The 140,654-nt window shown below is 52.7% G+C and overlaps 3 protein-coding genes across 3 annotated transcripts; 2 read left to right on the top strand and 1 right to left on the bottom strand.

Annotated features, from left to right (window-relative positions):
- The first annotated feature begins 27,394 nt into the window (after positions 1-27,394).
- Positions 27,395-54,606, top strand: LZTS1 (leucine zipper tumor suppressor 1). The gene is made up of 4 exons (XM_058657494.1): positions 27,395-27,794; positions 48,766-49,234; positions 50,444-51,280; positions 53,623-54,606. The coding sequence occupies exons 2-4, from the start codon at positions 48,887-48,889 to the stop codon at positions 54,298-54,300; spliced, it is 1,863 nt and encodes a 620-aa protein (XP_058513477.1). The 5' UTR covers positions 27,395-27,794; positions 48,766-48,886; the 3' UTR covers positions 54,301-54,606.
- Positions 54,607-65,287: 10,681 nt separating this feature from the next.
- On the bottom strand, positions 65,288-86,528 carry ATP6V1B2 (ATPase H+ transporting V1 subunit B2). Its single transcript, XM_004591389.4, has 14 exons — positions 86,352-86,528; positions 78,450-78,505; positions 74,343-74,441; positions 73,700-73,793; positions 73,534-73,611; positions 72,924-73,063; positions 72,547-72,648; positions 72,096-72,193; positions 71,074-71,197; positions 69,751-69,901; positions 69,195-69,277; positions 68,534-68,638; positions 67,705-67,834; positions 65,288-65,574 (listed from the first exon to the last, which is right to left on the bottom strand). The coding sequence occupies exons 1-14, from the start codon at positions 86,485-86,487 to the stop codon at positions 65,435-65,437; spliced, it is 1,536 nt and encodes a 511-aa protein (XP_004591446.2). The 5' UTR covers positions 86,488-86,528; the 3' UTR covers positions 65,288-65,434.
- A 5,882-nt stretch (positions 86,529-92,410) lies between these two features.
- Positions 92,411-116,844, top strand: SLC18A1 (solute carrier family 18 member A1). The gene is made up of 17 exons (XM_004591461.2): positions 92,411-92,540; positions 94,939-95,035; positions 99,039-99,275; positions 100,554-100,899; positions 102,056-102,114; positions 104,480-104,563; positions 106,071-106,163; positions 107,458-107,547; positions 107,788-107,831; positions 108,355-108,415; positions 108,557-108,652; positions 114,358-114,436; positions 114,745-114,796; positions 115,704-115,767; positions 115,917-116,036; positions 116,156-116,289; positions 116,691-116,844. The coding sequence occupies exons 3-17, from the start codon at positions 99,152-99,154 to the stop codon at positions 116,787-116,789; spliced, it is 1,545 nt and encodes a 514-aa protein (XP_004591518.2). The 5' UTR covers positions 92,411-92,540; positions 94,939-95,035; positions 99,039-99,151; the 3' UTR covers positions 116,790-116,844.
- Positions 116,845-140,654: the final 23,810 nt, after the last annotated feature.

Below are 140,654 nucleotides of genomic sequence, written 5' to 3'. Positions count from 1 at the left end.
TGTCTCCCCTTCCCTACGTAAATCTGATCTGCCTTTCCAATAAAATTAAATAAATCTTTTTAAAAAAGTGAAACAAAACAAAAGAGTCCATTTAGGGACCAATAGTTTTGAGATCCATGCATACCCTGGGTTTCAATCCACCCCATCTTTAAAATTAAAAAAAAAAAATTACGATGTATTTGTTTGAAAGGCAGAGAGGGAAGAAATATTCCGTCCACTGGCTCACTACCTAAATGGCTACAACAGCCAGAGCTGGGCTGGTCTGAAGCCAGGAGCCAGAAGTTTCTTCCAGGTCTTCCACATGGCTACAGGGGCCGAAAGACTTGAGCCATCTTGTCCAGCTTTCCCAGAAGCAGCCTGAAGCAGAAAGCTGGATCAGAAGTAAGAGGGCCTGCAGGTGAACTGGTGGTCTTAGGGAAGGCCGGACACTACAGGAGATATAACTTCACCTGCCCTGTGACAATGACCAGGCCCTTATTTGTCATGTCTTGAATGCTGTGATCCTCAAGGCAGGCTCAAACTACCTTTCTAAAGGCAGCTCAGCTGGCAGGTGGGAAACAAGCCCCTCAGTGGGCATGTGCACACGTATGACTGCCCCGACTCCCTCTGACACCCTTCTCCTTCCCTTCCTTTGACGCCTTGGAGATGGAGTCTCCAGGATGTTCCAGAACAGGCACACTGGTGGGGTTGCCTCTTCCCTCTGCCCTCTAATGCCCCAGGCTCCGCGCCATAGGCTCCGCCCTCTGGGCAGAATGACAGCCCTGCCTGTGACAGCGCCAGTTCCTGGCTTTGCTCTCCACTTCCTGTCCCGAGTGTTTGAGAGCTTTGGGGAGGCACAGAACAGCCTTTGTGTGCAGGGAAGTGACTGCCCTAGAGGGAGGAGGCAGCTGCCAGGGACTCCCGGGGGCGGGGGGAGAGTTTGCCATTGCGCTGCCTGCAGCCTGGAACCAGAACACAGGAGTCTGGCTGCAAATGCAGGCTTTTTTTTTTTTCTCTCTCTCTTTCCAGAGCCTTCTAGCCTGCAACTGGACCTCACCCCCCATCCCCACCCCAGGGCAAGTGAGGCCGCGTGACCCAGGCCAGCCTGCCCGCTGGAGCTCTCCCCCCATACCTGCCAACCTCCCCTGCTCCCACCCCTCCCCCACACCCGGATCTTAGCTGCAGGGGCGGCTGCCAGACTCGGGCTTAGACCTCCAAGCCCTGAGGTTAATCAGGGAACAAACAGCTGCCTAATCAGAGGTGTCTTCCCCGCCCCCTTCCCCAGTCTCCAGTGTGGGATGAGGGGGCCAGGACAAATCTGCACCCTTAAGGCACAAACCCTGTTGGCCCATCTGGTCTTTCTGGCTCCCACTCCCACCCTGAGCAGCCTCGGGCAGGAGCTGGCCAGCTGGGCAGAGGCCCCAGGAGAGGCCTTTCCTCCCAACTCCTGGGGAAAGTGAGAACCCCCGCCCCTACCTCCATTCAAGAGTTGACGGGGGCCATCTGTGCCTGAGTCCCAGCAGTGCCCAGACCCCCTCCCCACCACACTTCTGCTTCCCCAGGGCCTGTAAGCCAAGAGATCCTGGCATAACCCCTACACACACACACACACACATGCACGCTAGATTTCGCCAGCAATTCCTCTGCCTGGGTCCAGTTGCCCCCACATCAGGATGGGGAAAGAAGCTTCCAAGAGCTGACAGGCACAGTGGGATACAGACAAGGCAGGCTGGAGACGGAGGAGACAGGGACGGGGGAGGTAACAGAAACCAGAAAACAGCCTTACGGGCCCTCCTGGTTTAAAAAAAAAAAGGCATTGCAATTGTACCAACTCTGTAACCCCACCTCGCCACCAAATGCTAGAGTGAAAAAATAGATGCTGAAGCGCCTTCGATCCAAACCTCCGTCTCACGGATGAAAAGGGAAAGAGCTGGGCGTGGGGGTCATCTCTCTGCCCCCTCATCGTCTCCAGTTGCTCACCGCACAGCTCCACCAGCAGCAGGCGTCCACTGCCCCTTCTGAGCCACACCTCTGATTCCTTAAAATATTCTGTAAACTAGAAAAGGGAAAAGGGAGGATGGATGTGTGTGGGAGATGGGGCTGGGACACCTGCTGGAGGGCTCTTGTATAACAGCCCCTGGCTCTGTGACTAGGAGGCCCGGTACTCAGCATCAGACAAGTGTACCTGAAGTTCCTGGGGTGTGCACAGAGCAGGGGAGTCCCGCCATCCACCAGCCATGCAGCCTCTTGAATTCTCAATTCCCACAGGTAAATCAGAAAAAAAAAATCAGATCTGGGGTCACTGTGGACAGGGGAGGAGATAATATCTACTGTTTTCCCCAAAAAAGAGAGATTATTTGCACTCTTTGGAGACCTCTTATTACCTGTACTCATTACCTGCCTTCCACAGCTGCTTACCAGCACCCACACACCAGTCAAACAGAAGAGAAGCCCCTTGTAGCAACTATTTGCCAATGTACAATAAGACTTAGGTTTCAACAAAAACCGGTGAGTGGCTTTCTCTTACCTGTGGGCAAAATGAAGTGACAGCCCTAGGGAGTAGGACCCATGGAGGACTTGCCCTCCCATGGTCCCAAGGCCCAAGGTCTCCTGTACACCCTGCAAGCCCAATTCACACTAGAGGGACTAACACTGAACATGAACAAGGGTACCCTTGTGGCCTGAGACGGCCACTCAGACCTCGGGACCAAGCCAACCAAGCCAAGCAGCCCCCCACGGTACCCTCTGCATCAGCAACAGGTACCTGGCATGCTTTCCCTGCATTTGCGATTAGGCATGGAGGGGCCTAGTGCTTGCCCAAGGTCTCGGGCTGGCAAGCCAGGATAGAAATGGCAGCTGGAATGATCTAGCTCTAAGCATGCATGCCTCAGCATCCTGCTGAAATCTATCTCAGGCCAGAAGTACAAGCACCTGCTACGGATCAGGAGAGGGTGCTGACACATCGGGCCGGGCACAGCCACACCCAGTGACTGCAGCTCTGTGGGTGCCGAGGGAGCCGTGAGAGGCTGCCAGGACCCTAGCTGGGCCCCATGATTGCCTGCAGCCTCAGGAGCGTGCGCTCTCTCTCTGTCTCTCTCTCTCAGGAGTCAGCAAGAGTCAGCTTCATCAGGGGTGGGACACTTAGGTGAAAGGAAGATCTAACACCGTGTGTGTGTGTGTGTGTGAGAGAGAGAGAGAGAGAGAGAGAGAGAGATCTTCTATCACTCCCTAAGTGGCCTCAACCGCCAGGGCCGGGCCAGGCTATAGCCAAGAGCGAGGAGCGCTATGTGGATGGCAGGGCCTGAGCACCTGTGCCATTCTCCCCCACTTCTTTCCCTGAGCAGCTGGGATTTGACCGCGTCTCACATGGGGTGCAGGTGACATTGTCTAAATACAATTCAAAGGCATTTTTTTCCTGGAGAAGCCGTTCAGCAGCCATTGGTGTAGCGGTCACTTGTGGAACGTTAGCTCCTTGCTTGTGTCCTCCCAGACAAGCGTACTTGCAGAGGTCACACACCCGCAGGCAGCTTCCTGGCCTTGGTATGAGATGAGCTTACAAGGCAAGAAAGGTGGGAGGGGTGGGTACCATGCAGCAGCAGGTGAAGCTGTCTCTTGGCACATATGTATCCTGAAGTCAAATGCCATGTGAGTACTGCTCACTGCCCATCCAGCTCCCTGCTTAGGGGCATGGGAAAGCAGCAGAGGGTGGTCCCAGTCCTTGGGCCTCTGTACCTATGCTGAAGTCCTACACAGAGCTCCTGGCTTTGGACCGGCCACTGTGGCCATTCTGGAAGTGAAGCAGGGAGAGAACTCTCTGGTCTTCAGTCTCTGACTGCAGCCCCAGGGACGTCTGAGTGGGATTTAGTGATTTCCTATCTTGTGGGGGATATTCCTGGATGGCTGGTTGATGTCTGAACCCATGAGCAAATTCTGGAAGCTCCCCTCTCCCCCGTCTGCCAAACTATCCAGGCTTCACTTCAATTCCTATCACCGCCTGATGGGAACCCAGCACACTGCCCACTCGTTCTTAGCTCTGGTGCCAGCTTCTCCACCAAATACCAGCTCCCTCCCACATAGCTACATCCCACCCAAACTTGCATACTCCACTTACTGCCTCCTCACGCTTATCATGGCTTTTTTTCCTATCAGTTTCCCCTTTTTCTTAATATCTCTTTGGCCTTTTCTAACACTGAAAGTTTAATTTATGTTGATTTCTTCTCCCTAGTCAAACTCTCACTGGCTGGGGACAGGAACCCTTCCACACCCGCAGTAGCCCCTGGACAATCACTTTATGAGCTGGGGTGGGCATGCTCGCTCCTGGGTTGATGAATTGTCAGAAAGCAAATTTTTTAAAAAATATATTAATTTACTTGAAAGTCAGGGTTACAGAAAGAAAGAGAGGTAGAGGCATGAGAAAGAGAGAGAGAAAGAGAGAGAGAGAGATCATCCACCCGATCTGAAGTCGGCAGCCAGGACTTGGGGTCTCCCAAGTGGATGCAGGGCCCCAATGTTTTGGACCATCCGCTGCTTTCCCAGACCATTAACAGGGAATTGGATGGGAAATAGAGTAGCCAGGACATGAACAAGCACTCTTTGGGGATGCTGGCACTTGCAAGTGCAAGATGAGCCAATGGGCCAGCGTAGCTTTGAGTAAAATGTTTCAGGAAACTTGATGCAGTTTTCTCAACCTCTCTCTCCTCCCTACCTGCCTTTGCCTCTCCCTTTCTTTCTCTCCCTCCATCCTTCTCTCCCCCCCTCCCTATCCATCTGTTCCCCTCCCTCCCTCTACTCCTCTCCCCCTCCCTCCCAGCCCCCTTCCCGCAGCTCCTTCTGTCCCAGCACCTCACTGCATATACCTTCCAACTGCCTCTACCCTGCCCAGCTCCAAGCACACAAACAGCTGTGTTCTGCTGGAACAGCCTCCTGCTGCTGAAATCCAGAACCTCCAGGCAGGCAGAGAGCTGTCTTAGGGCTCAGCTGTGATGTCTGTTCTCTTGCAACCACAATCCTGCCACTACCTGCCGTGGGAGAACCACTGCTCCATCTGTTGCTCCAGCATTGGGGTGGCTGAAATCTCTATGCGAGGTCCCAGGGATTCCAATACCAGCAGATGTGGGAACTTTGTGGCAGTTTGCAAACAGAGTCACAAAACCCAAAACAGTTCTGGAGATCTGCGGTGGCTCCGCCCACGAGACCAAGGCGCAAGAAAATCCCCAAGGTTGCTCTGCCTTGGTGAGGGGGAGGAATCTTGGGGCTGCCTTTCTGCTCGGTTCCTTGCACCTGAGGAGCTTTGCTTGGTTCGAGCTTCAGACTCCTCTGCCTTGGTTTTCCAAGCTCTGACAGTGACCCCTTCCCACTACCATTGCCCAAGAGTAAATGGAGGACGCGAGCTGGGGTTCCTTTAGGGAACAGAGACATCAAAGGCACCCACAGTTGTAAATCTACCTCACAAATAAAAATAAATACATTTTATAGTAATAATAATAAGAACCAGTTCAAGAACAGGAAACTGGTCAGGTCTGATGGTCTAACCTTACACATTTTTCTAAATCACTTTAATGCCAACTACCCTTCCCCAAACGACATTGGATTCCAGTTATCTACACGGTCAGAATCCAAGGATTCTCTTGGACACAATAAAGACTGTGTCAGGGGCCAACTGCTGGGATCCCAGTGGGCATTGATTCGTGCCCCAGCTGCTCAATTTCCTGTCAAGATCCCTGATTGTGGCCTAAGAAAGTAGTCGAGGATGATCCGAAACCTTGGGACCCAGCACCCGTCGGTCAGCACGCAGCGAGTGTGTTGTCAGTGTGGGAAATGACCTCTGGGTTTTTTTTTTTTTTTTTTTTTTTTTTAAAGATTTATTTTATTTTCATTACAAAGTCAGATATACTGAGAGGAGGAGAGACAGAGAGGAAGTGGAGCTGCCGGGATTAGAACCAGCGGCCATATGGGATCAAGGCGAGGACCTCAGCCACCAGGCCACGCTGCCAAGCCCGACCTCTGGGGTTTTGCACATGCCTGCTTAGGCCTCAGTACACTGCCCCCAGCGTCCTCCCAGGATCTGACATCCTCCACCAAGAAGCCAAACAGGTGCTCCCAGCCCCCCAGAGCTGTAGGTTCAATGAGCCTCTTTGCTGTATAAGTCAGACAGTCCCTGTTGTCTTTATTCCGAAGGCTCAGCAAGCAGAAGGGGACAGTGGATGAATACACACAGCAGTAGGAGAAATTTGCATCTGCCATTCCCGGAGGGGGTAGGAGTGGGGAGGAATGCTGGGAGAGAAGTTCTCTAAGTATCAAGTTGCCTGATCTCCAGGGTGCATCAAATACTAGCATTTCGCAGCCCACGTGTTTCCAAGTGCACCGCAAAGCTTGCTTTTTTCTCCTCCAACTTTAGCTCAGTGCCTTCAAAGTGAACCCGCAGGTGACTGTGCCCCTGTTTGGCGTGTCTGAAACAGAAAATGAGGAGGACGGAAGAGGAACCAGCCACACGCGCGTCCGTGAGACACAGCTCCTCTCGGCTCTCATAGCATTTGATTCGCATGTTAAGCCTGTACTCTCTGACAAAAGCCGGAATTCATAACACCCGGCGTTTGCCAGATCCTGGGGAAGAAATGCTAGGTAGGAAAACAAGGAACAGTCTGTCCGGGGAAAGAGTGAGGATCTCAGGAGGTACTGAGATCAACCCCCACCCCCAGTGCCCAGGACATTCAGACCCACGCAAGCTTAGTGACGGAGGAGAAGACAGAGTGTCTCCTTACAGCCAAGCGCAAGTGAGTGTGTCATTTCACTAGGAAGTATTGTGCAAGGATGCACCGAGAAGATCACGCAGCACGTGGGGTTGTTCGCCTTAGAAAACTGGCAGTGCTCAGATCCGCAAAGCTCTGACGTTTTGAATGATGGGGCAAGGTTTGGGAATACAGGTCTTCCAGGCTCACCTTGAAAAGGTTTGCATCTGTTTGCGTCAATGCCACAACCACAGCCTGTTGCCACAGGGAGCCAAGCCTGGATTGACAACGATGCAGTGGCGGGGGGACTCAGCAGAAAGTCAGCAACAAACGAGCTCGGAGATTTTCTCACCGTTGTTGCTGCACACGCAGTACGCCGACTTTCCCATGTTGGACCTGCTTCTCACCCAGCTCTGAGAAGGAGGAGCTGCCGTGATAAACACACATGGACCAAATTCCTCCAGGAGGTGCTGGGAAGCTCCCAGGAGACCTTCACATAGGCCGAATCCCATCCAAACTCCACCCCCATTCATACTCCACTAGGACACCACTTCCATAGCCCATCTAGGGGGCTGTGGCTGATGGGAGGAACCTATCCATGTCTTCTCCTGGGCTGTCTCCTAGGGAGCAGCTCTCAGCCCTCTCATGTGTCTGGTATCTCTCTATGTGGGGTCACCCACACTCACATGCGAACGTGTTTTGATTCCTTCACTTTAAATAATACTATTCTTGGAGCCAAAACCATGGTGTTAAGCCTCCACCTGTGGTGTTAGTATCTCACATGGGCAAAGGTTCAAGTTCAGCTGTTCCACTTCTGATACAGCACCCTACTAATGCACTTGGGAAAGCGGTAGAGGATGGCCCAAGTACTTGGGCGCCTTCATCCATGTGGAAGCCCAGGAAGAAGCTCCTAGCACCTAACTTCAGATCGGCTCAGTTCTGGCTGTTGTGGTCACTTGGAAAGTGAACCAGTGAATGGAAGATCTTTCTTTGTTTCTTGGGAACTGGCAACTGACATCTAGATTCTAGTCTTATCAGTGCCACACATGGATCCCAGTGCACTGATAAGCAAGGCTTTTAGCATCTCCTCCTCCTTGGTTTCGGGGCAGGTATAAACACCAATAGGCAGGAAAAGGTCTCCATTCAGTGTTTGTAAGCCCCTCTCCACTCTGCTGAATGTCAAGTTGACTTTAAATCCCCGTCTTTGTCTCCGTATTTGACAGCACAAACCATACGCTACCTCTCGCTCTCTCCATCTTCTCTCTCTCACCTTGAAACAAGCCAGAGGACAAGGTCAATTTTAGAACTCATCAGAAAACCTCCAGGGTGTGGACTGCTGCCATGTCATATGCCAAGATTTACAAGCCAGCCTCTGTCCGCGGGACACCCGCACTGCAGCTTCGCCTTTGGAGCTGTGGCTTTGGATAGGGCGTGACTCAGGGACCACAAGTCCCTTGGCTCCAAACCCTTCCAGCTCCTCTGCCTCTGTGTGTGTGTGTTCACTTCTGGTTCCCTGTGAGCCCAGCCCCAGGGGTCAGCTCTGACTCATCCCAGTGCTGTGAATCCCGTGACCCTGGTGGGCTGCAGGGCCCTGAGATGTTGATCTCACTTCCCTTCCGTTCCCTGCTCAGCGGAGTTCTCCCAGAGGAAAGGCGAGGGCAAGCAGCCCAGCTGACCAGGCAAGACATGTTTACTGAGCATTCCCCAGGCTCTGCCTTGAGAGGACCCAAGTTGAAGCCCAAGCACTCAGAGCACCGGACTCTCCCCTGCCCTCCCCCTCCACCCCAGCCCTGGGAAAATACATCTTGGCTGTGTTCGCCTCTGTAGAGGTTGGGCAAGGCCCGGAATGGAGGTTCCTAGAACAGGCTGCAAGGAAGCGAATCTCAACCCACAAATGCATTTTGGAATTGTCCCCAGGGCAGACCTCTCTGCCACAAATGGGTGCTTCGGAGAGCATCTGTGAGTCTCTCGGGGAGAGGCAGCGCCGAGGGAATAGATGGGGCTGCGACTGCACGGTCCCTCTCTCCTCACCTGCAGCTGCAACTCCAGAAACAAGGGCAACACCCTTTACAAACTTGAGCAGGCCGTGGGCTGTACTTGGCGAATCTGTCCAAGTGGCTGAGCCCCTTATTAGAGTTCCCAGCTCCTACAAAACAAGAAAGGAGTTCAGTGGCAGATTGGAGCACACCTGTATCCCCCAATCCATAGAAGAAGCAAGAGGGACTGGACCAGCCAAGTACTTTAGCATCACACTCTACAGGGAGCTTTCTGCCCAGCCCAGAGAGGAAGTGACAACAGCTGCTCCCAGTGTCTCACCACTCACCAGGGACCCGACACTGCCATCCACATCACCCACCAATCCTATCCCCCCAGGAAGTTATCATGACTTTTGTTTGTTAACAAGACCATCAAGGCTGACCAGTCGACCTAGCTTTAGGTTCTGTGTTTTTCCACACCTGCAGAAAAGACACTGGAAGCTTGAGGAAAAGATGGGGAAAGCTCTGGGGAGAGAAGGGCTGATGCACTCCAGTCAGCCTCATGAGAACCTCCACTTAGGAGCAGGCTAGAGCTCAGTGCCCAGAGGGGGCCTCGAGGTGGTGCAGAGCACAGAGCGGTGGGAGGGGTCTTCCTCCGCAGTTCAGATCTTGGGCAGATGTTGTCGACTGCCCCAGGAACAAGGAGCAGGTGCCAGAAGGCCTCATCTCTCATCCAACCCAGAGCCTTCCTGTAAGAGTCAACTTTTCAGGCCTGGCCTGGCCAGATAGCCTGGTGGTTAAATCCTTGCCTTGCATTTGGTTGATATCCCAGCTGTTCCACTTCCCAGCCAGTTCCTTGCTTGTGGCCTGGGAAAGCAGTTAAGGATGGACCATATGGGATCTCGACACGAGCAAGGCAAGGACGTTGGCCACTAGGCTACCACACCAGGCCCTCTGTTTGTTTTTGTTTTTGTTTTTAAGATTCATTTATTTTTATTGGAAAGGCAGATTTTTACAGAGAGAAGAAAAGACAGAGAGAAAGTTCATTCATCCACAGTTCACTGCCCAGACAGCTGCAATGCTTGGAACTAGGCTGGCCAGGAGTCAGGAGCCAAAAGCCAGGAGCCAGAAGCCAGGAGCTTCTCTGGGTCTGCCATGCAGGTACAGGGTCCCAAGGCTTTGGGCCGTCCTCTACTGCTTTCCCAGGCCAGAAACAGGGAGCTGGAAGGGAAGTGGAGCAGCCAGGACACAAACCGGTGCCCGTATGAGGTCCTGGCACCTGAAGGGGAAGATTAGCCAATGGAGCCATTGCCCCGGGCCCGTGGGCTACCTCTTCTCAGGACAGAGGTGGACTGGGGCTGGTGGCTGTGGAGGCTCACAGCACACCGGAGGGTTGGCTCAGCCTCTGGTGAGTCCTGAGGTGGCTTGGGGCATGCATATGCCAAGAGACAGACATGGCAAGGAAGTGGCCTCTCTTTATAAAGCCACCAGACCTCAGTCATGGAGACCCTCTCCCCAGTGACCCAACCCACTCCAGTCACTCCCAAAAGGCCCACCTGTAAATCATGAGATGAACACCATGAGCAGAAGAAGACACGTATTCAACCCATCATCTTCCCTGGCTTGTCCAGACATCAGGGTAGACAAAGGCACACATGCACAATTTCCCTGCATGAGGGTGAGCAATGGAGACCACGGAAAGAGACCAGCAGAGACAGGGCTAAGCCTCTGGGGCAATCCAGTGGGGATGCGCAGGACAGCAGCCCAGCATGAGGAGCAAGGCCCTGGCACTACAGGGCTTGTGTTCTTGCCATTCGAGCCTTTTCTAAACACTTCCATAAGTGTGTGTCCCTCCTCCTCTCTTTCTAACTCTGCCTTTAAAATATTAAATGGGGTGGAGTTGATTGCAAAAAAAAATTGTTGCATGCTGTATCCTTGACCCAGTTAAAGCGTACCATTCAGTGTTTCCTAGCACAGTCCACAAGCACTGGGAGGCTATTACCGCAATCAATATCAGGACATTTTACTAAGCCCAAAAATAAATTCTACATCCATTAACAGATATTCCCAGCCTCCTTCCTCAGCCCTACAGAAGCGTTCATCGACTTTCTAGCCAGACAACGCCTTCATTCTGGACCTTTCTGTACACGGAATCATGCAAGATGCTGCTTTTCATATCTGGCTCCCTTCACATAGTGCATGTCTGCAAGGCTCATCCATCTCATAGCCGTTGTCAGCCTTCACTCCTTCTCATGCCAAATGCCATTCTCTGATAGAAACACATCACCTTTTATTCATCGGGTGCCAAACATGAGCTAGTCTTTTTCACGGAGAGACACAGCATCTATGAACTCTGTGCATGTGATTGTGTACAATGTACGTTTTCATTTCTCTCGTGTGTGTAACTAGACGTGAGACAGCTGGGCCGCAGGGTAACTCTGTCGTGAATGATTCTGAAGGTTGGTGGAGGCACTGGACCAAGTCCTGGCTGCTTGCTTTCAATCCAGTGCCCTGCCAACGCAGCAGAGGACTTCAGAAGTACTCGGACCCCGGCCACCCACATGGGAGACCAGGACAGAGTTCAGCCTGACCCAGGCTTGGCTGTGGCAGCCATACGGGAAGAACTTCTTGAGGAACTTCCAGATTGTTCTCCGAAGTGGCTGCACCGTTTTGCTTTCCTACCTGTAAGGCATGAAATTCCAGTCCCTCCACATCTTCACCAACATTTATTATCTGCCTTTTACAAAAAAATTATTTATTATGTGATATTTCAAAATCAGAGTTATAGAAAGAGAAGGAGAGGCAGACAGAAAGATCTTCCATTCATTGGTTTATTCCTCAAATGCCCACAACAGCTAGAGCTGAGTGCCTCTGAAGCCAGGAGCCTGGAGTTTCCTTTGGGTCTAACAGGTAGGTACAGAGGCCCAAGCACTTGGATCATTGTCAGCTTCTTACCCAGGTGAGTTAGTAAGGAGCTGAATTAGAGGTGGAGCAGCTAGGACTCGAACCAGTGCCAATATGGAATAGTAGCATTGGAGATGGTGGCTTAACCCTCTGTGCCACTGTGCTGGCTTCTTCTCTGTCTCTTGTATTGCAGCCATTCTAGAAGGTGTGGTCCACTCCTGTATGTTTATGTATATTTTCCCAAGGTCTTAAGTATTGAGCATCTTACAAACATTTAGGGTCATTTGTTCATTTTCTTTGGAGAAATGCCTAGCCAAGCTCTTGACCCATTTTTAATGAAATTATTTGTATTTGTAGTGGTTTCCTGGGATTTTTTTAAAAGGCATGTTTATTTATTTGAAGTCAGAGCTACAGAGATAGCAGAGATCATCCGTCTGTCGGTCATTCACTGGATGATTGCAATGGTCAGGGCTAGGCCAGGCTAAAACCAGAAGCCAGGAGCTTCTTCCAGATTTCCCACAGACGTAGCAGGTCCCACACAGCCTCCACCTGCGTCCCAAAGGATGTGGACTGCACACACAGATGGATCCCTGTCCCCTGGCTTAAGGAGAGGCATCATGCTAGCAGTAACGCACAGTGACAAAATGAACCTTCGACTAGGAGATTCAACCATCCATCAACCATAGATTCCAGAGGAGTCAAATATTCGTGTGTGCGCACGCACATGTGCACGTGTGTTTGTGCATGCGTATGTACACGTATGTGTGTCCTCCCTTCTCCCCCGAGAGCACTCAACACTGCAATCTGAGAACACCGGTTTGTCAGGGAGAAGGGCTGGAGGTTGATTGATTTTTAATTGGGGCTGTGGGAGTACACGAAGTCAACACCTTGATAATCTCCTGTGTAGTGTTAACTGATGAAACCCTGTCCAAATGAGTTGCCTCCCACTAGGCCCTGGAGCCACAACCCTCCTGAGGGCACTGAAGGAATTACTCCATGCAGCGGAGAGAATCCCGGCTTGAACCACCCACCAGGGCCTCCCACTGCTGAGTTCAAGCAGAAGGAGAAATTGAAGAAGACAGCTGTTGTGGTTCAGTTCCTTGAACTTGAACTCACGAAAGCCAGCCAACTTGATTATGGACATTAGTTCGTTTGAACTTTGCCTTGGCTAGGGAATTGATAGTCTTTGAACTTCGAATTCTCCTTGGGAATTCCCTGACACAGAGGCATTTATCGTCAAATCCAGGGTGTGCCTCACACGTAGGCTATTATTATTATTATTACTAGAAAGTTAGATTTACAGAAAGAAGGAGAGACAGAAAGGAAAGATCTTCATCTGCTGATTTCACTTCCTAAGTGGCCACAACGGCCAGAGCTAAGCCCATCTGAAGCCAGGAGCTTCTTGTGGGTCTCCCATGCAGGTGCAGGGTCCCAAGGCTTTGGGCTGTCCTCAACTGCTTTCCAGGCCACAAGCAGGGAGCTGGATGGGAAGTGGAGCAGCGGGGATACAAACCGGAACCTACATGGGATCTCAGCACATGCAAGGCAAGGACTTTAACCGCTAGGCTACTATGCTGGGCCTCATTGACGTTTTATGACTAAATTGTCTTGATGCTGTTTGTAATTGGAAGCTCTTAGGGGGCTGTTCAGTTTCGTTGAAAAACTCCTGATGTGCTGTGTTGGAAAATGTGGTTGGACATGACCTGAGATGGAAAAGGGAATCCGTTTTTTTTTTTTCAATTGGAAAGGCAGATTTACAGACAGAAGAAGAGAGAAGGAATTGCATCTACTGGTTTGCCCCCCAAATGGCAGCCACAGCATTAGAGCTGAGCTAATGCAAAGCTGGGAGCCAGGAGCTTCGTCAGAGTATAGGGTTCCAAGGAATTGGGCCATTCTCTACTGCTTTTCTGGAAGTGGAACAGCCGGGACACGAACCTGTACCCATGTGGGATGCCAGTGCCACAGGGCTGCGGGTTAGTCTGTTGAGCCATAGCACCGGCCCCAACACAGCCTGTTTTCAACCATTAGTTTGGAAAGTGAACCTGCTGATGGAAGACCTCTCTGTCTCTCTCTCCCTTTTACCATGCTTTTCAAAATAAGTAAATACATCTTTAAATGTGGGCATGTCATGCTTAATGACATTACCACATATAAACATGATGCATGTATGCACACAGGTATAATTAGCCATGATAAACATCTAGAAGGCAGCTCTCTTCTACCCTTGACCTTGGCTGGTGATATTTATAAAAGTGAAACTGGCCCTGATTTCTCAGACAGAAAGCAGAGGAGGTTCCCAGACTTGAGTGTGCACGGAAGCTGCCCAGAGTGCTTGCTGAAACACAGACCCAGGCACCCCACTTCCAGAGTTTCCAGTTCTGCTGGTGGTTATGGTACCTGCCACTTGGCCTTTCCAACAAATTCCCAGGCTTGAAAAAAAACATCGCAGGGCAGACCACAGGGACATCCTGATCTTCCAGCTAGCTGCTTCTTCCCTTGGATAATACAATAGCCTGCCTCCCTCCATCTGTGGTTTCCCTTTCCGTACGTGGTTACAGCGACCTGAAGGCAGTCACAGTCCAAAAATACTCAATGGAAAGTTCCCAAAATAAGCAATTCGCAAGTTCTAAATTTCACAACACCCCGAGTCGCCTGATGAAATCTTGGATCATCCTGCTCCATCTTGTCTAGGGACATAAATCTTTGTCCCACATGTCCACTCCATGTATGTTCCCTATCTATGCCCCCTAAAAGTGATCAAGTCATTGGCTCCGCTTATCCCAATATCTGAATCTCAGGTAACCCACCTAAGCCGACAAGCATCACATCACCATGCCAACACTATTCACCTTGCTGCATCTCACGCACAAGAGATCATCTCAGGTCGCAAGAAGAAGGGTCGGTACTGTCCAACACAACAGATATTTTGAGAACCTGAGAGAGAGATCACATTTACATATTTTTATTGTGTGTACATAGAGCAAATGCTGTCATGTTTATCATTGTACTATTGAATTAGCAGTTATTGGTAGTCTCACACTTTACCTCATTTTTTAAAGGGTTATTTTTATTGGAAAGGTAGAGTTACAGAAGAAAAAAGAGAGGCAGAGAGGGACAGATCTTCCATCCTCTGGTTCACTCCCAAATGGCCATGACGGCCGGAGCTGAGCCAATCCAAAGGCAGGAACCAAGAGTTTCTTCCGGGTCTTCCATGCGGGTGCAGGGTCCCTTGGGTCATCCCCTTTGCTCTCCCAGGCCATCATCCGGGAGCTGGATTGGAAGTAGATTGGTATCCATAAGGGTTGCAGGCACCACAGAGAGTGGGTAGCACGCTAGTCCATAGTGCCAGCTCCCTCTGCCTGATTTACAAATTAAACTTGATCTTATGCATTTATAGGGAAAAAAACCATAATCTATAGAGTCTGGCACTGGTGAGATTAGGAGTGACCAGTCTCCTCTGGCTAGCAGTTGGGATCAATGAGCCTTGCTCCTAGCGAGGTTCCGGTTCTGACACTGAGGCACAAAGGAGACTCAGGGCCAATGGCAGAGGTGTTGAACCAAGGGAAGACTCCACGGGCAGAGGAGGAGGAAGAAGAGGTTGGATAATAAGGGGCATCCTCCTCTCCAGAACTGCCTTCTGGGTTTACCAGTTGGTGGGAGAGTCCTTGCTCTGGATATCCTCCCCAGGAACCTGAAGAGGTTCCTTTGTTCTGACTCTGATGAAGTGAAATGGTCCTTCTACGTTCCTTCATGGAAACAGAGATAAGAAAAGGCTATTACAGACTAGACTCCTGGCCCCACGCCAAAAGAATGGGACATGATGTAATCAAATGGTGAGTGGCTTCGTTTCTCTCTTTAAGAGTTGCTTGTTTATTTGAAAGCAGAGTTCCATAGAAGAGAGAGGGGGAGAGATTGATTATCCATCTGTTGATCTACTCTCCAAATGGCCACAGCAGCCAGAGCTGGACCAGTGTGAAGCCAGAGACTAGGAGCTTCCTCTGGCTCTCCCACATGGGTACAGAGGCCCCAGCTCTTGGGCCATCCTCCACTGCTTTCCCAGGCACATTAGCAGGAAGCTGGATTAGAGTGGAGCAGCCTGGACCCAAACCATTTCCCATATGGGAGGCTGACACAGCAGGCAGAGGATTAGCCTACTACACCACGGCACCAGGGCCCCTCCCAGCTTCAGCACTGATTGAGCCATGGGCTGGCAGGCAAACATTGCGTGCTGTGGTGAGGACTCCCTCTCTGGGTGAGACATTTGCCGTCGGGTGACATTTAGCCCCCATCGAATCACATGAAATTCTAACGGCAAGCCTGGGTGTTTCTGGTCGGCTGTCAAATATGCAAAGCCGGCTGAATGTTGGTTCGTCTTCCTGCACCTCCATTTTCTCATCAGCTAAGTGAGGGTCATGACCCTTGCCCTTCCTACACGGAAGAATCAGTGGAGACCAATCAAGGGGGCGTTTGGGTTTGAATGTGTTCAGTGTTCAACAATGCGCAAAGACTCAGCTGCTGGGAATGACAGCAGCCCTAACGGGACACCTGCTGATATTAGACAAGATCGCCTCTCTCTCTCTCTCTCTCTCTCTCTCTCTCTCTTTCTGCTTGGTGATAATAGGCCTGTTAACTTGTTTTTTCGGTTGTGGTGATTCCACTGGCGGCGGAAATGTCAGGTTCCACTTGACGAGAAGTTAATGCTCGTCCCTTTCCTCATGAGTTCAATCCTGTGAAATTATTCCCTTTATGTTCCCATGGATTTTTTTCCCCCTGCTTTTCAGTGTTAATTCCTAAAATAGTATATTCTTCCCCCAACTGCTGCTAACTGCTTTCAAGGCAGCGGGGATGGGGCCCGAGTAGGGGGTGGGGGAGACTCATGCAAATCAGAGTGAAGCGGACTGGCTGTGAGAGCACCGCCAAATGCGTGTTTGTCAGGGACAGTCTGCGGTCCCAGAGCCTGAAGTTCCTTGCCTTTGCTGCTTTCCATTCAGCGTCCTGCCACCCCCGTGCAACCGCACCGGGAACACAGGAGATGAAATTTATGAATCCTGCTTAACCAAGATGCGAAACCAAAACATGAGACACTTAAGTGCCCAGACAGGGATGTGTGTGTGCGTGCGTGCGTGCGTGCATGTGTGTGTGTCTGTTGGGTCGCAGTCTGGCTTCCTCTCAGCACATTATCACAGCTATTCCATCAGGGCTGGCGTGATAGCTCAATTGGCTAATCCTCCACCTACAAGTGTTGATATCCCATCCAGGTTCCAGTTCCAGTCCCGGCTGCTCCGCTTCCCATCCTGCTCCCTGCTTGTGGTCTGGGAAAGTAGTGGAGGATGGCCCATATCCTTGGGACCCTGTACCCATGTGGGAGACCCGGAAGAAGCTCCTGGCTCCAGTTCAAGTGGAAGATCTTTCACTCCCTGTCTCTCCTCTTTGTAAGTCTGCCTTTCCAATAAAAATAAATAAATCTTTAAATAAAATCAAACATGGCTACTCAACCCCCTGGTGTTACGAGAAGATCCTGTCTTTCTATCCACCAGGTCTGACGTCTTCATGGCTGGCGTCTCTGTCTCCCATCCCAACTCCCCCAGCGGACACAGGCTTGGTTCTCTGGAGAACAGGAAGTTGCCAGGAGGGCAAGCTTGACCTGCTTTGTTACGATTTCAGTGTCTGGCCCTTAAAGTTCAGAGGGAGGTTGGGGAACACCATATAAACAGGGGACTTAAGGGAGGAAACCCTGGAAACATGAGGGACACTTTTGCCACGTACATGCATCACCACCATCCGCCTCATCGGGTCACTGTTCATGACCCCACGCACAGGGCACGTGTGTGTGTGTGTGTGTGTATGTGTGTGTTGGGCTGGGGATAGGAGTGGGGAGCAGTATCACTCTGAAGCGACTTGTGTGCACAGTCATGTCAGGGGTACCCCAAGGTACTTGGATCAACTTTGGAAGAGCCCAGAGATGAGTCTACATGACCTGAGTGCTGGCCACTCTTCCTCCTTTCCCTGAGAAGAGTTGACCCTGCAGGGTTAGTAAAAGGTTTCTTCTTCCCATTTCCCCTCCAGGGCAAGCAGAGGTTCCTCTCTGCCCTAGATCTGGGTGCTTCCAGAATTCCAAAGAGAGGAACTGGAAGTGTTTGTTCTTGGCCTTTAAAGCCAGCCAACGACCTCCCCTGGCCCAAGGCAGAGGGATTTTTCCAGAAAACCATTGAATGGGGTGGAGGGATTGGGGCTGAGGTGGCAGCTCTCTTATCCATCTCACTACCTGCCCTGCCTTCTCGCTCAGCAAAGATCAGGGTCAAGGTCAGGCCAGTCAGATGTAGGACTAAGGGGAGAGCCGGCCTGCCCGCCTGCCCAACCGTCCATCCCGGAGCCCCTGGCCCTCCCAGCACTGGGCGCAGGCAACAGCCGCAGCAAGCAACAGCAGCAGGGCGGTAGAGGAGATGGCCGCGGGGAACCTCAGGAGCTTGCAAGTTGAAACAGGACTCCTGCCTCCCCCCCTCTCAGCAGTCCCAGCTTTAAATAGGATTAATGAGAGAGAACATTCTAAACACTGCTTCAAGACGTTCCAGAACAAGCAGCCTGCGTGCTTCCTCGCAAGCTGCCGTTTGGGATCCCTTCCGCCTGCTGCCGCTCCCTGACTGGAGCCAGCCAATCAGCCGGTGTTCCAGCTCCACTGTGAACCCAACCTTGGGAATTCAAGGTCGCTGCTCTGACCCTCCCTGCGCAGGCCAGAAAGGCCACTTGCCTCACTCACTTCCATCACTGCCAGTGCAGGCACTCCTCAGGTGAAATTCACAGAGCAGGTGGAGGTGGAGCTGGAAGGAAGCCCGCATCACAGACGCCTCAGTGGGCAGTGTCCTACTTGACGACAACCCTGTGTCCTGTATGCGATTATGCGATAGATGTTGCTTTAACCTGTTGCACACTTTCACCTGCGTGTAGCTCTACAGCTGGGATGAGATGGAGCCCATTTGCTCCACAGTGCGTGAAACCCAACCCCAGGAAGCAAGAGTATCAAGGTCAAGGCTATCGGGCTAAAGCTAACACCTGTCGAGCAAGGTTCAAACCTAAGCCTCCAACTTGGGGCTTGCAGTCCCTTTTCCACCATACCTCCCACCCAAGGATAAAGACCCTACCTTTTGGAGTTGCAGAGCAGGTGGTCAAGAAAAGCCCAAGATGGAGTTCTCCTTGCAGCCAGCACTGTTCTGAGCCCTTTGCCAAGCTGTTGCCCATTTAGGGCTTTCACAGTAAAACCAGAGGGGCAGGTGGTCTCCCAGGGTCCAGGGTCCAGGACACCTTCCGATAGCCAAAGTCCACAGATGTCCCAATCCTTCCCACACCATGTCTTTGCATAGAATCTGTGCACCTGGAACGCCTCTCTCAATGATACGTAAGACACAGCACAATGTGAATGCTACAGAACTTGGTGGTTATGCTGCAGCATTCAGCAGTAATGACAAGAAAAAAGCCTATTCATGTTCAGATGCCTTTCTGATGCTTTCGCGGAGCAGTTGGCAGCACCCACAGATGTGGAGGCCGACTGTGCAGTGACCAAGAAGCCTCAAGCAAATGGGTGCTGTCTCTCTGGCAAATCTTACAGACCAAGCCAGACAAGGGTGGCCAAGAGGGTGGCCCTCTCCTCCCTGTTGCCCCAACAGGTGGGTCCTTCTTCAATGTTCTCAGCGATGTGGGAGAGGAGAGGTTTAGGAAATGCCAAAAGTGCCCTCAGAGATTCCCCAAGTGGATGTGTGCTACTACTCCCCCATTTTTTTTCAAGATTTTATTATTATTGGAAAGCCGGATATACAGAGAGGAGGAGAGAGAGATGAAGATCTTCCATCCGATGATTCACTCCCCAAGTGAGCCGCAACGCGCCAATCCGATGCCGGGACCAGGAACCTCTTTCGGGTCTCCCACACGGGTGCAGGGTCCCAAAGCTTTGGGCCGTCCTCGACTGCTTTCCCAGGCCACAAGCAGGGAGCTGGATGGGAAGTGGAGCTGCCGGGATTAGAACCAGTGCCCATATGGGATCCCGGGGCTTTCAAGGCGAGGACTTTAGCCGCTAGGCCACGCCGCCGGGCCCCACTACTCCCCCATTTTTACAAGTGACAGCATTGAGCCCATTTCATGGACACCACAGGAAGTTTTAGGTGCAAGAGTAGAATTGATGGACAACCTCTAGAGAATTTGGGAGGGAGGAGAGTTAACCCCAGAGGACTGTGGAGAAGAATGGAGATACCAGCTGAAATGCCTCGGCTCCAGGAAACAACTGAGTGACTGTGCCAATTAGATTGCCTCTGCCCAAATCTTCTCTCTCCTCCCAGCCCCCCTGCTGGGGGAAGGAAATGAGCATGCTGGCATTCCCCACGGGGAGTTGAATGGCTTTCCAGAAGTCACCATCCCTTGGGGTCTCCTCCGCTATGTTTGTTTAAATGCCTTTAGGACGCCAAGCAAAAGGCAACAGCACAGGACTCATTTGCAAGAGGTCTCCTTCAGGCTGACAAGGGTCATCGGGGCCAGCTTCTTCCGTCCTCAGACTATTCCCCAGCCCTTGGGAGGAATTAGCCCTAAATTAGCCTCCCACCGTGTGCTCAGCAGCAGGCTGAGCATCCTAACATCATAGAAAAGAAGAGGTGGCCTTCACCCCGGCTGATTCAATGAATGTGGTATCAATTGCTGGCCCTTGTGTTTAGAGTTTAAAATCTAATGAGAAGAGATCCATGTCTCCTGCCACCCCCCCCAAAAAAAAACACAATAGTACACAAGTGACCAAGGACAACAGGTGTGAGAAGAGCAGATGTGGATGAACTGAGACCAGAGTAGTGAGACCAAGGCAGGTGGGTTAGGCCTGGGGGATGAGAACCCTTGGAATTTCTGGCTTGGAGGACAAGACACAGTGTCTCGGAGGGGCTTTTTGTCTGACTTAGCTGTTGTTTAGCTTAGGCTAGGTGGGGACCGAAAGGACGCACAGGTTGCAGCAAGGGGAGGTGTCTGAAAGCCAGACAAAGCAGCCATTTGAGCGGAGAGCTGGAAGCAGCTTTGTAGGGACCCATGTTTTAAAAGACTCCTTCTCATTTAAGGGATCATTTAAGCTGCAAAGTCTTCATTTGAAAATCAGAGAGAGCGATTTTTAAAAAAAATAAAGGCATTTTTAATTTATATAAAAAGCAGAGTTACAGAGAGAGGAAGACAGAAAGAGAGAGCGAGAGAATCTTGCATCCATTGGTTCACTGTCTCAAATGTCCTCAAGGGTCAAGACTCACCAGGTAGAAGTCAGAAACTTCTTCGGGGTCTCCCATGTGTGTGCAGGGGCTCAACCACTTGGGCCATCTTTCTCTGCTTTCCCAGACTATTAGCAGGGAGCTGGACTGCAACTGGGGCAGCCAGGACTCAAACCAATGACCATAGGGGAGGCAGGTGAAGGATTAGCCTGTTTTGCCCCCATGCCAGCCTCTACAGCGATACCTACGCTAACTAATTAAGCCCCTCTAAGTCAAGCATTCTGCAGAGAGGTGGCATGTATTAGACAAGCAATCACAGCCATTTCTCTCCAGCATGCCCCACTTCTGGAAAACAGAGGTAAAATAAGCAGGAACATTCCAACAGCTCTTCAATCCCCAACTGGTTGGTCAAAGCCCATCAGAGCAATTTCCTTGAGCCTGCGAGTGTGATGCAGGCTGGAGGGTGTGCCTAAGCCTTGTTGTGTCAGCTAAAGCCCACTCAGAAAGATTTTTTCCATCCTAAGAAGGAGACACCAGGAACAAAAGTCCTTTATTCTTCAGCCCACTACTGCTTCTGCGTATGACAGAGTGATAGGTCCGGGCTGTAATCACGCAGCAGCTGTCTCTAGGAACCACAGAGGAGGAGACTCATGGAAAAACCTACCTTCCCATCCCGATGTCATTGCGAAGGCCAGAGACAAATCAGCCTGGGTGGTAACTTCAGAACTTCTTCATTCAAGCATCTTGGCTTAGTCAGTTAAGCCTCTGTATGCAGTGCTGGCATCCCATTAGGTGCTGGTTCGTGGAGGCCTGCTGTGCTTCCAGCTCTGATCTAGTTTCCTGCTGGTGTGCCTGGGAAAGCAATAGAAGATGGCCAGTTGCTTGGGCCCCTGCCCTCAGGTGGGAGCCCTGGATGAAGCTCCTGACACTGTTGTTGGCCATCTGGGAAGTGAATCAGTGGATAGAAGACTCTTTCCCCATGACTCCGCCTTTCAAGCAAATAAAACTGGATCTTTACAAAAGTCGAGGGATTTTTTTTTTTTTTTTTTTTTTTTTGCCCTTTGTCCAAACCATCTTGAGTCAGGCTTTATTGCTATTTACAAACAGAAACATTCTCATGGTTTCATTTTAGGCAAACGCAGGAAAGGGGCATGTCAGATTGGGTGGTAGGCCAAGACCTTTGCAGGTAGGGTCTGGAGTTAAAAACAGCTTTTGTATCTCCACTGAACTGGGGAGGAGAGAGAGTGACTGGGAGAACTTCCTTCTCGTCTCCCTGTCATCTTGGTCAACGTTGTGTTGCGTGGCAAGTTTCGCTGTATTGCCATGGCATGCGCCTTGCAGAATACCTGTACATGATGGAAGCCAGTTGGTGCCACCTGAGCCTTGGTCCTGCCTTAGCTGAGTCACTAGTCTTTGCTCAGGAGACGGCTTCCTGCCAAGGTCACACCACGGCATCAGTTCGGTGCTGCTTCAGTTACCAGCTGTGGGAGACAGGTGTGGGACATGTGCCGGTGAGTCTGGGCCAAGTTCTCGCTGTGTTCCTTGATTCACTCTCCTTTCCTGGCAGGAGTAAGCTGGAGGTATTTCCTTAGGTGACCCGAGCATCTTAGTGGAGTGGATTCATCATCAGACAGGAATTCTAGAATCAGCAATATCTCCCAGGGCTCCTCTTAACAGATATCCCTGGTCTTCCTAGAGACAGGGTGTGTCCTAGCACGAAGCTCTAGACAATGATATTTGTGAAAATGGTAATGACCATGATAAACCTTTCCTGGAGATCAGGCAGTGCTTTCCAGGAAATTAGAAATCCCACTTGCATCTTATCTCACTCATGTCTCATAACCCCCAGACAAAGCAAGGAAGAGATGGTCCTCCCCCATGGGAAGGAGAGAGGTTACTGGAGGCGTAGGGGATGGAATGTACGCTCTGTGTGTAGGAGGGACATATTCAGGGCAACCATGAAGCAATTGCCTTCTACGTGGCAGAATGTGGGACACTGGTCAGATACCCTACAGCTGTAAGGCGTGGGCTCAGCCTCCAGGTAAGCAACCCTGTGCCACCATTTTTTAGGGGAGTTGGGAGAAGAAGGGTGGCTGCCTGACAATTCCAGAAAGCGGTCTAGCCTTCACCGCCTGTTCTCAGTACTTGTGCACATCATCTAATCCAATTTAGGCCAGCCTTTCCCATCTCAACTGAAGACCTTGGTTTGCTAAAAGCGTGAAGTAATATGAAACCATTACTTCACATTTTGGTTTTTCTTTTTTTTAAGATTTTTAAAAAATTTTTATCTGAAGGGCAGATTTACAGAGTGGAGGAGAGAGAAAGAGAGAGCTCTTCCAGCTTCTGATTCACTCCACAAATGACTGTAGTGGCAGCAACTGAGCCAGACAAAAGCCAGAAGCTTCTTCTGGGTCTCCCTCTTGGGTAGGCAAGGGGCCACCAATTTGGGCCATCCCTTGCTGTTTTCCTAGGCCATAAGTAGGGAGCTGGATCAGAAGTGGAGCAGCCATGACACAAACCATTGCCCCTATGGGATGCCAGTGCTATTGGTGGAGGCTTAATCCACTGTACAGCACTGGATTGGCCTCAGCATTCTGTGCTTTTCAAACTATCCTCAACTTTATCAGATCCTTTCATCTTGGCTTCTTTGCTACAAGAGAGATAAGGTGGATGTTATCAGGTCCTTTTCACCCAATCAACAATTTCAGTCTGTGACAACACCACAAGTTTGAAGATGTGGGGAGTGGCTCTTCTGAACCTAAATCTCGTCTTTTCTCTGACACTTCATCCTGCTGTTCTCTCCCATGCAGTCAAGTGTCGCTGAAGTGCTTGCTGGATACACGCAACGTATTGGGCTCAGAGGACTCCGTGCAGAATAAGATCTTTGAGCCAGAAACTTACAGAAGAGTTGAAGAGAAAAAGAGAAGCTACGTAGCTACTTATACTGTGAGAGCTGGCAGGACGTGCAGGAAAGTGGAATTGTTTCTAACTCAGACACACTGAAGCCCTAACTAATCTGTGAGTTTGATCTTGTATGGCTGACCTTAGGGCTTAGAGATGAAGGAACGGCTGGCCCTGGATCTTAGGTGATTGGATGAAGAAGGAGGGTCCCTGCAGACACGTAGGAGACCCAAAAGAAAAGTCCAGGGCAGCTTCAGTTGTGGCCATTTGGGGAGTGAGCCAGTAGATGAAAGACCTCTCTCTCTCTCTAATTCTACCTTACAAGTAAATACATAAAATGCGACTGGAAAGGCAGACTTACACAGAGGAGAGAGAAAGATCTTCCATTCACTGCTTTACTCCCCTGATGGTCACAATGGCCAGAGCTAAGCTGAGCTGCAGCCAAGAGCCAGGTGCCTCTTCCAGGTCTCCTATGTGGGTGGGTGCATGGTTCCCAAGGCTTTGGGTTATTCGCTACTGTTTTCCCAGGCCATAAGCAAGGAGCTGGATGGGAAGTGGAGCAGCCAGGACTCAAACCAGTGCCCATATGGGATACCGGCCTATGCTTGAAGGTGGAGAATTAGCCAATGGACCAATAGTGCAGCCACAATAAATTTTAAAAAATAAATAAATAAACATTCATTGTGACCCAGTTTCCTAGAGTCAACTCAAACAAAGGAGACCTTGAAGGAGGCAGACGGAGGTCCAACAGATGATCCATCAGAGGAGACAGAAGAGGGGTGCCACTTTGAGAATCCCACCAGGGGTACACAGACACACCCAGCCGGGGTATTGCCATACCCAACGGCTGACTCAGGGAGCTAATTATGGCTTGTGCTGCTCTAAACCGCATTCCTGAGGCTTTGATGTGCACACACTCACACACAGGCTGTACCGCCCACCGCAAGTCTTCTTCCTTCACTCCTAACTTCCACCCCTCCCTGATCCAACCAGCAAAACACCCCATGTGATCCGGGAAGCATCCTTCCATGGGACAACGGTGTTTGCTAGCATGTCCAGGTGCCACACACATACACATACACCCCAACCTAGGACTCACAGCTTTCACTGTCTGGCCAGAGACCAAGTCATACGCAATCTTCTGCCGAGTATGGCTCTATAGCGGAACCCTAAACACTCTCTTCCCCAAGCTATTGCTTTGCAGATGATGAAATGGGCCTGGCCAGGAAAATGGCTCACCCAAATGTCAGTAGTAAGGTCAGGAGGAAAAAGTTCCCGAAATCTTGTGCCTCTGCAATGTCATTCCATACCTAAAGACACATACAACAGTCTTTTTCCTTTTCTTTTTTCAAAGATTTATTTATTTTTATTTGAACTACAGAGAGAAGGAGAGATCTCCCATCCACTGGCTCACATCCCAAATGGCTGCAACAGCCAGCGTAGGGCCAAGAGCTGGGAGCCAGGAGCTTATTCCAGGTTGCCCGTATGGGTGCAAGGGCCTAAAGACTTGGGCTTCTTCTGCTGCTTTCCCAGGGAGCATTAATTGAACTGGAAGAAGAGTAACCAGGATTCGAACCATTGTCCATCTGGGATGTCGGCGCTGCAGGTGAAGGATTAAGCTAATACGCCACCGTTCGCCTTATTCAGGAATTTTGATAGAGGGGTTGCAGTCTTCCTGATCTCTTACTGGATCTTCCAAGAGCCTACCCTTCCTTGACGGGGCTGGAGTGCCCAATCCATGTTAATGCCCTCAGCAGAAGTTGCTGAAACTCTGCAAGTGAGCAATCATGTAACATGCCAGTGGAAGCCAGAGCAGTGTTGGAGTTTGGGAGAAGGAGGCATTGTTCTGCTTGAGATGATCAGAGAGGGTGGGAGAAGAGGTTGCACTTTAGATCAGCAACTTGAAGAAGCAGAGTTAAAAGAGCAGGGCACAGGTTTGTCAAGGAAAGGGAGATCGCAGTGAGAAAAAGTTGAGTAACCTGTGGGGCTGACGCATGCAACCCATCACTTATAACTGTCACGCTGCCTGGTACACAAGCTGGTGGTTCTCACCTCATCCCCGCCACTGAGCATCACACATTGGACAAACATGTATTGAGTGTTTACTGTGCGCCCGTTAAACTCCTAAGGGGTATATCAATGAACAAAAACATCCAGTAGGGATGGTGTTGTGACTCAGCATATTAGGCCACTACCTGCAATGACCAGGTATCCCATTCGCAGTCCTAGCTACTCCACTTCCAATCCAGCTCCCGGTTAACACACCTGGGAAAGCAGCTGACTCCAGTGCTTGCCATCCTGCACCTGCTAACCACTGGATGGAATGCGGGGCCCCTGGCTTCAGCCAGCCCCAACCCTGACCTGGCCTACTGTAAGGCCATTTGGGGAGGGAATCAGGGGGATGTAGCTTTGGTTTTCAAATAAATGAAATCTTAGAAAAAGTCCACTAAGGAGCACAAATGTCTGCCCTCAGGGGGCTTAGGGTGGAAGCTGTCCGCCCACCCACTTTGCAAATGAAAAAGGCTGAGATTAGGGCCTGAACCTAGGCCTAAAAATGCTCACTTCCTGGGAAGTCCTCAGGCTTCGGGGACTACAAACCTGCAGGCAGGGAGGGTTCCCCCCCTTCCCCGCAGCGGCTTCCTGGGATCAATTCCCCCCTCCTTTTTTTTTTTTTTTTTTTTTTAGATCTTCCATCCCTTGATTCACTCCCAGGCAGTCCAGAGCTGAGCTGAGTCCAAAGTCAATCTGAAACCTGGAGCCCCGAGCCTCTTCTGAGTTTCCCAAACGCAGGTGCAGGATCCCAAAGCCTTGGGCCGTCCTTGACTGCCTTTCCAGGCCACAAGCAGGGAGCTGGATGGGAAGCAGGGCTGCTGGGATTGGAGCTGGCGTCCCTATGGGATGCCGGCTCACGCAAGGCAAAGATTTTAGCCGCTATGGTATTGTGCTGGGCCCAACCTTTTTTTTTTTCCTCTGAAATAATACTGTTTGCTTGTGGGCTGTCCAGCCTGGTGGGTAAAATCAAAGGCCGCTGGGGACCCCCCTGAATCCCCTCCCCATTCCACACAGGCTGAGGTTCTAGCAGGTTGTCCTGGGTGCACCCTGCAGCCAGCCCAGCCTCGGGCATCAGGCTGGCTCCTAGGACTGACCAGCTTCATCCAACTGGTTCTCGCTTCCTGGTCAATTTCCACAAATCACAAATAAAACCAGGTAGAAAAAAAAAAAAAATAAACCACCAGCTAGAGTCTTGGAGCTAATTGGGCCTTCACCTGGCATAACCCCCCAGCCCCGACTAGGGGCTGGGAAAACCGACTTTGGGGTTGCTTTTGGGGCAGTGAGCCGGCCAGGGCTCGGCTCGAATTCCCAATCAAGCCCAGAAACCCGGCTTTTCTCTAGGCTTCTGGAAATTCAGAGATGGGGCGAGGGGGAGGGTAAGGCGATTGTTTTGGGGAAGAGATGAGTGGAGATGGCCGGAGAAAAAGGACTCGATCCCGGAGAACTCCAGGAGTCCGAATGCAGGGTAGCTAATTAAAGGGGTGGGGGCTGGGGAGAGAAGCAAGCATAGGAACCAGACAGAAGCCAGAGCAAAGAAGGAAATGGAAGGAGGGAGAAGGGTGAGCGGGCCGGGACCGCTCGGGGGACAGGGGGAGGATAGTAAAGGTCTCTGACGGCCGCGTAAGCCGAGCCGGGCAGAAGCCAAGACCCCGCGCGGGCCGCGGGCGCGCCCCGGAGTCCCGGAGGCCGGAGCAGCCCCAGCTGTCAGGCGCGAACAAAGGCCGCCGAGCGTCGGCGACGGGGCTGCGGGCTGCGGCGCGGCCAATGAGCGGGCTGCGGTGCGCCGGCCCCGCCTCGCCCCGCCCCGCGGCTCCGGGGACCCCGCGCAGGAGGCCGGCCGGAGAGCCGGGAGCGGGCGCTCGGCGGACTGCGGCGAGAGGGCCGAAAGTTTGTGCGCCCGCCTCCGCCGGCCCGGCGAGCGCCCACGGAGGCGCGCTGGGGAGCAGCCCGACCGAGGACGCCCCGCCGCCGCCGCCGCCGGCCCCGGGAACAGAGGTATCTTGGAATCAGCGCCGGGGCGCGGGGTGCAGGTAAGGGCTTGGCGACAGCGCCCGTGCCGTGCCCAGCCCGCCGGCCGAGCTGCGCCGCGCGCCCGCGCGGGGCTCCCCGCGTTGGTCTCGGTCTTGGGTGTCGGTGTGGGTTCCACGCGGCTTTTGTCTGTGAGCACAACTGTCAGGGTCGTCACCCCCATCCCCCTTGCAGCAGGGTCCCAGCGCGCAGAGCATTGGAGGTGGGTGCGTGCGTCCTGCGTCTTTCTGGGGCTCCCAGCCTCCATCCCTTAAGTTGTCTTGGCCGAGGGCACTAGAGTTGGGTGATATTGAGGAGCTGGGAAGCGGTAGGTGAGGCAGAGTGAGAGGTGGGGGTTAGGGAAGGCAGTGTCCGGCAGTCGGCGGTGATGGGGGGGGCGGGTGAGTGTGAACTTTACGGACTGGGAACTTTGGAGCTGGCCACCGTGGACGGTGAGGATGCGCCAGGCAGGCGTTCGGGCCAAGCTTTCGCTGGCACACACACGCAGACTCGGAGTCACCTATTGCCTCCCACTCCTCTCCCCGAGCATTCCCCGGACAGCCAGGCCCCTACCCCGCGCTCTTCCTCCAGCCCTTGGCGAGCCCGGGAGCATTCTGCCCCGCGCTGCAGCAACAGGCGGCGCGGGAGGGGCCCAAGGGCCAGCTGCCGCCTCTCTTTCTGGCTGGAGAGTTGGGGCTCGCTGGCTGCCCCAGCTAGCGGCCTGGGAAAGCGCTTGAGACTTGGCAGCTGCTGGTGAATGCGCGTGGAGGGCGCCTCTTCCCTCTTCCGTCTGTTCCCAGCTCTGGCTGCGGGTTCTATCTGAGTTAGGCATACAGCACGTGGCCGGCTGGGGCTTGAGGTGATGTGAGGTGGGGTGTGTTTGGGGGCTGCTGCAGCAGGCAGGACCCCACACACACATACTCACTGCTGAAAGCGCAGCAGCCACTGACTTGCCAATTACCTCTTGGACCAAGGAGAGGAGCGAGGGTTTGTAACCTGAGCTTTCTCTAAGTTCAAAAACAACCGTTTTTCCAGGCAGAGGGGGGTGTAGGTGTTGGAAGGGCGCATGTGGGTATTAGAGATAGCGATTACAGTGGGAGGTGCGGTGCGGGGGCTGTGGGCAGGGGTGGAGCGGGGGTGGGGGAAGCAGCCGGGTCTGGGCAGAGCACACAAGCTCATCAGGCGTGGTCTGGCACCTGGTATTTACCCGGTGGGCCCCCGCACTCTGCACTTCACATCACAGGCGTTATCTCACGGGCGATCTCCGGGCTGCCCGCAGCCTAACGACCGGGTTGGGCCGAGAGAGCAGCTGCTTCTGCCCATTTCCCAGGGAAGAGGCTGAGGTCCCAGGGGGCCAGGGCGTGGCTTTTACGAGGCTTGCAGCCCCTGGGGTTTCCTCCTTCAATCCCAAGAAGGGGTGATGTGGGGGTGGTGTCTCTGCAGGTGATCCTCCCCCTCTCCTCTCATGAAAATGAGGAAAGCAGGGACTTCTGCTCACTCAGGTTGAACTTGAAGGATAAACCTGTGCTGACAGTTCTGTGTGTGTTTGCGCTGTGGTGGATTCAGAGGGGGCGGTGAGGAGAGCCATGGTTTTGGGAGTGTGTGTTGGTGGCAGAAGGGACTTGCCATTCCATGCTGGGAAGCTGTGAGTGTGCCAGTAGACAGGTGGGCTTTGGTCAGAAGAAAATGCCTTGCTCATCCTGAGTGGATGGACATTTAGCCTTGTTCTTGAAAGGGGTGTGCTTTGGGGGTGCCTGAAGCAGGCTCCGCGCCTGGGCAGGGAGGCTCCAGGAATGGAGTAGGTGGTGAGTGTGGTGGGGACTGTGCTAACAGGATTCAGTACCACGCCAGGTGCTGAGTGCACAGTTTATCTTTTACCTTTCTTCCTTGTTTACATTGTATGCTTGCGCCGTCTTAGCGGGTGGCAGTCAGACTGGGAGAGGGAAATTGCTTAGGGAGGCTGCAAAACCAAGAGGCAGGGATTGGAACCTAGGAAGATTCCGGAACCTGGCGCTTGGCACCTGCTTCTGCTACCTGGGAGTACAGACACACATCCTTCCCTGCTAGGTATGCCCAGTCTTTCCCTCTCCCTGTCCGCCCAACTAACTCTTCCTTGCACTGCTGATTTTAATCATTAAGGGTCAGTTCCTCCAAAAAAGCTTCCCTCATCCTTTTTCTCCGGAACAGGTGCCTTTTTGGGAGTTCCTTTCATTCCTGGCCCTCAGCATGTACCTGCATGGTTCCCTGAAGCAGGGAGGCCATGCCTGCCAATACCCACCAGCTTGGGCTACTCTGAAGGCCCGTGGTGAACACACGTGTTGGATAAAATGATGGGAACGAGGAGGGTGGTTGGATCCTTGCATCTGGCCATTCTGGAGCTAACTGCCTCCACTCCTCCCATCTGCTGAGCCACTGACCCAGCGGTACAATTATAGAAGAGGCAGGTGCTTAGCGGAATGTAGGTGAGCAGGTGCAGGAGGAACAGTGCGAACCTCAGGAGGCAGGTGGTTCTGGGACAGGACTGAGGGGCTGCTGGGGCCTGGGCACTCCTTAGCCAATCTCTAGCAGCCTGCCTTTTGTGTCGCTAGGGTCCTGCTGCTATGGGGCATGGGACTGGCTCCCGTGTCTGGGGGAGGTGACCTGGCCAAGGTTTCTCCCAAGAGCATGGGGTCCATGGCTTTCTTCCTCTGTCCTTGGCCTTGGGCCCTGCTTTCTCCCGTTGGCGGTACCATACTCAGGAATCTTTGATAACTTGGCTTCCTTTTAAAGAAAGAAATTTTTTCCCCCCCAAGATTTAGTTTTATTTGAAAGGTTGAGTTACAGAGAGAAAGAGACAGAGAAGCGGAGGGGTCCTCCATCCATTGATTCATTCCTCAAATAGCCACAACAGCTTAGAATTGAGCCAGCCCGAAGCTAGGAGCTTCTTCTGGGTCTCCCATGTGGGAGTCCAAGGACTTGAGCCATCTTCCACAGCCTTCTCAGGCTATAAGCAGGGAGCTGGATCAGAAGTGGAGCAGCTGGAACATGAATCCCACGACATCCCATGGGATGTCGGCACTGCAGGCAGAGGCTTAGGCTACTATGCCGCCGTGCCAGCCTCCACCCTCATTACTGTTTTTGTTGCTGTTACTCAAGTCTGGGAGACCATCTGTCCCGCCATTTGGCTGCTGAGGAGTTTCCCATACCCCATCCAGGGAAGGAGTCTTACCCAGACTTGAGCCTGGCCAGCCTAACTCCTATATTCCACAGCCATCAGATCTTAGCAATGAAGCAGACCGAGGCTCATTGAATGTTGAGATGCATTTTATAGGCGAAAGAGAAGGAGACTTTTCCAAGTCCCAGGAACTTGTTGGGGGGAAGGGAGCTTGATATGGAATAAATCCATGACAGACTGATTTTAAGTGGATCATTTGTTTTGCGTGGCCAACAAATGATGCTATAACCCTCCCCCCGCCCAAGGGGCCCTTGGCGGGACAAGCAATAAACAGAGGGAAGTATCTAGGAGAACGGGGTGTCTGGCCGTCCTTGTGGAGAGCTAACTGGTTAGACCCAGCAGAGGAAAGTCAGAGCAGGTGCTGCTGTTGCTGCTGCGATTGGGATAAATACCCCTTGCTTGGAGTTTCCACCTTACTGCTTCGCTCTGGTCCTGAAGCACCTGAGTTCCATACTGGGGATCCCAGTGGAGACTGGAGGGCAGAATTCGTGGGCTCTTTTCCCTTGATTGCCCTGATTCGAGGGGGGATTAGCGGGGGTGGGAATCTGGGGTACCCAGAGAGGAAGTGTGTCCTTGAGTCAGCCATGGAAGCAAATTGTTCTCTCATCAGCTAAGCAGAGGGGTAATTTTTCTTACTAAGGGACAGGCTAATATATCTATATCTATATCTATATAAATATTTTTATTTTTAATGCAAAGTCAGCTATACAGAGAGGAAGATCTTCTGTGTAATAATTTACTCCCCAAGTGACCACAATGGCCGAAGCTGAGCCAATCCGAAGCCAGAAGCCCCTTCCGGGTGTCCCATGTAGGTACAGGGTCCCAAGGTTTGGGGCCGTCCTCAGCTGCTTTCAGGGGCTGGCTACCTGGATGTCCAGTACCTACCCCTGAGGAGGTCACTGCCTCCAGGATGGCAGCTGGAGCAGCAGGGGCACTCAAGCACAAACGTGTCCCCACATCTCCTCCTTGGGCCATGCCATGGACACATGTGCCTTCCCGTGATGCCCTGCACCCCTCTGCCCCTGACCCTCCCATCATGCCTATCTCCAGACGAGCTCCCCCCACTCCCAGGACAAAAGGTCCAGAGGATCCATTCCTGTGTCTATGTTGGCTGGCCTCTGTGCAGTCAAATCCTGCAGGTGGTGTGCCTCCGCAGCCTCCTCCCAGGCCCATGCCTAGAGGCTCACCTGGCCCAGCTTTGGGCTGGAGCCTCCAAGCTGCAGATCCTCCCAGAAGCAGGGATAGGGGGGCAGAGCACCACCCCCACCTCCCTCCCATCAGGTGTCCAAAGCGGAGCAGTGATTAGGGGTGGGCTCCTGGGGTGGGGTGGAGGGAAGACCTTGCGCTCACAGCCTGCACATGCCCATACTTGAATCTGAGCTCCCTGGGGAGACTCCCGTGAGGCCTTGGCCGCCCCTGCCCAGGGCTGTGCACTTGGCCTTGAGGGCCCAGGGGGGAGGAAGGCCGGGTTCACCTCTCCCTGCTGATGCGAAGCCCATTTGCTGCTAGCTTGCCCTCCCCCTGGCACCCCGTACTGCTAAATTGGTCTCAACTTGCTGTACTTCCACCCACCACCTTAGTCATTATTCGCTGGCAGCCTTCAGAGAGTGGGTGGAAGGCAGGCGAACATTACATCTCTGCTGCAGAAGGAGGAGATTGAGTATAGGCACGCTGGAAGGAGGCCTGGGGGAGAGAGAGAGCTGGAAGGAGGCTGGGAAAGACAGCTTGGGGTTAGCCAGCACCTGGCCCCTGGGACTCCATTGACACTGGATGAGAGTGAGCTGTGTGAGGACAGGTGGGTGGGTCATGGCTTGGGGAGGGACAGACCTACCCTTCCTTGGATCCTCTAGGATGTGTTTGTTGGTGGGGTGCCCGTGAGCTGGGCTCTACCCCCGACGGCAGGGTGGAGATTGGAAGAGCTTCTGAGCATCACCCCTGCTGCACTCCCAGCTGAGCACCTCCCCTCCCACCCCACGATGTGGCCAGGATTGATGGTGGGAAGGCCTGGGATGTCCTTCCCGCACTCCCTCCCTTCCAGTCCTGTCCTATCTCCCTGCTGTGGTCCTAGGGACACCAGAACCCAGGTGGGCAGGAGGAGAAAGAGGGGCACACCAGGGACCCTGGCAGAGCATGCCAGGGAGTGAGCAGACCGCCTATGGCGAGCTCTATGCCAGGCTTGCCCACCTGGGCCTTGTCCTAGGCCCCAGTGGTGTTCTCAGCATAACCTTGGTGAGTTTCTCTGGGTCACTGATAATGAGGAATCACAAGTTAGGGACCTGGCACTGTGGTGTAGTGAATTAAGCCGCTGCCTATGATACTGGCATCCTGTTATCAGAGCATCGGGTTGCTGGCTACTTGACTTCCTGTCCAGCTCCTTTGCCAGTGGGAGGGCAGCAGAGGATGGCCCAGATGTTTCGATCCCTGCCACTCACAAAGGAGCTTCAGGTGGAGCTTCAGGCTCCTGGCCTGGCCCAGTGCTGGTCATTTTAACCGTCTGAGGGAGGAATCTGCAGAGAGAATTAGAGAGCTCCCATGCACTGATTCACTCTCCAAATGGCTGGAACGCCTGGAGCTGAGCTAACCCAAAGCCAGGAGTTTCATCTTTTGGGTGCAAGGGCCCAAGGTCTTGGACCATCCTTCACTGCTTTCCCAGGTGCCTTAGCAGAGAGCTGGATAGAAAGTAGAGCAGCTGGGACCTGAACTGGCACTCCTGTGGAATGCTGGCACCTCACCTGGAGGTTTTTTTTTTACCCACCTGACCATGATGCCGTTCTCAATCAAATAAATTAGAAAAAAAACAGGGAAGCATGGTGCCAAACCCAGCTGGCTTGCAACCCTCACCTCGCTCCCCCTCCCCCCCAAAAAATCTAAGGCGCAGAAGTTTGCACTTAGCTAGTGAGTTGGGGACCTGGCTGAGGGTTTCCAGGGACAGGGGCAAGGGCAGCCCATTGCCTGATGTCTGCAGCGGAATGCCTACGCACTGGGCTCACTCCCTGCACAGCAGGGTCAAGGCCGGCTGAGTTTCAGAAGGATGAGCCCAGAGCAGTTTCTTTGCCACCCTCAGACGTGCAAGTCACGCCTGCCCCTTGTTTCCCCTCCCCCTCCCCAGGAGGGAGGGCTGGGGAGGACTGGCTTGGGCAGACAACTCCCCCTCCTCCCTGCCGATCGAATTCCCCCAGCCCTAACGCCTCTGTGGCGCCAGCAGACAAACCGCATGCAGGCAGGTGGGGAGACAAGAGAAGCCAGGCGGAGAGGCCCCCCCAGCCCCTGCCTCCACCTGCGCTGTAAGGCAAGCCTGCCTGCCCGCTGCTGGACACTGGACAAGGCCCCAGAGAGTCCCCAGCTGCTGTCTCAGGCTCCTCCCCTACCCCCAAGTCTAAGGCTCTGCAGCTGCCTGGGGGGTGGGATGGGGACTGGGAGGTGCAAACCCGAGGAGGCTGCCCCTCCCTCAGCCACCAGCTCAGCCCTTCTGCTCGCCTGGTTCTGCTAACAGGGCCTCCCACACCTGTTGACTTGGACATGGGGCTGCTGCTGGGGACCGTGGCTTGGGCTCCAGGACCTACCCAGTGTGTTCCCTGTAGCTGTGTGGGACAGGGCTAAGAAGCCCCTTTGCATATCACTCTGCCGCCCACCCTGCCCTAGTCACACTCCCCACCCCCAGGAGTTCTTCCTCCATCTTCTGGTCTTTTTCTCTCAGTCCCCACTCTAAAAAAATTTTTTTAGAGATTTTTTTTTAATTGGAAAGGCAGATATACAGAGAGAAAGGGATACAGAGTGAAAGATCTTCCATCCACTGCTTCACCCCCCAAGTGGCCGCAACGGCTGGAGCTGAACTGATCTGAAGCCAGGAGCTTCTTTCTGGATCTCCCTCGTGGGTGCAGGGTCCCAAGGCCTTGGGCTGTTGTCCACTGCTTCCCAGGCCACAAGCAGGGAGCTGGAGGAGAAGTGGAGCAGCCAGCATACAAATTGGGACCCATACGGGATCCCGGTGCATGCAAGGTGAGGACATGAGCCTGACCCAGCCCTGCCCGTTGTAATCATTTGGAAGAACGAATCAACAACTAAAAAGATTCTCACTATGCATTTCAAAATGAAAGGAAAAGAAAAAAATCCCAGCCAGCCATGGGGATTTTGGTGAGCGTCATTCCCATGGATGTGTTTGGGAATCAGACAGACCCATGTCCATATGCCAGTTGTCTGTCAGCCCCGTGACCCTTGTCCTCCTCCATCCCATGTGTTGTGTCTCACCGGGAACTGACACAAATAGAGGCACATGACAGGAGTGGGTTCCTCCAGGGGCCCACTCTGGGGCTTGTGACAGCTGCCCTGGCACCCACTCAACTCGGGCAGCCCCCTGCTGAGCTTGGAGCTGAGCCCATGAAAGGGAACTCCCCAGGCCCTTACTGCTGGAGCAGCCTCCATGCTGCCCCATGTGGCCATCTGAAGGTGGACAGGAGCCGGCCAACATATTGTGGCTGGGATGTGTGCGATGTCCCCGAAGGCCCCTGTGGTAAGGACCCGGATCTGACATTATAACTCCCGCTCCAAGTGATTCTTGCCAAATGTGTGTGCAGAGGGGGAGGGGAGGGGGGTGGGCTGGGAGACCATCCTGGCTGGTTGGGCTGCCTCTGTGCTGGTGGTGGTGATGATGATGGTGATGATGCATCCAAGTAGGTGGCCTGGACGTGGGAGGGGGTGGGGTGAGTGGAAAAATTCCTCCCCAGGGTGCAAGGAGCTTTTTCTCTCCAATTGCTTCTTCGGCTTCAGAGCCAATGTCTTGCCCGCCTGGGTGGATTTTCAGGATCCTGTAGCACATGAGGTCAGGAGAAAGGGAAGAAGCAAAGTGGGGTGAGGTGGGACTTCTCTGCCGCCAGCTCTGGGTCCCCTCTCCTGACAGCTGAGGGCCAGAGCTGCTGCCAGCTGTGAGTCCTCTCTTCCGAGGAGCCGAGGGTCGGAGCCGCTGCCAGCTGTGGGTCCCCTCTCCCGACAGCTGAGGGGGTGGGAGCTGATATCCCCTGCCGCTTTGCCTCCCTCTCTGAGGAAGGCAGTCCTCGCAGGCCAGGCTGGGTCTACGCCCAAAGCAGAGGGCCAAGGCACGGTGGGCCAGAGGCAGGGTTGCCAAGGATTCATCTACTCTTCCTGTCAGGGGAGGGGAAAAGGAAGAGGAGTGTTCCTTGGGCTCCTTGTTTCTGGCCATTTGTCCTCTGGTCCCTAAACCCTAGGGGAAGAATGCCCTGCCCTCTCATTCTCCAATGGACAAGTGGTCTCCTCCATAGCTTCAGGCTCTTTTCTTAAAGGCACCTGATCTCCCCTCCTCTCGACCCCCAGCTCTGCCCTGGGGTCAGGAAGCTTATCATTGGTTCACATCTCTTCATCACCTGTTCACAGGGCCTGGAGTAATCTCCAAGCACTGCGGAATGTCTTGCAAACAATCAGGTGCTTGATTTTCTTATCTGGTTTCTTTCTCTGAAGTTGCCCCCAGAGAAATGGTCCCAGTCCTTCAGATAAGAACTGTGCCTTAGGGCCCTGTGGGATAGAGACTCTTCAGGAGTATGTCCCTAGTTATCCCCCTCATCCTCCCTGGGCATGGAGCCTCCCAGTTCCTTCTGGGAAAGGAACCTGTTGCCGGTCTAAAGCTCTTAGCTCCAGGACTGGCGAGACAGGCTCTGGGCTTAGGAGAGAATACCATGGCTGTCAGCTACGTTTACAGACTAGGGAAGGGAAGTTGCGGAGGCCAAGACTGAGCCTAGAGGGCGAACATGGGGTAAGGGATGGAGGGGCGGAGAGGGGGGCCAGTATGAGGGTGGCGTGAGGTCTGTCCCAGACCCTGTGGGCACCGTGGATCTTGGGCCACTGCTAGGACACAGGTAATGCCCAGTGCTGGCCTTTGCCTGGTCATCCCAGGACCCTGGAGGGGAGACCAGCCAGCTCCCTCCCCTGTCTGCAGTCTGGCAGGGCCCCGACAGCATCTGGGCAAGAATTGCAGAGAGAGGGAGCCTTGGCTCCTGGAGGCTCCTCCTGAGCAGCCCAGCTTGGCACCCTTTCCACTTTGGAAGTGAAAGGCGAAGTAGTGGTGGTGACTGGATGCAGTCCTGGGGGCAGGAGAGGTGCCCAGGGGTCCAGATCCCCCCCCACCCCCACTCTGCTGAACTGTGACATGGCTACAAGGAGGGGCAGCTCTTGAAGACACTTGGGAGCCTGGAGAGAGAGCGAGAGGATGGGACGAGCAGGTGTTCCTGTGGTTCTAGCATTCTGTCCGTTCCTTCTCACTGAGCCATGCTCACATCCCCCAGTACTGTCCTGCCCTGCCCGTGGGAGACATCAGGGCATCATGGGGTGGTGCCAAGCCAGCTCTGCTGCTCTCATCCCTGGGTGCTTCTGTCCTTGCTGGGAAATGAGAGGAGCTGGCCTGCTGGATGGTTGTGACTTCTGTTGTTTGAGGATGTATCAGGGTGTTGTGCATACACAGAGAGAGACTGAGAGAGTGAGCATTTAAAAGACCCCAGAGAAGTGCTGTTACGCTTTCTAGTTTCCGGCTTTCTTGACATTGCAGCCACACGGTGCACGCTGTCTCCTGGAAGATGGGCCATGCTGTGTGTCGGTCACTGACTGTTCTGTGGCTTATGCTCCTGGCTTGCTTACTCTTGGGCAGGTATGTAATCATGCCGCCCTTTGCACAGAGCCAAGGACATCTCCCTCATGATGTTTTGGGGTGCTGGTGAAGTCTCTCGGGGCGGTACTACTGGGTGTCACCAGCAGTGGGCTTCTTGCTGAGTCAAGGGAGTGTGCGTGTTCCAGCCATCCCTGGCATCAGCCTGTCCTTGTGGCATCTCTTTATGACCTTCATTTGCTTTCTTCTGATGACTGATGCTCTCCAGAGAGAGTTGTTGCTCATGTTCAGTTGGGTTTGAGTTGATTGATGTAAATTTTGCCTAATTACATCTTGGTAGGAGTCCTTTGTGTGTCGTAGATATTTCCTCCTTTTACACTGCAGTGTGCCTTATTTCCCCCCTAAGGTTTATTTACTGATCTGAGAGTGCCGGATTGGGGAGAGAGGCAGCTAGAGTCAGCTCTTTCTACCTATTCCCTTCCTTCACTCTCCTAATGTCTGCAGTAGCTAAGGTTGGGCCAGGCTGAAGCCAGGAGCTCCGTCTGGGTCTCCCACATGGGTGGCAGGGACTCATGCGCATGGGCCATGCCCTGCTACCTTTGCAGGCTCATTGGCAGGCAGCATGGGTCCAAAAGAGAGTAGCATAAGAGCTGGCGCCGTGGCATGGCAAGGTACTAAGTCTTCGTCTGTATTGCTGACATCCAATAAGCAGGCTGGATCAGAAGGAAAACAGCAGCTCAAAACTGGTGCTCATATGGGATGCTGTTAAGGCAGGCAGCAGCTTAACCCACCATGTCATGGGGCCAGCCACTATTTCTTTTTCCTGTGTGTGCATTGCTAGGATATGGAAGTGGGGTGACTTGCCGTGGCTGGACCAAGAGTCCCCAGGGTGAGGGCCCCAGACGAGGCGGGCTGAGTTGTCTTGATGGAGAGCTGGAGGGACCAGAACACAGGCCCCTGCCCTGCCTCATGCCTGTCGATTGATGCCATGTTGCAGGGGCCCAGAGCAGCTCAGAGGGTATGGACATGAAGACGCACTTCAACCGCAGGCCTAGCCTTCAGCCCTTTTTGGAATGGTCTCTCTCGCCTCCTGAGGAATAGTGTGGGGTTCCCTGAACCAGGCTGGGGGATGGGGCAGGATCGTTGGGTCCCATTCATGCTGTGCCCGGCGGGTGGGAGGGGTTGGAGGGCCCAGCCAGCTGTATAAGCAGTAAGAGCTCGTGGCTTCCAGCTGCGACAAAACTCCCATCCTGGGAGTAGTCCTGGGAGTAGTCCTGGGCAGCGTCTAGAGGTGGCCGTACGTGCCCCGCCTCTGCGGGGAAGGGAGAAAGGGAGTGTGCAGGGACCCAGCGTGTCGAGAGACTTAATGTGAGTAATTAGTGTGTAGAGGTGTCTAATGTGAGAGATACTTCGTGTGGTAAGTACTTAGGATGCTGAGGGACTTGGTGTGAGAGGTACTTGATTACACACAACCCCCACCCTTGCAGAGTTAGTTAGTCATGTGTCAGTAGCAGTAGGGATGTCTGAGCGTTCCACTGCTTGCTAGTTGGTATCCATGCTGTGTGGACGACCCGGCTCAGCTCGCAGGGACCTAGCTGGTATGGGTGAACCCCGTGATATGATCGGGAGGCTCAGGGAAGACAAGGTGGAGGAGAAGCCTGCTGTCACAGTCCACCTTGCTGAACACCAGCAGGGGCAGGCATGTCGTGGCCTCGCAGGCATGAAACTTATTCTAGCCCCCTGCAGATGAACTGTCTGGGAGGCGGTTGCAGAAATGGCTCTGGCCTTCAGGCCACTCCAGGTAGGATGCCTGAACTGATAGACAAATCCCTGGCCCCTGCCTTTGGCCTAGCTTGCCCTGGCCACTCTGACCCCAGAGCCCATGTCCTTGGGTTGCAAAGCTCTGTGAACAGGAGCAGCTGTCTCCCAGTTCCCACCCCACCCCCACCCACTGGGTCACACATCCCCCAAACAGATGGGTATCTGTGTGGGCAGGGTGCATGCCCACAGGTGGCTTCCTTTCTCGTGGGGTTGCGGGCCTCTTCCTGTCTCACGTCTGGGTACCTGCAGTTCAGTGAATGCTGGGAGCCTCCTGAGGGTCTGTGAACCCCCCGCCTCCAGGTGGCAGGCAGGATGAGGGCCACTGGAGACTTCTCAGCATCGCTGGGGAGACCTGCAGGGAAAAGGAGCCTGATTTTGGAGCGTGGGGTGGCCAGGAAGGAGCCAACCCTTTGGAACGGGCTCGTTGCACCCATCTGCCCACCCCTTTCTCTGTGTAACTAGTCTTGCTTTTGCCACTGCCTTCTCTCATGACCTCTTTCTTAGCCCCAACAGCTGCCCCATGGACTGTCACCTTCAAATACGTGGCCACCACATCTTGTCATTGTGTCGTACCCACCTACTCCCTTCCCCCAGCAGAAATGAAACTCAGGATCCCAGGAGCAGGCTTGACTGGTTAGAATCCAGCATAAGCTGTAGGTGGAAAGGGGGAGCCTGGCAGGCAGAGGAAGGGACATCTGGCCTCTCTCCCTCTCTTCTCCTCTTCCTCCCTCTTCCTCCTCTTCCTCCTCTTCCCTCCCCTTCTTCCGGTTCTCCCATGTGGGTGCTGAGAGCCAAGCACTTGAGCCGTCCTCCGCTGCTTTCCCAGGTATGTTGGGGGGGAGACGAGTCAGAAGTGGAGCTGCCAGTTTGCAAACCAGCACCCACCTACGTGGGATGCTGGCCACGCTTCTCAGGGAGTTGTCATTCCCTGCCACCTGTTCTCCCCAGACTTCTCCAGGTCACGGTAGCGCCATACGCTCCTGGACCTTAAACAGTGAGGCGACACTTTCCTCTTTAGGTACTCATAGGTCATGACACACTTGTGCGTGTGGCAGTGGGACCCATTACTGCCTCCTGAGTGTCCCTCCACAGACAGAAGTAGTGAGCTATCAGGGGCCCTTGAGTGAAGCTTGCATGACAAGTAACCTCCCAAGGCAGAGTGCCAGGCCCTGTCCACAGAGAGAGTGACTATGAGTGGGGAAGGGTGTGGGACAGCAGGTGTGGGGAGCAGCGACTCTATCAGAGCTGCTGGTTCTGGGGGCCTGATTTCTTCTTGCAGATGCCACATGCTGGGAGAACTCAATGGCAAAGAGCTAGCTCTGTAGTAAGGTAGATGGGTGGATGTATGAGTGATGAGTGGGTGGGTGAAGGATGGAGGAGTGGGTGGATTCCTCACAACTTCTCCAAGCCCCACTCAGCACTGGATGCTCTCCTAGTCTTAGGCAAGCTGTTGGCTCAGCCCAGAGTCTCCTTCCCATGGTGCCCCTCCTGCGGCCCCAGGTTTCAGCCTGTCTCCGGGGCCTGCCTCAGTGGCTGTCCCAGGAAGAAGGGGGTGTTCCTGGCTGGGAAAGGGGAGCCCGGAACAGTCTCCCATTCCACCCCTAGGTAGCATCTGAGGAAGCATGAGGTGACCCTGGCCACCTCTCACTCCCTTCTCACTGCGTGGTCAGGTATCCTGGTAGCTGCTCTCATCATGCGAGGAACGGTGCCAATGGGAAGCAGAGTGGTCCAGCGTGCTCCTGGGCTTGTAATGGTTTCATCCTGAAATGCGTGGGATTGCCCTGACCCTTCCAGGCCAGCAGCCCAGCACATTGTCCACCATCTGTTGTTCCCTTCTTGACTGGGAGCCAGGAGCTTCTTCCAGGTCTCCTGCGTGGGTGGCACTTGGCCATCCTTCTCCGCTTTCTCAGGAGTCCTACCAGGGAGCTGGGTTGAAGGTGGAGCAGCCGGGACTTGAACCAGCACCCACAGCAGATGCATGCTTTGCTGCTATGCCTTGGTCATAGTCTCCCCGACCCTTCTGCTGCATCAGTAGCCATAGAACCTGGCAAGGCACATGCAGGTGCAGGATGGAGTTCTCACCCCCTTGCTCCGTCTCCCACCCAGTAATTACATCCTGAGTCAAAATCAGCAGCCCACTCAGAACTGACCATAAAGGAATCTGTGGGTGGAGTTAGGCACACAAGACTTTCTCTGGCTTGTTTGTTTGCTTGCACCTTTGAATCAATATTGATTTTGTTGTTTTGTTAGAGAGCTCTCCATCTGCCTGCAGGAGCTGGCGACTCCATTCCTGGTCCTCCCATGTGGGTGGCAGGGGCCCAACTTTCTGGGTTACCTATCACCGCCCCCCCTGCCTCCCAGCAGGCACAGGAGCGGGAAGGTGGAGGCGGTACAGGGAGCGGCACAGCGGCAGCCCAGGCAGCATCTCCGCTTTCCACCCTGATCCTGGTTTGCATTTGAGGGGACTCCGTCCTGGAAGCATCTAGAATGTATCTGAAGTCTTTGCAGCATTAATGTACAGGGACAAGGAGAGAAAGAAAGGGAGGAAGAAGTTTTGCAGGGACGTTTCTCTCGGCGTTCTGCACAGGGCCCATGTGAGATTGTGACAGGAGTGCAGAGGGGTTAGTTAAAGTTCAGGAAAAAATGTCATAACACTTCTGGACTGGTGCAATGGTTCAGTTGGCTAATCTTCCCCCTGCAAGTGCCGGGGTCCTATATGGACCACCTCCAGCCCACATTGACAGCCCTCCTCTAGTTGTGTCCTCAGAGCCTAAGACACTCCACCAGGAGCTTGGTTGTGGCAGCTGAGGCCAGGCTGAGGGCAGCTCCAGGGCGTAATTACAAAGGAGACCCACTCCCCCAACCCCAAACAGTGGCTCTCAAGCTTCAGCCTGTGCCCAAGACTTCCAGAAGATTCTAATCCAGATGCCATCCCCAGCTAGGGCCGAGGGTGCTATCCCCTCCCACACAGTCCCCACTGGTAGGGCTGCTGCCAGCCTGCAAGCCACAGGTTGCTTGCCAAAGAGGAGTGATGGAGCTGGCATTGCTTTTAAGTCACTGCTGAGGATTGTCGGGGGGGCGGGCAGGGACTTTTCTGCCTTCTCTCCTGCACCTGCGGAACAGTCACAGCCAAGGGCGGGGACACCAAGAGGCATACCCCCCAACACCCAGGGCAGGTGGTGGGGAGCCTGGAATCAGGCCAGATGTGGCAGGAGGGAGCCTGGGGTTCTGGCACTTAGCTTGCAAAGTCACAGGGGCAGGAGTAGCAGCTGGGTGGGGCTGTGGTGGAAGCCAGGACAGGCTCCCAACAGCAAGCCGGCAGTGAGGCTGCAGGTTGCCTCCAGGCACACAATGTTGGCACCACCCCCAAGGCCACTCTCCCTGAGGGACTAGGCCTCGTGTCTCCCTCCACCAGGTCTGCAATGCCTCCAGTGCCTTCCTGAGTTCTGAAACCCCCCGTGTCGCCACTCTGAGCCCTGCTGCACCACACACAAGAGTACACACATACCCCATATGTACCACATGCACAATGGCACAATGCATGGCGCACACTGGGCACACGGCACAAATGTGCACATGCATGTAGAGTGAACATATACATACACATACTGCCTGCACGCTCACCATGTATACCTCACATGTACACCACACATATGCACCTTGAACATATGCACTAGACACAGATGCCACCATATTCTGCACCACACAAGACATATAACACATAACACATGTAGCCTAGACACACAAGCATTACACACACCAAACCAGAGAGACATCATATCACACACAGTGACCAGAGCTGAGCCAATCCAAAGCCAGGAGCCAAGCGCTTCTTCCAGCTCTCCCACATGCACGCAGGGGCCCTAGAACTTGGGTCATCCTCTGCTGCTTTCCCAGGTCCATCAGCAGGGAGCTGGATTGGAAGTGGCGCAGCCGGGACTTGAACTGGCACCTATATAGCTTAGCCCTCTGATGAAGGTAGAAGGTGGCTGTGGCAGAGCAGGTGCAGAAAAGGTGTTCCATGGCAAGCCAGGACTGTAACATTCCACTCACAGCAACACCTGCCAAAGGTACGACACCCCACACCCTGGTCCTCCTCACCTCCTCCCCACCCCGACACTACAGGCCATCCCCTATGCCCACCTTGAATTTCTGTAACTGAACTGAATTTTGCCCTTTGGAATGTCCATATGAGATCTGGACAGTGGTTAAGACACGCTGCTCAGGATCCCTTCAGTGCCAGTCCGGGTGCCCGGGTGCCCGGATTCCAGCCTCCCTCTCACACACACCCCGGGAGGCAGCAGTGATGGTTCCGAGAGGTGGGTGTCTGCCACCCGCACGGGAGATCCAGATTAAGTTCCAGGCTCCTGGCTTGAAGCTCTGCCTTACCCTTGGCCAGTGCAGGCAGGTGGCAGATGGGAGCTCTGCTGCCTGTCTCCATCTCGCAAATATATAAAATAAAAATGTTTCGAAATGTGAAGAAGTGTGTGTCTGAGTATGGAAGTCATTCCCATTCAGATCAGCTCTGCAGCCCCAGATCCTGGGTGAGCGGAGTGGGCTGGTGCCGGCATCCTGCTGGGCTGGCATGCATGTCTGCCTCCCCTTCTTAGGGCTGGTATCACTAACTGCCTGCTGCTGCTTTCCCTACTCCGACTGACCTTGGACTCCAGAACACGTTAGGCAGCCACCACATGGGCCAGTCAATCTGATGTATGTTTCAGTCCCTGCCCAAAGATGGAATCAATTCTGACTAGCCCAGACATACCTTCTGAGAGTGACCATGTGTGTGGGACACCCGGAGTTCTAGAACATTGTACTTGTCTGGGTGAGATGAGCAGGGACTCTAAAACCAGCTGTCTAGCTCTTCCTCTGTTGGTCTCCACACTGAGACCTGAGCCAGGCTTTTCAGAGGAAGGTGTGAGTCTGTGCGTCTCTTGGCCCAGCTGCACCAGGCACCGACCCCTGCAAGTGTACAAGCTTGCCTTCTGTGGTCATTAAGTGGCGCCAAAGGCAGCCGGGGTTCAATTTGCATGAGGGTCGTTTTTTGGAAGGGGGAAGGGCAGGGTTGGGATGGGTTGGTCATCTAGTTTCCCTGGGGAGAAATGTCAATCAGCGTTGCCCACCGGGGGCGAAGGAGGAGGGCGGCTTGCGCCCAGCACAGCTGAGCACCGAGCCGGAGCAGAGTGTGCACAAAAGCCCTGTGTGCCTGCCAGGCGCACTGCCTTTCATTCTTCCCGGAGCAGTGGGAAGCCGGCATCGCTTCCGATTGTTCATCGCCCTAATGCCTAATGCCGTGACTCAACCTGCCAGCGATTTACTTGCCTTTCACTTTCCGCCTCTCTCTAGCATCCAAGTGGGCTTCATTGAGATCTGTGTGGGCCCCTGCTCCCCACCCACCAGCAACCTGCTCCTCCTGGCACCTCAGCACCTGGAACCCCTCCTCCAGCTCCCTCGCCCTTCCTCCTCCTCTCAACTCCTTTTTCATTCATCCATTCAACTCTGCAGATGGGGTCCGAGCTGTTGCACGTGGCTCCCTCCAGGTGCCCGAGGCTTGCAGCCTGAGCAGAGATGATTAACTAACCCCAAACTCGCCCCCTGCCCCTACCCTGGCCCCCTCCCACCCCATTTCAAGCAGCCCCTGGGAAGAAGAGGAGGGGTCAAGGACAGGCAATGCAAATACTGTGAGGACTGCAGATAGAGACAGCTGAATGGGGGAGGGGGCAGCCTAGGGTGGTGGGGGAGGGCAGAGGAGAGGCATCTGGAAAAGGGAGTCAATTAGCCCCCTCCCGGCACGTGCCCCCACTTAGCCCCTTGAGAGAGGCTGCTGCTGTGAGCTGGCCCCGGGCCGCCCACCCATCTGGTGCGCCAGCCCCGCCTCCCTTCCCACTTGCCATCCCCCCTCTCCCCGCCCCAGCTGACAGATGCTTCTGTGCTAGCCTGCCCTCCTGGCTGGTCCCAGCTGCCCTCCTGGAAAGCCACAGGGGGTCTGTGCGGGGGGGGGGGGGTCCCTGAAGGAGTGCCTTCAGCTCTATCCTCTACATCTTTTTAAGATTTATGTATTTGAAAGGCAGACTTATAGAAAGACTCTCCCATCTGTTGGGAGCTGGGCCTCTCTGAAGCCAGGAGCCAGGATCTTCATCCCGACCAAGCACTTGGGTCATCGTCTGCTGCTTTACCAGGCCGTAAGTGCAAGTGCAAGCTGGTGACAGGGCAGGCACAGGTCCCTGCATATCAAGAGTGGGGAAACTGAGGCAGGGTGACACCGAACCTGAGAAAGATCTGTTGTCAATTCAGGTCAGCTTCATTGCAGGATGGTTTTATTGGGTTTCATTTTAATTTAGTCATTATAGAGGCAGACATGTCCCCCAGAGAGCATCAAGCTTCACCCGTATGAGTGCGGGGTACTTGGGCCATCCTCTGCTGCTTTCCCAGGCACGTTAACTGAGGAACTGAATCTGAAGTAGAGCAGCTGGGACTTGAACCAACACCTAAAAGGGACCCTGGCGTTGCGTGTGGTGGCTTCACAGGCTGTGACGTCACTCACCATGCCACAACACTGGCCTGTTCAAGCAGGCCCCATGTGTTTCCCTGCAGGATGCCGCACCAGCATCACTGCCCTCCATTGGGCCACACCCTGAGCCATGTCAGCTGAGCCTCATCTCCAGGTATTGCTGGCTTACTCCCACTTGACCGTCTGTGTCTGCTCAGGGCCTTTGGGATAGGGGTGAGCTGTACTGTTTCTCACCCCATCCCCGATCCATGCAGAACCCTTTGCCAGCCCATGCCTCTGAACCTGTGCACAGGAAGCTGGCAGTCTGAGGAAAGCCGTGTCCTTGCCTGGAGCCGTGTTCTTTGGTGAAGGGCCAGACCGACTGGACGGGCAGCTGATGCGACCCTTCGCCCAAGCCATTCCCTGTCCTGGTGTAGCACCCACCAGCCTGGGCCACAGAGGATGATGGGGCTGTCTTCTCAATTCTTGGGGCACAGGCTCTCTTTCACCAACGGTTCTGCTCCCTACCCCCCTTTTTATTTTATTTATTTTATTTTGAAAGCCAGAGTACATAGAGAGAGAGAGAGATCTTCCATCTGCTGGTTCGCTCCCCAAATGGCCTCAATAGCCAGCGCTGAGCTGATCTGAAGCCAGGAACCAGGAGCTTCTTCTGGGTCTGCCATGCGGGTGTGGAGAGGGCCCAAGGACTTGAACCATCCTGTGCTGTTTCGCAGCATGTAATATCAGAGATCTGGATCGGAAGTGGAGCAGTCGAAACTCGAACCAGTGCACGCAGGTGCGATGCTGGTGCCTGAGGCGGAGCGGCTCCCCTTGCCTATCCTTTCCTCCCTGAAGTCCTGGACTCACCCCAGCTGGGTGCCTGCTGGGCAGTCCGGAGATGACTGCTGTGAAACAGGCAGGTTGGCCTTCCTTTGCCTTTCTCCTTCCCAAGGCCCATGTGCTCACTCCTTTATACCGTGGCCAGTGGGGATGCTTTCCTACATAAAACACACACCCCGTCTTCCATCCTCAGGCATGCCAGACAGCCTGCAGGAGGGGTAGGGAGAAGACTGGGGGGCCTGGAGCCTGGTGGCTGACAGCCAGGCTTCTGTCGCGAACTCTCCAGGTTGACAAGGCGACATGTCTAGACACTTAGAGGGGGATTAGCTCAGCCTCAGGAGGATCCTGAAAGAACCTCAAACTTTACACGGGACCAGACCTGGGCAGAGTGGGTAGAGGAGGGAGTGTAGCAGGGAAGACACCGGTTCAGACCCTCGTGTGCCATTCAGGGTGCATGGGTTCAAGCCCTGGCTGCACCCCAGAGCCCCCTGCTCAGGCAGACATGGGGAGGAAGCAGTGATGGCTCACGTTCTAGGGTCCTTGCCACTCTGATGGGAGAACCAGAGGAGCTCTTGGCTTCAGCCCAGTCTAGCTGCAGTCATTGGGAGGCGTTGAACCAGTGAGTGGAGTGTGTGTGCGTGGATCTAATTTAAAAGAAAAACATGGAGGGGGAACCCAGGCATAAGAGTGGCCTCCTTCAATCACTCTGCTGCTGGCATCTGGTCTCCTTGCTCTGCACCCCGCACCCCACCTCCCTGCAGCGAGCACCTCCCCCTTGGATGCCCTTATGGGTGTCCGCCCTGAGCCCACAGGAAGCTCCAGCTGGGGACAGCACGTCTCCATTTCTCCCCAGGCTTTCTCTTTCTCCAATCCTGGGGCCCTGACATGCTCCCCAGCAAACTGCTGTCACATTGCAGGTGGTGGCATTTGGACTGAATGGCCTGAATCTTGGCCACTGGTCAGCTACGTTGACCGGGGCCACAGCACCTCACCTCCTGGACTCTGTGCCCGATTGTGCTTACTCCGGGAGTTACAGGTCATATCAGCTTTGATCTCACAGAGCCTGGCTTCTGGTGGAGATACACATATGAAGCAATTAGACTTAAAATTTTGAGATTGTAGGGGCAGGCACAGTAACATAGGATGTTAAAGCAACAAGGAATGGGGATCAGAACCCTGGGGCCTCAGGCCAAGCCTCCTGTGGTGCTAACATCCCATATGTGCACCTGGCTGCTGCGGCTCCAGTCCAGCTCCCTGCTAAGTGTCCTGGTAAAGCAGCGCAGGTTGGCTCAAGTCCACATGAAAGGCCTGGAAGAAGCCCCTGGCTTTAGACCAGCCCATCTCTGCTCTCTCTCCTTCTCTCTGCAAATGTGCCTTTACAGTTAAAAAAAAAAAAAAACAATAAATGTGATTATTTTAAAAACAAACAAACAAAAAAAGATGGATTCAGTTTGTGGTTCTAGAACTTGGCAGACCCAAGACCCACCAGTGTCTGGAAAGGGGACCACCCAAGACCCACCAGTGTCTGGTAAGAGGTACACCTGTTCACCCCCATCTCTGGCCTCACAATGGGTAGGGGACATGCCTTCTCTGCCAAGTGTTTATAACAGCATTCATAGGCCACACAAACCATTCCAGTTCAAAAATTGGCCTGCAGTGGACACATTGGATTTCTAGTGCCACCTGTGGTGGGTTGGATGTCCCTAGTCCCTGTTCGAGCCATTTATGATCTCCTGGAGAATGGAGGTGAGAGGGGTTGATGGGCCCCATCCTCAGGAAGGCCCCACCCCCACCAACATATTACCTAGGGGCTTATGTTTCCAATAGGGATACACTCAAAGGGCAATACTGCCTTGCAAAGCCACCACCTTCTGGAAGCCTTGGGCCCCACGCTCTGCTCCAGTTCCCCCAGCACAGGGCACCGTCCACATCCATTTGACTGTGGTCGCCCCCCGAATCCCGGGGATGCACCTGTTCTGGTTACTGGCTGTTTGCGCTGATGTCTCTGTTTCCCTGCAGGTCTGCAGCTCCTCCCCAGGCCCCATGAGGGCTTGGCTATGACTGCAGTCCCTCGGAGAAGCCAGGACTGCCCCTCGTGGCCACAGCGCCCCATCCAGGCCATCTCCAAACCCCGATCGTCATGGGTAGTGTCAGCAGTCTCATCTCAGGCCGTCACGGCTTCCACGGCAAGCACTGCCGGGCGTCACAGTACAAACTGCGCAAGTCCTCCCACCTCAAGAAACTCAACCGCTACTCGGATGGGCTGCTAAGGTTCGGTTTCTCCCAGGACTCCAGCCACGGCAAGTCCAGCTCCAAGATGGGCAAGAGCGAAGACTTCTTCTATATCAAAGTCAGCCAAAAAGCGCGGGGCTCCCACCGCCCCGACTACACAGCCCTGGCCAGCGGTGACCTGGGGGGCCAGGCCGGGGTGGACTTCGACCCGTCCACCCCACCCAAACTCATGCCCTACTCTGGCCAGCTGGAAATGGTGAGTTAGGGGGCCCTGGCATGCGTGGGTTGGGAAGGCAGGAGAGAGTGACCAAGCACTAGTGACCTGGCCATACAGGTCTACTAGCGGCAGGTGCGGCAAGGCTGAGGGCGAAAGTGGCAGCTCACAGGTGTGGCTCCAAAGATCAGGCCCAGCTCAGCCGGGCAAAGACACAAAGAAGGTTCATGGCAGCTTCTGGGTTCTCTACTGGGAGAAACCTACGCTGTGGTTGGAGGCGGGGGGCCTCCTCCCTGCTGGAGAGACCCCAGAGGCCAGCGGCCCCCTTCCCTGGCTGACCCCACCTGGCGTGCCCTGGGATACAGGTCCTCATTATCCACTCAGCAGAGATAAGGGTGACATCGTCCCCAGGGACTTGGAGCTCCCAGCCCCCTTGCCAGCTGCAGCTCTCCCAGCGCTCATACCAGCGCGCCCACTGGGCACAGTTCTCTCATTCAGTCCCTAAAGGAGGCATCCTCGGGCCTTGATGGCCTGGCCGAGGCCAAGGGCTCTGTGTGCACTTGCCTCAGGGCTCCCAGGTCCCTCTGCTTCCTGTTAGCAACAGGGCCACAGCCCAGCCTGGGCATGTGGTTCAGGAAGGGAAATAGACTTTTAGGATGAGTATGTGTGTGTGTGTGTCCCTGCTGTGCCTTCCATTGGTCACAAAGCCCCCCCGACACCCCCACTCCCAGTCAGGTTCACTCATCTTTGCAGGGCTGCCCACCTGATGACCTTGATCTAACCTCAGCCTGTCCTTGTCCTCCAGCTCTCACCTTTCCCCACTGGCCTGGTAATGAACTCAGTCACAACCACTGAACCCTTAAGGACTGGGACCCACTCAGGTATCTCCGGCCATCCTCTCCTCATGAAAATAGTAACTTGGAAAAAGGCTGTAGGTCCAGGTGGCAGTCCTTACCAGCCCGATCAGGAGCAGGGTCACAGAGGGAGTGTGTCCCCCCTTCACACAGTGACCCCGGATGGGGGCCCCAGGGCAGCCAAGTGCCCACTTAGTGCCCTGTTCCAAGAGATTGGTTCCATTCAGCAGCTTTAGAGCAACTGGTAGGGTTGCCATGCGCAGCCATGTGTTCTCTGACCTGGAGCAGGGCCGGTCAGGGCCAGCACACTGGCCTGGTGGGTAGAAGAGGCGGCAGCATGGACTTGGCAAGTGGGGAGACGGAGGTGGGATGTCAGCGTGGCTCTTCTCCTTCGCAGGGCTCAGAGAAGGGTGCGGCGAGGCCCACTGCCTTCAAACCCGTGCTGCCCCGTTCTGGAGCCCTCCTGCACTCCTCCCCGGAGAGCACCGGCCACCAGCAGCTGCACGTGGCTGCCGCGGACAAGACCAAGGAGCAGGAGCTGAAGCCCAGCCTGTGTTCGGGGGCACTGTCCGACTCGGGCCGGAACTCCATGTCCAGCCTGCCCACGCACAGCACCACCAGCAGCTACCAGCTGGACCCGCTGATCACACCCGTGGGGCCCAGCAGCAGCAGCCGCTTCGGAGGCTCCGCCCACAACATCACACAGGGACTCCTCCCCCAGGACAGCAACATGATGAGCTTGAAGGCACTGTCCTTCTCTGACGGCGGCAGCAAGCTTGGCCACCAGCACCACCACCATCAGCCTCCGGGTAAGGCAGCAGCGGTGGCCGTAGCGGACAAGGGCTTGTCTTGTGTGCGTTCCCCACTCTCCACGGATGAGTGCAGCCTGCAGGAGCTGGAGCGGAAGCTGCTGGCGCGGGAGAAGCTGCACCGCAGCTTTGAGGAGAAAGAGCTGGTCCAGGAGGAGCGCCCTCGCCGTGCGATGGCCATGGCGGGTAGGGACGAGCCACCGGAGGGCCACAGCAGGCTCAAGCCGACGCAGGCGTCGCAGAAGAGCCAGCGAGCCCAGCAGGTGCTGCAGCTGCAGGTGTTGCAACTGCAGCAGGAGAAGCGGCAGCTGCGGCAGGAGCTCGAGAGCCTCATGAAGGAGCAGGACCTGCTGGAGACCAAACTGCGCTCCTACGAGAGGGAGAAGACCAGCTTCGCCCCTGCCCTGGAGGAGACCCAGTGGGAGGTGAGGCCGTTTGCCGCCCCGGCATCCCCGCCCCTAGGAGCTCAGAGTGAAGGCTGGGATGGCGAGGGAGGGGGTTGTACTTAGCTGTGTGGCCCCCCAGAACTGAATGAACAGAGTTCAGGAAGGGGAAGCTGGCACCCCTCAGAGGGCTGACCTGGCTTCCTCTGCTTGCAAGAGGCTCAGAGGCCTGGGTAGTTGTTGTGGGTGCAGGGGCCGAGGGTGGGGGAGAGTGGGGCATGCGCTGGTTACCACCAAGGGACGGGAACACCTTCCACACTCCAGTAGGAGGCGCTGTGTCGGTGACAGCAGAAGTGTACCTGGAGTTTCTGTCTGGAGTGCCACAGAAGAAAAGACACACACATGTATATCCATGCTGACGTATGAACACACATCTGCACATGTGTGCATGCTTGCACATGCATGTAGCCACACAACTTGCACAGACACACATACGTATAAAGCTGTTTTCATTCACTTGCACATGAAGATGTACCCATGTGCACACGGGATTACACACGAACACATCGATTCTTGCATGGACACATGTGAAGTGCACATACCTGTTCATGCGTGTGCACTTGCGTGGTTGCACATGAGGAATTTGCGCACACACCCACACACGCTGCACTGCACACACTTGCACGTGCTTTGGAATGAGGCCAGTGGCCTTCGTCTTGCTCAGTGCACAGCTGTGCTACTGGCTGTTTCCTGGCAGCTGTTCTCACTTTGAGAGACTCGGGGAGCTGGAGAGTGAGTTGAGAAATGTGTGCAGGGCAGCTCCGATATGGACCCCTGGGCCTGCTCCCCAGGGGTGGGGGGTAAGTCACTGCAAAGACCAGCTCCCAGCCCAGCCGTGTGCACCCACCTCCCATCTCCACGCAGCAGCGTCTTGGACTGCTTTTTGGAAGCCCAGTGACGTGTGTTTTGTTTTGTTCTACTTTTTAAAATTAACGTTTTAAAATTTTATTTGAAAGGCAGACTTACAAAGAGAAGCAAAGATGGAAAAGTCCTCCATCTACTTGTTCACTCCCCAGATGGCCGCAGGGGCCAGGGGCTGAGCCGTTCCAAAGCCAGGAGCCTCTTCCGGGTCTCCCACATTAGATGCAGAAGTTCAGGGACTTGGGCCGTCCTCCGCTGCCTTCCCAGGCCATAAGCAGGGAGCTGGGTCAGAAGAGGAGCAGCTGGGACTAGAACCGGTGCTCCTGTGGGATGTTGGTGCCACAAGGTGGAGGGTTAGCCTGTTCAGCCATGGCGTTACCCTGCCCCTCCCCATCCCCAGGGCTCATGTATTTCTGGGAGGAGGATCTCCATGGCTAAGGTGCCTGGGGGGCGGTGGGGAGAAGGCATTTTCTATTTGGATAGCTTTCCCAGACCCAGAAGGAGCTTGGCTAGAGGGATAGTTTCTGTTCCCCTTCATCATCCGTGGCGTCACGGCCAGCCACCTGGCCTGCTGGAGCACCTTGGCAACAACAGTGAGTGCTGGCTTGGCATCCGACCCCCACTCGCCAGTCCTCCATTAAAAAAAATTCTGATTTTTAGAAACCCACAGATAGCCTTCCATGATATGCCTGTCTCACAGTTTAAAATGTCCTGGTGTTCTGAATAGTAATGGGGTGTTCCGTGGGCGGCTCTAGCTCTCCCTTTAGATCCTGCTGGTATTCTTGAGTTCCCAGTTCCCAGCTGAGGACAGAGCTGCTTCAGTGCCTGGCCCAAGGTCCAAGGCAGGTTATGCAACTGAGCCAAGTTTGGCTTCAGAGTTCCCACCGCCAGTCAGTGCTCTGTGAGCTGTGGTGCTGCTGAGGGGGTGGGGCCAAACCCAGCCACACCCAGGGGCGGGGCCAAACCCTATTCTCCATGGTAGCCCTCTCTAATATTCTCTGATATTCATAAGGGTGGACCTGAGACTGCTAAAGGGGTAGGGGTGCCAATTTTATGGAAATCCATGCATATGACAAGATCTTTCAAGAATTCCTAGAAGACGTATATTCTTTTTTTTTTTTAAGAGCTGCAAGGATTTCAAAATCCCTTGCCCCAACATAAAGTTGCATATTTTGAAAATATTTATTTGGAAGATGGAGTTAACGAGGAGAGAGTTTCCTCCTGCTATTTCGCTCTCCCAATGGCCCCATCAACCAGAAATCCATCTGGGTCTCCCATGTGAGTGCAGGGGTGGAAACTCTTGGGCCATCTGCTGCTGCTTTCCCCGGGCACATTAGCAGGGAGCTGGATTGGAAGTGGAGCAGCCTGGACTGGATTCCACACCCACATGGCATGCTGGCATTGTAGTCCATGGCTTAACCCACTGTGCCACAGCTACCACCCCACCCCACTCTCCCCTGCAGGTGTGCCAGAAGTCAGGCGAGATCTCGCTCCTGAAGCAGCAGCTCAAGGAATCGCAGACTGAGGTCAACGCCAAGGCCAGCGAGATCGTGAGCCTGAAGGCACAGCTGAAGGAGGCGCGGGGCCGGCTGGAGGGCACGGAGCTGAAGACGCAGGACCTGGAGGGCGCCCTGCGCACCAAGGGCCTGGAGCTGGAGGTGTGCGAGAACGAGCTGCAGCGTAAGAAGAACGAGGCGGAGCTGCTGCGGGAGAACGTGAGCCTGTTGGAGCAAGAGCTGCTGACGCTGCGGGCACAGGCCACTAGGCCACCTGTGCCACCGCCGCCTCCCCCCACAGGGCCCGCCCCGCCCCCAGGGGTGGCGCCCGAGGACATCCCAGCCCTACAACGGGAGCTGGAGCGGCTGCGCGCAGAGCTAAGGGAGGAGCGGCAGGGCCACGATCAGATGTCCTCGGGCTTCCAGCATGAGCGGCTGGTGTGGAAGGAGGAGAAGCAGAAGGTGATCCAGTACCAGAAGCAGCTGCAGCAGAGCTACCTGGCCATGTACCAGCGTAACCAGCGCTTGGAGAAGGCGCTGCGACAGCTGGCCCGCGGGGATGGCCCCGTAGGGGAACCCTTGGAGATTGAGCCCTTTGAAGGGGCTGACATCCCCTACGAAGACATCATAGCCACAGAGATCTGACAGGGGGTGGGGGACGGGGTTCCCCATCGCAGAACAGCCACCCCGCCCCTGGACACAGATTTGGGGGTGTCTCAGCGTGGCCTCTCCTTCCCTGTCCATGTTCCCTGCGCTGAGAATTCCTGCATTCCACGGGATCCGTTCCCCTGTCTGTAACGTCTAGGGGTCAGCGTGTGCGTTGCTGCGCTCTATGTGTCCAAAGCGGAAGTGATACTTGCTGCTGAGGCCCACGTGACCCTGTCCAGGACAGAAGCGAGCTGTTCTGCTTCTCATCCATAGCTGCGTCCCCCCCGCGAGCCTGTGTCTCTGTCCCACCTCTGAACACAGGGAAGGAAGTCCACTGTGGTTGGCTGTGCTGTTTTTCCTCCAGCCTCAAGACTGGTCGGGTAGGATGGGTGGGCAGTGTGGCTTAGCCACGCCCTCAGCCAAGTAAGGTAGAGAGAAGATGTGGCTAAGGGACTGGGTCAACCTGAAGTGCCAAAACTGCAAGGCACCAGGTATGGGTAGGAGGTGCCAACGTAGCCAGGACAAACGTTTGCTGGTAGACAACCCAGGCTTGGGCCCCTACTTGTTGGAGCCCCATAACCCTGCCCAGCTGGTGACCGTAAGGACAACTCCTCAGAAAGCAACAGACATCCAGAGGGGCTGAGAGCAGTGGAAATAGGGTGGTTTTTCTGCTGGGTCCCCCGGTACAGTGTTGGCCGACCAGTACTCTGGCCTGTGGTTCCCTCCCCTGCCTCTTTCAGGACCCAGCGTGTACGCCGGAAGCTGGAGCCCCGGCAGCTTGGCTCTGCCCCTTAACTTATTTCAGTGTTAAGCTTCTAGTGGCATCATGTGGGTGCGGACTGCCTCAGCACCCCAGGCTGGGAGATTGACAGGTGTACCTGCTGTAGCTGTCTGGCCTCCACGCACCCACCCAGCCCCAGTTTTAGATGGGGGAGGCCCCTGGGGTGCAGCCAGTGCCCACTCTTAGCAGGAGACTCCAGCCCTGCAGGGCTGAGGGGGGCAGGTGGGAGTTCTGTGCCTTGTTGGCTTCAGGGAACCTTTTTCTTGTTACCCCTTCCTGAAGAAGCCAGCAGATGCAGAAGGCTGAGTGCGCCTGGTTCTATTTTTGACTGCAGCCACAGCTCCGAGCCTCGCTGCTGCATTCTGGCTCCTGCTGCCTGCCTGCTGCTTGGAGGGGCTGCGGGCATGGTATAGGGGATCGACCCTGGGCACTCAGCTGCCCCAGGACAACCTCTCCACCCTGACGCACTTAGAATGGGCCTAGAGGCCCTGGGCACCCACAGGACTGTGTGCAGGGGGCAGGGTCCTTCCCTGTGGTTGGCACTGCGTTTTGGTCCCACCATCCCCCATATAACACCCTGGGGGGTGACATTGACCTCACAGGTCTGAGGAGTGGGGGGAATGTTCTAGAATCTAGCCACTCTTCTTAGCCGTAAGGTGGATCTCAGAAAGCCAACAGCCCCTCCCTGCCTGCATGGGGTGTAGTGTCTGACTATAGCACAGAGGTGCCAGTCCTGGTCCCTGGGCCTGTGTGCCCCATTTCCACCGGCCTGTGCCTTTTGTGGACCCTTACCCCATGGCACGACAGCAAGGGGCTGCCTGTCCTTCCCAAGGCTTGGGACACACCACCCCCACCAGGAACAGCCAGCAGCCCAGGGGTGGGTGCTGAGGTGCCAGGCTTGCACCGTACCCCCACACACCCTGACCCAGCCCTTGCTTGGTGCAGCGTGGCCCATGCTGACAACAGAATGCCAATGCCCTGTGCCTCTGTGGGCTTCTTTTCCCTCCCTTGCCAGAAACATCCTTCTCAGTCCCAGACCACCACATCAAACCCCGCAGCTTGGGGAGCAAAGAGAAGGAGCTTGGGACTTGGGCCTGGGTAGCTTGGAGCTCCCACACCACCCCCTGTGGTGCCCAAAGAATGCCTTGCCTCAAAGCCCTGCGACCCTCTTCAAACGCAGAGCCGTCACTTGGAGCTGCTCCACACACAGGGCAGCTCCTGACGGCCCGACCTGCAGCCAGTTGCCCTTTTCACAGTGGCTTCCAGGGAGCTTTTAGGGACTCTTGTCCTGAGAGATGCTCACGGAGCCCCTTCTGGTCCTGGCCTCAGCCCAGTGTCACACGTGTCCTGCTGGCAAAGCCAGATGTGCAGCAGGAGCTGGCATTCTGGAAGGATTTGTGCATAGTTTATTCTCTTGGTTGTGTCTTGGGTTGGGTTGGCTCTGCCTTAGTATGGTTTTGTTTTTGGCCTCAATCTCTGGCCATGTAAACTATTTGTTTTTATTTATGAATAAAGAGTGCCATTTCTCATGCCCCTCCATGTGGCCAACGTGGCTTGCCTCAGCTGCCTGCAATCCTTGACTGGAGTGAGGGAATAGACGGTGGTATCCCCCTTCCAGTGGCCGGGAGGTGACCACAGCCTTGACCGAGGGAGACAGGGCATAGCCTTGAAGTTGGACCCTGTACCTCCAACCCTAGGAATGTACGAGTGGTGTGACCCTGGGCCAGACCAGCGGGAGAGGAGGAGGACGGGGTTCTTCTTGGAAGGATGCCTTCCTTGACCCTTGACCCTAGCCAGCCACCTACTTGGCCTGCCTCATCTGCTCGGCTGTTGCTGCACAGCCAGGCTTGGCACCTGCTGGCTGGGCGGGTGCTGCCTCCGCTGCCCACTCACCTTCTCCATTCACCTTGACAGCCCTCCTGCCCATGCACCTTTGTCCCAAAGCAGCCTCGGTTGCAGAGCCTGTAGTGGGTCTCCACAAGGCTGGGAATGATGCTGAGACCCCCTCAGCTGGCCCCCTCTGTGGACCCAGTGCTCACTTCTGCAAAGCTGCCATGTGTCCATCACAGCCTCTATGGGGCCCTCACACTGTGCTGCCCAGCCCTGCGCCCCTGCTGGCTACCTCCCTGTGAGCTCTACCCTGACCCCAAAATCCACCCCTGCCCAGCTCCTGAAATCCACCCCTCTGCATATTTCCTTTATTTCATCCCGGAGTCTTCACATTCCTCCGTGAGATACAGATTGAGCTATTCCAAGAAGACAGCTAGATGTCTAGGTGAGCTGGGTGTGGGCCCTGGGAAGACGGGAGTCACAGTGCTCACCATTTCCTAGCAGAGTGGCTCAGGGTTCCCTCTAGACCCCCAGCCCAGGCTGAGCCCACACTCCTGTGGAACACCCATCTGAATAGCAGGGGGCTCTGCCCCCGCGGAGATAAGGGCTGGGCTCTCTGAACTCTTCAGGGTCCTGGAGGGAGGAGGGGGTGTGCTCTGAGCCCCCCTGCGTGCCCAGGCACCCACATGCCGTTTCACAGCCATTGCCTTGCCAAAGCAAACGCTTTCCAGGGACCCTGTGGCTGCGCCTTGCCTCTGGCCTGGCTTCCCAGACTGAAGGAACTTAAAAAGCAGGCGGTGCCCCAGCCGTGCCCTGCCAGCCTCCCAGAGGGACACCCAAGGATTGGGTGCCAGGCCAGGGCCCAGCAGCCCCCTCCTGTCTCATCCCACCAAGAAGGTGCAGATCGTGTGTGGGGGGGTTAAGCCAGCCCATTGGTACCCTTTAAGTTTGCCTTGTGTGTCGGGGAGGAAGCATTTTCCTATTTATAGATTTTCCCAAAGGGCTCAAGTCTATCAGGAAATGACAAATGCTACCAAGCTAATTACTGTTCTCTCACACACACACATGCGTGTGCGCATGTGCGTAACAGGCAGAGCAGATGGTTCTAGATGGCTTTGGAAGTTGACATGGAAAAGTAGGGCTTGAGAGGTGTGGGTATGCACACGTGAGTGTGTCGGTGTGCATGGATGTATTGTGTTTATGCATGTAAGTGTGTGCACATGTGTGTAGTATTAGGTGTGTTTCAACATGTGGGTGTGTAGGGGTGTGTGTAACTGGGTGTGTATAGACATGCGTTTATGGTGTGTGTGTTGGGTGTGTATATGAACAGGTGGGTGTGTGTGTAACTGGGTATGTGTATAGATAAATGTGTTTGAGTTTATGGTGTGTGAACACGTATGTATTAGGTGTGTATACGAACATGTGAGTGTATATGGGATGTGTGTATAGATGTACATGTTTATGAGTGTATGGTGTGTGCACGTGTGTGTATGACCACGTGGGTGCATTCACGTATGAGGGGAGGCGTCTGGAGCCCACCTCCGTGTGGAAGGGACTACCTGCTTCCACTGCCTTCACTCCATCCCTGCAAGCACCCACCCCCCTCTGCCAACCGCAGTGCATGGACCACACACAAGGAGGGGTTCCGCTGAGAGCTGTAGCCACGTGCTCCCCGCAGGTGGGGGAGCAGGACCCCCCAGAAAGGGACCTGGCTATACACTACCTGCTTCAGTCTGCTTTCTGTACTGAGCTGAGGCTCAGGTCACCCCCGCTCCTGTCGCTCAAGGCCAGGCGTGTCAGCCATGGTCATTGCAGCAAGCCTTACTCACTTGGGGCGTGCAGAGGGGAGAAGGGACATTTGTGTGGGCGTGTGGGCTGAGCGGGGCTGGACCAAGAGCTGAGGAGGAGGGGGAAGAGAGGAGGAAGGAGGCAGAAGGGGGAAACAGGAGGAAGAGGAGGAGGGAGGAGAGTGGAGAAGAAGAAGAGGTCCAGCAGTGGAAGCTCCCTGGGTTGTCCAAGGCCCTGGGTCCTCAGGGTGGGCTCAGCTGCCTTGCTCTCTGGCCCAGTCCCTGCCAAGCCACCGCGAGGTTCGTCAGCCTGGCCTCCATGCTCCCCTCCCATGGAGCTCCCCTGGCCAGCTACTGAGGCCACAGGGGCTCCTGGGAAGGCGAAGGGACCCTGGGCGGTCCTCTGCTGTGCTTCCCCCATGCCCCCCACCTTGTGCAGCAGCGGGATAAGTCATTCCCCCTCCCCTTTGTTTCACATGGCCACAACAGCAGGAGCTGAGCTGGTCCAAAACCACAAGCCAGGAACTTCTTCCAGGTCTCCCACATTCGTGCAGGGTCCCAAAGACTTGGGCCAGCCTCTACCACTTTCCCATGCCACAAGCAGGGAGCTGGATGGGAAGTGGAACAACCAGGACATGAACAGGCAGCCTTATGGGATTCCTGTGCTTGGAGCTAGAGGATTAGCTAGTTGAGCCATCGCATCCCCGCCTCCACCTTCCAGCTTGGTAGTGGTGGCCTCTGGGTGTTCCTGGACCAGTGGCTGTGTCCCTTCTGCATCTGTGTGCCCCTCATCCTCCTGTCTTCACAGGGTGGCCTCCCTGTGGGTCCTATAGTGAGGATTTTGGCCCCTTGGCAGTAGGGCAACTCTTAAATCAGGTCATAGCCTGAAGTATTGCTGGGGAGGCGGGGATCATCCGTGTACCAGAAAGCATTTTTTGAAGCAATCATAACTCCAGCTCTGTAACCAAGGGTCGTATGCAGTGGCCAAGGACACAGATGGGAGCAGGTCCCCGTTAGCAGCAGAGCTGTTAGCCACTAGCCAGGCGGGAGGAAGAGGAGGAGGAGGAGGGTCTGGCTGCCCCGCCTCTGTCTAGCGGAGGGGTGTTAACTCCTAGAGGCTTGTTTAAACCCGCCCTCCTGTTAAGAAGGGGTGGGGCCGGGTGGGGAACTCACTCCAAGCCCACTTGATTTTCCCCAGAATTAGGCTGGGGCAAGACGGGGGGTGGGTAGAAGGGGGAGCCGGGAGCCGCCCCTTTTGAAGTGTAAATGCGGGGCCCTGGCACAGCCCTGGCGGCATAATCAGTGCCTCCCATCTGCTGGCCCCCCAGCCCCAAGGGCAGCCCGCCAGCTGCTCCCCCTCGGCTTCTGGGTTCTGGGTGCCCCCCCTCCTTCCTCCTAAACTGAAGTCAGGTGGCTGGAAAGATCAGGCCTCAGGCGGACCCCGTAATCAGCACTTATTGAGGAGGGGGAATTAGGAAAACAGTATTTAATGTGCTCAGAGTGGCAGCTGCGTCCCTTTTTCTTTCCTGTTTGCTTAGGTACCTGCTGTCCTCACTGCTGGCCTGGAGGGGGAAGGGATGAAGGGAGGGCCCCAGGGGGTTCCTTTGTTGACAGTAGTGGGTGGGGGGTTTCGGACGCAGCTCTGTGGCTTGTACTGGTGAAGTGAGTGGTTTGGGTGGTGACGATGGACAGGGCTAACTTGCCCCCCTTCCCTCCCCCCACCGACAGGCTACTCAGGGTGCTCTGGGTGCACCCTCCCCCTACCCCCATGTTGGCGTCACACACAGGCTGGAATTAGCACTTTCGACAAGAGCGCCAGGCTCCAGATGGGGGCTTGGGCATCAGGTGGGTGGACCTGTGTTGCTGTGGATGGCAATGGTCCCAGGGGCTCTCTCAGATCTAAGCTAGCTGTCAGGTCACAGCAACCCTCTTGGGTTCTAGGTACAGTTAAAGAACCGTTTAGCACTGACTTTGGTCTCAGGCACCTGCTGCGGGGTGTGTGTGTGTGTGTGTGTGTGTGTGTGTGTAGGAGGTGGGTCTTGGAAGGCTCTGAATCTTGCAGGGTATACGGCTGTGCCACTGGGCGACTTCCTGGAACCTATACCCGCTGAGCCTGCTGCACCCTTCAGGGAGCTCCTGGAAGGCACATCTACACACACACACACACACACAGATGGTTGAATCCCCAGATGGCCACCATGATCGAGGTTGGGCCAGGTCAAAGGCAGAAGCCGGAGCTTCATTCAGATCTGCCATAGGGTGCGGGGACCCAAGCACTGTGCCACCTTCTGCTGCCTAAGCAGGTGCATTAGCAGGGAACTGCATGGGTAGTGCCAGCATCCCAGTCTTTCCCTGCGACACTCTCTTCTTGTCAGGACAGCAGTCATAATGGATTAGTGACCCACAGTGTGCCCTGGCACGCCATCATAAAGCCACATTCTAGGAAACAGGAGTCCGGACTTTGTTCTATGAACTTGGGAGTAGGAAGGGGCAGGACATTGGAGTGTAATCAGGTGAAGAACAAAAGAAATGGTGCTCTTGGTACCCCCTCCCTGCCCCCAGAAAGACCACAGCAGCTCACTCTCCAGGTGAGGGTCTGCAGAGACCGGCAGGGTGCAAGGACGGGCGGGGAGGAGGTAGAGGGACCCTGAGGGGCTGCCCACCAAGGGAACCCCGGCAGGAGTAGAGAAGGAGGAGCTCACCCATTCCCTGAACACAGGTGGATTGGGTCCCAGTATCTCTCAGTAGGCACCTGGTTCTTGTTGCCTACTGACATCTGGTGGTGGATACTGGAAATGCAGCAGGAACCGTCCAAGGTTCCGGTTGATTTCGCTTCTTCAGGAGGATTGATGTGCCAGTTGTCTCTCTGCCTCTCAAACAGATGAATTAAAAACTGCGGGGATGATAAATAAGAACTGTGGGGACGGCCGTCAGGCCTTCTCTTTCCTTTCGGGACACGGAAATGAGGACAAGTGTTTCCAGCTCTGATCCGTTCATTCTCCAGCAGCCCCCAGTGGCCAGGCCCTGAGCAGTGGTGGGGCTTGGGTCTGGTGGTGACCAGGACCCGCCCGAGCATGCTGAGGCGTGCTCCGCTGCTGCTCCGCGGGTGCCCACAGCCTCTCCCTGGGGAAGGACAGCCTGTCTTGGAGGGAGATTCTGGGGCCAGTAGAATGGCTGCCCTGGCTGGCCCCTGGACTCGGTCCTGAGCCCATGAGGGCTCTGGTCCTCGCCATGTCTCTCTCCTCACTCATCAGCTGCCACATTTTTTTTTCCTCCCTCAGCAAAAACGCTTTCGATCCATCTTCATGCTGATAACACTTCTTGGGAGGTGGCATAGACGGCTCGAGTACCCGGTCCCCACCGCCCCTCAGGGGAGAGACCCGGAGGAAGTTCCCAGCTCTTGGCTTTGGCTGGGCACCGTCCTGGCTGTTTGGAGAGGACGGGCAGGTGGAGGATCTTGCCGTGTTTCAAACAAAATGGAAACATACCATTGAAACACTACAAGGCAGGGTCGGTGGCGGGGTAGGATTCCCCTTTCTTGTAGTTTAAGATGCTCAAGCGAAAAGTATTTTGAGAGTATTTTTGGTCCCATGAGCTGTGCTTTTTTTTTTTGGACACCACTCAGATAAAACCATGTGGCTCAGGTTTTCTGCATATGTTCACGGTCTCTAAACACACCTTCTCCTGACATGACGCCCATCAGCACCTGGTCTACAGAAGTATGTGGTACCGGCTTCTGGAGGTTCTGTCTGAACAGGGGCAGAGCAAGGAGTGGTGCTATGGTGTAGCAAGCCAGACGGCCATCTGCAATGCGGGCATCCCGCTGGAGCATCGGTTCACGGCCCGGCTGCTCCGCTTCCGATCCAGCTCCCTGCTCATAATGGAAGATGACCCAGGTGCCTGGGTGCTGGCACCCATGTAGGAGAGCTCTGGCTGTTGCAGCCACTTGGGGAGTGAATCAATGGACGGAAGATTTTTCTGTCTCTCCTCTGTGTGTCTGACTTTCCAATGAAAAAGTTAATAAATCTTTAAAAAAAAAGAACCCAACAAAACAGGATGGTTGAAGGCGAGGACCCCGCTGGGTGAGGTCCCCCTGCAGACCCCACCCTGCAGGCTGGCACAGCCCCACCTTCACCCACACCTCACCCAGAGTGTTGGTGAGTGGGCCCAGCACTGTCCCTCCACACGTCCCTCTACCCCAGTTGCTGGTTTCACGAGCCCAGGACTCTATGCCTCCATTTTGGTTGGTTTTGCCTTTATTGTGTTAAAAGCAGGCTCCCTTACGGCTACCCCTCTCAGGCCCGGCACCACCGTCTAGCGTGCAGCTCCCACCATCTGAGGTCAGTGCATGGTTGACCGCTGTGGCTCCAATGGAGCTGTGCTGGCAGCGCGGGGCCGTGGGGCTGCTGCCCGGGGTGGGAGAAGCGTCCGGCAGCACGCTCAGCTTCCTGAGGGCACCTGCCCCATGCCACCCCAAGACCGGTTTCCTGACCTGAGCCCTTCAGGTGTAACTGGCACCCCTCCTGCCCACACACCTCAGCCACTTTGAGATGTTGGTGTCTTCGGCTGCCGGGCACTCGGGGATGCCCGGTGGCACGGGGAAGAGCAGTAGGTGGGCGTGGCGGCTCCAGGCTGCAGCCTAGCTTCTGCATTCCCTATGGAATCGTGGACAAGCCATTTCACATCTGCTCATTAAAAACAAAAACCAAACAAAGCCTCTCATCATCTGGGGGCTAGCACGGTGGCACAAACCGCAAACGCAGGGGCCCCAAGAATCCTTGACTGACTTGACTAAAAAACCATGACCACAGGGCTTGCAGTTGGCAGAGTGGGTAAAGCAATCACCCATGTGGGTGCTGGTCTGAGCCCCGGCTGCCCTATTTCTGGTCCAGCTCGCTGCTAATGGCCTGGGAAGGCAGGGAGAGGAGGGTCCTGCACCCACATGGGAGACTTGGGAAAAACTCCTGACTTGGCCTGGCCCAGTCCTGGCCAAGTCCTGGGAGTGAACCAGTAGATGGAGGATGTTTCACATACACCAGTCTTCCAGAAATAAATAACACTGCAGCTGACGGTAAGGCCTGGGTGGCATGGCTTCTCCCCTGCACTGGCGCTTTCTCGGGGGACCACCTCCCGTGCGGGCTGCCCTGCCAAGGCTTCTGGTTGTAACTGAGCAGCCAGCTGCTGCTGGTCCTCCTGCTCACTCCCTCCCAGAGTCACAACCACCGCCCACACGGGCGGGCAGGAAAACAAGCAGAGCAGGGAGGCACCCGCTTGGTTCCTCTCAAGCTCTCATGCCCATGAAACCACAGTCTGGGTGAGTCAGCCAGGAGCCTGCAGGGCTGACTCAGCTACCCATCTGCCCAGGAGACGCATCTCCCTCACACGAGTTCCTCACGAAGGTCGTTTAACTGGCACCAAGATTAAGAAAACAGTTTCACTATAAAAAATAGGGAAACGGGGGTCGGGGGTGGGAATCAACAGACAGGAATGTTGAATTCCCTCACGTGTAGCCAGGCTGAGGGTCTGCAAGCAGCTGAAACCACAGCACGAGCACCTGTTGCCCACCTGGAAGGCGGAAGGAGCCAAGATGCTGGTCATGTCCCTGGGCCCGGGGCTGGGGTCCACCACGCCTGGTGTGTCCGAGTGCAGGAAATGACATGTGGGACACACAGGCACTACATTTCATTTAACTTTTATTGTCATTTTATAGTTGGATGTCACGTTTTCTACATTGAAACAGGTAATCATGCTGGCTGTCCCCCGCCCCATCCCCTCAGAGAAAAGAGAAGGACTTCACACAGCTTTGAGGATGGAATGCATGGAGGTTCCCACAGCACCTGAGCCACGAGGGAAGCGGAGACTCAACAGCAGACAAGCAGCAGGTGCAGAGCTGGGGCTCGGGGCCGGGAAGGAGCAGGGCTCTGCGGACACTCAGAAGCTGTCAAGAGGCAGATGGAGGGCCAGCGTGCAGGGCTGATGCAGGGGACACTGCAGGGGCCACTCCTCTCGGTCTGGGTTTACACTACCCAGGTACCTGAGTGCCTTCCCGCTCCCTGCCTCCAGCCCCCAGGGCCCACGCTGCCAGCACTCAAGGGAGGCAGCCTTTGCTACTCCTCTCTTGAACCTTTACTTGGATTCAGTTACTCTAACGGTATGACAGCTGGTGCTGTGGGCAACCCAGGCAGGAAGGATCCGCAGACAGGGTGGCTGTGCAGGGGCTGTGGGCCTCTGGGAGTTGCCCAAGACACGCTCCTGCTAGGTAGGTTCAGCGCCACAGGAGGAGAGCAAGCAACAGTTATAGAACCACACACGGAGAGCAGGTGCGTAAACTCACAGCACCAGCAGCCCAAAGTGCTGGGCCCAGAGCCTCCTGGCCCGAGTGCAGAGACCTCACGCACTGTAGGTTCAGACAGCGACAACCCAGGACAATGACGCTCTGGGTAATGAAGGAGAGACACCACCGTGCACAAACACGTCAGGGGAAGGCTTGCCCCGGCCCCACGGGGCTGCTCCACCGAGTGCCCCCCATGCCCTGGTCTGGAAGTGGGTGACTTGAAGGCCTGGCAGCAGCTGATCACATCGCAACACCAGCACAAAACGTCACCTTTAATGACACGGGAAGGCGTGACCTGCCACAGCCAGCTGGGGGACTGGAGGAGTGTGGAAGGAATGCAGAACCGGAACCAGTATTTCACGAGAGGCCCACGCGGGGCGGGCGGGGACGGAGCAGCGGCTAGTGCTTGGCCGAGTCTCGGGGGTAGAACTCGCTCAGGGTGCTCTGAGGGATTCTCTTGAGCATCTCTTTGGGGAAGATTCGGAGCAGCTGCCAGCCGATGTCCAGCGTCTCGTAGACAGTGCGGTTTTCGTAGGGACCTTGAAGGAATGGAGAGCGAGTGAACAGAGGCTCTGGGAACTCTGATGGCCAGCAGTGCAGGTACATGGCTCAGCAGAGAGCTCTGGCCTCAGGCACTGGCCGCCGGGATGACGGTGATGCCCTCGGAGCACCCAGGTGGGTGGCCGTGGGGGTCTGACAGGACTCAGGTGCCTGGGCAGCATCTGCCCAAGCAGAAGCCAGAGCCAGGGCTGTGGTCAGAGAGCGGTGTGAGAAGCAGTCTCCCCAGAACAGGGCTCGCCAGGGCCACAGGGCACAAGCGAGTGAGGCTGGTGCACATGCCCAGGGAGCCTACACTTGCGATCCAGCACCAAACACACACAGTTATTACAGCAACACAGGCCTCCTCACTGCCCAAACCTTCTTCAGCCACGGAATCAAGCGCCTGGGTTCTGGGTGCTGTTCTCAGGGGAAGGCCTCACTTCTGGTTTTTTTTCCCCCCCTCTTAAGGTGTGGATAGGTCTGACTTCTACAAACCCCAGTAACCACACTGGTGTGGAGGATTTTAACCACAATGATCACAAAGGGGTCCAAACCCAAACAGCACACCTGACCGCAAGGCGAACACACTTTGCTGTGATCACCGCCGAGGCCCAAACAAAACACCACTATTAGCAGGGACAAAAAGCAGGATGGCTTTGAAAACCCTACACGGAAAACTGCTGGGGACAGACCTGTCTCTGGTCTGTGAACTGCAGGCCGGTGCCACCCGACCTCGAGTAACCCTGGGACCCCCGCCCCAGCAGCTCAGGTGACCGTCGCCGCTCTTCACCAATCACCATTTCTACATAAGCTGTCGTCATTGTGGACAGAATTTTATGGTAATACATTATAAGGACGGACCACAGTGCAAATGTAGCTTTCATATGCGCTGGGAAACTATTTGTGTGACTTGCTTTCTTGCAGTGGTCCTGGACTGAACCTGCAGGGCGCTGAAGGCGTGCAGACCCAGGCTTCCCAGCAGAGGGACTCCCCCACAATCAGCAACAACCCTCCCCTGTAAAAGGAGGGCAGCGGAGAGGTGGGGGAGCGGGTAAGGAGCTGGCTCTGCTGGCCAAGGATGAGGCCCAGGGCCTCAGGACACCAGGAGCTCCAGGACACGGACCGTCTCGGGCCCATCCAGACCCACTAAGTCGGAGTCCACATTTTAGCATGACCTCCAGTTGATTCAACAGCACATTCAAGTCTGGGAAACAGTGGCTTCAGGGAATAAAAATGGAGCAGGGTAAAGTACGTAAAACGAAACCAACCAAACAAACAAAAAACAAAGCAAGATGCACTTGAAGAGAGGGAGACAGATGTTCCGTCTAGTACCGGCCAGGGGTGGGCCGGCTAATGCAGCAGCCTCGAGGCCCGCCCGGATCTTCCACGTGGGCAGCATTCACCAAAGGGCCCTCCCGAAGTCAGCTGGAGCCGTGGGAGGACTGGAGAGACTACGGATTGTGTAACTCCCCGGAATCCACACTCACTGACATGTTAAGGCTAGGGCAGGAACGAGGAACAAGCTACACTGAGCTTTCGGAATGTCAGTAACGAAGGAGCAGGAAAACCTGGAGTGACAGCCTCCCAGCAGCGAGGGAGACGGCTGCTGACAGGCTATGGCGTCAGCCGCCAGCAGGGCTGCGCAGGGGCAGGGATGGAGATCTGTGGCACAGTGTGTCGAGCTGCTGCTGGTGACGCTGGCATCTCTTATGGGCACCCCTTCAAATCCCAGCTCCTCCATTTCTCACCTAGCTCTGCTAACGCACCTGGGAAAGCAGAGGTGGGTGGGCACAAACGTGGGAGACGTGGACGGAGCGCCTAGCTCCTGCATTGGCTTAGCTCGGTACTGGGTGCAGTGGACACGGGGAGGGACCAGTGCATGAAGATTTCTGCCTGCCTCTCTCTGATGCTCTACCTTTTAAGTGTAAGTGTGATAATGAAGAAAATAAGACAGCAGCTCAGTAAACGGATTTTCAAGCTGAGAGGGTCCCGACGTGGCCAGCAGGGGAGGGGCAGCAGCCAGCTGGCCCAGGAAAAGGCACGCAGGAACAGTGCTGTCAGCCTGGGGAAGAAGCTTGCCAATGTGCAGGGGGCGTCCACCGCAGTAAGGAAACAGGGCACCATCTTACCCTGAGAAATAAAGTTCTTCTCAAACTTCTGCAGGAACTCCAGGTAGAGCAGGTCATCTGAGGTGAGCGCCTCTTCTCCAACCACAGCTTTCATAGCTTGCACATCCTTCCCAATGGCGTAGCACGCGTACTAAAGGGAGAAGCGGAGGTGTGGCCACACGTGAGAGCCGCACACCTGTTCCGAGCTGCCTGCTGCACAGAGGCGTGCTGTGCGGGGCGTGGTGGGAGACCGCACCGACGTCCCGTGAGAGGACCAGAAGGAATGCATGGGTAACGCCCTCACCCACGCAGAAATCTTCAGGCCAGCCACCCACAACACTGAACATCCTACAAAACCCACGCTTCCTCGCGAGCTTCCAAAGAATACAGCACTGGGATACTGGCATTCACGGTTAAGCTATGACTGGAACACTGGCGTTCACGGTTAAGCTATGGACAGGCATCGCAGAAACCCAGCCAGGAAAACTCTGTGACTAAAGCACGTTTACCACATCCGCCCGAGGGTCCGAAGACCTGCCTTAGCCGAGCTTGGTGCAGAGCCTCACCCGACCTCAGCCACCGGGCGGCGGAGTGAACGGAGCCCTTTAGTACTCTGCTGTTTCACAGGGTAGGCAACAACGGGCGAGCGGGTGTTGGAGAAACACGCTGCAGTAACGGCTGCCATTAGGAGTGCTCTGCAACCTGGGCTTAGACACAGGCTTCCAGCAGCTCTCCTTACGAAATCAGACCTGCCTCGGCTCTCAACCAGGAACACATTCCCCACCCATTCTACATTAAGATCCTGCTTGAACAGGGAGCAGATGGAGAGCAAGGAGCAGGCGGCACGCACCAGCTGGTTGGAGACGTCGGCGTGGTCCTTCCTGGTCATCCCTTCCCCGATGGCCGACTTCATGAGCCGCGACAGGGAAGGCAGCACGTTGATGGGAGGGTAAATCTGAGGGCGGGGACGGAGACAACACCGTACTGAGCACGGAATCCGAGCTCCACGGGCAGTAAGAAGGCACCTGACTCCTCTCAATCCGGACATCACACAACACCGGCAGCACTTGCTCCCGGGTAAGTTCAAATAAGAACCATTTCATGGCGTGGTATTTCTTGTGGGAATCAAATCTGAGAGTGTGACATCCCAGCTCAGGGCTGACTCGGGAAGCCAGAGCTGGACAGCGAGCTTCCCAACATGCCATCCCGCTCACAAGAAGACCGGTAGGGGGCGCTGTCATAAGACAGAATGCCCCAAATGGTCCTTGGAGATGGCACATTCTATCTTTAAAGATACAAAATGGCAAAGAGGGATGTCTTCACCCTGGCACTGTGCCATCATTTCTGATAGACAGCAAGGATGATCTTCTACGTGTATCTGGAACAATTCAGGATGCTTTCTAAGGAAGGACCTCCAGCAGAGCCAAGCTCAGTGCTTCTCCCGGCAGCAACTGGAGCCGGTTCCTGGGGAGGGGTGTGGGACGGTGTCCCGCCCAGTCCCGGGGCAGTACCTGTCTGTTGTGCAGCTGTCTGTCCACGTAGATCTGGCCCTCTGTGATGTACCCAGTCAAGTCAGGGATCGGGTGGGTGATATCTGCCAGAGGAACGCACACGGTCAGGCCTGGCACTCTCCGTGGCGCGCGCATCCACCCCGTGCGCCCACCCCACTGCCCGTCTGTCCTAGCTCCAGCAGCACCCACAGGGACAGGACTCTAGAGGCCGGAGAGCCCGTGCCTCCGTGCCATCTGAAGTGGGAACCGCTGCCCCACGAAACCGAAAACTTAATTCCACACCGTACTTCACGTGAATTCACTTCAAATACAGCTGGTCATGGCTAATGGCCATCGTATCTAAACATGTCCTTTGCCCAGAGGCCGGGCTCAGGGGAGTCCACGTAGCGCACGGGGCTTCCTCCCATGAAGTGTCCTCTCCTCATTATACAAACAGCCTTCACCTCTGACCACAAGCTCCCTCGCAGATGCAGCCAAAGCCGCAACCAGCTGGGCAGCCTCTTGGAGGAGAGTTTCCATGCGGGGGGCAGGTGCTCTCCCAGAACTGGGGACTCACCGTCATTGGGCATCGTGAGAATGGGGATCTGCGTGATGGAGCCGTTTCGGCCTTCCACCCGCCCTGCGCGCTCATAGATGGTGGCTAAATCTGTGTACATGTAGCCCGGGAATCCGCGGCGGCCCGGAACCTCCTCCCTGGCTGCAGACACCTGCAGGTAAGCCAAGGACAGCGATGTCACACAGCACGCGCACAGGCAGGCCTGGCTGCATGCGTGTCGGAAGGGAACCTCACCCTGCTCATTTCAAACCCTCTTTGTAAGAGCCAACTCAGACAAATGGCTCAGCAACAAAAAGTCAAAGTCGCCAGTAACAAAACTGCCGCCAGCGGGTAGAAGCGTCCTCCTTGCTGGGCCCTAAAGCTTCAAGCAGCTTGCTAGATGAAAACCTGCTTGTGATTTTTTCAATCAGAGGAAGCGAACTTCAAAATTGATGGAAGACTCTTGGCAGATGAATTTCCTCCTGTGCAACTAGTTAGTCACAGTAACGAGTCCTGAGGCAATCCCGAGAGGGGGCGAGGCCACCAACCATCGTCATGGCCTGCACGCACACCACGGAATGCACCCTTCCGACCGTCGGAATGGCAAGTCGGGCTGTGCTGAATCACATGTCTCGAAAAAACTTCTTACTGGATCTTATAAAGTATCGGCCTGTCATGGGTGGGGGAAAAATCCAGCCCAAGGGAACACCGAGTCACAGCTGGTCACCTCACACAGAGCTGTGGGGTCAGGGCTGGCCTGGTGACAGCAGGAGCCCGCATCAGCTGGGACACTTTCAGCGCTGGGAGATGCCCTGCTGCCAGGTCCGCACTCCCCTGCCCTCTCAGCCAACTTGTAACCATGACCCCTGACCTGGGGCACCTGCTGCACCTCTGCAAGGTGTAAGCTCTGGGATCCAGGGCCAGGATGCAACAAGGTTGAAAGACCTTTTGTGCAGAGGGTTAACAAGCCCATTGTCTGCCTCTCCTAGTAAGAGCTAACATCAGAGTAGAGGAATGTGTGCACTTCTTTCATCAATGAGCAAGTAAGTCAGTCACTTTTATTAGGTTTCTTCCTCTGAAATCGCCCAGGCAGCTTGGCCCACTGCACCACAACCCACCCCCACACAGTGAGGGCACAGCGACGGGGTGGGAACTGAAATCCAGCCCTTTCCAAACTGACAGCTGGGAAAGCAGGTGTGCTTTCCTTTCTAATTAAGACATTCTACTAATGCAATGAACAAAGAGCCGAAATAAATGATTAGCAGCAACAGAACTCTTCCCAAGGAAGTGGCCCTTAAAATGACCCGTTTCTGCCTGAGGGAAGCGAGCCCGGGTGGGCGTTACCTCTCGCAGCGCTTCCGCGTAGGAGCTCATGTCTGTGAGGATGACCAGCACGTGCTTCTCACACTGGTACGCCAGGAACTCTGCGGTGGTCAGAGCCAGGCGAGGCGTGATGATGCGCTCGATGCTGAAAGGGAAGGCCAAGGTCTCGGTCACCCACGCTGAAGGGCAGGCAGTGCACCAGCCCTGGGGGTGATGGCCACTCCCCTTTTTGGGTGTGACATGCGCGGAGAGCCACCCCTGACTGCTCTAAGACGTCTCAAGGCAGTTATGTGTTTGCATGGTGCCAGTTAGTTAGCACTACTAAGCTAACCTGGTTCCCGTCGGCTCTGGATATCCATTAAGTTCTGCATCTACAGATCCAACCAACTAGGGACTGAAAAAGTGAGGAGAAATTAACTGCAGTTATACTAAGCATGTGCAGCCTTTCTTCCTTGTTCGTAGCCACGGATGCAGCATTCACAGGGCATCAGGCACCATAAGCCGCCGAGGGAGGAATTCAAGCACCAAGGGGATGTGCCTCTGCTTCATGCAAACTCAACCCCACTTTCTTTTCTTTTTTGATCCCATTGTCTTGAAGGGACTCAAGCACCCTCTGCCCATGGTCAACGAGGGATGTCATTTTCCAAACTTCTCAGAGCTGTAGTGTCTCCAAGCTGATCGGTTTGGGAGAGAAGGCAGGACAAACGGGTGGAAACAGACACCAGGCTTCTCAGGTAGAGGGGGAAAAAAACCACAAACATCTAGCAAGTGCTGACTGTGTGCCTGGCACACAGTATGACCTCACTGAATCTGTGCAACACCTCAGTGAGAGGAGGGCTATTTCGTCACAGTTTAGGGGCACCAAGAGCTCAGTAACTTGCTCCCATTCAAACCAGCCCTAAGCAGCAGGGCTGGACTGAAGCCCCAGTCACGCAGCCCTGGGCCCTCCCGAGCTCACACCTCGTCGCTCACCTCCCTCGGCTCAGGCACCATCCTGACCCCGAGTCCAGGCAAACAGGAAGGTAAGAGTTCCATTTACTTACGTCGGGTCATTAGCCAAGTTCAAAAAGAGGCAGACATTGTCCATGGAGCCATTTTCTTCAAAGTCAGACTTGAAGAACCGGGCCGTTTCCATGTTTACCTAAACAGCAATGATGCCATTAGTGCTGGAGAAGACAGCTCCTCCACATGCAGGCCGCACGCAGGCCAGGCTGTGGGATCTGGCTCCTTCCGGAGCACCTCCCTCACCCAGTGTGTCTTCACAAAGGCTACCCGAGAGCAGTGCCTGCCTTGGGCGCAAAGAGGATTACTCTCAAGTTTCTGCCAAGTGCTGGCTGCAATCCTTCGTCTGCCCAAATGCCAGGCTACAACTTGTCTACCTAGTGATCAACGGAACTGCACACGCATTACTTACCACGCTGCTCTAAAACACGTCTGTGGCATACTGGAGCAGGAAACAAAAACAAAAACCAAACAAAAATCAGACACACTTACACCCATAGCAGCAAAGACAATGGCGAAGTTCTCCTCACTGTAATCCACAACGTCTTTGGACTTCTTTACCAAACCAGCCTGGCGACAGATCTGAGCTGCAATCTGATGGGAAATGGAAAAAGAAATGTGTTGAAATCCAAAGAAACATTTCTGCAACAACAGAACTGTCTGGAATTGTCCTCCGGTATTTAATGGGGACTCCCTGGCACAACCGTTTTGTGTTTTGTCCAGAGATGAGCAAAGGCAGGAAGAAGATGGCTGCGAGTGGAGAGCCAGTGTAACCAGCTCGCACAGGCGCACTCCGCACTGGGCGCAGTCACCCGCTGTGCAGGGGCGGTCTCCCCTCACACGCCACACCAGGCGATCCCAGGGCTCACCTCATTGTGCGGCAGCCCGGCCGCCGAGAAGATGGGGATCTTCTGGCCCCTGGCAATGCTGTTCATGCCGTCGATGGCCGAGATGCCCGTCTGGATCATCTCCTCGGGGTAGATTCGACATTGAGGGTTGATGGGCTGGCCTGATGACATGAATTCCAATAAGGGAAGCAGAAGCAAAATCAAATCAGAAGACCAGAACTGCACACAGCACTTTCTTCTATTCTTAAAATATTGGCTATTTTAAAAAGCTGCAAACTAGAGATTTTTTTTTTTTCTCTTCAGTCCTTTCTAGTCTCACAAAACAAGCAGCAGTGGAACTGGGTAAAACGGAAGGACGGTAAGTAAGAAAGAAGCCCAAATCAAGCCACGGCTTACCACATTCTGACCTGCCCCAGTGATCTTTTACAATCTTAAAAGGCTACACCAAATGTTAAGGTAATCTGCAGGAAGACACGAACAAACTAAGTATCCTCTAACTGGGGTGCCATCTAAAGCGAGCATCGGTTTCCTACTTGAAATGATACTATGGCCATCACTGTCTGGCTGCTAGTTACTGGAGGGATCGCGGCTGTTTTCCCCACACACAGAAATCTACCCTCTCCCGTCTCACCCATGATGTCCAGGAAGTCTTCAGCCAGGACCACCGGGCCCCTGTCGATGGGCTTGCCCGATCCATTGAACACGCGGCCTGCGGGACAGCACGAGACGGTCCAGCACCTGGACATTCCCACACCCATCCCTCCGTGGATCCTGCGCAGACGAACAGCCCCACTCACCAAGCATGTCCTCGGACACGGGCGTCCGCAGGATGTCCCCGGTGAACTCGCAGGACGTCTTCTTGGCATCAATACCTGATGTCCCTTCAAACACCTATGAGGAGACAGTGTCCGAGGTGAGCGCCCGTTACACAGCCTTTATCCGCTACAACTCAGAGACGTACTGCTTTTAATATAACGAACAGAAACATGTTCATGGCCAGGAGCTGAACTGTCAACACAGAGCAAGGTCCAGGACTGCAGGTTGGCCTGGACAAGCATCCTAAGGATGTCTTCTGCTTTTTTACTCCACGGCCGTAAAAGGAACAGGCGTTGGAGGAGTCAGGCGGTCCCACCGAGCCTACCAACAGTTCCTGTCAGGTGCTCTGAGACACGCCCTGCGCATCCCAGCTCTGCAGTATTTAGATTCGACACTGTTTTGGTTCTATTATCAGTAAGCTTATTCACCTCTCCATGTGCCTGTCTTATACCATCCCAATTTTTTTTTAAACGATGTCACTGGAGCAGTTACTGGTGGCTGGTGCTGGACGGGCAAACATGGTACGATCTCCTTGTCGCTGGCCCTCGGCTCTATGAGCAGCAACCCTCAGGTGCCTGCACCAAGTAAACAGGCCAGCTGGCCAGGGTTCCAGAGTGCGCTTACCTGAACCACAGCTTTGGAGCCACTAACTTCCAGGACTTGCCCGCTTCGCTTGGTACCGTCTGGTAACGTCAAGTGGACAATTTCAGCGTACCTGGGAAACTGGGAAGCAGAAAGATAACCCAGCTGAGCCCTTTGAGAGCTGCCCACGGTACCCACGCGCTGTGTCCCTCACAGCGTGGATGGTGTGCCGTCCCCCTGCTCTCCAACACACACAGGGACACCTCTTGGATCGTGTAAGCCCTTACATCACTGACCCCACGGTCCTCCTTGAGGCCCAGAGATGAGTGCTCCCAGGATCCCACAAACACCAAAATCTCCAGGTGCTGGAGCCCCAAGGTGAGGCGATACAGGGATGCAGTATTTGCAGATAACCCATACATTTCCTATGCTTTCAATGGCCTCTAGCTTACTTGCAGTTCCAAATACAAAGTAAATTCCATGTACATAGTTACACTGCACTATTTAAAGACAACCACAAGGAAAAAGTCAGCCCAGTTGAGAAGAGAGATCTTTTGCTTTTCTTTTTTCTTTAATTAAAAGTTCTTTCTCTTCCATTTGAGATACAAGAATAGAACTGGAGCTGGGATGGAACCCACACACTTTTACTTTTGCCATTTTGAAAAAGGGCCAGCAGTCATCTTTTCAGTTTGTATTTTCTTGACTTCCACTGACGTTGTCTGTCATTCAATCATGCTGACACTGCCAATTCACATTTCACTTTCTATAAGCTGCCTGTTAATACATTAATTTACTTTACAAGTAAATTTTTAAATAGGAGTTTCATAGATTCTAGATTTTGAACCTTTTGCAAATCTCTTTCCCCAGGATGCTCCTTGTTTTAATTGTAAGGTATCTTCAGTTTCAAGACTTTCAATGTAACACAACGAATGACTGTCCTTTAGGGCTGCACCTTTTGTGTCTTGAAGCGGGAAGCATCCCACGTGAGGTTCTCCAATGGTCCTCCGCTGACATGAATGCTTCATTTTTACATTTATGTCCTGAATCCTCCTGGGTTTATACTTTTATTCTTTCCTCACACACAGGAACTCTCGAAGGATGGAGTGCTGGTTGCCAGGAGAACCAAGCAGGTGAGTAGACACTGCACTGTGACCTCGTCTGACCTCCAGAGAGAGGGAGTAAACACAGACTCGGTACCACTGGCCAACAATCACAGACACTTCATCAGGGCTTCCACAAAACCCTGCCCAGGGCTTGGCAGCGTGGCCTAGTGGCTAAGGTCCTCGCCTTGATCCCATGTGGCCACTGGTTCTAATCCCGGCAGCTCCACTTCCTCTCTATCTCTCCTCCTCTCAGTATATCTGACTTTGTAATAAAAAAATAAAATAAATCTTTAAAAAAAAGAAAAAAACCCTGCCCAGAGGAGCTTCGGAGCCAGGGTCTGAGGACACAGCCCCAGGCAGAGGTGCAGGGCTCCTGTGCGCCAGGCCTCCAGGTCCCCACCCCAGGCCAGGCACCTGCGACAGATAGGAGCATGGGCAATCTGGGGACCCACCACCAGACGGGGCATCTAACGGATGCAGCCCCTAACCCTCGGGGTCTGCTGAGTTAGCCTGCAGGTCACCCGGCAGGCAGCTGCCCATTAGGAGAGAGGACACAAACAGGGATGTTTTCACCTCCTTTCTGCGTGGACATCTGCGAAGGGCTTCACTGTCTGTTCTAGTCCTTGCTTTGTAAAGAATCAGAGACGCTCTTTTCCTTCTGTATTTACTGGGATGCGCCCAGGTTCTCTCCAGCTTGATCCGCAAACGTGCTGTGACACTGATGTGTTTTGCTCTACCAGATTGCCTCTGACTCACTGGGACAAACCACTCGGTCATAATTTTGTTATGTTTCACACGGGCATTTTTGCTAATGTATTTCACCCTGGGTTGTGGACTCTGCACTGGGAAGGGAAAGCAGCTATGCTTCCTTCGTGGCTGGCACTGCCCAGGGGCAGCTTCCCGGCCAGCCTCCTGAGCTGCGCACACCACGGGGGGCCGCACTCTCCCTTCCAGTCCTGAGACCACTGGTACATGATCGTCTGCTCCCTGGTCCTCTGTGTGACTGTCAGTTCAAAACCAAACCAAACACACAACAGAAAAATCACCCCTGAGCCTCGTAACATGTAGGGGCCAGTCTCTTCCCCCTAGAGCTGTAGCCAGCGTGGGATTCAACTCAGCGGCTGCAGCTCTGGCACTGTTCTCTGCGAAGGAGGATATTTTAAACATTCTTTGCTTGAAAGGCAGAGTGAGAGAGACCTTCTATGCACGTCTACTCGCTCTGCGTGTGCCCATTTGACTCTCCCACACGAGTGGCAAGAACCCAAGTACTTGGGCCATCTGGTGTCGCCAGGATACCCAGTAACAGGAAACCAGACGAGAAGCAGGGGAACCAGGACCCACACTGGCACGCCAAGCAGAGGCAGTGTCCCAAGGGGTCGCTGAGCCAGCTGCACCACAGCGCCGGCCCCTCCTGACAAGTTTTCCAGGCGCGTCTGGTGACTCACTGACATGCGTGTGCACACTGCAGCTGCAGCTCCTGCAGGGCTGCCTCGCTGTCTGGTATACACCTTAAGATGGAGCTAGGACCTGAACAACACAAACTCGAGTGTCGTGGAGGCCGTTTCTCAATCCACTCATGCAGGAAATTCTGTATTTTTTCAGATATGAGTGAACAACGTTCTCTAACAGGACATAAGGAGAGGGCCCGGCGGCGTGGCCTAGCAACTAAACTCCTTGCCTTGCATGTGCTGGGATCCCATATGGGCGCCAGTTCTAACCCCGGCGGCTCCACTTCCCGTTCAGCTCCCTGCCTGTGGCCTGAGAAAGCAGTCAAGGACGGCCCAAAGCTTTGCGACCCTGTACCCGCGTGGGAGACCCAGAAGAGCTCCTGGCTCCTGGCTTTGCATTGGCTCAGCTCCAGCCGTTGCGGCCACTTGGGGAATGAACCATTGGACGGAAGATCTTTCTCTGTCTCTCCTCCTCTCCGAAAATCTGCCTTTCCAATAAAAATAAATCTTTAAAACAAAACAACAAAAAACAGGATATAAGGAGAGAAAAAGGGCCGGTGTGTTGATTCAACTGGCTAATCCTCCACCTCCAAGTGTCACATTCTATATGGGTGCTGGTTTGTGTCCTGGCTGCTCTACTTCCCATCCAGCTTCCTGCTTGTGGCCTGGGAAAGCAGTAGGGGATGGCCCAAAGCCTTGGGACCTTGTAACCGTGTGGGAGACCTGGAATAAGCTTTGGTTCCAGATGAGCTCAGTTAGAGCCATTAAAGAGTAAACCAGTGGATGGAAGATCTTTCTGTGTCTCCTCTCTGTAAATCTGCCTTTCCAATAAACGCAAATAAGTCTTAAAAATATATATAGCGAGAGAAGAGACTAGAAGGCAAAGAAATACACAGAGGCTCTGAGCCGCCTGCGGAGCAGCGGGGAATGGGGGCCAGCAGGGAGGTTTGCTAAACTCAGCTAACATTGATTTGTACGAGGACTTTGCAAATGCAAAACACATTATCTTGGTGATAAAGCTGGAGAGAAAGGTTACCTTGCCTTTTCTATATAAAATCTTTCTTAATTTAATTTGCCTCACACGTCAGGTACACACACTTCATTACACGTTAACAAGGCAGTACTGCGTGCCTCTCCTGACCCACTCAGCTCACAACCACGGGAATCACTGTTCTAGACAGCATACATGCACATCACCTTCCCAGCAAATGATCCGATCACAGAACGGAGGTGGGAGGCTTAGCCCAGAGCATCCAATTATCAACTACATTCTGTGTCATGCTTTCTAAGATGATACAAATTGTGACTGCGTTAGATATGGTCAAACGGCAGTAGCCCACAGGTGATACAGCACCTCATGAATATTTCTGCTGATTTTCCCTAATAAACCTGTAAAGGAGGACTGGTTCTTGTTCCCTTCTAATCGGCAGGAACTCAAGCCCACACACCACCCGGAGTCGATGCAATGGCAGAATCCAGTCTTCTGAGTTTGGGTCCAAAATTCCTGGCCCCTCTACAGCACTGATGTTCGAACAAGCAGGGTGCTGCGTGGGACTTATGGGCACGAGCAACCAGATCACAGCACCGAGCAGCATTACCTTGACATGGTCCAAGATCACCAGCGGGCCGTTGACGCCGGACACGGTCTTGTATGCTACAGAGAAACACACAGGGTCAGCTTCAGTCACACAGCACCAAGGCCTACGTTACCTCGCCCGGGTGGTTAGGGTGGCTGGGCAGACTGAGCCCGTGTGTGTAAGCTTGGCGGGAGTTAATGGGAGTTGGTTGTGTGGTTGAATGAAGAAAGAAATGTGGAAGCCAGCCAGTGGGAGCTGTACTACATCTGCACACCCAAAGCCTTGTCCTTGTACCATAACCTTCTCCGGGGAACCTCCCACCCAGCACCAAGGAGTCTATTAGGCCCAGAGGAAGTTCTGGGAGGAATTTCAGGAATTCCGCCCCCGGCAAGATCCTGGAAAGGGTGTCTGGAAGTCAAACAGTGGCCCAGGTGTATGGCCATAAAGCACCCTGACCTGAATGGGGGGAGGCCCGGGGCTGGGGGCAGTCAGCTGCCGTGCCTTCACCACACTCGGCTGGTGTGCTCACTCCTGCTCTGTCTCACATCCCAGTTTTTTCTTGCGCTTCAACATGGAAATCCGATCTCCAGTAAAAGTGTAATCAGAACCTTTTTCCACTTTATCGCACCCATTATAGCATGGAGCTCAAATATCTACAAAAACTAAGAATGCAACTGGTACAACAGGCTCATATTTGAACAACTTACAATGCAGCACCCACAACCACAACAGTGTTGTGAATTCTTACTCGGGGTCACTGGGATCACAGCTCTCAGCACCTGACACAAACATAAGGGGCACAGGGACATGCCCCACTTCCTGTAGGCAACGTGAGGAGACAGGGCTCTGAGCAAGGCAGAGTCCCAGCAAGACACCACGCAGCCCACTGAGGTACTGGGCGCTCCAGGGAGCCCCAGCAAGATACCACAGAGCCCACTGAGGCACTGGGCACTCCAGGGAGCCCCAGTAAGACGCCACACAGCCCACTGAGGTACTGGGCACTCCAGGGAGCCCCAGTAAGACGCCACACAGCCCACTGAGGTACTGGGCACTCCAGGGAGCCCCAGTAAGACGCCACACAGCCCACTGAAGCATCCAGCCGAGCAGAGCTGAGGGCAAGGGTCGGGTCGTGTAGAGCCTAAAGCACAAGGGACAAACTCCTAAAGGGGATCTAAGAAAGTACAGCCCTCTACGTTATGTGGTGCCATAAATACTCCAGGCTTTGGGAAGGAGGGAGTGGGCCAAGGAAAGGCCAGATACCAGATAAGATAAGTGTCCTTTAAAAAAAAAACCTTGGAAGTCGGGTTGGAGAAACATTTTCCACCAGTCTCGGAACAAATGATTCACCTGCAATTCCTCAATTTAGCAAGGAATCAGACACCACTCAACCATGCCAACCTGTGACATGTGGAACAGGAACTCCATCAGTGAGCACAGGACAGAGAGTGCCCCAACAGAAACCTCACAAGTCATCACGCATTATCCAGCGCTTCAGAGCAGCTGATAAACACAGGAAGGTGCCAGTCAACTGGGCATTTTGCACCTGCTGAGGAGCATCACAATGAGCCTAGCACATTTGGGGACTCCCAGGAACCAGGAAGCCACTGAATCACCAACCTGTAACGCGAGGGGCTGCAGGATTCCAGTGCCAGCAGCCAGGCACAGCATCAGGGAGCCGCCCAAGTAGGTCACTTCAACCCCGACATTACATCTCTGCTGGAATGCACCAGCCACCGGCTCCAAAAGGTCGCCTCCCTCGAGCTTTCTCTTCCAAAGTCCTGAGGGGAGAGGCTAGCTGCGAGCTTAAATCAGCTGGCTGAATGGATGGTAACAGAAAACTTCTCAAAAGACAATCACAGGAGACCCCTACCTATAGTATTTCCTGCCACTTTTATGAAAAATGCTCCCCTCACTGTTTTTAAAATCTGAGCACCATTAGAAAAATATCTCGCTCTTATAAAAAAAAAAATTCCCTACTGTTCTCATTTTAAAGACTCTAAAATTTCTCTATTTTTTTTCACTGAATTTCTAAACTTACTGCGTGGAAGTAATAAGTGAGGTACCTTAGAAACATGTTTTCTGAAAACCCAGGTCATCTTCTCAAACTCTTGAAGCATTTGCAGGTGGGGTCAGGGCGCGGTCTGCCTCGGACAGCATGTGACATCAGTAAAGGCCTTTGGGTTCTTACAATCCTCTTCCCTTTGCCTTGGGACTAACTTCCCTTTGAACTTCCAGTCCAGACTACAACTGTCTTCAGAATCGCGCTTTGAAAATGGAAGTTCATCCTGCCCAAGAGTCACAAGTCAAAAGCATGACCATGAAAGCGAAACACTGGCCACGGCCTTCCTGGAAACACTGTCCTCTTCAGCAAAGTCCACGCCCACAGCGGGTGCAGGAGCCCCGTGGATGCCTGGGCAGCGGCGACAAGCCCTCGGCGCCCGTCGGCGATGCTCACCTTACTGCTAGACAAGACTTGCGCTAAACTGCTGCTTTTCCAACTTTCAGAAAATGCTCTTCTCAGGGGAATTAACTAACCTGCCCAAGAATCTTAACCTACGTTTAGGTCCGAGTGGCTTGCTGCTTAACTCCGCTGCAGCCCGATTCTTAACCAACTGCACTTGTTTTGTGTGTGTGGATGGGATGGCACACTCTTGGATTTGCACAGATTCCACAGCAACACCCAATCCAAGTGACTTCATGAGTTTTTAACTGAAAGTGGACTATTTTTTTTAACAAATGTTGAATGCAGCAGACAGTATCTCCCTGTGCCCGTCAGTGCTTCCTGTGCGATAACCAGTGGAATCACAGTTATTACAACAGTTGAGGGCCAGGTGGCGTGGCCTAATGGCTAAAGTCCTCGCCTTGAACGCCCCAGGAGCCCATATGGGTGCAGGTTCTAATCCCGGCAGCTCCACTTCCCATCCAGCTCCCTGCCTGTGGCCTGGGAAAGCAGTCGAGGACGGGCCAAGGTTTTGGAACCCTGCACCCATGTGGGAGACCCGGAAGAGGTTCCTGGTTCCCGGCTTCGAATCGGCGCGCATTTGCCCGTTGTGGTCACTTGGGGAGTGAATCATCGGAAGGAAGATCTTCCTCTCTGTCTCTCCTCCTCTCTGTATACCTGACTTTGTAATAAAAATAAATAAATCTTTAAAAAGAAAAAAAGAGTTGAAAACAGCAGCGTTAGGTGGGGATGCTTCCCACAGAAGCTAAGATCAAGCATGCTTGGTTTAAAGTAAGATGACAGGGTGCGAGTCGTGGCAGGTGACAGCTTAGGCACCCCATACGAGCTCTGGTTCTAGCCCTGGCTGCTCCATTTCTTTCTTTCTTTTTTTTTTTTTTTCAAACAGATAACACAAAAAAAAAGTTACTAGAAAGATAGGTCAGATTTATGGAGGCAAGGAGAGATACAAAGATCTTTCGTCTGCTGGTTCAGTCCCCAAATGGCTGCAATGGCTAGAGCTGAGCTGGTCCAAAGCCAGGAACCAGGAGCTCCTTCCAGGTCTCCCATAGCGTTGCAGGGCCCCAAGGCTTTGGACTGTCCTTGACTGCTTTCCCAGGCCACAGCAAGAAGGGAAGTGGAGCAGCTGGGACATGAACCAGTGCCTATATGAGATTCTGGTGCTTCTAAGGTGAGGATTTAGCCATTGGGTCATTGCACCGGGTCCAGCTGCTCCACTTCTAATCCAGCTCCCTGTTAATGTGCCTGGAAAAGCAGCAGAGGACAGCCCAAGTCCTTAGGCCCTTGCACCAGTGTGGGAGATCTGGATGGAGCTTCAGGCTCCTGGTTCTGGCCTGGCTCAGCTCTAGCCATAGATGCCATTTGCACAGTGAACCAACAGATGCAAGATCTCTCTCCTCTGCCCCTCCCTCAATTCTGCCTTTCAAAGCTAACACATTAACATATAAAAATGAAGCAAATAAATGTTCTAATCCAAACTAAGCAAAAACATTACCCACCTTTTTATCTGCATCTTGCTTCGCAGCTTTACAGATCATCTACAGAAGGGTTAACTGATCTCCAGGAAACACTGCAAGGTAGGCAAAACTAACCCCACACTCTAATTCTAGATTCATCACAGTGAAGTCTGTTAGCACACATCGGAGCCCCACCGCTAAGTGTTGGTTTCTCTAACTCAGGTTGGTGCTCTATGATCCTGTAACATTTCTCACCTCAACTTCCCATATAATTTCAGAATAAGGAGTTCACACCCTGTAAGTATTAGGCCAAGAGGGACGAGAAAGCAGTTCATGGGGCCACGGTTGTGGTGCCGAGCACAAAGACAATGACTAGGACGCTGGCATCCCCATGGGCACCAGTCTGCGTCCCGGCTAGCGGCCAGGGAAAGAAGGAGGCCCAAGTCCGGGACCCCTGCTACCCATGTAGAGATCTGGGACGAATTCCTGCCTCTGGCTAGGCCCAATCCTTGCTCTTGCAGCCACTTGGGGAGTGAACCAACAGATGGAAGATCTCCCTGACTTTCAAATAAATAAATAGATCTTACCAAAAAAAAGAAGGAACCCTCCCAAACCAGCTTATACAAGCTATAGCTCTTTTCCAGGGTGATAAACAACTTGCTAAGAAAAGAGCAGAGAAACTGCTGTGGAACATTGTCTATTATCTCCTACCCTTCCACAACGGCAGCCTCTAGGCGGCTTTCCTCACCACCCGGTTCCCAGTCCAAAGCACAGAGCGCTTCCAGGCTGGAGCTCAAGACACTACACTGCTCTTCAGAGCAGCCAACCATTCACAAATGACATAAACATCTCTACTTATCAAAAATACTGACTACACCTTTCTCAAACACATCCAAATGAACAAGAACAGAGAGGCCCAAGGGAAGATCAGAACTTCTCACAACCCAGAAGACGCACAGTTGTATTTCACAGTCAATGCGCTTTACAACCCACGTCTTCACCTTTGATGCTGAACTCACAAGCAGACGATAAACATTTACTAACTTTTACAACAATGTTAAGGGGCACTAATTTTGGTTCTCTTGGTAGGGTAAGAGACTCAGCCCTCCTCAATGACTGGGACATACTCAAAGGGAGATTTCAACAGCTGTTGCCCAATAAGAGTCCCATGGGCTCCGCCTTAAAGAGCAAAATAAAAACCCAGCACAATCCCGGTCTATTGTGCAAGCATGGGGCCTCGCACCTCGAGTGGCAGCTGCAGAAGTGGGGCCTTGCACCTGCAGCGGCGGCTCCAAGAGCAGAGCAAGCCCGGAGCCCAGAGCTCCTTCCCAACACTGAGAAATGCACGGGGTCTCCAGACACAGCACACCCCAAACCTTCAGCATCCACAGGTTCAGTGCCCACTACTGACCCGTGCCCAAACTTCGAGTGTTCTAGAACCTTAGAAATCCTACTACAGCGCTCCAGACTCCATAGTTCAGGTTTGTCTTTCCACGTCAGCAGTTCTACAACCTTGAAGTGCAGGGAACTGCCACTGTGACCCCATTCCTTCACTCAAACACCATTAAATGACTAATTACACCTCAGCTCAGACAGCGGCCCCGGGCCTCAGTTACAAAATTTCAGAGGTTAATATTTATTCAGAACCACTTAAAACGGCGGACTGGAATAAAACTCGTTACTGAAATGCACTTCGTTACTAGTAATATAACTACTAATGTAACAGAATTTACTTTCTATAAGTGTATGTATTCATGGAAAAATCAAGAGACAGAATGAATCTCCCACCTTCCGGTTCACTCCCCAAATGGCCGCATCAGCTAGGGCTGGGCCAGGCCCGAGCGAGCTGCCCAGAGCTCTGCCCCATTTGGGTGGCAGGGACCCTAGTTCCTGAGCCATCACTGCCACCCACGCTGCCCATCAGCATGCAGCGAGGATGGACAGCAGGCCCTGGGACGTGGTTGTGTGCATCCCAGACAGCAGCTTCTGGGCCGAGCCCTGACTGACTCAGGGTTGAGACCCTGTCCACTGAGCTCCCAGAATGGGCCAGAGAGGTAGAGGAGGACACTGTGACCCTAGAAGGTCAGTGGGCACAGGATTACAACTGATTGGATAATATTTGTGTGATAACAACCGAATGGATATCTTTTGTAAAACTGATTGGACATCATCTCTATGAGAACAGTTGAGTGGACAGCATGTGTGTGAGAACACCTGGTAGAATATACAAAACAAAAGGAGTTCCAAACAAAAGTATACAAACAGGTGGGTGGTTTTCTTGATAAGCTCAATACCTCCTCCCTTATTCCCACACAACCCTCAGTGTATAAAGTCTGATGACACTAATAAACTTCTGCTATTGACCATCAGCCAGCCGTGCACCAAGTCCTTCGCTGAGGGACAGCGGTAGAGAGGCAAGCTGCGTGATGCTCAAAGCCTTCTGCTGGTTAGGCACCGTGCTCAGAAACAGCTCTGGGGGCCCTGGAGCTCACCCTGTCACTGCGCTTACACTGGTCAGGAGAAACCCAGCCTGGAAAGGCCACAGGAAGGACCCACACTGCTGTCTGATGCGGGCTTACAACCTCCATCAGGCAGTACCAGTTCTAAAACAGTCTCACAGATCCAGGCAACAGTTTCTGAGCCGCCATTGAACAATTACAGGGAAACGGACCATCAGACGCCAGATCTTTCTCTGCAAGTACCACTAACCGACTCTGCTCTGGACCAAGAAAAAGCAAGGTTGACACACCCAACCCCTAACAGAACCTGGGACTCTTATGTAGAACTTAACTGCCAGGGTTTACACAACAACGCCACATATCTGACAGTCCGAGTTATCTTCCCACAACTCTCCCCCACCCCCACAGGGGGACTAACTGGATTTCCAGAGCGAAGGGCACCTCTAGGCAATCCAGTGTGAAACATTCTCCTCCTTCCTCCGCTGCAGCGCCATCACATGACCCACCACGGACAGCTCGAGGGGATTAGTCAGGCTGGGGGAAGGACCCTGCCAAAGGCCCTGCCGTCTGAAACGCCCAGGGACCAGTGCTGCCAAAGGCAGGCCCCCTCCATTGGGGGAAACCCTAGGTACTGGTCCCGCTGGTAAACACAGTCTACACTTTCACGGCCAACGCCTGATGCTCCCCACTGAATTCTCTGAGCAGACGCAAACCACTCTGGTCAGCACTGCTGGGCTGCTGGCCGGCCGGCGGGTGGGCAGCCACGGTCACGAGGCCACTTTGCACCTGCCGCCGCACCTGTGCGTACGCTACACACATGGGGTGTAGGTGCAGGGGGGCGTCCCGGAGAACCACGTACCCCACTCCAAGTTTAGTTAACCAGTCGGGTCAGTTAATGCATAGAGGACGGCAGGTGGAAAAAATTTTTTAAAAGCCTAGGAAGAAAGAAACCTGATTAGGTGACTGGAGACGGCGAGGACCACCGCTCCCGGCACCCTACCTGTAAACCGAGAGGGCTTCCCGGCCGGCCGCCCGTGTCTCGGGTGTCCCAGAGAAAGGGCAGCCTCTGCGATGTGGGGCGGGTGCGCCCCCAGACTCCCGGGAAGTCCAGGGAGCGGAGGGTGGGGACCCTCGAAAGCAGGTGCCCCGGGCACGCAGAGCGGGGGAGGGTGACGGCCGGTCGGTCCTTCCCGGGGCGGGGAGTGAGGAGAGGCGAGGCTGCGCCCCAGACACCCCCCGGAACTTGTAAGGGGCAGTGGACAGAGGTCCACAGAGGCAGGTACTCCGTGCGCTCTGCGTGGGGGGCGCGGGGCGCGGAGAGGCGACCCCGAGTCCCACCCGGGAGGAGGCTCCTGCCCGCGGCCCACCGAGTCACGACATAGCCTTGGACAGTAAAACCTATCCAGGGTTAAGATCTCTGTGTGTGGGGGGGGGGTGGAGGGAAGTTTCCCAAAGGGACCCCAACCCGCAGCCACAGCAGGTGAGCGGCAGGCAGCCCAGGGCTGGGGTGGGCGCAGAGGCGGGGCGCGTCTCGCTCATCGGTACTCACTGAGGCGGGGCTGAGAGAGGTAGTTCCGGGTGATCGCCAGCGCCTGCTCCCGCGCCCCCGCCGCCGGCCCGCCGGTGGGCATGGGGAGCTCGGTCGCGGCCCCGTTCACGATCCCCCTCATCGTCCGTAGCGCCATCTTGTCTCTTCCGTCCCGACGAGCCCCCCCCACGGCACGCAGCGGCGCTGCGCACGCGCAGATATAGCGGGGCGGTGCGCAAGCCAGGCTCCGCCCCCTCCAGTGCGCGCTGCGGAGCCCCGCCCTCTCCGGGACGCGTGACTCGGGCTGCGAGTGCGCGTGCGCCAGGGCGGGCGCGGGAGCGCGGAGGGGAGCTGACCAGCGTGCTGGGGGCGGGCAGCAGGCCGGGCAGCAGGCCGGGCACCGGGTCGGGAGCCCCTGCGGGAGGACGAGGAGGGATCGTGAGGGGGAGAGGACAAGTGGGTGGGCCGGAGACGCCTGGTGTCTGCTGTGTGGGAGCTCAAGTTAAAAAAAGACGCACACACACTTCAGTCAGAACACAGGTAAATACGCAGAGGGATGGGAAGAGAAACACACTTGAGGATTAAAAATGGGGGGAGCTGGGTGTGGCTCCTTCATTGTGTGACTGGGGCGTATGGAGGAGGTGTACGCAAACTGTATACTGCCGCCTCACCCTTTTTGCTTTTAAGTATATTTATAAATTTTATTTATTTATTTATTTATTCTGTTTGAAACGCTGAGTTACAAGTCCTTCGTTCACTCCCCAGATGGCCACAAGGGCCAGAGCTGGGCTGGCCCAAAGTAAGGGGCTTCTTCCAAGTTTCCCATTTGGGCCATTTTCCACTGCTTTGCAGACATACTGTGAGGGAGCTAGATGGGAAGTGGAACAGGTAGGACTTGAACCAGCACCCATATGGCATTCTACCCACTTACAGATGGAGGGTTAGCCTGGACCACCGCGCTAGTCTCCAAGAAGAGATTTGTCAAGAGGAGTTACCATGTAAAACCAAACTCAAAACCACATAATATGGAACTACAAGCGTCCGCTGAATTAGGCCATTAGCAGATGAATCAGTAGAGTGATGAAAGATTCCACAATTTCCTACCTGGATTGCTCCAGGTAAGCGTTTGAACCCTGTGGGAAAGGAATGTATCACGAAGAATGGGACATCACTCAGTGGTTTAAGGTCAGCCCTGGGTGCAACTCCTTTGCCTGCCAGCAGCCCTTTTGAAATAGGGGGGTTCAATATTTTTCTGTTAAATGACATTCAAAGGAATGTCGATTCTTGTTCATTCAGTACAAACGTTTATGGAGGAAGAAAAATAGAGAAGGGCAGGGCAAGAAAAGCTCATAGCAGTGACCTGAATTTTCCCACGTAATATTTCTCCACGTGCTGGAAAATCTTCATGAAGGAAAATATGGAGTCAAACCACAGATGATTCCACAAATAAGCCTGTATATTTCCATGTAATGAAATAGGAGCTTCTAGAACATTGCAACCTTTTCAGCAGAAGGTGGGAAAGGAAGCTGGCTTATGTGTGCACAGTTTTCTGTCTTTATTGCTGTGTTGACTGCGTCCTAATTCTGACCATCAGCTGCAGCGCGAGATCCAACAGCTGGCAACTGAGCTGCCCAGATCTGTCCTTTCGTTGCATGTTTCTCTATCACTAGGTCATACAGGAGCAGTGGGGAGGAGAGGGAATATAAATGGGTGTGATCCAGAACAAGGGCTGCCCGAGAGAATGGCACATGTGCCAGCATAGAAACTAGACAGAGACCGATGGCTGGAAGTCCCTTTATCAAGGACACAGTGTCCTTGAAACAGACAACCTTGAACATCCCCAATGCTCCAAGGAAGGGAAGGGGGCTGGGCAAATGGTGATACCTCTATTGGCTAGAACAGTATTCAAATACTAAAAAGTAAAAATTTTCAAAGAATTATTCTTTTTTATTTGAAGGAAGGTTTATAGAGACAAGGAGAGAGAAAAAGAGAGAGAGGACAGAGAAATCTTTTGTCTGTTGGCTCACTCTCCAAGCGGACACAACAGCTGGAGCTAAACCAATCCAAAGCCAGGAGCCTAGAGCTTCTTCTGGGCCCCCTACATGGGTGACCAAGTACTTGGTTCATTATCTGCTGCTTTCCCAGGCACATTAACAGGGAGCTAGATTAGAAGTGGAGCCACCAGGATACGATCTAGTGTCTATATGGGATGCCGGAGTTGCAAGTGGAAGATTAGCCTGACATACCACTGCACCAGCTCTGGGATTACTTCTAATACCTAATTTAATGGAGATGCTACGTAAATAATTGTTAAACTGTATTATTTAGGGAATAAGGACCAGGAGAAGGGTCTGTCACCGCTCCATAGAGACATAGTGTTTCTTAGTCTTTGTTGAGTTGGATATGTTATGGAATATATGGATATGAAGGACTGACTGTGTGTGCGGTGGAGGGCAGCAGGGACAGGCTCAGGTTCCCTCGTCTCTGTCCCAGGACCAGTGTCAGTAAAGCCACAATGACATTGCCATGTCATAGCTTTTTTTTGCCTCGGGAGTTAAAGGGTGAATGGTGTGAAAATTCACACACACGATCTGACAGAACACACGACCGTGTGCAACGAGACACTGGTTGTTACTATCAAGAGAGAGCTCAGCCGGGATCAGCAAAGCTCGGGTGGTTCCCTACAGTGTGCATGTTGGGGGAGGGGACAGGGAGGCCTTTTTCACTAGAATCGGGGGCCAGCCAAGACTGACATTATGGCATAGCATGTTAAACCCCTCCCTGCAATGCCAGCATCCCATATGGGCCCCATTGTGAGTCCTGGCTGCTACACTTCTGATCCAGTTCTCTGCTAATGCATCTAGGAAAGTAATGGAGGACAGCCCAAATCCTTAGGTTCCCTGAACCCATATGGGAGACCCAGAAGGAGCTCCTGGCTTCTGGCTTTGAATCATCGCAGCTCTGGCCATTGCAGCCATTTGGGGAGTAAACCAGTGGATGGAAGATCTTTTTCTCGTTCTTTGTCTCTGCTTCTCTCTGGCTTTCAAATAAAACAAACCAATCTTTAAAAAATTTTTTTGAGGAAGGTATGGGTTAGAGGAATAATACTGAGTGTCTCAAGTAAGTCTTGAGTGAGACAGGCTATGAACCAAGCTGTTACTTCCTCTGGAGCAGTTCGCAGTGGGTGCTGCCTTTGTGAAGAAATCTGTTTTGGGGAAGTTGCTGTTTGGAAATCCCCCAGCAAACAGAAGGCTCTGGTCAGAGCGGCGTCCACGTTGCACTGTTTTTCTGACATGCAGATAAATAGTATGCGATAGTAAGTATCTCCTGGGATCCCAGAACTTGTCCAAGTGCTTATTGTTGATTTGCTCTTGAAGTCACAGACATTGGTAGCCACTTTGCAGTCCTGTGCAAAGGTGTGGGGATGGTAAACTTTCCATGTGTACTATGTGATTTTGTGTTAGTGACTCCTAACTTAGACCCCCAGAGTCAGTATGGGAGGGGCTTTCAAAGCTCTCAATATCTATGCAGATATTGCTCAGGTGGGATTGGAAGCTGGACCCTGAACACAGGTGGGATTGCCTCCTACTCATTAGCAAGCAAGCTCTAGGTCTTCCAGGCCTTTGGCCAGTCCTAACTTAAGTTCACAGGGGCAGAAGTCATTCCTCATCTCTTTCATCTTCATCATTGTCAACCGTAACCACAGTCAAGAGTTACCGAACAACACTCCTACTGTCAAGTGTAGTGCAAAACTCAGAGATGACGAAGAGGGGGCTAGCACAGTGGTTCAACTGGCTAATCCTCTGTCTACAAGCCGCAACATCCCATATGGCTGCCAGTTTGTGTCCCGGCTGCTCCCATTCAGTTCCCGGCTGCTTCCCATTCAGTTCCCTGTCTGTGACCTGAGAAAGCAGCGGAGGGAATGACTTAAGCCCTTGGGATCCTGCACCCCCATGGGAGACCTGGAGGAAGCTCTTGGTTCCTAGTTTTGAATCAGCTCAGTTCCAGCCATTGTGGCTATTTGGTGGGTAAAGCAGCAGATGAAAGATCTTTCTCTCTCCTTCTCTGTAAATCTGCCTTTCTAATAAATATGACCAAGAGAAAAACTGCTATCCTTAAATAGCTGAGCTGCCCTTCAGGAAAGAAATGCCCCAAGGGGCCATAAAGTTCTTTGCCCCTAATCTGTATTTGGCCTGTGTTGCGCTTACCTGACTCCTGTAGGGTGCCAAGGGAGATGCCCAGAGAAGGAGGCCTAGGAGGGCAACCTGGGGCCAAGTTCTGTGTTGCAGTGGGACAGCCAGAGGGACTCCAGAGTCTGGGGGTTAGGGAGCTGGCCTTTGGCTGCGTCTTTGGCTTTAAGCCTTCCTGGTCATGTCCTTCCCTAGGCAGGGCCACTTTCTCAGGAGGTTGAGAGGAGAAGGAATGCTGGCTGGGGCAGTGTGTGTGTGTGTGTGTGTGTGTGTGTGCATGTATCTGTATGTGTGTGTGCTGAATTCTCCTCTTCCCAAGGGTCCCTACAGGGGAGCCATTCTATGGGGGCTGCAGCTGACCTTGACTTGGGCTTGCTGCAGGGTGTTGTCCCCGTGGCTCAGGAGCCAGCTGTCCGTTTTTTCACAGTCATTGCAGTCCTGCCCTTTTTAGATTCAGATCTTCAAAGTGCCCTTGAAAAAGGTGGACTGTGGGAAAAACTATGTGGTAATTTCAAGCATTTATTTATTTGCACCCAAACATCTTTCAGTGCCATTTTCCTTGAACTTTCTCTGACATCTGGGCCATCATCAAGTTTTTCTCCTGGGTGTTTTTCCTCCCAGGTATTTTTCGCCTACACCCATGACTTTTGAGCTTGCTGGAGAACCAAAGAGCCCCACAGAAACACCAACGGACGCTCCATGTCAAGAGGAAGTGGGAACCGCCTGTTCAATATTTGATCAGCGAGGAAAACAGGAAGCATAGGGAACAAAAGCACCCTCCAGAGCTGAGTCCCAGTCCCCTGGCCGTGGTCATCGCAGTCCCAGGCGGGGTACGTGGCATTGGTTATGGGGTTTGATCTGCGGGGAGAGCTGTGTGTGCTGAGGGGCTGTGTGTCAGTCGCGTTCATTGGAGACAGCAGAACCAGAGAGCGAGGAGTCTCCTGGGGAGCTCCCCGGAGCCTCCTGTGGCTGGAAATTCTTGTCCTCCGCCAGGGCTCATAGCCCATCAGTTTATCTGCTTAGACACGGAACCCTTACTGGAGAAGGAATCCTTTTTGTAAGTTGCGAAGTAGAGAGACCAAGATAGGTGGAGGCAGAGACAGAGAAGACAGAGTGCAAGTCCCGTGCGCTGGCTTGCTCATCAGATGTCTGTCACAGCGAGGGGTGAACCGGATCTCCCACACGAGACAGGGACTCAGCCACCTGAGGTGTTACCTTCCTGTTCAACAGGATCTACATTCACGGGAAGCCAGACCGAGGACTCAAGCCTAGGCACTCCAAAATGGGTTGTGGGGCAGCTTAGGTGCTAGGCTAAATGCCTCCTCTCAGCAGTCACTTGTTACTGATGATGCTTCTTCGTGAATTTTTTTTCTATTATTATTTAGCTGTGAAATTTAAAAATCTGCTGTAATAGTACCACTCCATATAAACTCATAACTCTATCATTGTGACATTCATATATATGTATTTTTAAGTTTACTTGTAGGCCACATCCTCTTAGCATTAGAGTTTCCATCTAGCCACTCCCCAAGTGCACAGTCGGTAGTGGTGGGCCAACAAGCTCTAGAAGTTTTCTGTGTTGTAGGACCAGAACTCTGTGTTCAAAAACCCCTCCTGGGGTTAAGATGTTAAGATGCTCCTGACACGATCGTGCTGTGCTCCCAAGCCCAGTTTCCTGCTCACACATGCCTTGGGAGGGAGGGCTCCTGGCTCAGGTGATTGGATTTCTGCCCCCACGCAGGGACGTTTGGATGGAGTCCCCAGCTTTGAGCTTCAGTCCCGGTGGCAGGTCATTTGTGGGGAATGAACTAATAAATGGAGAACGCTCTTTTTTGGCCTCTCAAAAAAATACATTTATTTATTTATTCATTTATTTTCTTGCAAAGTCAGATATACAGAGAGGAAGAGAAACAGAGGAAGATCCTCCGTCCACTGACTCACTCCCCAAGTGGCTGCAACGGCTGGAGCTGAACTGATCCGAAGCCAGGAGCTGGGAGCCTCTTCCAGGTCTTCCACAAAGGTGTAGAATCCCAAAGCCTTTGGGCTGTCTTCAACTGCTTTCCCAGGCCACAAGCAGGGAGCTAGCTGGGGAGCGGGGCCGCCGGGATTAGAACTGGTGCCCATATGGGATCCCAGCACATGCAAGTTGAGGACTTTAGCTGCTAGGCTACTGTGCCAGGCCCTCAAACGAATACATTTAAAAAGAATTCATTTGAAAGCCACACTCACTTCCCCAATATCCCACCCTTCAGTCTTTGGATGCCTGTGCAGTCTCTATGATGTAACTACTCTGGGTACCTTGTTGTAAGAGGAGTAGCCCAGTCACTTGCACTTTGGGGGCTGGCACTTGGATCCCTCCCTGTGGCGTGTGCCACAGCTGCATCCTGCTCTGCATAGCTCATGCTGTGTCGTCCGCGCATGCTTGCATTCCTGAGCACCCACTTTGCTTCCACCTTGGGACTGTTGCTTGGTCTGGACATGGTTGGAGTTTGTCTCCCCAGAGGCCCATTTGTGTGCAGCTCAGTTCTCAGTGTGGTGATGTGCTGGGAAGGGGTTGGTGCTGATTTGTCCCAGTGCTCTGGTTCACAGGCAGGCTCTCTCTGTTGTCCCCTTTCCTACCACTGCAACACCGTCCACCACGAGGTTGCCTCCTGGATCAATGCCAGTGCTACGTCCTGGAACCTCCAGAGCTATAAGCCCAGTGAACCCATTTTCCTTACGGAGTTCCCAGCCTCCAGCAATTTGTTATAGTAACAGAAGACAGACTAATATGCTAGGATGCCGCAAGTTAATTTGAAACTGTGTAAGGATTTTTATCTCCTCGTGTAGTATCTCTGTATATATTTTTCTAGCATGATATCTATCTGTGCTACATAAGCGTTTCCTTTTACATTTACTTCATTTGAATAGCAGTTACAGAGAAAGAGAGAGATCTTCCATCTGCTGTTCACTCCCTAAATGACACAATGGCTGGACCTGGATCTGTCTGCCAGGAGCTTCTTCTGAGTCTCCTACGTGGGTGCAGGGACATAAGGACTTGCGCCATCTTCCACTGCTTTCCCGGGCCATTAGCAGGGAGCTGAATCAGAAGTGGAGAAGCCGTGACTCAAAGTGGTGCCCATATGGGATACTGAAACTGCAGGTACAGGCTTAGCCTGCTGTGCCACATGCCAACCCCCTGTAAATTCGTCTTTTTTTTTAAAAAATCTGTTTTAGCAGTAACATGAAAGTCCTTCAGTCTTATGTACTTAAATATTTTTCTTTTTTTTAAAAAATTTCTTTTTCATGAGATAGTTTCATAGGCTCAGGGATTTCTCCCTTCTCCCCTCCTCCTCACTGTTTTTTTCCTACATGATTACAATAGTATAGTTCTTCAGCAACAGTCATAAGTCCATCATTTTGCTGTCAAATGTTCTTCCACGGTTGCACATCTAAGATGTTTCTAGCTTTTCCTTGGATTGGCACTGTGGGGAAGCAGCTGAAACTGCTACTTGCAATACTGGCATCCCATCTGGGACACCTGTTCGTGTGCTGACCGCTCCACCTTATGGTCCAGGTTCCCGCTCGTGCCCCTGGGAGAGAAGAGAGGGTGGATCCCTGCATCCCCTGCCAATAGCTTCGTTTCCACCCAGGGAGAGCTACTGTAGACTTTAAAAATGTCTCCTTTTTCATTGTATATTTGAAAGCAGAAAGAGTGAGAGAGATCTTCTAATCGCTAGTTCACTCCCCGAATGCCCACAACAGGCACATGGAAGCCAGGAGCCCAAAACTTGGGTCTCTCACCTAGGTGATAGGGACGCAGGAACCCTGGCAGCTTTTTCCTGCCTCCCAGGCCAGCCATGAATGTAGAGACGGGACTTGACTCAAGATGCTAGGATATGGGGTGCATGTTTTCTTTTTTGCAAATTGTTCATGCTCTCTGTCTCACCAACATCTCTAAGGGCAGAATAATAGAGGTCCTGAGAGGTGGTGTCAGGATGCGGGGAGGCAACGCCCAACCCCGCACACACCCTTACACACGCCAGGGCTTGAAACCCAAGGGTAGAGTCCCCTTCGCCCTTATCCTCTGCAAATGCTCTGAGATCCATTCCTTTCCACCAGCAGCTGCTGTACCTGGCACCTCTTTGTGGAGAGGGGCAGGGACTGCATTCTGGTTCCATCTTGACTGTCAGTCTGTGTTCAGATCCATCAAGGGTTAATGAGAGCGGTGACAGATAAGCCCCGAGGTAGGGGAAAAAAAAATAACCGTGCAGGCCAGTACCGATTTGCCTGGGATAGTATCTCCTCATCTCTGTCTGCCCCAGCCCTGCCTCCCTGCCTTTGACGTAGGGAGCTGAGGGGTTGAATGAAACCTGTTGGGGTTTCCAATTAGTTCCATGGACAAAGGGCACACACCACACGGCATCCTCCGAGACCAGGTGGCAATAAATCCGTCAGCACGTCCACTTCCAGAGAGCAGAGTTCTCCAGGCTTCCCAGCAGCCCGAGCCTCTCACCAAGGACAGGAGGCTGCCAGGTAAGGTGGTTTTTTCTCTCTCTGTACTCCTTCTTTGCAATGTTTCTCATCAGAGAATGTCACCCAGGAGGTTTGCTACTGACTTGTTGGCAATTTCCCAGTTTGGTTTGTTTTTTGCTTTGTTGAGTTGCTCCCTGTACAACTTCATTCTCTTTCCCACCTCCAGTCTAGCTTGGCTTTCTTTTAGTCTCTCTTATTGTCATCATTAGGTGTCCTGATTCAATTTGGATAGCCTTTTTAATTATTTTTTTTTTGCACAGAGGAATGAACAGTCTTACATCAATGTTGCATGTTCTAGCTCAGATGTGTCTGGGGATGTGTTTCCCCAGGGACCGGGTCATGGAGGACGTCGGTCTCCCAGCTGTGGGCTCAGCTTAGGACGCTGGCCCCTTCCAAACTTTGACATTGGCTGTTGTACCCAAGTGGAATTATTGACTTTTTACATCATAAAAGAAGTTTATGATAGAATATCTGAAGTTAAAGGAGTGTAAAAAGAAGATACTTTTGAGTCATTGGTTATATAAAAAAGGAACGTTGGGCGTAGTCTTTTAAAAGCATACACAGCATTGGTTTAGCTTTAAGACAACGGAGCTCAGGATGTAGGTAGAGCCTAATGTACTTTTTAGTTAATATTTCCTCGAGAGTATTTTCTAAGTTGCTGTAATGACTTGAGACTCAATTTTTAACATGTTTATTTTTTGTTATAAAATCATTCAACTGTGAATTGTGAATGAACCTCTATCTTTGGCTGTATCTGTGATCATTAGCGGAGTCGCAAAACCAAAGGGTGTCAGTTTGGGAGATTTGATCATTTTGTGGCAGCAGTCTTTGTAAATGGTACGGGGATGGTTGGTACCGCACAGAAGAAGAGAATTAAATTCTTCCCTAAGTCTGGCTTAATGCCAACTAGCAATATGGAGTCTGAAATAGAAAACAGACGATGAAGTTAGTATTTTGTGGACATGGCGTAACTTATCTCTCCCAGGAGGGCTGTAGCTGGGGAAAGTGGCAGCCACATGTTACAAAGCCTGGGCGTTTCATCCCAGCGCCTTGCTAAGTGTAGGACCCAGGATGGGAAGCCCCTGAGCCGTTGGGAGGTTTGATTCAGGCAAATGTTTTTCTGTGGGTAGTGTAAGTGCTACCTGTGTCACCCGAGAAGTTCTGGCTTATATGTGGTTATATGTGGACATGTGTGTGTGTGTGTGTGTGTGTGTGTGTCTGTGTGTGTGGCAGCTAAGGTTACTTTTTAACAGTCACTCCATATTTAAGAAGAGGAGATTTAGCGAAGATGTAGTAAATGAGCGGGTAGGCGACTCAGCTACAGCATGAGTTTCAAGGTGATAGGTAAACATCTGATGATCGGGAAATATCCCTGCACAGGTAATCTTTAGATCCTGCTTGATGTGCTTGGTGTAATTAAAAACAGAGACAGCTGGGCAGCAAAGCTTATGTGCAAGGCATCTTGAGAAGCAGTAGAGTTATTGAGAGCACCAAGACACTGCATGATGTCTATGGAAAATGGAACAAACGGTTAAGCTTATTGGGCTACAAAACATTTTTGAAAATTGTGCGTCTCAAGGGTCTTCAAGCAGTTTGCAGATGGGGCAGGCATTTGGTCTCCTGTTAAGTATGCCCACGATCCCAGTGTTGCAGTACCTGGGTTCTATCCCTGGCTGCAGATCCTAATTCCAGCATCCTGCTAATGCAGACCCCTGGGAGGCGGTGCTAATGGCTCACATGGTTAGGTGTCTGCCACCCCCAGGGGAGACCTGAATTGAGCCCCCAGCTTTTGGCGTTAGCTTCTGCCCAGATCCGGTCAGGTGTGTGAGTCTTTCTCAAATAAGTAAATAAGAATTTTAAAAAGCTAACTCTCTGTCTCTCTTTCTCTATGAAGATTTGTGTCTCTGAAAGACAGAGAGACAGAGGGAGAGATTTTCCACCTCCCACCTGCTGGTTCACTCCGCAAATGTCCTCAACCGTCAGGGCTGGGGCAGGCTGAAGCCAGGAGCCAGGAATCGCATCCTGGCTGTCCATGTGGGTGACAGGGGCCTGAGCACTGGGGCCATCTTCCCCTACTTTCCAAGGTGCATTAATACGGAGCTGGATCAGAAATGGAGCAGCCAGGACTGGATTGGATGGCCACTGGGGGTGCTGGCACTGCAGGCCACAGTTTAACCTCAGTACTGGCCCCAACAAAACATCTATTTTGAAAGTTACAAAAAATTACATATTGTACAAAAGCAATGTGTGGATTTCAAGAATTTAAAAAATGATTTATTTTATTCTTATTGGAAAGGCAGATTTCACAGAGGAGAGACAAAGATCTTATGCACATGGGTTCACTCCCCAAGTGGCCACAACAGCCAGAGCTGAGCCAATCCGAAGCCAGGAGCCAGGAGCTTTCTCCAGGTCTCCCACGTGAGTGCAGAATCCCAAGGCTTTGGGCCATCCTCAGCTGCTTCCCCAGGCCACAAGCAGGGAGCTGGATGGAAAGCAAGGCCGCCGAGATGCAAATCGGCGCCCATATGGAATCCTGGAATATTCCAGGCGAGGACTTTAACCACTAGGCCACCATGCCAGGCTCTGGGATTTATCTTTTTTTTTTTTTACTTAATTCACTTAACAGTTGCAAATGTGGGGATTTCTTGCTTTTGTTTTGACTAATATTTCTCTGTGATAAATAATGTGTGAATATATATATACATTATATATACATATATGCCATATTTCTCTATTCATCATCAGCTCATGTAACTTTAAGTTGATTCTATCTTTGCTAATGTGAATTGGACTGCTATAAACGTCAGGGGGCACGTGTCCCTTTGTATGCTGACTTTATTTTTTTTGGATAATTCCCAGCAGTGGGATAGCTGGGTCAAATGGTAGATCTGTGTTTTAATTTTCTGAGGACTCTCCAGAGCAGTTACACCAGTGTGTATTCCCACCGACCATGTATTAGGCTCTGTTTCCCCAATCCTCCCTTGTTTGTTTTTGTTTTTGTTTTTGTTTTTTGAATGATAGACATTCTAATCTCACTATGGTTTTTATCTGTGCCTCCCTGAAGGCTCTCAATGCTGTATTTTTTTTTCATGCATCTTTTGTGCAATTGTCTTTCTTCTTTTGAAAATTATCTGTTCATATCCATTGCCCATTCCTTTCCTTTCTTTTGAGAATGTAAATTAAAGTTTTTATTTTCAATGTGGAAAAGTGATACTAGGGTTGTAATTCATGTATGTGGGGGAAGGGAGAGAGGAAGAGAGAGGGCTGCTCCTAATAGCTTAACTGCATGAGTACCTGTGGATGGAAGTGGCCACTCAGTGTCACCCTAGGGTCCCTAATACGGAGATTTTCTTAGGGTATTGCTCAAGCGGTTTTGATAGTTCTGAGAAGCTGTTGATATCATTTCTCCAAGGTTGAGGAAATCCTTTCCAAGGTCCGTTGGCGGGCTTAGTCCACCTCAGAGTCTCCACTCACCCAGATCCTTGCTGTCAAACTTGGCCAGGAGAGTTGTCCAGTGTGTTCTGCCCTCCATCCTCTGCATGGCACTAGAAGCCCTCTGCAGGCCTCAGTGAGCTGCCATGTCCACCCTGTGCGTCCGGGCATGCTGTCCACTACACAGGCTTCAGCAACGGAGGAGGCCCAGTTCTGATATATGTGCTCCATGGTTGGACCATAGATTCTGTGATTTGCCCCACAATTGGAGTTTTGAGTCCGGGGTCCAACTGCTTTCCCAGGTCATAAACTAGATCAAGAGTGTAGCAGCTGGAACTCGAACCTGTATCAATATGAGATGCCAATACTGCAGGTGGAGGCTTAGCCTGCTATGTCACCAAGCCAACACCCTGGTGGATTTTATTATAGAGACACTTCTTTTGATTCTATTTTATTTATTTTTGCCTCACCCTCATGTAAAGGGCAAACCGACTCAAGCATAAAAACAGCTTCCAAGCTCAAGCTCATCACTTGTCATCCCTTCTGTGTTTTGTTTTTGCCATTTTACTAGTGAATCTCACCCAACTCTTCTTAGAGCCTCAGTACGGCTGCAGAAGACGAGTATCTGCCACAAAACTCTCCCAGGAAGCCAGTGGGGAAGACATCCACAGCCCCTCCCTCACTATGCTCCGTGCTGTTCTGGGCGCACCCCAGAGGCTGCTCGGGGACGAGAGGGCATCCCGGCGGCTGGTGCTGGTGGTGGTGTTTGTGGCCCTGCTGCTGGACAACATGCTTCTTACCGTGGTGGGTACGTGCCGGAAGTTCTCAGTGCTGAGGGCTCTCGCCAGCCATGGGTCCCCGTGGGCAGCATGCTGCAGCCGGCTCCATCTTAGCAGCGAGCGCTGAGAGGGTTGGCCCTCAGAAGTGGCTGGGGATTCCGAATATAGGCAGGAAATGGAGTTTGCAACTGAACCGATGGCTACGAAAGGTAACAAGAAAAGGAAGCCAGAGAGCATTTGGTTAGACAGGAAGGATGCTCTAGATCAAGAAAGGGCCTCTCCCCACACTGCCTTCCCCAGGAAATCCCTTCGCAGTCTTGCTTCCCCAATCCCGGTTGTTGAACAACATCAGAGCTGTCCCCGGCCAGTCTGCCACTCTGTGGCTGCTTCCTCCAGAGCCCGCCTTTCCTTGCACTGTGACGTGAAGTTCTGCCCGCGCACCAACAGGCATGCACCTGTTCCCTCTCCTGGATGAAGCACATGCTTTTATGTAAGGCTCTTGCTGACATATGTCCCTAGTCCATTTCACCCAATTTTCATCATTAGGTGAACTTACATTCATGTAAGTCTCATCTTTAATCCCTAAGAACAACACATTCCAGGATGCCCCCCACCTTTAAGATTTATTTTTATTTGAAAGGCAGGTTTATAGAAAGAAGGAAAAATACACACACACACACACACCCCTTCCATCTTCACTCCCCAAATGGCTGCAACAGCTGGAGCTAGGCCAGGCTGAAGCCAGGAACCTGAAGCTTCTTTTGGGTCTCCCACCAGGTTGCAGGGTCCAAAGGACTCAGGCTATCCCCTGCTGCTTTGCCAGGTCATAAGCAGGGAGCTGGGTCTACGGGGAACAGCCAGGACTGGAACTGTCGCCCTTGTGGAATGCTGGCTCTATAGGCAGAGGCTTAACCTACTATGCCATGGTCAGGTGTGTTGAAAGACTTGCCAAGGGCCATCATGAACACGTGCCCACAGGGCAGAGGTACTCCTGGCCCTACACTGCCTGCCCTGCTGCGAGAGGCAGACTTTTGTTGTTGGTGTTCCCTGTGCAAGTTCACAAATCAGTATGTCAGCTCTGATAAGTAGAGCCAGCCGGAAGAGTGGCACTTACGGCAGCTAGGGACAATCGTGAGCAATTGCTCCATCAACGTAGTCTCGGTGCTTTGAGTGCCAGAAGCATGGCAGCAGGTACAGTCTGATAAAAGGCTTCACCTTGGGTGCACCTGGCATGGGCACACTTGAACCTGGCCGTGGCAAGGAATGAGTGCACCCAGCCATTGTCCCATGTCCCCCTTGTCTTTCAGTGCCCATTGTGCCCACCTTCCTGTATGCCGTGGAGTTCCAAGGGGTCAACTCTACCTCCCCGCCCCCTAGCCGGGCTCGCTCCACTCCCACCATTTCCACCACCTTCTCTTTCTTCAACAATTCCACCGTGGCTCTTGAAGGGAGCGTACCTTGGACGATGGTGTGGACAGATGGCACTGCTGTCACCAGCCCGGCTCCCATCCCTGTGTCCTCGGCTCACAACAGCAGCTGTTGGCAAGGCACGGAGTTCCTGGAAGAAGAAAATGTCCGAGTTGGGATTCTGTTTGCATCGAAGGCGCTGATGCAACTTTTGGTCAATCCATTCGTGGGTCCGCTCACCAACAGGTATGTCAGGAGGCATGTGGTCCTGTGCAGGCTGCTGTGGGGGTTGGGAAAAGTGCATCAGGCTGAGGAGTCCCAAGGGTAGTTACTGGGGAGGTGGCTGGATCCTAAGAAAGGCAAGTACCCCCAGAGTAACGTAACACTGATGTGTGACTATTTACATATTTTCTTAGTGATATGATGAATATTTGGCAGCAAGAAGAGCCAGTGAACAATATGATGCTTTTTTTTAAACTTTATTTATTTGAAAGGCAGTGTGACACACAGACAGGGACACACACACATGCGAAGATTTACCATCTGTTGGTTTACTCCCCAAATAGCTGCAACACCAGGTTTGGTCCAGGGTTAAGCCCGAACTCCATCTGGCCTCCCACATAGGTGAGAAGTGCTCAGTTACTCAGGCCGTCCGCTGCTGCTTTGCCAGGTGCATTAATAGGGAGCTGGATTGGAAATGGAGTAGCCAGGACTCCAGCTGGTGCTCTGAGTTGAGAAGCTGACGTCACATGTGGGCCACATCGCTGGCAGTCAGCAGAGTGTGGTGAGAGAGAGAGAGAGATCTTCTATCTGCTGGTGCACTCCCCAAACAGCTGCAATGGCTGGAGCTGATCTGATCTGAAGCCAGGAGCCAAGAGCTTTTTCTTGGTCTCCTACGTGGATGCAGGGAGCACAGGCACTTGAGCCATCTTTTGCTGCTTTCCCAGATACATTAGCAGGGAGCTGGATTGGAAGTGGAGCAGCCTGGACTTGAACTAGCATGCGTGTGGGATGCTGGCATCACAGGCAGAGGCTATGCCACAGCACCAGCTCCCAGCAACATGAAGACATGTTCTGTCAGTACTCTGGAACATGACCTGAATGGGCTGAGGGTGTGCGTGGGGTGGTCTCCTTGCATTCTAGAGCACTGGCCCCTTTTGGCTGCGTTTGGGATATACTCTCTAACTACACCACCCATTCTGGAAGGGAAAATCCGGGCACAGTCTATGGGTTCATACACATGGTTGTTGATCTACTGGTCTCTATTGCGTGTCCTGGACATACTTGATCACAGATTCAGACTTGGTGCTTTGTTTCAGCTGCCACTCACATTGTAAAATGTCGTCCAGGTGTGTGAATGCCAGTTGAGGTTGCATCTTCGTGTTGTGTAATTCTCTTCCAGGATTGGCTATCACATTCCCATGTTTGCTGGCTTTGTGATCATGTTTCTCTCCACAGTTAGTAAGTACTGGGCTTTCTCTTTTTTTCGTCCTGTGTGTGGGGACGTACCTCCATCGGTAATACCAGAAGCCAGCTTAGCACCACGCCTCTCATCTTTGGGCGGAGATTCCATAATTTGGATGCGCAAAAGGTCAAGGGTAAAATTAATAAAAGAAATGGAATTTGGATCACAGAACCTGGAAAAAAAAACTCCAAAAAGTCCACTGTCCTCCAGCAAAGCACTTTTAAAGGTTAGGAAAGTAAATTTAATAAAACGGCAAGAACAAGACCCGCAGGCTACTGAGTGTTGGCAGAATGTTCCTAATAAAATGGAGGTGGGATCACAACAAAAAGGGAGATAAGAAAGTTGAGAAATGGATCCTGAGTATCAGAAGGAAGAGGAGTGTGTTAAGGGCGTGGAGGGGCTGTCTAGGTCACTGCTGTCTTTGCTGGTTCTCTGTCCCAGCAGCAGTACCTTCTTCCTGCCCTTCTGCCATTTAGCTGCTTGCCCGTTCCCCTCCTGTCAAAGTTTAATCTGCCCAGCATGGGGCTTGGCTCTGACCAAGACAATGTTTAACAGGACCCTGCTGCACGCTGGGCTGGCAGAGCCTCACATGGGAAATTCACATTTGTCTGTAAACTGAGTCCAAGAAAATGAGGAAATTCAAGCTAGCCGTGTTCCGTGAACATTCTAGAAGCTCAACCCTCCCCTTTCTGTTTCCCGGTCTTTCTCTTCCCTCTCCTCCTCTGCTCTACCCTCCTTACCCCACCTCTCCCTCCTCTGCCTTCCTCTCATCTCCTTTCCTCACCCCTGCTCTCTTCTCCTTCCCTCCTCTCTCCTCCTCTCTCTCTTTCCTTTCCTCACTCCTCCTCCTCCTTCCTTTCTCCCCCTCCCATCTCCTGTGCCCCTTCTCTCCCCTCCATCCTTCTCCCCTCCTCTCGCCGCTTCACCTCTCTCCTCTCCTCCTCTCCCCTCCTCTCCTCTCCTCCCCTCTCTTCTCTTCTCTTTTCCTCTCCTCCCCCTCTCCTCCCCTTCTTTCCCCTCCCCTCCCCTCTCCTCTCCTCTTCTTGTTTCCTGTTTCAGTACTACACTACCCTTTAAGCACTCTGGCTGAGAACCGTCTTTTAACCCAATGAGTAGCTAAATGGTAGCACCCAAAGCAAGTTGCTCTAATCCGCTGAAGTACAGCAGGTGACTGGCCGTCCTGGTTTGCCTGGAACCTAGGTCTTCTCCCAGCACTGGACACTTTCCATTTTAGAACAAGGCAGTTCCTGGGAAGGTGGAGATGAATGGGCCACTGCATACCTCAAGGACACAGTGGAGTTAGATCAGATGGGCAGCTGAAGGCCTGAACAAGGTCGCTGGCAGTCAGAAAGGGCGAGACCTGGCCCGTGCGTGTCTGGGAGAGCAGAAGGAGCTGAGGTGTGGGACAAGATGGAGGCAGAGGAGCCACATCACCAGGGACACCTGTAATGAGTGGGCGAAGGGCTTAACCCTCTCCTGACTCAGCACACTGCGGGAGGCATTTTTCCCTGGAGTCAGAGGTGACGCATGTCTGGACCTACCACCCTGCCCAGCACACCCTGTGATTTAGGTTTGGATAGCTTAGGCCTCTTTGGTTCTCTGTTGCCAAGCATATTAATTTCCGGGAGATAGAAGCTCTTCAAAGAGTGTGGACTGGATGTTCTGTATTTTGCACCCACCACAGAGTCTGCCAGAGCTGGGCTTTGTTGGCACGGACTTGGTTGGATTAGAAGATCTTCTGATAGAAGTCAGGGGAAGGGTCTGATTGGATGGGAGATGTTACTGTCCACCCAGGACCTACTCTATTCCAGATAATTCAGATAACCATTAATGACCAAGCCCTGATCTGGGTATTGCACGTGGAGGATTCAAGAGCAGAGCTTCCATGTCAATAGAATACGTATCCAAGCACTTGGGCCATCCTTTGCTGTATTTGCAGGGAGCTGAACTGGAAGTGGATCAGCCAGGATTTGAACCAGTGCCCACAGGGGATGCCAGTGTTGTGGGCCATGGCTTAGCCACTTACCCCACGGTCCTGGAGTAGTGACGTTAGTACCATCAGTTCTCATCACATTGCCAGAGTGCAATGTCTCATGTGTGCCTGTGGGACAGTTTCCTGGCGCCGGAGGACACAGAGGTCCAGCTTTCCGTCCACTGTGTGATGACTCACTTAATACTTGTGTGCGTTTTCAGTCTTCTGGCCAATCCAAAAGCTGTCGTGATCGAGAGTGGGAGGTGAGAAAGACAGTTCCCCGAGCAGGGAGCAGCCATCAGGCCTCGTGACTCATCTCCGCCTTGTTGTGGCGGGGGAGGCCAGGACGACCGACTCACTGGAACATTCTTGTGTTTCCCTGTGCCCAGTGTTTGCGTTCTCTGGCACCTACGCCTTGCTGTTGGTGGCCCGGACTCTTCAAGGCCTTGGATCTTCATTTTCATCTGTTGCGGGTAATGCTGATATCCCCCAGCTGGTACTGTGGCTACCTTAGACGCTGTAAGATTTCCCTGGAGACATTAAGGTAGAAATTGTGGTTCAGAAGGGAGGTAATTGTAGTGTTGCTGTCGAGGATGGTGGTGGGAACTGTGAATCCCTAGCCCTGACGTCACTTCCTCTGATCACACTCAGCCAGGAACATGCCCGTGCTCCACTTGAAGTTGACCAAGCTCTTGGCTGTTGTCCCTCCATGGCCCTTTCTATGTCCCTTTCTTAATGTTTTATAGGAGCATTTCTTTTAGGTTCATTTTAAAAACATTTATTTATTTATTTATTTATTTATTTTGAAAGATGGAGGGCCAGTGCTGTGGCTCAACAGGCTAATCCTTCTCTCTATGGTGCCAGCATCCTGTATGGGAGCCGACTTATGGCCTAATGCTTCACTTCTGATCCAGCTCTCTACTGATAGCCTGGAAGATCAGAGAGGGACAGCCCAAGTCCTTGGGGCCCTCCACCCACAAGGGAGACCTGGAAGAGGCTCCTGGCTTCTGGCTTCAGTTCAGCTCTGGCCATTGTCACCATTTGGAGGAATGAACCAGAGGATGGACGACCTCTCTTTATGTTTCCTACTCTCTATAAATCTACAGTTCAAATAAAGACAAAGATAAATGAATAAATAAATAATAAGAAAGAGAGAGAGAGACAGAGACAGAGAGACTGGTCTTCCATTTGCTGGTTCACTCTCCCAATGGCTGCAACAGCTGGATCAGTCATGAGCCAGGAACTCCATGTGGGTTCTCCCTGACAGGTGGCAGGGGTCCAAGCCCTTGGGCCAACCTCCCTGCCTTCCCGGGTACATTAGCAGGAAACTGGACTAGAAATGGAGCAGCCGGGACTCAAACTAGGGCCCATGTGGGATGCTGGTGATGCAGGCAGTGGCTTAGCCTGCTGCAACCACAATGCTGGCCTCAGGATTGGTAAATGAATACTTCCAGAGATGCCAATACAATTCAGAACTAATGACCAGCTGCAGTATGTCATGTAACCCTATGACGTGGCTATTGGAGGCCATCCTACACGATAGGTGGCCATGGAGTGCAGGTGCCATGTGTCCCAGGAGCTGGGCATTTTTATGCTCTTCCCTGGGCACCCCCTGAGCATTCTGTGTGTCTGTGGTGTTCTTCCATGATCCCCTCCGCTAGGGAAATGTGCTGGACAGTGATCAAACATTAGGAAACGTGGTACAATTGGATGCTAACAGCCCTTGTTGCTTTTCCCAGAAACCATTGCACCCCCAATGCTATTCTGAACAGAAGTAAGCCATGTTCGGGTTTGGGGAACCACACAGGGCAGAGTTTGCAATATACCATGTCAAAATTTGGTAAGCGCCACTATCCAAAATACTCAAACTATAGCCAAGATTGTCACTGAAGCTGTATTAGGGCAGGGACCAAGCACTGTGAGAGAGGCAGATGGCATACTCCTTCCCGTTTGTCAACTCCTTCTGTCCTTGTTACTTAGGACTTGGTATGCTGGCCAGTGTTTACACTGATGACCATGAGAGAGGACAAGTCATGGGGATCGCCCTGGGTGGCCTGGCTTTGGGAGTGCTAGGTAAGGTGCACCTGCTTGGAAACAGGTGTCGAAGGGTAGGAACTGCCGACCTTCTTGAAGGCAGCTCTGGGAGGCAGGCGGTCCCAAGGCTATGCAATATGAATGTTTCTCTTCCCCTCCCTGGCCCATGTCACTCCTTCAAAAACACAGCTCAAGAAATATGATATTGCTTTGTCTTTGAGTTGCTGAGCAGCCCAGAAGGGTTCTAGGAAGGTCCCTAAACCCAGGCTGTTCCCAAGTTCATGGTCACTGCTGACCTCACTTTCGCTTCCACTTCCACCGCGCATGCTTTTTTTTTTTTTAATAAGAAAAGCCCTCTGCCCCATTCTACTCAATTCCGTTAAGACAACCTCTCTTCTTCACCCTGCAGAGCAGGGAATGAGTGCCCCATGATAAAGGGTAACGGTCGCCCAAGGTCACACAGCTGGGTGATATCAGAGTGGGGAGTGTACCCTTTGTGTCTGGCACTCCCCTCCCTGAGGCCTTGACACTCTGAGGTTCAGCTTGGAGTCTCTTGCCTAGCCTGTGTGTCCTCTTGCCCACTGTTGGGGAGGAGGACGTGGGAGAGGGAGAGTGGGAGCCCACCCATCCAAACCACCTACCAGAATCACCGGCGTGCCTTGAGCCCTTCCTCTATCATGGAGGTGATTCCCTAATGAGCCAGCCAGCGCTGTCCTCTCTGGCTGCTGGATCCAGGTAGCTCCTCATCCCTCTTGGGCTGGACCGTTGCCACTGGCCTTCTGTGCTTGCACGGTGTGTTCTTTTCTTCTTCCTTGAGAGGATGCTCCTGAAACCCAAAGGTAGCGGGGTTCCCCCTGTCCTGGGAAGCTAAGTGTAGATGCCTCATCTTGGTAAGGGGCCCTCAACTTCACTCCACCTCCACTCCCTCCCCAAGCCCCCCACTTTCTCCTCCTTAGATCCTTGCCCTCCGGAAGCTCAACCCGACCTCTCTGTGCCCACTCATGCTTCTTTGCCAAGTGCAAAGCTCATGGGGCTACCAACACTTTCTGATTCCCATAGCCTCATGGGCACACCAAGGCTTCTTGCACCTGCCATGTTTGCTGCTGAAGTTTACACTGTATTCTGATGGTCCTGTTCCCCTGCTCCTTCCCTGTCCCTACACAGACACATTTCCTGCTGGAAAGTGGGTTTCTGGATGAGGGACAGCCAGCTGGTCTTGTCCATCTCTGAGTCCCCTTTTGTGGACTGGGCCTCTTGAGAGAAGCGTGGGGGATGTCCATGAGACTGGGAGGGGTCCTCACCTTTGGGACGCATGTACCGCTTTGTCTTCCAGCGGGGGCTCCCTTTGGAAGTGTGATGTATGAGTTCGTTGGGAAGTCAGCTCCCTTCCTCGTCCTGGCCCTGCTGGCGCTTCTGAATGGAGGTACAGGGTCATCAGCAGTGTCACCAGCAGGGTCCCCTGGAGAGGCTTTGGGGGCATCAAGCTGCGCATGTCAGTTTGGACTACTGCTGGGTGGGTGTGGGTGGATCTGTCTGGTTGGCTCTGTGACTGCCCCATCCTAGGGAGGAAGGAGGCGGCTCAGGAAGGCACACTCCTACGTGGCTGTGGCCGCAGCCTCCACTCAGCAGGGGACAGACTGAAGGCTCTCTCTCTCATCCTCAGCTCTTCAGCTGTGCATCCTGCATCCTTCCAGAGTCTCCCCCGAGGTGAGTAGGCACCAAGATCTACGGCTGGTCGAGGTACAGAGGAAAGGTGCAGGGGGACAGAGTCAGGGGAAGTGAGCGCGGTAGGCCTGGAGTTACAGCTGCCTTCCAGCTGGAGTAGCATGGCAGATGACAAGAGCGTTTGGCTCGCTGTCAGAGACAAATGCAGGAACGGGCCTAGGAAAGCTCAAAGAAGCCTCATGGAGCACACCCATTGGGCATGCTCCAATAAGGTGGGGGCCAGCAGAATTTAAAGATAAGTAGATTTAGGAGCAATAGAGCTCTAAGATCCATTGCCAGGGCCCATGCAATGGCTCATTTGGCTAATTCTCCACCATCAAGTGCCAGGTCCCAATATGTGCCCCAGCTCACTCTGGAATCTCCCTGGACTCAGATTTCTGGTGCTTTCTGGTGGAAAGGAGCCCACAGCTGTCGCCTCCTGGGTCCTGCTCCATGCTCACAGGGTCCCTGAATGCTGGAGGGGGCATGGGCTCAGTGTACCAACAGAAGGTGTCTGTGTTCTCAGAGTGCCAAGGGGACTCCGCTCCTCACGCTTCTCCGAGACCCTTACATCCTAGTAGCTGCGGGTGAGTTGGCCAGAGCCTCCTTTGGGGGCCAGGAGAGCCAGAGGGACCGAGTGGGGCGCGGTGGGGCTTCTGGCAGCCGCACTTGCTCACGGGAGTGTTTTGCTTCCTCCCCTCCTTCTCTCCCCTCCCCTCCCCCTGCAGGCTCCATCTGCTTTGCCAACATGGGCGTGGCCATGCTGGAACCCACATTGCCCATCTGGATGATGCAGACCATGTGTTCCCCTGAGTGGCAGCTGGGTAAGCAGCCGGTCCCTGCCGGGCACGAGCCGTGGGCTCTCTCTCTCTCTCTCTCTCTCTCTCTCTCTCTGTCTGGTACACAGGTCATTGAGCTCACCCACGGCAGAGGGACAAAATATATTTCTCTGTATGATTGCTTCCCAGGCGTGCACCTGTAAATCCAGCCCAGGGAGGGCATGGGGAGACGGACTGTCCCCCTAGTGAGTCAGCGGGAGAAGGAGCAGGTGGGCAGGGTTGCAGAGGGACCTACGAGAGGACATGCAGTGGAATGAGACGTTTTCTATTAAAAGACCTAGGTCAGTGTTGCCCTCACATTGAGTGTCTGTGCAAACTTGGGCAAGTCACCTGTTAAACATGTTAAGCCTTATTTTTAAAAAATTTTAAATTTTCTTCTTCTTCTTCTTTTTTTTTTTTTTTTTTTTTTTTTTTTGTCTTTCAAGCAGGCACCAAAATGCTGTGTGGTTCTGGAATAGGTAGTTGGCCTGGCAGTGAAGACAGCTGTTCCATATGAGATGTGTAGGTTGAACTCCAAGCTCCAGGCTCTGGCTTTATGCCAGCGTGGACCATGGGAAGCGCAATGGCTCGGTTAGGTGGGCTCCTGCCCCCCAGGGTGGGCTAGATTGAGTTTCTGGCTCTCAGCCTTGGCCAGTGTGAAGTTTTGAGGGTGAAGCAGTGGAAGCTCCGTGTGTCTGCCTTTGAACATGCGTTCTCTCTCTCTCTCTCTCTCTCAAATAAACAGAAAAGATGATTTTTTAAAAAGATTTATTTTACTTTTGAAAGGCAGAGGTACAAAGAGAGAGGGGAGAGAGATCTGCCTTCCACCCACTGGTTTACTCCCCAAGTGGCTGCAATGCCTGGAGCTGAGCTGAACCAAGCTGGGAGCCAGGAGCTTCCTCCAGCTCTCCCGTGTGCGTGCTCGTGCCCAAGCGCTTGAGCCACCCTCTGCTGCTTTCCTGGGCCATAAGCAGGGAGCTGGATTGGAAGTGGAGCAGGAACCAGCACCTATATGGAATGCTGGGTGCCACAGGTAGAGGCTTAACGCACTATACCAACAGCTCCGACTCCCACACACGATTTTTTTTTTTTAAAGAATATGATTTGGTTCAAAGGGAAATGGGTGGAGTAAGTGACAGAAAGTGTAGAAATACTTTGTATCACCCACAAGGGACTTCAAAAAGTTTGTGGGAAAGTGGAATTAAAAGACAACTCTTGACGCCCACCCACAGTTCATCTTATGTTTTTTGGTGTGTGCACTGTTTGGAGACCTCTGGGACAATATTAATATGCACGACCATCATCACCCGAGGGTTCTTCATCTCCGCAGACCTGAGATTACCCTTTTTGTCTTTGTACCTCTTAGCAGGCTGCTCCAGGAGTGTGTGGCATGCTGTCCCATAGAGAAGCGGCTAGGATCTGTCTCCAGGGGATGCTGTGGGCCCTGGGGAAGATTGTGAGACCAGTCTGAACTCAGAGAGGCAGCCCCAGCCCTTTCCAGGAAGGACTGTGTGCAAATGGCTCAGGTGCTGCAGGAGGAGCCCCTGATAAGGACCTGAAGCAGCAATAAAAAGCAATGTGGGGTTTTTCCCTTTTAGAGGACAGTGCTAGCCAGCCTTCCAGCTGCACTCCTAGCCCCAAATTGAATTTTGCTTTTAGACGGCACCTGCCTCTGTCCATGGCAAGTAATTGAGTTAGCCTTGTCCCGCCCTGTTCCGAACAGATGGCCCAGCCCTTGCCCTGAGGCTCTGGCCTGTGAGCAGGTGCAGCGGAGCGGCCCCTCCCCAATAGGCCAGTCACCAGTTACTTGGTTGTCGGTGACCTGCCATCCTTGGTAACTTGGCTCAGTGCTCTGCCCGCATGTGCGAGGGCTGACTTCCAGGGTCCTCTGCGCTGAGCTCAGAATCGCTCAGAGAGCTTGCAGCAAAAGCGCTTGGGCAGGCCCTGTGTGTTACAGGTGGGGCGGACTGGGCCTGGAATAAAGCTGTTGTTGGGAGCTGCAGGGGAGGCTGGGCTGCCTCTGGGGTCGCTGGGGGTCTGTGACTGAGCCCTGGGCCGTGAGAGTCCGGAGCCGTGTGTGCACTGGTCAGACACGCAGGCTGAATCCTGACCCAGGGGCACTCCTTCTTCTTAGGTTTTTTTTTTTTTTTTTTTGGTTTGTTTTAAGATTTATTTTTATTGCAAAGTCAGATATAGAGAGAGGAGTAGAGACAGAAAGGAAGATCTTCCATCCAATGATTCACTGCCCAAGTGACCGCAACAGCCAGAGCTGAGCTGATCTGAAGTTAGGAGCCAGGAGCTTCTTTTGGGTCTCACACGTGGGTGCAGGGTCCCAAGGCTTTGGGCCGTCCTTGACTGCTTTCCCAGGCCACAGGCAGGGAGCTGGATGGGAAGCAGGGCCACCGGGATTACATCCGGCACCCATATGGGATTCTGGTGTGTTCAAGGCGAGGACTTCAGCCGCTAGGCTACTGCACCAGGCCCTGCATTTTTTTTTTTAAGGTTTATTTTTGGGCCCAGCTTGATATCCTAGTGGCTAAATCATTGCCTAGCACACCTTAGGATCCCATATGGGTGCCAGTTCATGTCCCAGTCATCCTCTGCTGCGTTCCCAGGCACATTAGCAGGGAGCTGGATAGAAAGTGGGAGATGCCAGGAAAGGAACTTGTGCCCATATGAGATGCCTGTATAGCAGGCTGTGGCTTTACACACTATGCCACAACACCAGTCCCTGATTTGTATGTTTGAAAGGGGTTGACACGGTGCCTGGAGCACGGAGCGTGCTCAGTTAATTAAGAAAAATTAGCATGAACCGTTTCCAGAATCATTTTTGCTGAAATCATTTTGTCAGTCACAGCTTTGCGTCGCTGTCGCTCCCACAGCCACCCCAAGAGATGCTGTGACACATCACACGCGGTCTGAGCACCCGTTCCTCTCCCGAGTGGGGTGGATCGAAGAGCCACGTGCAGGCAGTCCCGCACCATTTCAAATGATGCCAAGGAGATGGACGGGGCCCCTCGGCCTCCTGGCAGTGCCCATTTCCGCCTCGTAGATAAACAGCTGAGTTCATTACGGCCTCCCCATCTTCAAAGCAATTACATTCAAACAAATGAGAATTGTCTGGAGCAGATTGTCGCCTTGGACGAGTGGGTTAGGCAAACAGAATGAGGCATGCTTTGCTTCCACACCATAGAAGAGAATATTAAAAGCAAACACTCCGCCCGCCAGGAACTGGCGCATGGTTGGCTTCATTGGGCTTCATGGTGTTTTCTCCAAGGCCATGGAGTTGCTTCCAGCTACAGTGAGCAGGGTAGCCGGGGCGCAAGAGACTGGAGGAGACCAGCACCACGCGTTCCCGGCAGCCCCCTTCCTTGTGCCTGAGCCACCCAGGCTGCCACACGGGTGGTATGGAGTGACGAGGACAGCTGGTACTGGAGGAAGCTGCTGCTGTCACTCACTGGTTATGATGTTGACAGTTCAGGCCCTAGGGTCACAGGGCACTGTGCGAAGCGCTTGGCACCTGCAATCTCATTTAAACCCACAGCTGCTCCACCTGCTGGGGACTCTGTCCCCTTGTTTCAGAAACCTCCTGATGGCTCACACTGCCTTCCCAAACATTCTTCTCGGACACTTCCTGTGTCTGGGTGCCCTCGCCAAGATGGGAGGTGCCACCAGGAGCCCAGTTCCCTGGTTCCCTCTTACAGGAAGCCTGGGGTCTTTTAGGACTTGCCCACCGTGGCTGTAGTGGGACTGTTTCTTCTCCGTTCTGCCTCGAAGGCCTGACACGAAGAGGGTGTCGTTGGAGCCTGCCACCCGCGCTGCTCTTCTCGCGGCCACCTCTGAGCCGCCTGCGCTTTCATCATCCTCATCCACTCTCCCTTGACCGTTCCTGGCGGCCTCGGCGTCCGGTTGGCCAGCCTTGTCAACATCTCAGCCTCTGCCTTCACCTGCTCCCTGGCAACGCTTACTACTGCCTTTGCTGTTATTCTTGGACAATCCTAGGTATACCTTCTTCATATCTGCTTTGTTAGAAAAGGATTGTATTTCTGTATTTGAAAGGCCTAAGCTATGGGAGGGTTTGGAGGAGAGATCTCCCAGCTGCTGGTTCATTCCACAAATGACTGCAGCATCCGGGACTGGGCCAGGCTGACACCGGGAACCGAGAAATCCACCCAGCTCTCCGACATGGATAGCAGGGCCCAGGTACTTGGGCTATCTTCTACTTCTCCCAGGTGTGTTAGTAGGAGGTTGGGTCAGAAACAGAGCAGCTGGGACTTGAACCGGCGCCCATACGGGTAGCATCATTGAAGGTGGCAGCTGAACTACAATGCTGGATCCTGTGGTGAACCTTGACCTTGACATTCCTCATTCATTACATGACCTCTGAAATCTCTATTTCAAGTCAGCCGGTTATCACTGGCCATGCCTCTGGGTCTGTGTTGCAGCTCCATTGCCCGTTGGCCTCAGGCCTTTCTGCTTCCCTCAATCGGCTTCTGTCCTCCTGCCCTTCCTGGCTCAGCTTGCATCCTGCTCCTTCAGGAACCCTGTCTGCCGTTGGGCTTGCTGTTGGGGTTCGGCAGAGGCTGAACCCTGCTCTGCCCTGTCTGCTTCCTCACCATCCATCTCCTCCATTGCCTCGGCTCAAGAACCGTGTAAACGAATAATCCCATGATTGTATCCTGCAGAGCTGACTTCTCCCTTGGAGCACTTGATGCGCATACCCAACAGCCTGACTTGATCTTTTCTTTTTAAAAGATTTATTTATTGTTTTTATTGGAAAATTAGATTTACAAAGAGAAGGAAAGACAGAAAGATCTTCCATCCGCTGGTACACTCCATAAGTGGCCGCAATGACCAGAGCTGATCTGATCTGAAGCCAGGAGCCAGGAGCTTCTTCTGGGTCTCCCATGTATGTGCAGGGTCCCAAGGCTTTGGGCCATCTTCGACTGCTTTCTCGGGTCACAAGCAGAGAGCTGGGTGGGAAGTGGAGCAGCCAGGGTGTGAACCGCCGCTCATATGGGGTCTTGGTGTGTGCAACGGGGGGGGGGGGAGGGATTTAGCCACTAGGCTATTGTGGTGGACCCCTCCTTTGATCTTGGAAGCATTTCAAACCTCAGGCTTTGCATTTCTTTTCCACACTGCTCTTGCTGCCAGCATTATGTGGCACATAGTAAAAGTCCTCGAAAAGTAACGAATGATTGAGACTCTGGGAGAGTTGAGGATATTGTCCAATGTCACGGATCTAACGAGTGGCTGATCTCTGATTTGAGAAGCCCACACTTCTGTAACACCTGTCTCATGGCTTCGATGTACTAAATACTTACACATGCATGTCCTTTTAAAAAAAAGGAGTTACACAGACAGAGGAGGAGACAGAGGGACCTTTCATCCCCGAATGGCTGCAGCAGATAGAGATGGGCCTATTTGAAGCCAGGAGCCAGGAGCTTTCTTCCAGGTCTGCCACGTCATGCCGGGGCCCAGGGCCTTGGCGCCTCCTCCATTGCTTTCTCAGACCATAAGCAGGGGTGCATGCCCCCAGTTCACACCCTTTGTCCTGGATTTGCACACGAATCCCCGAACCATAAAGCCAAGTGGTTTGGGGGATCCTGGAGACAACACAAGCAGGCTCCCCCCTCTCTAGGAGATGAGGGACAATATTGGGGTAGATTTGCCATGTCCTAAGGTGCAAGGGTGTTTGCGTCCTTTCACAGGTCTGGCTTTCCTGCCTGCCAGCGTGTCCTACCTCATTGGCACCAACCTCTTTGGCGTGTTGGCCAACAAGATGGGTCGGTACGTAGCCTGGGATGGAGGAATCTGGGGAGAAGGACAGTGATGTAAGATGGAGAGCCCTCTGAGGGTCAGAAGGAGACCGGAAGCTTAAGAACATCAGTGCAGACTGATTCAGAATCACCCACTGGGAGGAGGGTGGGGGTGGACACTGGCCCGTGTGTCAGGGTGGGCCAGGAGGTACAGGGGACCAGTCTCCTAATCACTGCCTGATTTGGGGTGGACACTGGCCCGTGTGTCGGGGCGGGCCAGGAGGTACAGGGACCAGTCTCATGAACACTGCTTTTTTACTTTTGTCTGTCTCTCCATAGGTGGCTGTGCTCCTTGATTGGGATGGTGGTAGTAGGAGTCAGTTTGCTTTGTGTAAGTACAATAAGGCCTCATGGAGAGAGAGAGAGAGAGCGAGAGAGAATCTTTTCTTCACTAATGGCTGCAAAAGCAGATGTTGGGCTGGTCCAATGCCAGGAGTCGGGAGCTTCTCCCAGGTCTCTCACAGGAGTGCAGGGGCTCAGGCTCTTGGGTCATCCTCTGTTGCTTTGCTAGATGTGTTAGCAGAGAGCTTAATCAGAAGTGGAGCTGCCAGGACTCGAACCAGTGCCCATATGGGATGCTGACTCACAGGCAGTGGCTGAATCCATTAGGCCACAATGGATTAAGGCCTCCCCACCCGCCTCCCCGAAGTCCGCTTCTGAAAGGGGGAGAAACTTAGCTTTGGGGGAGACGCCAGCAGTGAATCCCGTTGAGGGGAATGAGGGTGAGGAGAGCCAGTTGTGTCAGCTGTAGCTGGACTCTACTCCACGGGCAGTTGAGGTGGGTGTGTTAGTGACATTCCCAGGCCACTCTGAAGGTCCCCGTCAGTCAGTTTATGGCCCAGGTAGAAGAAGTGGGGAGAGAAGGGTCCTTCCACCTTGGGTGCCCCCTTCCTGGGAACTCTCCAGGCTGTCCTCTGCACTCTGCCCTTCTCCCGGGGAGCAGAGGTGCACCTGCTCCCAGGTGCAGGGGAGATGGGGAGCCTCCACTCTGTCCCCATGAGCTGGGTAGGGGCCGTTCCACCTGAATGATGCCGGGAGGAGCTTTCCCGTCTTAAGGTGCAAGTGGAAGTTGGTCTCCATCAGCAGGAGGGAGGAAGTTCAGAGACGGAGCATGCTGCATGGAGCACATTTCCCCGTACTTTGGACATGACTCCCCATGACAACGCACCCTTTGGACCCTGCTCCTCCCTAGGATCTGGGGTCCCCATGCTTGCTTCCTCTCTCCCTACACCTTACAGGTTCCTCTGGCTCTGAATATTTTTGGTCTCATTGGCCCCAACGCAGGGCTTGGCTTCGCCATAGGTAAGAGGAACCCCTTAAGGCAATGCGGGAAGCCCCGATGGTTGGCTTTGGGTCAAGAACAGGTGAGGGTGGGGGCGGACAGGCACAGGAGCAGCAGCGTGAAGAATCTTGGTCTGGCAGCGTCAGCATGGCAATGGCTGTGCCCACAGGCATGGTGGACTCGTCGCTGATGCCCATCATGGGCCAGCTGGTAGACCTACGCCACAGCCCGGCGTATGGGAGTGTGTATGCCATCGCCGACGTGGCCTTTTGCTTGGGCTTTGCCGTTGGTATGTATGTGGTGGGGGGTGGAGGCTCCACTCTCTGCCCCGTCCACTGCCGGGGCAGCTGCCCACAGCATCAGCCTGCTGCACGAGAGCCTCAGAGGCACCAAATGTGTTCCTCCCAGGCCCGTCCACTGGGGGCGCCATCGTGCGGGCCATAGGTTTCCCTTGGCTCATGGTCCTGATTGGGGTCATCAACCTCGCCTATGCCCCGCTCTGCTGCTGCCTGCGGAGCCCCCCGGCCAGGGAGGAGAAGCTGGTAAGAGCCTGGCCACCCGGGAACGAAGCGTATCGGGGCCTTTTGCTTCTGCGCTCTCTCTCACTACCTTCTCCCGCTGTTGGGAGCCTGTCCACTTTGCCATGGTTTCTAATTCCCTTCCTGGGAAATGGGAGATTGAGAATTGAAGCTGGGAGGAGGCGGTGGGCGGGAAGGCAGAGACATCATTGTTGCTGTGGTTACCAGCCAAGTGTGGCTTGAGTGGGCAGAAAGCCCCTGGCCTCATTCATTCACTGAATCTTCCATTATCCTTCTAGGGTTCTCTGTTGGGGTGCACAGGCACCCCAGGGCAGCAGTCCCCCATCTACAGTTTTAGCGGTGGCTAGAAGGGTCTGATGCCATTCTAGCTGGCAATGATATCTCCATTTGCCTCTCGTTGGCAGGCCATCCTGGACCGGGGCTGCCCTATGGACACGCACATGTGGACCACCCAGAGACCCCAAAACGCACTTCCTCTGGGGGAAGAGGACAGTGAGGAGTAGCTCCATGCAGACGGTGGACCCTGAGCCCCAAGGACCTCCATGACCCTGGCTTCTCCCTCCTTCTCCCATTGTGCCTCACGCCTGCCTGCCCCCTGCCTGTCCTGGCTTGCATATGAGCTCCCTGCACATACTGACCACTCAGGCGGCCCCTTTCCAGTTGAGGAGGGTGGGGTCTAGTGGCCTTTCCTCCCAGAGCTGCTGTGAACTGGATTAAACTGGAGTTGTGGCGGATTCTGCAATGGGGTGACTCATTGCATGGGGGTAGCAGGGGATGACGCCTCCCTGAAACCATTGCGGGCTGCTGGCAAGGGTTAAGGGTGTGTGTGTGCTGTTCCCTGGGGTTAGAAGGGTCCTTGGCATCGTCTTGCTGCCAGCTTGGCGGGGCAACGGGCTATAAGCAGGGTGGTTTTCCTGTAGCTAAGCCTGCAGTTGCCAGGATGGCTCTTATCCCAGCCAGCAGGCACTGCTTGTCGCCCTTACCACCCTGTGAGCATGATTTTCTCACTCCTGAGTTTCTGTCATTCTCATGGAGCCTCCCCACACTGCCTGGGTACTTCTACTCAATCCCAAGCCTCTTCAAAGTTCAAGGAGCAGAAGGGCAGGAAAAAAAAAAGCAGCACTCATAGACCCAAGATCTCAGAGGCAGAAGTGACGGTAGCTGCCCGCTCCCAGCTGCGGGTTTTTCAGTGTGAGCAGTGAGTGCCACGAGGGTTGGGGTGCACCTGCTCGGGAGTAGAGTTTTGGTCGGTTCAGCCGTGGCAAGCTAAGGCTCTGTTTTACAGCACCTGAGCATGTGTGGGTGAGCACAGGAGGTTCTGGAAATAGGATTACATCTCACCATCTTTTGAAAGTGGGTATTGGGGTGAAAGGGGGAGTTTCAAGGACACGGGAGATGTGGCACCCATCTTAGGACATCCTCTGTGTCTCTGGGTCGATAAGAGAGACAGGGAGGATATGCCTGGGAGGCAGGAGGATTTGCAGTCTGGGTGGAGGATAGCAGCAGGGATGCATGGAGGTGGGACAGGTCGGGAAGACGCCACGGTGGATTGTGCAGGCTCACCTGGCCTGGGGCAGCCGCAGAGCCCAGAGCTAGCAGGGCCACCAGGAAAGAGCCCAGTGGATTCCTTAGACACTGGGTGCCTGGCCAACAGACAGCATTCCACGGGGTGGGTGAGAACCGGAGCAATGGGACTGTCATACCATTAGCACGTCAGACTCCAAGGAGCCCCACAGCCAAGACGAGATGCAGACACTCAGGGCTGGGCCATGGCAAAGCAAGCTAATCCTCCTTCTGGAGGGGATGAGGAGGAAGCATCCTATGTGGGTTCGTGTCCTGGCTGCTCTACTTCCCACCCATCCCTTTGCTAACGCACATCTTGGAGGCCGCAGGCGTTGGTTTGGGTCAGTGCCAGTCGTGAAGGAGACTGGGACGGAGCTCCAAGCTCCTGGTTTCAGCCTGGCCCAGCTCTGGCTCTTGCAGGCTTTCAGGGGAGTAACCCAAGGGATGAGAGGTCTCTCTCTATCTCTCAAGCTGTTTGCTTTTCAAATAAAAACCATAAAAACCCATCAACATTTAAAACAATGAACCAAGTGGATTCTGTAGTCTCCTGAAGTCACAGAGGGAGGGGAGTGTGGCTGTCGGGTTAGTTTCGGCTTTCTCTGGGCTGCTGGGTCAGTGTCTGTCAACTTGCCTTAAAGAATCACTTCCAGCTCCCTGCTTGTGGCCTGGGAGAACAGTTGAGGACAGCCCAAAGCCTTGGGACCCTGCACACCCGCATGGGAGACCTGGAAGAGGCTCTGGGCTCCTGGCTTCAGATTGGCTCAGCTCCAGTCATTTGCAGCTGCTTTGTGAATCATCAGACAGAAGATCTTCATCTCTGTCTCTCCTGCTCTCTGTACATCTGACTTTCCAATAAAAAGCTGTCAGCTGGAGCTCACACGGCCACTCACACAGCAGGCAGCAGAGCACAGATCTGCACCCAGGTGGCTGGGACGCCCAAGGTTCTTTCCTTCTGACCCTGACATCTGCCCCTGACACCTGCTCATGAGTCTGGAAATCACAGCGCGGCTGGGAGAACATTCCGTGCACTCTAGGAACCCTGCTGCGTCATCTGCACTTCCTCCAACCTGGCTGTTTCTCCCTCCTGTGCCCATCTCGCCTGCCAAATGGTTCCTTCGCAGAGTGAAATTGGAGTCTGCAGTTTGGGATCTGCCTGCTTTGCAGCCAGTCAATGTCAAGTCCCAGTCTGTCCAGGAGAGGGCAGCAGAGTCCATCCTAGTTGTACATTGAGCTGACCACTCCAGCTACAGACGGGCTTGAACACTTGGTGGTGGTGCCTGATTGAAACGTTTCTTATCTATTCCGCATTCCAGGTCATCACGCACACTGGGAAACCCTGTGTAACCCTATCCACCCACCTGTCAGTCAAATGACTCCTTCCCAAGGGACACTGCCCCTTACCTGGGGCCTGATGGAGGTGATGTCATAGCCACGCCCCCTTTGAACCCCATAAGAGCCCTTGCCCAGGAGCCGGTCTCTGTCTTTCCACAGATGAGGAACATAGAAATCTCTCTCCCACATTCCCTTCCTGGCCCCCTTTAACTCTGAGTATGGCTCATGTGCGTCTGTGATTTCTAATAAACCTGTCATTTTGCAAGCTGTATTGGTGCCTATACTACAAAGCCTTTTAAAGCAACGAGGCAAGACCCCAGGATAGAAATGCTAGGCCCTAACCTAGCTCACAACAGCAGGAGGTGCATTCGCAGGAGGCTGCCGTCCCATGCTGGCAGCCAGAAAGCAAACCTTGGCACTTTGGTCGGGAAGGCGGGCACTTCCACCTGCTGGGCTTATTCCTGTTGCCTGCATCCCATGGCTGTGAACTTGGGACTTGGAGACCACTGACCCCACTGGCCTCATTTGGCACAGAACTGCTGCAGAGCCAGAGAGAGGTGGGGTGCACGGAGCGGGGTGAACATTGCTTTCCTCTGCAGTACCCTTCCACCACACACCCGGGGTGGCAGGTGTGAGGCACTAGTTTGCTGGAGTCTGTGTTTCCCAAAGTGCAGGGATCCTGAGTGTCCACACAGCACCCCTCCCCTCGGGGCCCTCTGCTCCTCATTTCTGCGGGGATGAGAGGGATGCGAAGATCAGGGAAGACCCCGCGTGAGCAGCTCAGAGCGTGGCAGGCGAAATGTCCAGAGAACTGTTCTCATGCGTGGCCGTGTGATTGTCTGGGCCGCTTTCTGTTCCCCATCGTGGAGTGGGGATGTTAGCCGTCCTGCCTGGCCCCGTGCCAGGGGGACGGTAGGAGGAGGTGCCCCTCAGGCAGCGCGTCCTGCTGGATGCTTGCACCCCTGCCACCCTCTGGCTGAGCAGATGTCTAGTATGCCTGGGGACTGCAGTGTGTGTGTGTGTGTGTGTGTGTGTGTGTGTGTGTTGGGGGGTGTCCAGCTGCCCCTGCCCATACTCTACCTCCCTCCTCGCTCAGTGGGGACACCCCCTGTCTGCAGAAGGCGGTGGGCAGGGTTCCTCTGCCATCAATCAGCTTTACTCCTTGCAAAGTGGGATTGCATAGGGATGGAGGAAAACACAACTCCCAACTCCTGACCCTAAGTTAGCCACCTAGCTAGTTCATACCATTAGGAAGCAGCAGGTGCTGGCTCAGGTGCTTGTGGGAGACCCCCTGGACCCTCAGGGCAGCTGGTGTGCAGGCCAATGGTGGGTGAGCACAGGGCAGCAGACCCTGCCCAGGTCTTCGTGAGCATCTCAGATGGATGGAGTGCCTTGGATCTTGTCAGGCCGGTAGCCCTTGGGACACAGCCCACTGACAACATGGCAGGAGGGAAGGGTCAGGGCTCAGTGCAATGGTTCTCCTGCCCCTTGGGACTTGGGTCTGCAACTAGGAGATGCTAATGCAAAGCTCTCTGTGGGCACTGGAAGTTAAGACCCTCCCTCCTGCGTGATGCGGGGTGTGTCCAGGCCAACCACGCCAATGCTTGCAACAGGTGCACCTTCCCCCAGGTGGGCTCAGGGGCAGAGGGTGACAGAGCCAGGGCCAGAAGAGCCCACACTATTGGCTAGGAACATGGAGCAAGAGTCTGTGGTCCACAGGAGTGTGTGTGGGTGCGGTCCATGTTGGAAAAGGCAAAGAAATGCTTCTCCCAGACTCACGTTGGATTCCCATACCACGGAACAGGGAGACACGATGAATGCAACTTAAACCACCAAGCTGGCAAGCCGTTTTGGGGCAGCCACGGAAAGCTCTATTAAAAGGGAAGCAGAGTGTGGAGGCTCTTTGCTTATATACGTGCGGCCACAAGGAGGCGCCCTTTCCACACAATTGAAAGCCAGCTCCGTCTCCTGCAAGTGGGCAGCTTTTTCAATAGCAGGGAGTTTGGCACGACCACAGACAACTCTGACTCTATGTAATAAAGTTTCGAGGAGGGAGTGTGAGGGGGTCTGTTTCCTGTCCCATTTCAGTTTACAACGCACAAGCCACCCGGGACCCCGGGCCAGCCCTTGTCCTGCTGGAGGCTCACCTGGCCTGGGCTGGCCAGTTCTCTGTCGCCTGGGATTGTAACACTCAGCAAGCAGAAGCAGGCATTTTGCCCAGCGACTAACACATGTGCACCCCACAGTCAGAGTGCCCGGTTCCCTGTATGCCTTCAGGCTCCTGAGCTCAGCTTCCTGGGAGGCAGTGACGTCAGGTGGAAAGACCACAGTTCCAAAGCACCATAAACAGAGAACAAACAATAGCAACCACTCCACAAGAGGTCTTTTTCATTCCTGTATATTTCTCGTAGTCTGTGTGAGCCATCACATACTAGAGAAAGCAGGCGAGATTTGTGTTTTGGGGACTGGTTTATTTCACAAAGCTTACCGGTTTCCGGTTGCATCCATGATGTTGCGGAAGACAAGATATCATTATTTTATAGTTGAGTAGTATTTCAAAGGGTGTGTATCTATCTATTTCACGTTTTCTTTATCAGTTGGTGGACATCTGAGTTGATACCAATTGGGGTGAAGTGAAACCTCATTGAGAGAAAGTGAGAGAGAGAAAGAGAGTGTGTGTGTGTTTTCCATCTGAGCTCTTTCCCTGCTTATGGCCTGGGAAAGCAGAGGAGGATAGCCCAAGGCTTTGGACACCAACACCCACATGGGAGACATGGACAAAGCTCTTGGCTCCTGGCTTCAGACCAGCCCAGCTCTGACTGTTGCAATCATTCGGGTAGTAAACCAGCAGATGAAAGATCTTTCTCGGTCTCTCCCTGTCTTTCTCTGTAACTCTGCCTTTCAAGTAAAATGAATAAATCTTTAAAACCAAACCAAACCAAAACAAACATAAAACTTGAGCTCTCCCTGGCTTCCTTGCTCTGTCTGTGCAATGCCTTTGCCAGGAGCCAAGCAGGTGCAGCATCATGCTGTCAAATTTCCAGAGCCATGAATTAAGTAATTGTCTTTTTTTTTTTAAAGATGGCATTCAATGGTAGCCGCAGAAAAGGAACTAAAAGCCAATCCTTCCTTTGTTTGCTGTTATTGGCACTGTGTTGCTACCCATTTCAGAGAGAGTTGGCACAGAGCTCAACGGGGTGGAGGGGACCCCAGCCCACCCCTCTGTTATCCCCATATGGTATTGGGGGGTGCCAAGAAAAGAGAAAGCTTTTCCAAAAAGTAAGATAATCAGGGAAGAGAAGTTACACATGTAGAATTCATGAATTGGATACAGGTCACAATATGCATCTCCACCCTTGAATGAGAAATGGACTCCCAATAAAACTGTTAAATATTTCTTGCCCCTAGAACGATGGACTTTATAATACTCTCTAGAATTCAATGCCGGGATTCACTTAAGTAGCAGAATGATAGACTTGTGACTGCTGTTGAGGGATCGAACTATTGGTACGATATCAGGGAAAACAGAGCAGGGAAGTGACGGAGGGTGAAAAGGGAAATCTCTTAGCCTAAGGAACTGTACCACAAAAAATAAAGAATTAAAAATGTTTAAACAGGACAACACTGCATGGATTTTGACGCCTTGATTCTGTCGTGGTTTCCTGTGAAACAAGGCTGTTTGGATGAAGCATGGAGTGCTGCTCCCTTTATGATGAGAAAAAATATGAACCAGGAGCCAACTGGAGGTTCATGGCATTTCAGAAGATGGAAAACTCATTTTACTCTTTCTCGAGACCAAGGAAAACTCCAAGTTTAAAATCCAGCTGTTGAGCGTCTCGGGAAATCTACATCTAAGTCCTGTTTCTCCATCCAGATCTCAAAACGAACTGTCTTGAGTGACATCTTGAAAACAGTATCCCAGGCGGAATTCCCATTCTAGGTATAAAACCAGGCCTCTTGAATTGTTTAAAAAAAAAAAAACACCGTAACTGTAGAAACACAGGTGCCTCGTCCCTGTATCTTTCAGAGATGCTGGTCTGGATTCGAGTGATGACCTAGGTTCCATCGGCCGTCAAAGATCATGGAGTATGTGTGCTAAGATGTGCGAGCATTTATTCCTTGTAAAGAAGAGTTAGTCTGTCAAAGGTGGGAAGTAAAACAGAAGGAGGTTATGCAGTAAAAAAAACCTTGAAATATCATCTGTGACAGTCAGCTCAAGCTGCCATGACAAAACTGCAATGAGCTGGGACAGAATTTCAACAGAAATTCACTTTCCCCCTTTTTTCTGGAAGCTGCCAAGTCTGAGGTTAGTGTCCTAGCAGGATCTGGAGAAGGCAGGCCTCCTAGCTTGAATGTGATTGTTCTTTTTGTTCGTGGACTCACACGGCCTTTTTTCAGTGTTGAGAGAGAAAGAGAGAGAGAGAGAGAGAGAGAGAGAGGAGAGAGAGAGAACTCTGCTGTTTTTTCTTGTAAGACACTGATCCCACTACGCTAGGGTCTGTACCTTCCTGGTTTCATTTAACTATCAAAGGTTCCCCAGTCTAACACTAGTGCCTCAAGGGTTAGGGTTTAAAAGGGAGGAGAAAGTGAAAACCCTGGGAACTTTTGAACTGGTTCCCAGGAGAGCTGACCCTAGGAGCCAGAGAGGACTCTGGGAACCCTGGCATTTGAGCTGTGCTCCCAAGAATGAGTTGGAGTTTCTGCTGGGCTTTGGACACAGCAAAGGCGGGAGCAGGCATGTGGGCAAAGACAGGTGCACCTGGGGTATTTGGGGGTGTGGTCAGAACACAAGGGAGGGGTAGAGGGGGGCAGCTTAGGCAGGACTGCAGTGGGAGCTGAAGAATGAGCAGTATGTGGTGTGGAGAGCAAGCGTGATCCCATGCCAAGGTTCTCATCTCCTTCTTGTCCTCCTTTTTTTCTTTAAAGATGATTTAAAAAATATATTTTTATTGGAAAGGAAGATTAGATTTACGGAGGCAAGGAGAGACAGAGAGAAAGATCTTTCAGCTGCTGGTTCACTCCCCAAGCAGCCGCAGTGGCGGCCAATTCAAAGCCAAGAGGAGCTCCTTCTGGGTCTCCCACATGGACGCAGGGTTCCAAGGTTTTGGGCCATCCTCTACTGATCTCCCATGGCACAAGCAGGGAGCTGGATTGAAAATGTAGCACACAGCAAGGGAAATGAACCAGTGCCTATATGGGATACCACATGCATGGTGAGAATTTGAGCCATTGAGCCATTGCGCCATGACATTGGGCCTCTGTTCTCTTGTAAAATCATATCTATTAACTGCCGTGGAGTGCTGTCACTTGGCTGCATCCTGCCACAGTGTGCTGGGTCAGGGCTGCAGGAGCCTCCAAGGCTAGGTTGTGGTAAGCTGGCTTCATCCCAGGAGTGCAGTGAGGTGCCAGCAGGGAAGCTGGTTCAGCTAGGACTCTGCAGGCTACAACAAGGAGGTGGGTGGTGCTGGTGGCTCAGAGGCTTCCCCAGTGTCCCAATCCCAGGAGACCAGGGTGTGAACCGAGGTCTTGGCTCTGATTGCTGCTTGTACCATCTGACAGCTGGCAACCCCTGGCTTCCTTTTGTCTCCCGTGGGGTGGGGAGGAGGAGGTTGCACAACCTGAGGGAAGGCGGGAGGCACAGAAGTGCAAAAGACTTTTTTTTTTTTCCAAACTCTTGTCTTGCTTGGACTAAGGAAGCCAGATCACTGCAGAAAAGGAGGTGCCGAGAGGAGGCACAGGGCCCCCAGAACCTGTGCGCAAATTCCTCAAGGTGCTAGAGACATAAACTCTGGCAGCCATGATGGGTTAAGGGAGGAAGGATCAATGTAGGCACCTGCTGGGGAATATCTGTTTTCTTGTCTCTTAGGGGAAACGCAATGACACCAAAGTGCCTCGAGCTTTCTCCCTCTAAACATGGAGGAAAGTGAAATCAGAGAAAACACAGGGAGTTGGGCTGGTTTTGTGAGATTCATTTTTTTCCACTTAAAAAAAAATAAAGCTTTTCTATCCAAACAGGATCTCAACGAGAAGTTCTCTGAAACATTTCACAATGCACCCTGGTGGGCCAAATGTTCCTGAAATATATGACTATGTCCCCCCCTGAGAGCCACGGTCAAGGAATTACATTGTATCTGGCAAGGACTGCTGGAGACACACCCTTATAGGTCAAAGAGAACTTGATAAAACTGTATCAACCAAACTCCCCACAGAGTTTTTCAGCCTAAATGAAGAAAATATCCAAACCCATGGAGCCAGTAGTGTTTGTCCTGGCTTGCCCCACTGGGGACTGTCCCTTTAGCTCCCTGGTTGAAGATTTCATTGTGCCTTATGGTGGAATAGAGGGGTGGAGGGCTGTGGTCTTCAGCCTGAGGCAGGAAGCTGGCCCCACATGTTCATGTTCAATGTCGGAGTCAGAGCGATCTCTGCGCACAGTCTCCTGTGAACACCTGTAGGACATGTGGTTCCAGTGACTTCTCTGAGGAATGGCAGTTGTGAATAGACATCCTTGTTCATGTTCAGCCAGTGGATGGTCACCATTTGGATAATAAACCAGAGGCACCTGGGGAGATGCTCCAAGTTCAATGGCAGCTGGACTCTCATTACCGTATATATATAAAAAGGATTTATTGATTTATTTGCAAGTCAGAGTTACAGAGACAGGTGGAGAGAGACAGATCTGTTTGCTGTTTACAGGGGGCAGGGCAGAAATGGAACATCGGAAATAAGGCTGAGGTCACTGTGCCGTGAGCCACAGGAGGCCTCACCCAGCCCATGAGCAGTGGGTCTCACACCAGAACCCAGGGCTTCAGCAACAGCCCCCACTGCAAGTCAGCCCTGCTTACACCCCATGACTCAGACCCAGGAGACAGAAGTCAAGGAATTTTAGTAGGACTGGTTGGGGCACTGGGAGATGCTTTGGGAAAAGCAGGCATTTTCTCATTGCGATCTCCTCCAGCTCTCACAACATATCTTCTTTTGTAGCCTTATACTTCCCAGATTTGAGTGAGGATAAGAAGCATCCAATTCCCTGGGAGAACACAGGAATCTGAGTAATGTGTACTTTGCAGAAACAGGCAGCTAGGACACCATGACACAGCAGGCTAAGCCTTCGCCTGAGGCATGCAGCCTGTGTGGGCACTGTTTTGAGTCCAATTTGTTCCACTTCCCATCCGGCTCCCTACTAATGGGCTGAGAAGGTAGCAAGCAGCGCCAAAGTGCTTGGGCCCCTACACCCATGTGGGAGACCTGGAGGAAGTTCCTGGCTCTTGACTTTGTACTGGTCCAGCTCTGGTCACTGGGGAATGAACTAACATATGGAAAATCTCTGCCTATTTCTTTTCTTTCTATAACTATATATATATAGAATGTGTGTATGTGTATATATTTATGTATTATATATAGGCAATTCAAGAAAATCTTACATGAGGCATCCTTACACAAACATTGTTCTCATTTTGTTTCTAAAACTGGTGACTAGATTAAAACAAAAATAGGGGATGGGGTTATGCTTTGTACCTATTTCACTGATACGCAAACTGAGGCTTACCAAACTTGAATGACTTGTTCCTAATAGAGTAACATTTCTGAGCTCTGCAGTTCTTGATATTAACACATCTTTTTGAAGGGACTAACGTACAATCATTGTTTGCTTTCAGTAATTACCAAAAATAGTTTCTGGGTGCTGGGATAACTCTACCCTAATTAAAGTTGTCCCAGCCACATGTGTGGCCCTGAGTAAAACCCCTAGGAATAGAAGTTCCTCAGGGGTGGACGGGATCAGGAAGCTAAGTGGTCGCCTGAATTCCACCCACGCTTCCTGTTTCTGCACAAGGACAGAGGGGAGTGGAGGAAGGGGAGCTTTGCATAAGGACACACTCAGAACTTCTCCCCGTCCACCCAACTTCCTCCATAGGACCTTTCCTATGGGTAGGAGGTGGGGGTCGTGAAATGAATCACGCTGCCACTTTTAAAAAAATGAGGGAAAAAACGAAAAGTAGGTTATTTATGAAGGGGAAAAGAGGAAGCAGTGGGGGAGAGGCGATGGGCTGAACCCCGGGCAGGGGAGGAGGGGAGAAGCATCCTCCTGCCTCCCCTCCCCAGCTGCAAAATGAATGGTCAGCATCCATGGGGACTCAGCTGTGTCTGAGGGCTAATTTTAATTTTTTACAGCTCGGGCTGTGTGATTTGAGGTGTCAGTGTAAGAATGCATTGTGGCTGTGTTCCTTAGACATCAGCTCAGAATGCATCCAGTGTCTCCTCCAGGATGGCTTGCCCTGGAGTAGAGTCTTTCTCATCATGACTCAGGGTCATTCCTTGGCAGCCTCAGTCCTGCTCCAGGGGGTGAGCCCAGCCAGGGCCCAGGAGGACACTGGGAATTCCAGAGTACAGCTTGTTCTCACATTAACAGCATGCAGTCTGCAGCACTTTATTATTATTATTTTAAATTTTAAGGCAGAGTTGCAGAGAGAAAGATCTCCCCAAACAGTGACCATAGCCAAGGCTGAGCCAAGAGGCAGGAGCTTCTTGCAGGTCTCTCATGTGGATGTGGGGGTCCAAGGACTTGAACCATTTTCTGCTGCTGTCCCAGACCACAAGCAGGGAACTGGGTTGAAATTAGAGCAACTGAGATTTGAACTGACGTCCATATGGGATGCTGGCATTTGCAGGCAGAGATTTGATTCTGGCTGTTCTGCTTCCAATTAGCTTTGTGCTGAAGATGCCTGGGAAGTGCTGGGGCCCCTGACACTCACACACCAGGGTGGAGTTCTTGGCTCCTGGCTTTGGCCTGTCCCAGCTCGGCTTATTGTGGCCATTTGGGGAGTGAACCAGTAACCAGTGAATGGAAGATCTCCACCACCTCCCAAAAGTTGATGCGTACCAGGGTTGAGTCTGTACCAGACTGTATCTTTTCTGTGTAGCTGACACCCACCTCATCTTTGGAGGCTCACTCCTGGTTGGGCCCCCAGACGAGAACACAGCCCTGGACAACACCTTGTTGTGCTACTCCAGGGGGCCTAGTAGCTGAATCTCCTGATTCCTGTGCCACAGGAATTGTGAGATAACCGTAGATTTGCAAACCTCTGAGTTTGTGGTCATTTGCTGTTGATCAACAGAAAACTCATCCTCATTGTAAATTTTTTTAAAATTAATTTGAGATGCCAAGGACCACATATATATGAGAGAGAGCAAGAGTGAGAGGGAGAGAGAGAGAGAGAGAGAGCGTGAGCGCGTAAAGCTGCTAGTTTATCTCCTAAATTCCCATACTCACTATACTGGGCCAAGCTGAAGTTGCAGCCATGACCTTAGTCCAGGTCTCCCAGGTGGGTGGGTGGCAGGGACCCCAGGATGTGAGCCATCGCATCTGTCTCTCACAAAGTGCTAAGGTTCAGTCTGATGGGCTTTTTGTGAAGATTTATTTATTTTTATTTGAAAGATTTACAGAGAGAGAAGGAGAGGCAGAAAGAGCTTTCATCTGTTGGTTCACTCCCCAAATGACCGCAAAGGCCAGAGCTGAGCCAATCCAAAGCCAGGAGCCAGGAGCTTCTTCCAAGTCTCTCATGTGTGTGCAGGGACCCAAGTACCTGATACACCCTCTGCTGCTTTCTCAGGTCATAAGCAGGGGAGAACTGAATTGAAACTGGAGCAGCTGGGACTAGAACCAGTGTCCACATGGGATGTCGGCACTACAGACAGGGGCTTAGCCAGTGCGTTATGTAATGGTGCCGGCCAGTCTGATTTGTTTATGGTCACATGCCATCAAGACACAGAACTGCAGACACAACTGTGATTAAATTTTAAGGTCCGTATGATTAAATTTTGATGAAGTGATCTCTTAAAAGCACACATTTGCTGAGTGAGTCCATGCGTCTGTCATTCCATCGTGCTTTGGAGTGGTTTCTACATCGCGGGTGACCCAGTTTGAAACAACAGAACCAGCCAACTCATTTCTGTGAAGAGTCCCTATGGAACTGGACTTCTCTGGTTTTTATGGAAAACATTTTACAAGCCCAAAGACTTGTTCCAGGGGACATAAATAGAGCATATGGAGATAAAATACAATGTTTACCAAAGCAGTTACTCTGTTTATGTTCCCTGTGTGTGTGTGTGAGAGAGAGAGAGAGAGAACCCGGGGTCCCACACACTGTGTTTGCAGTTAGCTTCCAGTTCCTTGACATTTTCATACAGGATTCTCATCCATAAAGGCAGATGGGAAAGCAGGGGCAGGTCCAGAGGACTTCTGGTCTTAGAGTTATCGCCAGGAAATGTGATTATTTCTGGCTCAATGTGCGCGCTAGCGCGCGCACACACACACACACACACACACACACACACACACTATGGGGGATCCTGCTGGAGGAGTCTCAGGTCAGAGGAAATGGAGAAAAGTGTGAGAAAGAGAGCCTGTCACAGGCAATGGTTCAAATCCCACCTGGGACAGTGGTGGGAGATGTCCCACTGACATGGAAGATCCAGATGAAACCCCTGGCTCCTGGCTCCTGGCCTGACCTGGGTCTTTGTTCCTCTAGAAACTCAAGTAGGAGCTGCAAAATGTGTACGCCTCCCCATGGAATACTCCTCGCAAAGGCTCTTCAATTCCTTTACAATCAAAATGGATAAGAGCTCAATATGCACCAGTAAGTGTGATTCCTTGGAAATGCTAGAGTACAAAGGAAAACACAGTATGAAGAGGTTCTACTGACTGGCTAGGTGAAGGCAGCTGGGCAGGGCTGGTTTTTAACTTAATGAGCGTTTTCTGCTTGCAGATGGAATCCCATATGGGAAACAGTTTGCGACCAGGCTGCTCCATTTCCAGTCCAGTCCTCTGCTTATGACCTGGGAGGCAACAGAGGATGGCTTGAGCGCTTGGGCCCCTGCATCTCATATAGGAGACCTAGAAAAAAGCTCCTTGCTCCTGGCTTCCAATGGGCTCAGCTGGCCATTGTGGCCATTTGGGGAGTCAATCAGCAGGTGAAAGAATGCTGTCTCTCTTCTTGTCTTCTCTCTCTCTCTGTATCTCTGCCTTTTAAATAGAAATAAATAAATCTTTCAAAAATTTATTTGTAAGGGAGGAAGAGAAAAGGACAGAGAGGGGAGAAGGAAAGGGATAGATAGATAGATAGATAGATAGATAGATAGATAGAGATTGATTTTATATCTACTGGTTAATTCCCCAGAGGTTTGCAACAGCCGAGGCTGGATCAGACTAAAGCTAATAGTTGGGTATTCCACTTTGGTCTCCTACGTGGTTGTTAGGGATCCAAGTACTTGAGCCCAGGGCATGCATGAATAAGCAGCTGGGTAGGGGTTTTTAATCTAGTGGGACGACCTGGCAGCTTCCCCAGACACACAGCACACAACACCTGGGTCAGCATCCGTCTCATACCCCTCTGCACACAGCACTTCATTTTGCACCCAGTGCAGTGTCTGAACAGGCACAATTTTTCTCTCTTTCACAGGGTACTCTCACCATGATGATGCTATCCACCACTAACTGCCCGGGAAGGTCACATATTGGTCATTTTGGGCTGATGTGGGTGTGCGTGTGGGTTGGAGAAGTCCATTTCATGGCAGCAGGGGCTCTCACACAGTTCAGGTATGAATCCTGCTAGTCCCAGATTAGTTTGGAGTGGAATGGAGTGATCTCTTGTGGGGGATGGAACCACCTGTAGGTGGCAGATGGGTTCATGTCAGTCTGGTTGGGTGGGAACACTCAAGTTATATCATTGCTGTATGCACTGGCGTGAGGTCCAGCATTCTCTGTTGCCAAAGAGATGGCCTCAATTCCAGCCCCTCTCCCATCCCCAGGAGGTTGGAGATGAACTTGGACCAGAGGACAGTGAGGTAACCGCGTCCTTACAGAAGCAGCTGACCCAGAAGCAAACCAGCTGAGAATAATTTAGTACTGTGTTCTAGGCCAAGAGAAAAATCGCTCAAAATCAGAACATAGCCCCCAAAGGGAGGTGTGGTTATCATTGGCAGGATGCTGTCTGGTTCGCAGTCCGGCAGCACCAGCAGAACTCTGTTCCCCGAGTTCAGACAATGGTTTTGTAACAAAGAAGGGAAGAAAACAGGTCAGAGGCTTTGTTTTGTCTTTTTGCAAAAACAAAACAATAAACAAACAAAAAAAACAGCATGTATTTTAAAAAATGCTTATTAAACCTCTGTTCCCTGGTATGGGACACCCACGTCTTCTCTCCCCTCTTATAACCCATCTCACTTCACTAAAGGGAGATTCCTAAAGTTCTGGAAAACAAAATCAGAAGACAAGTTTATTTTGGCCCCCAAATATTTGAAATCTCTGAGTTTTTAAATATCATATGTATGTGCATGAATGTTTGAAGATCCTGTACAGTTTTCATTTCCCTAGAGGGTGATAAATACTCAAGCACTGATAGCTTGTGACATGGCACACAGACAGTATTGTGTGGTGACACGGAGCAGGTGCTCCAGAACTGACTACAGCACTGATGAACCTCTTCCCATGACAGTGCCATCAGACTGTTCACAAGGGCAGGGGTTCACTCAGGATTCCAACGCATGACCTTTAGGGGTCACATTCGAGCCACCACATCTTGTAACTTTGGGCTACAGGCACATTGTTGGGCTCAGGTCCCTCACACCATCCACAGCTCTACTGGGCTCCACTCATTTTCTGTGGTATTGAACCCAGTGCAGCCACTGCCCTTAACAACCAGCACTCGGCATTTTGACTCATCTCCCCTTTAGTCTCGCATGACCCCTGAACCTAGTGACAAAACTTTAGCTCCAGTTGGGACTTCTGCCATCCCTCTCATAAAACATGGCTTCCAGTGATTGGCAAATACGCAACCCTACTGTGAGACTTGCATCTGGCGTGATGTGTTGGATGCCATCTTAGAGTCATACTCTCCCATGCCCGAAAAGACATGGCTCATTTCCTTCTACTTTCAGCCACGTTATATTGAGACAACCACTTGTATTCTAACCCCATTGGCATCAGTCTTTGATCCCCGTGTTGATTTCTAAGGTCTCTCCCAGCCTGGGTTTGCAAGGTTTATTCTGAATGCTGTTGGGGGGGTGGTGGTGTTTCCACGCAGACCACGTAGCCTAAGCTGATGGGGTGGACCACGTCTACCACAAAGGATGTTCCCTAAGTACAAACAGATCTGCTAAGCTAATAAACGTTGTGATGGGCTTAGCAAATGTCCTCTTATGTAAGCTTCCCTGACAGTGACCCGGCTGCCTTGGGGTGGGGGGGTGGGGGACAGGAAAACAGCTGCTTTCTCAGGGGCCCTTGTGTCGCCAATCGCTCCTGACTCGTGCGGAGGCGTGACCCCAGCAGTGTCCTTTCCCACGCCACACCTCCTGACTTGAGGCTTTGCGAGCGAACCTGAGTATCCTGAATTGCCAGTTGAGAGCAGAAGGATACTGCAACATCTCACTGCTGATGCTGCGTCCCATAAACTCTTCCTTCACGCTCAACCCTGTGCAGTCCCCAAACCCTCCAATCCTGAATCCCTTGGATGTCGCCACTCTCCTAATGTCCAGCGAGTAGCCTGCTGTTGCTGGAGGACAGAGAGACCTCCTTTAGGGCTTTATTTTAGGAATGCTAACATAGAAGCATAGGAGCACATGCAGTATTCACACAGGGCCACGGACACAACCCAGGAAGCTCCACCATGGGGCAGGGCATTGCCCTCCTGGCTTCTCCCCCAGGGCAGTTTTTATCCAGATCCTTCCAGAGCACTTGGCCCTTGGCTCAATGAGCTTTGTTGTAGTTACTCAAGTGCAGCCTGCGCAATAGGCACTTGGACACACCTGTGCAGAACTCATTCACAAAGCACGCCAAGTCAGCCCTCCTGGCATTGCCACATCCGGAGGGGTGTGGGACACCGGAAGAATCTGTTTTTAGTTTCTGCTCCTAGTTTCTTGACATAAGAGTTTGTTAACTCCTTGAAGTTCTTTCAGGGACTTTTTCTTCTTAGAACAAGCACCTTTCAACCACACCTGAGTTGTTACTCAAACAATGGGATCAATCGTCAGGCAATGACCAGGTCATTGGAGAACCGGGATGTTGAGTCCCACACTCCAGCCTCCAAGGGACGGGAGATTGGGTTACCAGTCTGAGATTATGACTGGTATCTGAAATAAGGCACCTTATCCTGTGGGGTCTGCCCTAACCCTGGCTGGTCATGGCCTGCACAGGAGGGAATCCCAAGACAATCTGTCAGGGTCTGGGGAGTTGGGAAAAGGGTCATTGGTGTGGAAAACAGTCACACATTTGGTGATGGAAGTGTTAGCAGCAAAAATGGTTTTCCCATTAGCTGCTTCATCCCATCCTGGTCTAAGAGTGAGTAGAGCCTAAATCACTTAGGATCAGCCTTGGAACTGGGGTTCCCACCCCAGAATACACAAATGCTTTCCATGTTCCTGTTGTACTCTAGCTTGGGCCTTTCCTAGGTTCTTGCATCTCAATATTTATCTACTTTTATTTGAAAAATATTTTTACAGAAAGAAGGGGAGACAGAGAGAGAAGGTCTTCCATCCACGGGTTTACTCCTCAAATGGCCAGAAATGGGCTACTTTGAGACCAGGAGCTTCTTCTGGATCTCCAGTGTGGGTGCAGGGTCCCAAGCACTTGGCCTATACTTTCCCAGGCCTTACTCAGAAATCTGGATTGGAAGTGGAACAGCTGTAACATGAACGGGCACCCATACGGGATGGAGACACTGCAGGCTGTGGATTAGCCAGCCACCCTGCTGGTCCCTTACCTCTCACTGAAAAAAAGCACAGTACAACTAAAGTTTACAAAATGATAAAGCTTATTTAAAGGGTGAAGAATTCGCAGACACACACGGACCATCTTTGGGGAGACAGTGGGCCAGGAAGAGAAAGATGAAAGAGAGGGGCCCGCACAGTGGCACACACACTAACCTTCTGCCTATGGAGCTGCAGTCCCATATGGACACTTGTCCTAGTGCTTCACTTCCCGTCTAGCTCCCAGTCTGTGGCCTGGGTCCACATACTTGGACCACTGTCCCATGTGGAGGACCGAGAAGTTCCTGGCTGCCAGCTTTGGATCAGCACAGCTCTAGCTATCACCTTCACTTGGAGAGGAATCGATGGGTGTAAGGTCTCTCTCTCTGTACGTGTGTGTGTGTGTGTGTGTGTGTCTCCCTCTTTCTGTAACTTTGATTTAAAAAAAATATATGAGACGGAGGTACCTACCTCTCTTCCCTGCATCTGCAGGCAGAGGGAGAGTCCCCTGCCTCCACAGTTCAGATTTGACCACACCTCCACCATCGTATGTATCATTTCCTTAAAATAAACTCCTTTCTATATATACTCATCCCAGTGGCTTTGACTCATAACTTTGTCACCCACATTATTGGGTCAGAGGGCAAGTACAATACCAGGGGACCTGGCTAAGATTGACACGGCTCCATTCACTTCTGAGCTAAGAGGCTTAGTGTTCCTAGAAGTCATGGGGTAATACTTATTTTATATACATCACAGTCTCAAACAATGGAATCACACAATTTGTCTTCATATTTGGCATACCTACGACTAGCACCACTATTAAGAAATTTGTTTTTTCCTTTTTGTTGAGAGGCAGAGAGAGGGGTGGGGAAGAGGGAGAGGGAAAGTGAGAGGGGGAGAGAATAAGAAAGAGAAAGTGAGAGAGAGAGAGAGAGAGAGAGGGAGAGAGAGAGAGAGAGAGGTCTTTTTCCCGCTTGTTTGTTCCCCAAATATCCACAACAGCTACAACTTGACCAAGCCAAACTCAGTAGCCAGGAACTGAATTTGGGTGATGGGGACTTAACGATTGGAACCATCAATTGTTCTAGAATAGAACACTTTGAGATTGGCAATCGAGAAAAAAAGTGTGCAACCAGAAATACAAGCAGATTCAGAAAAGCAATCCCATCCTGAGTTCCTCTGTATTTTAGAAATGAGCAAAAGTGGCAAACACAAATGTACAAATTTCCATCAGTGCTTAACGCTTCCCCTTCACTCTGGCTTCAATCAATTCCTCTTTCTTCCTGGCTTTATGCAGTCCCCCTGCCTTATCTCTGCACCTATATTACTCTGTCTCTCCAGTGCGTCGATTGTCCATCTACCTGCTTGCAGGATGCCTTTTCTCATTGAGCTGCTTTATCACCGGCTCACACTGATCTTGATCCTTTCTCTATGCAAGAGATTACAGGTATTGGGAGGAGAGAGTGTACATCTCACAGCACCAAGCACAACGCCATGCACCCAGTCAACAAGCAGCAAGTCCTTGTTGGGTAGACGTTCCATGGTGAATGTCACCAGTTATGTCACTCTCCCAACTACTAAAAGATTTTCTTATCTTTTATTCAGCCATCCTTAAGAAGGCCCCATTGCATTCTAGAATATTAAATGTAAAAAAGTACGTATCAAATTGAATGTTTAGAGATATGGACAATGTGCTGTGGGTTCATGAGAAAAGTCACCCCATCCAGAGAAGTTGTTGTTTCCAACCCCTGTCACACTGATAGCACCTGGTAAATATTTCCAAATGGGCCCATGGTATGCAGGCTTTGAATGTTTTGCGGAAATTAGACCCCCAAAAATCTTGATACATACTCAGGAAATGGTTATGGAATGAATGAGTCAACTCTCAAGTTCTACTTTGAGCCTGAAGCTTCAGCGCCATCCCAAGCTACAGGGCCAGGAGCAAATCTGATGGTGCTGGGCACTCTTGCTTCAGCCTGTCCCTCAGTTGATTCTGTAGCGGGACTCTGTCCTGACAGAGGGTAGGTTGAGAGTTGGCTCCAGGGTATGGAAGTTGTGGTTTTCCTGTGGTGACTAAGCCTGCTTCCCCTGAAGATTGCATACCATGCATTCTGCATCATTGGTGGTTCTTGGGCATCTTGTCATCACTTCTCTATCCTGGAGAGTTACAAAAAGAGGGAAGAGACACAACAAGAAAGAGAGAAAGGAAGGTGGGGGAATCTTCCACCTGCTGGTTTACTTACAAGGTGGCTGCAATGTCCAGGACTGCATCAAGCTGAAGCCAGGAGACAGAAACTTCATCCAGGTCTCCCATGTGGGTGGAAGGGACCCAAAGACTTGAGCCATCTTCTGCTGCTTTCCCAGGCACAGCATCAGGGAACTGTATTGGAAGTGGAGCAACCGGGTCTCAGATCATACCCATAAGGGAGGCTGGCATTGCAGATAGTGGCTTTATATCACGACACTGGTTCTGGAGACCTCCATTTCATCTCAGAGCCCTAAATGTTTCTCTGAAACTCAGGAGTCACTCATCCAAGCTAGCCTCTCCAGAGGGCCACGGCAGTGGAGATAAAGGTGCTGGATAAAGGTGCAAGCAAGGGCAACTTCTTTCACCCAAGGCTTCGCTGCTCATTGGGAAGTATATGTTGCATCTCATACAAAAAGTAGTCCATCAAAAGTTGAACAATTTTTGGAAATGCTAATAAAGAACACTGGAGTGATAGCCAGGATGGCGCTGAGGTGCAGTGAGCTAGACAACCACCTGCAGTGGTAGCATCCCATATTGGGGCATCATTAGAACACCAGTTCAGGTTATAGCTGCTCCACTTCACACCCAGCTCCCTGCTAATGAGCCTGGGGAAAAGGTGGAGGATGGCCTCAGGGTCTAGACCCCTGCACCCATGTCGCGGACTCCTGGAAGAGGCTCTTGGCACCTAGCTTTGACCTGGCCCAGCCATGCCTGCTTTGGCCATATGGGGAATGAATCAATAGATAAAGATTTCTTTTTTTTCCTCCCTCTTTCTCTATCATTCTGCATTTCAAACAAAGGAATCTGTATCAAAAAAGTCAGGAGACACTAGTTCTGAGCTCTGCCAGTAGCCAGTTGCATGACGATGGGCAAATCATGATAGTGTAGGCTGCAGTTTTCTCTGTAGGACACAGAGATCATATAGTTATCTCTAAACCCCATGTGGTTTCCACATTCTAGTCTTTGCCATTTCACTGGGCTCGGGGAGAGGTTTGACATCACTTTCCAAGCATCAAGGAAATAATTTGCCTCAAAACACTGTGACAGCTTTATTGATACTTTCATCCTTGCCAAGTTCCTGGCTAATTTCTTACCACTTTCTGCATCTTTCTAAGGTTTCTGGAGAAAAAGAAAAACTTCATACAGAGCAGACAGCACATTGCTAGTTTCTCTGAATAGCGATGCTTCAGAATCAACCCCAATTATACAGATTAGAAGATCAAAGCTCTAGAACACAAACAAAAGAAATGTCCTAATTCAAACCAGTTTTTCATGGTTGAACAGTTGGTAGAATTTGGAGAGGCTGGGACTAAAGTCTCCAAGGCCACCTGACCCTAAAGGATCGGTATTTTTAGACACTGGTGTAGAGTTACTATTGAGAAATGTATGATAAAATTACTTCCAGCAGTATTTGCTGGCCGAGATACAGAGTCTCGAAGGCTGTTTTAGGTTTGATGACAAGGTGAACAGAGTGGATGGATGAATGGAAGGGAACTGATGTGTTCAGAGTTATTTATTCATGAGTTGCTGGAATGAGCTGACCTCAAACGTCAAGAGGAGGCATCCTCTCTTAGGGAACTGAGGGTCATATGTTAGGGGCTAGGTGCATTCTCCATCTGGAAGCTCAGGGATGTCCCTCCGTTTCCACATTTGTCACAATGGCAGCAGAGGTGCCCATGTCAATAAGCAGAAGGAAGGAAAGTCTTGTGCACCTGCCTGTCTTGGGGATACACAGGGACTCAGAAATGTGACAAATGATGATTTATTTATTTTTGAAGAGTATTGCCAATTAGAGGGAGAGCAAAGAGACCTTCCATCCACTGGTTTACTTCCCAGATGACTGAGATGGCAAGGGGCTGAGTCATGCTGGAGTCAGGAGCTTCATTCAGGTCTCCCACATGGATGCAGAGACTCAGGAAGTTGGGTCAACTTCTGCAATCTTCCCTGGCATGCTAGCAGGAGGCTAGATAGGAAATAGAGCAGTCAGGACTTGAACCCAAGTGGAATACTGGTGTCACACATGGCAGCTTTCCCTATCATGATACAATACTAGTACCCTGTGAATACAGGCATGTTTTGTCTAAGTTTTGTGAATACATTTCTAGAATTCATCTTAAGAGAGTCTTACAAATAATGGATGGATGAGGGGGACATTGGGGTGCAGCAGATTAAGCATTGTTTGGGAAAGCTCATCCCGCATCGGAGTGCTATTTCAAGTCCCAGCTTCTTCACTTCTGATCCAGCTCCCTGCTAATGTGTCTGGAAAGACAGTAGGTTATTCACCAAGCACTTGGGTTCCTGCCATCCATGTCGGAGACCCAGTTGGGGCCCTGGGCCCCTGGCTTCAGTCTGGCTCAACTCTGATGGTTGCAACCATTTGGGGAGTGAACCAGCGGATGGAAGATCTCTCGGTCTCTCTCCCTCTCTCTCCACTGTGTGTGTTCTTATATATGTACCTGCATTCCTGTCTTTCAAATAGTTTCTTCAAGCACTGGGTGGGAAAATTCCAGACTTGGGAAACTCAATTTACTGAATATGTGGGTGATTTCAAGATGATGAGGGGAGCATGGAAGCTTTGTCAGTACAAAGAGAAAAGTGGGTTTGGCATGCAATGACTTGTCTTTATGTTTTCCAAGGCCAGGGTTTGCATTTTATAGCCTTTAGGCAGCATGTACATTGCTGGCCTATAGTTGCTATTCTTTGATTTATTTCCTTGAACTGAATCAAATGTAAGAATTTCCTCTGATGAAAAAAATTAGAATTCTTGGTTAGATGACAAGTAGTGGCACATCTGTCCACTGTGGGATGAACGTTTTCTGGTCCGCCCCCCCCCCCTTCTGCTACAAGTTTGTCTTTGGTGACCCTGTGGTCAGTTTATGTGCTGACCCTGACCATGCCCTTCAGACAGGCTGATCTTTAAAATCAGCAGAACTTGATGCAAAGGTTCCTCTCTCAAGAAGGTTTGAGTACAGACTGCGAGTCCTTGAAGCTTGGGTGTCTTCCCTGGATGGCAGTCTGGGCAGAGATGACCCACGCCAGGCTCAGGAGAGAGGGAGGGAGGGAGGGAGAGAAGGAGAGAGAGAGAGAGAGAGAGAGAGAGAGAGAGAGAGAGAGAGAGAGAGAGAGAACAGTGTGTGTCTGTGTCACAGAAGACGAATGGTGCCAGAGGGCAGGACGGGAGCGGGGTGGCCAGAGGGAAACAGTTTATCTTGCCAACATTTTTTTGCTTCTAGTCAATCAGGGTTGACTTTTAAGCTACTTCCTTTCAAGGTTATGGTGATAGGAGGCATATGCAGCCTGTCCCACTGGGTGCCAGGGGTAGCCACAGTTGATATTACCAAGACACTTCTAGGGCAGGTGCCAGGTGGCATGCATTCGATCCAATTATCATGTCTAGGAAGTGAACCCAGCGGGAGTTCCTTCTGTGCCTGGGGTTGTAAAGGTTGGCCATAAAGGTCTGAGTTGGACCCAGTTGCTCTCCCTGCTTGCTGCACAGCCATGTGGTCCTTCTTCCATCGTGCCCTCTCTTTTCATGGGATACCCTATGCCATCTCAGGGCCCTGCCAGCAAGAACACCATAACCAGGCCCAGTGTGATGGCTCAATGGCTAAATCCTCACCTTGCAAGTGCCAGGATCCCATATGGGCACAGGTTCATGTTCAGGATACGCTACTTGCCATAAAGCTCCCTGTTTATGGCCTGGGAAAGCAGTAGAGGATGGTCCAAGAGCTTTAGACCCTACACTCATGTGGGAGACCTGGAAGAAGCTCCTGGCTTTGGATCAGCTCAGTTCTGACCATTGTGGCCATTTGAAGTGTGAACCAGCAGATGAAAGATCTTTTTCTCTTTCTTTTTCCTTCTCTCTGTAATTCTGCCTTTCCAATAAAAATATATAATTTTTTAAAGATTATTTATTTTTATTGGAAAGGCAGATATGCAGAGACGAGGAGAGACAGAGAGGAAGATCTTCCGTCCAGTGATTCACTCCCCAAGCGGCCGCAATGGCCAGAGCTGAGCCAATCCAAAACTAGAAGCCAGGAGCCTCTTCCAGGTCTCTCATGAGGGTTCAGGGTCCTAAAGTTTTGGACCATCCTCAACTGCCTTCCCAGGTCACAAGCAGAGAACTGGATGGGATGTGGGGCCACTGGTATTGAAGCAGCACCCATATGGGATTCTGGCGCATTCAAGGAAAGGACTTTTGGTTATTGCACCAGACCCAAAGTAAACAAATCTTGTAAAAAATTAAAAACACAAACACCATAACCAGAGGCTGAATCAATGGAGCTCTGTGGATTCTGAACTGTGAACTTCCGGAAGTATGACCTGACATAAATTCTGGTTCTCCCAAATAGAACACAATACTCAGGTATTTGTTCCGTAGTAACAAAGGCTAACTGGTGTGCACCTGCTCACACAATACACACTTGTACATATGCAAGCTGTACTGCATAGCTCATTTTTTATTTTATCGAGTTATTTTATTTGA

Source organism: Ochotona princeps, chromosome 32, assembly GCF_030435755.1.
Source record: "Ochotona princeps isolate mOchPri1 chromosome 32, mOchPri1.hap1, whole genome shotgun sequence".
Classification (NCBI taxonomy): Eukaryota; Metazoa; Chordata; class Mammalia; order Lagomorpha; family Ochotonidae; genus Ochotona; species Ochotona princeps.
This window is presented reverse-complemented; position numbering and strand designations above follow the sequence as displayed.

Excerpts from the sequence above, each read along its gene's own strand:
- LZTS1 (XM_058657494.1), top strand. The coding sequence starts at position 48,887 with ATGGGTAGTGTCAGCAGTCTCATCTCAGGCCGTCACGGCTTCCACGGC. Across the intron at positions 49,235-50,443 it reads ACTCTGGCCAGCTGGAAATG|GGCTCAGAGAAGGGTGCGGC; the intron begins GTGAGTTAGGGG and ends TCTCCTTCGCAG. Across the intron at positions 51,281-53,622 it reads TGGAGGAGACCCAGTGGGAG|GTGTGCCAGAAGTCAGGCGA; the intron begins GTGAGGCCGTTT and ends TCTCCCCTGCAG.
- ATP6V1B2 (XM_004591389.4), bottom strand. The coding sequence starts at position 86,487 with ATGGCGCTACGGACGATGAGGGGGATCGTGAACGGGGCCGCGACCGAG. Across the intron at positions 73,612-73,699 it reads CGTGTCCGAGGACATGCTTG|GCCGCGTGTTCAATGGATCG; the intron begins GTGAGTGGGGCT and ends GCTGTCCCGCAG. Across the intron at positions 67,835-68,533 it reads CCGACGTCTCCAACCAGCTG|TACGCGTGCTACGCCATTGG; the intron begins GTGCGTGCCGCC and ends TTCTCCCTTTAG.
- SLC18A1 (XM_004591461.2), top strand. The coding sequence starts at position 99,152 with ATGCTCCGTGCTGTTCTGGGCGCACCCCAGAGGCTGCTCGGGGACGAG. Across the intron at positions 102,115-104,479 it reads CATGTTTCTCTCCACAGTTA|TGTTTGCGTTCTCTGGCACC; the intron begins GTAAGTACTGGG and ends CCCTGTGCCCAG. Across the intron at positions 114,797-115,703 it reads TAGGAGTCAGTTTGCTTTGT|GTTCCTCTGGCTCTGAATAT; the intron begins GTAAGTACAATA and ends TACACCTTACAG.